Source organism: Eubalaena glacialis, chromosome 12 (genome assembly GCF_028564815.1).
Source record: "Eubalaena glacialis isolate mEubGla1 chromosome 12, mEubGla1.1.hap2.+ XY, whole genome shotgun sequence".
NCBI lineage: Eukaryota > Metazoa > Chordata > Mammalia > Artiodactyla > Balaenidae > Eubalaena > Eubalaena glacialis.
The window spans coordinates 35,527,231-35,671,409 of NC_083727.1; the positions used below are offsets into that span (position 1 = coordinate 35,527,231).

Sequence of the window (144,179 nt, forward strand, 5' to 3'; positions counted from 1 at the left end):
GGAGAAAAGCTGTCTTTTCTCCTTGTCAAGCCATGTTACTTCTTATCTACTTTCAACACTAAAATCCACAGACTATTAAGTGATTGCCTTTATTTAAAAAAAACAACAACAAAAAGAAACCTCTCCACCCTTGTACTTCTTGTCTATGATTTTATAGCTACCCTACCTTGCATCAAAACATCTAAAAGAGTAGTTGCTAGCCAGCCTTTGCCTTCACTTCATTACCATCCTTTGAGTTTTTAATCATTTGCACTGCTTCTTCTCACCTTAATTAAAGCTGCTCTCTCAAAGGTGACCAATTTCAGGAGTCCCACCTCTGGAATGGCAGCATGAGGAGTTCCACGGACCCAGTCCCCAACCAAATAAGCATAAATAGTAAAACTTATTTTAAAAAAACACGACGTTTTAATGTATAAGGAAATTGGCATAAGGACATACAACAAATAAACATTTATTCACGAAAATCTACTAAAACTCAGTAAGAACAGTGAGAATCTGGGCCATTTGAGTCACAACCTGTTCCCTCTGTCCCTTGCTCCACATCAGCATGAAATAAAGTTCATTCCAGACAAGTGCAACCAAGAACATAGGGTTCCCTCTCCTCTTAAGTGCTATGCAAGGGACAGGCTGCCAGTGTTTATCAAATACCCCAGCTACATTTTGCAGAGGCTAAATTCCATGTGACTGCAATAGAGGTCAGAGGCTCTCTTCTTTCACCCAGCCTCAATTCATAGGCCAGAGGCTCTACCACAAGTGTGGTAGGCTGAGAAGACTGGGGCCTTGATTTCTCTCATGCTAGCTCATTTCGAGGTGGAGGTTTCACTATTGGAGAGGCAAGCCAAGAGGACCAGAGGCTACTGCCTACACTTAGCGCCTTCCTCCTGAGGGAAAGATACCATACATAGAAGTCAGAGATTTTTTTTCCTCAGGAGGACAGATAGGCCTTTAGAACAGAAATTTCTGAAGCTCTACCAGATGAACTAACTTTACATGAAACAGAGTGTGGGAAAGGTCGAACCTAAGGGTGCTCTTAGAAACAATGGAGCTGTTTGTTGGGAGTGAGAATGACAAGCTAAAAGGCTGGCCAGCAAGTTTGCTAGAGGGAAACAGGGAAAGAGATGCCTAAGAAAATCACTCCTGGCGTCAGAGCAATCTTCATACGCTGGCTTCAGACACTACCCCTAAAATGAGGCCCAAATTTAATTGCATCAAACTGTGGAGCAATTTATGCCCAAGGGCACTATAAAACAATACAGCAGATCAGCCAGCAATTGAAGGAGTCTAACATCTGGGTGTGATCAGGGAAAGAGACAGTCAAAGAAAGCCCTGCTAAAACCACTATCATCCCAGGAGCATTTGCAGTACTCTCTCAGGAGCAACATCAGAGCCTTCAAACTAAGACAGCAGCACGAGTAGCTAAAGAAATAAACAAGTAAACAATGATAAGCACCAAATGTGTGGGGGAGAATCATATGCAGAGTTACTACAATATATTAACTAAAATGTAAAGTTAAAAAAAAAGGAGACATGCAAGAAATTGGAAAGGGTGACACATATACAGTTTTATTTTTGTTTGTTTTTTTTTTTAAAGCAGGCAGTAGAAACTTTATTTGAGGGGGCCCAGATGTTGACCATAGCAGACTTCAAAGCAGCTATCACAAATATCTTCAAAGAATCAAAGGAAATCATGCTTAAAGAATGATAATGCCTCACCAAAGAGAGAATATCAAAAAGGAGAAAGAAATTACAAAGAAGAAACAAATAGAAATTCTAAAATTGAAAGTACAATAACCAAGAAAAGAAAAATCACTACAGGGCTCAACTGTAGAATTGAACTGGCAGAAGAAAAAATTAGCAAATATAAAGAAAGGTTGATAGAGAGTATACAATCCAAAAAAACAGAGAGGACAAAAAGAATGAAGGAAAAATGAACAGAGCCTAAGAGAAACGCATAACATCACTAAGCTCACCAACATACATGTAATAGGATTACCAGAGCAGAGAGAGAGAAAGAAGCAAGCAAACAAACAAAACTGCAAAAACTTATTCAAAGAAATCACGAAAATTTCTCATATTTGATAAAAAACATTAATCTACACATCCAAGAGGCTCAACAAATTACAAGTAGGAAAAACACAAAGAGAGCTACCCAGAAACATGATAGTTAAATGTTCAAAGACATTTTTGTCTAAAGACATCGTTGTCTAAAGAGAAAAATTTGAAAGCAGCACAATGGAGCTGTAATAAAGACAATGTCAGATAAACAAAAACTGAAAAAAATTCATTGTAAGTGAATCCAACTAACAAGAAATACTACGAGAACCTCTTCAAGCTGAAAGCAAGTGACCTCAGACAGTAGTTGGAAACCATATAAAAAAAGAAAAAAGATACTGATAAAATAATTATGTAATGATGAAACATTGCATGTGTATTGCTTCTGCTTCCTTCTCTTAGTTGATTTAAAAAGCAATTATGTAAAACAGCATGTATATAAGTAGGTCTATAACATATAGAAATGTAATATATTTGCCAATAATAGCACAGAGGAGATTGGTGGGAGCAAAGCTGTATTGGAATAAGGCTATGACACTAGATGGTAACTCAAATCTTAAAGAGAACCATAAATGATAAATAAGGTTAATATAATAAATGCTATAAATATACATTTGCTCTTTTCTTCTCTGTTTTTTTTAAAGATATACAACTATATAAATTAACACTTATAACAATGTACTCTGCAGTTTGTAACATTTATAAATGCAGTATGTATAATAATAGTGGAACCAAAAGGCAGAAAAAAGAACTATATAGGAGTAACATTTCTATATGTTACTGGAATTAAGTTAGTATAAATCTGAAGTAGACTCTGATAAGGTAAGATGTATATGGCAAACCCCAGAACAACCACTAAGAAAATAACCCCCAAATAATGAAAAAACTGTAAAAGGAAAAAAAAATGTAGCAAGAGAAAACAATCATTAATGTAAAACTAAGAAGTGAAGGAAAAATAAAGGAAAGAAAGAAATGAGACAGAAAACAAAAGGTAAAATGGCAGGTGTAAATCAACTATATTAATAACAACATTAAATGTGAGTGAATTAAACAATCCAATAAAAAGGCAGAGATTGTGATGCTGGTTAAAAAAAAAACAAGAACCAAGTATACGTTGCGAGAGTAGACAAATTTAGATTTATAGATACAAATAGGTTGAAGGTAATAAGATGGAAAAATATATATCATGTAAATAGTAACAATAAGAAAGCTGGAATGTGTATGCTGATGTAAAGCAAATTGGACTTTTAAAAAATGTTACAAGAGACAAAGAGGGACTTTAAAAATGATAAGTGTCAACCTTAGGAAGATAAAACATTCATAACCACATGTTTACCTAAAGTTAGAGCCACAAAATACGGAAAAATTTACAAAATTGAAGGGAGAAACAGACTTAGAAAAACACAATTCAACAGTAATAGTTGAAGGTGTCATTATCCCACTTCCTTCCCCCCCCCCCAGCTTCATGGAAGTATAATTGACAAATTAAATTGTATATACTTAATGTATACAATGTGATGCTTTAATATATGTATACATTGTGATATGATTACCACAATCAAGCTAATTAACATATCCATCACTTCACAGTTACCGTGTGTGTGTGTGTGTGTGTGTGTGTGTGTGGTGAGAACACTTAAGATCTACTCTCTTAGCAAATTTCAAGTATACAATACAGCATTACTAGCCATAGTCATCATGCTATACATTAGATCTCCAGGATTTATTCATCCTATGTAATTTAAATTTTGTACCTTTTGACCAATATCTCCCCATTTTCCCCATCCCCTAGCCCCTTGTAACCACCTTTCTAGTCTCAGTTTCTATGATTTTGGCTTTTTTCTATGACTTTGGCTTTTTTAGATTTCACAAATAAGTGATATCATACAGTATCTTTCTCTGACTTATTTCACTTACTGTAATGCCCTCAAGATCCATTCATATTGTAGCAAATGGCAGGACTTCCCTTCTTTCTTATGGCTTAATAATATTCCTTTATATATATATACATATATATACATATGGCCATCAGATATAGATATTGCTATAGATGGAATATATCAATTTATATTTTTAGAATATGCTCAAATATTAGCAGTTATCTCTGTGGATGGGACTAGGGAAGGTTTTTGTTGTTTTTTAAAATTTTCATATGTGCACAGTAACATTATATTCCTAAACAGAAAAAACTTATTTTTTTCTAATGCCAACAGAGAATTACACTCTTTTAAAAATAGATGGGAGGGAATATCTCTTACTATCTAGGAAGTGAGGAAGTGTCGGAAAGAGAGAGAGGGAGAGGGGAAAGGCATAGAAGAGACAGAGGAGAGAAGAAAATCGCAAAGTAACAGAAGTTATAGTCACTTGATGCTTTTCATATTTGATAAAAATATCTACTTTTATCTCTCAATTGGGTTTTTCTTGGACATCCAAACTCTTTAGAAAGGGATGAATGGTGACCTATCCAGATATGAAGTTCGGTCATAATACTTTTTAAGGTCCAAAAAGTCTTTTGGAATTGTTATAAAAATGCAGAATAAAAGTAATTAAGCGTGACACAGAAAATTTTATGTGCCTCAAGACTGAAAGCTATTTTGAGCCAATCTCTCAGAAGAGAAGGTACTGAAAAGTCTTGACTGTAGAACATGAGATGGAGTAAAAGGAAGAAACGCAGTTTAACAGTAAGTCAAGTGAAGGAGGGGAAGAATAACTGTATATATATTCTATGAAAACTCAAATGATTAAAGAAATGGCCATCCAATATTTGCAGATTGAGCCAGCAGTTAAAGGTAGACTAGGCACTGACATGCTAATATTACAGCACATTAACTTTTTAGTTTGTGGTTCGGCACAACGGTTATTGTAGTAAACGGTATTTTTACACTAAGTTGTATGTAAATGTACACTGAAATGCTATTCATACAGATGGGCAACCAGAACACTACTGGGAAACAAAAAAAAATGTGAAAGACTAGGTCTTGGAATAGAAAACTTTTTCTACAGGATATGGGAAGCAAGTATCAGATATCCTGCTCTCAGCCCTCCCAGCTCCCACCTTCCTGTCCTCCCAGGACACTTAAATAAATAAATACTTTTTGTGGTTTAGCCCCAAAGTAGATTCCAATTTATCAAGGCTAATTACAAATGTACACGTGTGTGTGTGTGTGTAGGGGGTGTGAGGGAATTTCAACATGAAATTCAAGTAAATATCAATAGAATTCGTTATTTAGGCCCACTACCTACCACCACTGACACGTCATTGCAGATTCCCATCTACTCTAACTATATGCCCATAGCTGTGGGTGAAGAGGCACTTCTGTGGGTGAAGTGCGATTACAGAAAAGAAATACTGGTCTATCAGCGTATTAGTCACAGTACTGAAATGCATAACTGTCATCTTCTGTGCTACCTTCCATGAATCTTCACTAGTTGCCAAACTTGTTCCCCTTCCTCCAAACTCCTGAGCACCTTTTCAGCTACCTTCCAAAGCACTTCGGATTGGCAAATAATTTTAAGCTTGTTGAGCGCTACAATGACGCTATTACACGCGGTGCATATGCTTTTTGGCAAAAACAAAAAACACAAAAATGCCTCTCTCCACTCAATAACACAGATGACATGTGTAAGAAGGCACAGCCTAGATAACTTCCTCTACCCTCCCCTTTCGAAATTCTCCTAAACTGGCTTCCTTCTCCTTCACTCTTTCCACGTCTACACACAAGCCTAAAACAGCGCAGGATTTCGGGGCTTCCGGGCACCAGCCCCGGCCCTGCGTCGCGAAGCTAGGCGGATAGGAACCCGCTTTCAGGGCTCGCTCACGACACGAGGGCGGGAACCCGGGCAACAACGGGGTGCTACGCGGCGCCGGCGGCGGGGCTTCTGGGTCTGGGGTGCCCGCCCTGGCACAGGGCCGTCGGGTGAAAGAGCCGACGCGAAAGACAAGTAACGGGCCGCGGAGGACCGGAGTGCAGCGGAAGCGGGGTCGAGGAAACGGAAGAGGATCCGGGCGGAGCGGAAGCGGGGCGCGGCGGGGCGGAAGGGGAAGTTGGCGCCCCTGGGAGCTGCAGGACCTTGTGGCCGTAGGGGCTTCACCTTAAGTACCGTCTAGGAGAGGACCCTAGCTGTCGCTGCGTAACGGACTTTAGTGCTTCTCCACAGGGATTCCAGACGGCGACCCGCGGGGGTTCGGCGGTGCTGTCGTGTGAAGCCGCCCCGCAGGCCCGCTGCCCTCTGCTGGGCGTGGGGACGCAGCGCACAGCGACGCAGAGCCCTTTGCCAGGTGAGGGGAGGGTGATGGGAAAAGATGAGTCGAACTTTCCTGGGAGAGTGGAGAAACAGCTGACATAAACATTTTCAAAAGAATAGGGAGGCATGATTTCAGTGCACTAATTTAAATGCTGAATACTTTCCAGGCCCTCTTCTCAGCAGTGTTAAAAAAAAAACGACTAAAGAAAATAATTTAGGTGATACAGTTTAAGTTCACACTGACATGAAGTGGGCAGTCTCCTTTTGGAGACATGCAAAATAAGGTGGAAGGCATGAAGCTTTTAAGATAAAAACAAAACAGCCAGTTATTTTACCAGCAAAATGGGCTTATTTGGGAATAGCAGAGGAATTGCAATTCGAGACAAGCGAACTATAGGAAAAGCCATAGATAGGTTCAGCAAACAAAGGAGAGGCCCATTCTGTTACAGAGAAAAAGGAGGAAGTTGGGAGGGGTTGTTTTGAAGAAAGTCCCCTGGTAGAAAGTGACAGTTTAGGTGGTGATGGTTCCTCCTAGGCTGAGTTGCTGGGTGAACAGGAAATCTTCCCTCCTAGTAGGTCTGTGAATGATGCTTTCCTGTTGGAGTGTGTAATTAACGGGAGTAGTTGATGCTTCCTGTGGTAGTGTGTGAGGGTTCCCCCTTCTGGACTCCCAACTATTTTAAATGAGGTTTCTTCTATTCAGTTTGACATTTTCTGCTTTTCTCTGAAAGCATCGCTGATCAAAAGTCAGGTTTTCCATCTTCAGTGGCCTTTGTCCCTTGGTGCCAGGAAGGACTTTTCCTGGGTGTTGTGTCCCACCTTGAAGGGAACGTGCACAGATTGGAAACCAACTGAGGTCATGTTCAAGTAACAAGGAGGAGTAGGAGGGAGAAATCTCAGGCACTTACCATATAAAGTCTGTATCTTCTTAAGGTCATAAGCGTTGGAGACCATTCTGATCATCTTGAAATGTTGAGCCAGCATTACCTGTTGGACACATAAGTTTTACAAAGGTGTGACAGGCAACAAAATACAGAAATTAAAATAGTTATGCAAACCGGAATTAAAAGTAACATAACTCCGAATTTTATGATGGTCAAAACTAGGACCTTAGGCCTGAGGGTAGCCAACTGAACAAATCACGGAGGGTCAGGTGAGACTTGTTGCAATCAGTGCTCTTCCTCCTCGTTTCTTCCATGCAGTTGAGTTTCTGCTGCTCTAATCATGTTTTCTTTGGCACTTACTTGGACCTGAGGGAAAAAAGGCCCTTCCTACAGAGGCAGACGTGGAGTCATGTATGCCTCCTGGAAGTTCCCACTCAAGGTGGCCATGAAGGTTTAGTAAAATGGATCAATGGGAGGCTTCTGTTTTGTATTGAAGAGAAAATAGAACAGTGAATACAGCAACAGCACAAACTGAAAGAATTAACTGAGCATGTTGGGAAGACAGGGCAGGAATAAGTATGGCACAATAGCTGATGAGCTCTTTGCAAAAACAGCAGAACTTCAAAGACATATTAAAATAGTATTGTTATCCCAAAAGAGCTGTTCAGAACCAAATGTGTCATCCAGTAAGACAGCCTGTAAGGTTGCAAATTCAAAGACCATGAATCTAGGTAAGAATCCCGAAACAGTTAATAGTCCAGATGAAAGAAAGACTTCAGTGAATTCTGAACCTTCTAACTCTTAAAAAAAAAAAAAAAAAAGCAGGTGAAAAGACTAATTTGTTATGGGGTCATGATGAGGTAGTTTCTGAAAGGCCATAATCAAAAGAAGAGGATTTGGGAAATACAAACAAGGGCGTTGTCTTTCTGTGAAAGAGAGAGAGAGTAAAAAAAAAAGCAACAGTGAGAAAAAGGCTATACAGGCCTGGTCAGGTCATCTTTGGAAAGCTGTATGCCTCAGTTGTCAGCTGCTTCTCTTCCTAGTCATTTCGATTTGGAGGTTTCCAGTGTTTGTATAGGACCACATGTCAGGTGCGGTCTTCTCTAGCTGTGAGATGTGTACTCAGGGTTCGAGTCCCTGAAGTTTGGCTGCCTTCTAGGTAGTGAGGAGGCCCTGGTATAGTCCCTTCCAAGAGGATTCAAGGCAGTCTTTGTTCTTACTGATTTCAAATCAGAAAAGTGGAAGAAAATTGAAAACATTAGTCTGGAGAGGAGTAGCAAGACGTTATTGGAGACTAGAAGAATTTAGGATCCACTCCAGTGTGCAGGTATATGACAAAACCTTGAAGATAATTGATAGGACTAGAACTTAATAGCTACATAAGTGTAAACATGATTTTTCTGTCTATGATTGTCCTCACTTTTATCAAAGATAATCATAGTAAAACTAATTTGTTGGTATTAAAGTTGGTTTGATTGTTTACATAAATGCAGCAAGAATAGTGATTGACCATATAAGCTCTTTTTCAAAATTGTTTTGCTGGAATCTTGTAAGCAAGGTACCAGACTGATTTATTTATTATTTTTGAGAAGTTCCTTAAAGCTGTCTGGTCATACCTGTCTATGTACATCTTTCTTGAATATGATAATCCAGCCAAAGCCTTGGTAATATAGCCAATATTTCCAGTTGTGTCTTGTTATGAGGAGAACAGATTCTCATTGAATTTATGCAAGTACACATATTGTCATGAAAAACATACTTAAGTTTTTGAATTCTGGAGGGATCAGGACGGGAGGAAAAAAAATATGTTTTAACTTTTGTTACAAAGATACATTTTCTTAAAGGAGAGGAAGAAAAGGGTCCTTTAAATCTAGTTCTGTGTAATATCTTACAGTTATCTAACACCTGCATTCTAGAGTATTTGTCAGGATCTTTTCTACGATTAAAGGTACTAGAAGTGATATTTGCAAAAGCACCAGAGTAAAACAACAACTGTCTATAAATGACAAAAGACTTAAAAATAGTAATGATTAAAGATCTGATGAAGGTTCATTATAATGTAGTTGACAAGTCAATTTGGTTATTTCTGTGACTACATCTTTAAAATCATGGCTGATAACATTATGCCAGGACACATCAGAATCATAGGAATTTTCATACAATCTCTAGAACATTTAATAACATTCACGTATACAACATAACCTAAGAAAGTTTATCATCATTTATTTGACAAAGCTTCCCATATAATTTTTAAATTTTATTTATTTATGGCTGTGTTGGGTCCTCGTTTCTGTGTGAGGGCTTTCTCCAGTTGCGGCAAGCGGGGGCCACTCCTCATCGCGGTGCACGGGCCTCTCACCATCACGGCCTCTCCTGTTGCGGAGCACAAGCTCCAGACGTGCAGGCTCAGCAATTGTGGCTCACGGGCCCAGTTGCTCCGCGGCATGTGGGATCCTCCCAGACCAGGGCTCGAACCCGTGTCCCCTGCATCGGCAGGCAGACTCCCAACCACTGCGCCACCAGGGAAGCCCTTCCCATATAATTTGACATATCAGATAAACCTGATTAACATCTCCTTTTTTATAAGAAGAGAGAACAAGTCCTTTGAGAAGTCCCAGGGGCCGTCTGGAGATTCCCAAAGTTATTTTCAGGTCAAAATGACTTAATTTAGAGTTTGATTTTTGGGAAGTGTTTCAAAAATATCAAAAGGTTTTGGACATTTGACTAAATAAGATTACCGAAGATTACAAAACACTAAGTATCTATTTAATCAAAATGACAAAAAGATTTCAAAAGACAAATAGAGAAGGTTACATAGCTGCAAAACAGAAACAAAAAACCAAACCAAACCCTTAGCTCTTCTTTATAAAAAAGACAGCTTTTTTTATAAAAGCACAGGAAATAATTTTGATAAAACACAAAAAAGTAAGGAAAAACCTTTCACAATCTCTTATCAGGAGCAGACCAATAGCCCAAGCAAACTTTGTCCTTTTAGCAGCTGAAAGAAAATTAAGTTCCAGTTTTACATAAGTACACTATTGATATTAAAGCTTACTTTAAAAACCCTTATAGCAAGTATATTTAATCTTATCCTACTTTACTGCATATAAAATTTCTTTCAAAAGATTCTTGTTTCACAAACCCTTCTACAGTTTTCTTTTTACATTCAGATTTTGTCTTATCCTTTCCTTTTTATTCTGGCAACTATTTTACTTTAGGACAAAACTACTTCCTTTGCATACAGCGATGTTTTCCTTATCATTTCTAGTAGCTTTAATCATATTTATTAATCAGAATACATAACCCTTAGAATCTTTGATTTCTAGCGGAAACTAAGAAATAAGCAATTTTAGACTAGCAAATTTATAAATGTATTTTCTAGTTTCCAAAGGCATATGCCATTTTAACTAGTACAGTCTTTCAGTGTGACACAAGACATGGTTACTAAAAGACAAAAATTTATCTTTGGTTTCTCTAAAATAGAAAGCCAAAAGTCAATAGATCTGTGTTCAGTAATTAATGTTTTAGTGATTTATCATGTTTGGAGAATGATCCAGGCATTCAATAAAGATTTGAGTATGCTATTTTTTTCTTAAGGACACATATCATAAAACATAATTGTTGCACCTAAAAACTCTTACCCCATTTTCATCTATCTGAATTATTTGTTCCCAACATTTCTGTTTAAATTACTCACAAAAACTTCATGAGACATTAGACAAAGTCAGCCATCAACTCAAGCAAATTTTTATTCTAACACACTTGCAACAGAGATAACATGAACTTATTTGACTAGTAAACCCAAGTAGAATAAAAGTATTATATTTAATACTGATAACTCTAAAGACATGCCTGTTTCAATTAGACTAACAAATTTAAACTAGCTTTAATGCCAGATATTTTCCCAGATCACATGAACCACAAAAGCATCTGTTTGAGTTTCTCTTATATTTCTGATAATTTAATTTATATAAGTACTTAATTTTTTTAGGCCAGTTAAATAGAACTGTTTTTATAAATTAATTTTGGCAATACCATCTGGAGGTATAAAAACACATATCTATAACATACATACATGGATGCACATAACATACAGACACAGAGATCTTATAGCCTGGTACAAAACTCAAAGAGAATATTTGGATCCAAATTGTATTTTTGGCAGATGGACTAAGTTAACCTGTTTAGTTGCATACTGTAAGGATTCTCTTAGAGCTGTCTTTTCGGAGTCCTCTTGTCTTTTTAGAAATTTCTGCATACCTATTAAAGAATGCATTCCATTGTCCTTGAGATCAGATGTCCTAAATATTGAACCTGGGTTTGAGCAAACTGCAATTTTTCTTTGGAGACATTACATCCCCTTAAGGCCAAACATTTTAACAGGTGGATGCTGTCTTTCTGTGAAGAAATTTGAGAAGGAGGGGGGCAGAGAAACAGATTATCTACATAGTATAACAAAGTAGAGAATAGAAGAGTTTATCGAAAAATTTGATCGCAGTAGGAATGGATGTCAGTAGCTTGTAGGGGTTAGGAACAATAGGGTACTGAGAGATAACAGTGTTATTTATTGTTCAGAGGTTCTGGACAAAGCTCCATCCCTGGCCTCGGGTTTTCTCACAGGTAAAATAGGGGTATTACAAGGAATGAGTTTATTGCTTTGAATGCTTATTTATCTACCGTGAAATTCTAGAATTATTATTTCCTTTTTGGAGAGAAAGAAATCCCAGCATGATACTTTTCTAAAAAGTCTTGGCCTAATAAATGAATAGGGGGCAGGGGAAGTTAAGGAGGGAAGAGTGGGTATCTCTCAAAAAAGGCCTAAAAAAAGGCCTATTGCAGAGACTCCCACTATCTGAACTGTGTTAGTACCCGTCTTGGAGAAGGGAAGGAGGAAGCTGGCACTGGAGGCAGGGCCTGAGACAAAGAAAATTGGAGGAGGGGAAAGAGAGACCTCAGAAGACACGTCTTTCTTTCTTCGTTTGAAACGTGCATGAAGTAGGACTGCAATTTTTAAATATAATACTGTCCAGAGTCCCTGAAAGGGGGGGGGGGAACTCTAACATGTAAATTACTGGGATCCCATTTCTCAGGTTTTTTTCCTAGAGCAAAAGAAAAATTCCTAAACAGTCTGCAGGTCAAATACCAGCACAGTTCCAATAGGAACAGCCCGATTCCAAAGGAGTTGGGCCAAATGCTAAGTGAGTGAGTGCTCACAGGAAGGTTAAAGCCTTTATACAGAAAGTTATCTAATGGAGGTTGTCTAAGTTTTGGTTTGCTGATGTGGCACCCTTGGCAGGAACAGCTCCATTTTGGGCCTAGAAATTGATTTCAACAGTAGGTAATGTTCCCTAGGAACTCTGTAATTGTCCTTCTCACTACCTGTATTAAATTATCTTGCTTAAGTAAAATTTGCATCCTTCGTTTCATGCAGCCAACTTTTCAACAACAACAAAAATGACTAACTCATTTTTGGTAAATGTTCTTTCATTCTAGAATTCTTTTGAGACTCATTAATCCTTTTAATGCTACACACACATATAATTGCGAAATCTGCTGGGGGAGGGAGGAGCATGGTAGTAAAACAGAGGATCTTTTCTTGATATTTTATTGGTCTGATCTGAAAGATGAGCAGATCTCAGTTAGTTGGGGCCCAGGCAGTGATCAGCATTCCAAGAAGAGAGACCAGCTTGCAAGAAAGAATGGAACCGAAACAGGGTGAGTGGTGGGAATAATAAACAGGGTAGGTAGAGTTGGTTTGTGGACAGATTCTTAAGCCTTGTATGGCATTATGGATTCTCAAGCATTGTGTGCCAAATTATTACTGGTGAATATTATTTGTCAAGTACTGTACTAGGCACTGCAAATGCCCTCTTGCAGCTAAATCTAGTGGGAAGATTTGGTGAAAGAAGTAATTACAGGAAAGCGTGAGTGAGGGTTAATAAAGGATATAAATATTGTGAGAACAGATAGTAAGAGTATTTTGTATAGTTTAGAGTATTAAAGGAGATGACTTGGAGTTACTCTGAGGAAGAAAAAGTATAATGGGTGGGGGAAGCACATATTCAGAGGCTTGGAATGAAGAAAACACCTGAAGGATTTGAAAAACTGAAAGAGGTTCATTTCGGCTGAGAGGAAGAAGGGTATGTGTGGCACGTAATGACACTTGAAAGGTAGGTTAATAAATGACAGCCTAAAACCAAACTAAAATACGAAAAACAGGTCATATACTGACAGTCTAAAGTAGAATAGTTTTGATTTTTTGTTGTTTACTCCCTGCGTTAAGCTAATTGTTTTTTATTAAGTATGCGTTTGTGTTTATTGTCTAGATTTAGCAGTTTCAGCACTTGGTAAAACGGGTTATGGCGTCTAAGAGAACAGCTAGCTTAGACCCTGTGCAGGGAGGGGAGCTATTTGATCACCTTTGAAGAACTTTAAAACAAAAATGGAGAAAGTGAAACCTTTGATCTCAGATGTACACAGGGCTCTCTTCTCTTTCCCTTTTCCCATGGTATGGTTGTGAGCTTGTTCAGATGGGCTGAATCTGCTTGTGGTAGGACAGCAAAGCATCCTGCAGGATGAGTTTTAAACATACTTTTTGTCCTGAAGAAAATTTATAAAATCAAAAATGCCTCCAAACCTTTTCATTGCCTCTGATCCTGGAACAAATCCAAAATGCCGATTGCTTAGCTACATGCTTACAAAAGACCAGAACCTCAGCCCTTGTTTGTTCACTTATACTTTCAGATAATATGGTAGTTTAATAGTGGTTTGCACCTTGTCATCTTCTAAGTACTGAACTATTGTCTAATTTAATCTCTGAGTTTAGAATTGGGATGAAAGTATCCATAATAGGCGATTTCAAATGTCAAGAATTGGATCCCTAAACTTGAGGTCAGCAAATCTAATAGGCTTAAGCAGTGCCCTTGAGTTTCTCTGGTACGAGTGTGTGGCACAGACAAGGGGATATGAGGGGAGGAGAGAAAAGAAGGGAGAGTTCGTGGAAGGGGGACAAGAGTGAGGGGGGAAAAGAAAAAAAAAATAGAATCAATAGAGAAAAAGGATAATGAGGTTTTTATTATAAGGTTTCCATGGAAAAATCAGCATTATCAAAGTTGTCCAGTGAGGCAAAAATATTAGTAACATGAATATTTAAATTTGTAATGATTGAAGTATGCGGAGATACAGATCTGATGATGTCTATACTAATTGCCCTTGTTTTGGTTATTGGAGGTGGGGAAGTGTATGAAGACAGAACAGACAGACTCCTTACAATGAGAGAAGATAATGTTGTTTATTGATTCTATTATCCCTTCATAATACTTAAAAATGCTAATGATTTTATAAGCCTTACCCCTTCTTATTTTCTAGTTTAACTCCTTATTCTTTTCCCTAAACAGAATACTATGGAAAACATAAGCAAATTTATTTATTTTTTTAAATAGCCATTTAAGTTCTCATCAAGTTTCTTTGGCACAATTCTTTTATACTGAAGTCATGGTCAATGTGGAAAAGACCTCTGCCCCAACTGAATTTTCCATTGAGTCGTCTCTTCTATATATGACTTATCCCCAGGGGCAAAACATGCATAGAGCATATTCTAGGCAAAAGCAAGCTTGGTCATATTGTGTTTGGCTCTGACTCTCTATGTAGACCTCTCAGTTTTGTGAACTGATCTGGCAGGTGACCTTGAGAGCTTATTTTTCTTAGACTAGAAGCAGGCCTAAGGAACCCTGAGCCCTACTGCCTTTAACCTTCTTCAAATGCCTTCCGAAGATAAAGGCAGCCCCTGCTTCCATGTACCACACAAGCTGAAAAAGAAAGAGAGGAGAGAGAGAGAGAGAACCCAGTAGAGAGGAAAAGGAGGAAAGGAGGGAGATCAGAACAAAGAAATCCAAAGTGGCAGCAGTGCCAATGGAAACAGTTTCACTCTGTTGCCTTCTGCAGAAAGCTATAGTACTTTGAATGTCCTTGGCTCAAAACCGATAGTATCTTCCTTTGAAGGAGGAGGTAGGGCAAAATAGGTCAAGTCATGGGTTCCCCATTTAAATTTGCCACGAACAGTTACTAGGTCTTTTTTAAAATTAATTAATTAATTAATTATTATTTATTTTGGTTGCGCCGGGTCTTAGTTGTGGCATGGTCTTAACCTCAGTACTCACTGGGTAAATTGCCTCTTGTTCCTAGAAAGTTAGAGAATGTAACAGGCTAGTCCTAACCCTTGTGAGGGAAATCTGGTTATATAGTTAAAGTATGAAGAATACTACTAACCAGACCCTTGTAAAATATGTATTACCAACTACAGACATTATAAATAGGTAGAGCGATGTCTTGTTATCTATTACTTACCATCATTTCTTAAAAAGTGTTAGTATTTTCATTAATGAGCCAACAGAGATTGTATTGTATGCAAACCCAATTTGTAAACATGAAAAGAAAAAAAAAATCAGACCCAAAGCTCTTGTCTTTTTTGTGAAAAGGAGCAGGGGCTCCTAAGCTAGGACTGACGGCAGAGTGGTGGTCCTGGATCAAACTGACCAGGGGCCGGTGAAAAGGAGATCTCCTCCTCTGGCTGACTGTAATAGCCTTGAGCACTTGGAGCTACATATCCTGGACTTGATTTCCTAGAATCCCAACAATGAAAAACTTTTTCTATCTGGCAAATAGAGATCTTTTATTTAGTTTGGGAAATGATGGTTAGGTACAGTAATCCCTGTATGGTAATAACCACATTAGGTATCATTTAGTACCGCTAATATTAAATGTAAAGCTCTGTATGCTAAAGCCATGAGTAAGATGTGGTCCCTACCCATAAGAGTTTTTGAATTTACTGGAGGCAGGAGCTTCATCTCTAATTCTTTCTTATCTGGTTTCTGGTTGTACATCAATTTTTAAGAAATATCATTACCTTTAATAAGGACACTTGCTTAGTTGTCAGACCTGCCAGAACCTTCAGACACCTATGTGACCACCAATGGCAAAATTTGTGTTCTTTATTAAATATCTTCTATGCAAAAAACAGAGTACTTAGAAAACTAGTTTTGAAATTGGCAGTTTAGAAGGTTGGGAGAGATTACTGACAAAGGTAGAGACCATCCCCCCCAAATTTGGAATGATATCCTTCAGTTAAAAAAATGTTTAGTGAGAAATGTAGCATACATGCATATAGTGAAAAGAGTATAAGAAGAGTTTAAAGAACAGCAACAACAAAAATAAATACCTGTGTATCCATTACTTAGGTTAAGAACTACAACACATTCATTCTGAAACCTAACTTTTTCAAAAGTATGTTAGGTTAGCTTTCTTCATTCCTCATGTCTACATTTATTTTCATTCTGGCTAACTGTAATACAACCTGATTTCAAAGTAAGTAAATGAAAGCAATCTTTTATAGAAGTAATACATGAGTAGTAGTGTCGCACAGTTTCATAACCTCATAAATGTTTTGATTTCATCAGATAGCCTTTATGTAAAGTATGTTCTTGTCTATTCAAGACTTGTGATTCTAGGCAGCTATTTAGTTACCTAAAATAGTGTCTCAAGTTTTAAAGGTTTTTATAAATTAATAATTTGTTTTAAAAAATTACATGTATTTATTTGGAGAAAAAGCAGAGTGAGAACTTCGAGAGCTTTCCTGTTGTTTCAGAATTTGACAGTAAGCAGGTCACTCTCTAGAGGAAAGCTTCACATAAAGGTAAGCTTTCATTACTTGTAAAATAGAAATGTGGGCCCTATTTTCTGTTTGTTTGTTTGTTTGTTTTCTAGATTTGTTTTGGGAGGGTAGTGGGACTATATAATTTTCATTCTAATAGATTAGTGCTAACGTAATCAGGTGACGAACTGATACTCTGGAAATACGTAAGATGAGAGTATTTTGAAAGTAGTGCCCTCTGCCAATATTTTGGCCCCAAGACACTGCAAAAAAAGAGCTGATCTGAGTTGACTTCTTTCTTTGGTTACTCCGCAGCAGAACTAGGATGTTGCTTGATTTTTGTTCTGCTTCTGCTTAGAATGTTAAAACTTGGAAAGAATGAAGGGAAATAAAGTATAATCCTATGCACTGATTTAATGTCTTTGGATCCATTTCTGCCTATAGAAAATTCTTAGACTTCATGATAAAAGTTTATTGGTGAAGAGAAAAAAATCCTTTTTTGAAGTTAAGGCTATATTTTAAATTTGATGCAGGTCTCTAATAGAGCTTAATAAAAGGAGGGATTTTGTTCTATTTTCAACTAGAGAGTTGAATATTATTGCTGAGTGTGTATGTATTTTGTTTCTTTGATAAAACTAAAAATACTTTTTTTTTTCTCTCTGAAATAGCTAGTTAGCAAAGGGGAGATCACTAAATAGGAATTCAATAAATACCAATTGAATTGTTACCAATTATATCTTACCAAATGCTCTTATCATATGCATGTATGTTTATATACTGGGATCCCAGTCCTTTGAACTTCTTGGCTATAAAAACCTATATACACATGGTGTAATTTACTTAATGGCTTTTATGCAAAGAAACTATTCAACCATTTTTTATTCTTAGAATGAAGCTGTTATCTACTTTAAATAATCCAAGAAAGAATACTGTCCTGTTTTAAAAGATTTATCTTAATTGCTAATCTAGTTATTACGTATGTTTCTTGCCATTTGTCTTTTAAAAAGCAAGGAAGGCTTCCAGACTCATTCTGAATGATATATTTTGACGTATTTCCTTATTTTTCCCACAGACTTTGATCACTGAACTTGAATCTAGGGATAGTGAAAGGGGAGATGAAAAAGGAAGAACAGTGGTTGGGGATGAGAGGGCTTTTTTGCACATTGCTGGAGTTGTGAGCATACATATAAATATACATATATATCTTGTCATGAGAGTATAAGCTTTGCTAATTTAATTTATTTCTAGCCCCATTGCTTGTCATTTCTCAATAACTCCTGAAATTTTTAGTGTAGATTTCCTCTGCTAGCTAAGAGAATCTTGAGAGAACTTGATACTTATATTTAGTTGATAATTTAGGAAGCCTCCAAAATCCTTGTGTTTTTTCCTAACTATTTCATACTTTTTAATTAGTAAAAACATTGTATTTCCCCCCCCCATCCCTTTCATTTCCCATAGACCTAAATTTTCCCACCTTTATCACTTTATTTCCCCTTCAGGTTCATTTTTTAGGTTCATGCTCAAGTCCTGAGAAGGACTAATTTTAAATCTTTTCAATTTCTTTGAAAATGTATATGAAGATTTGTACTTCTAGGGGCATACAGTAGAAAGATAGCTCTGATTTTAAGGTGTAGTATATAACTAATTGGTGACCACTGTATTCATCCAGGTACATAGGTTTGAACTATGTTAGTCATAGAAGAAGTAAAGGATGGGAAAAATAAAAAAGGTTGCATATGAGAAATGAAGGTGGGGAAGGAGATTGGGTTTTCTGCTGTGGCTCTCTGGGTTGAGGATACTATGGATAGTTAAGGGAAGGAATAAAGTAGTTACAGGTTTTAAAAGTGTGAGTTCAGGTTTAAACAGTGATTTTGAGAAACCTGTGGTACATCTAGAGGTGAGGAGTAAGGAAGTAGATTTTTGTTTGATTTAGGAGTACTCGGGCATAAGGTCTCAACTAGAGATGGAAATGTAGAATTTGTTATCTTATGAGTTTTAATAAAAACTGTAGGCAAATGAATAAAAGAATTCCAACAAATTAGTACTAAAAAGGCAAAAAAATGAGCAAGAAAACTTGAAGAGGCACTTTACAAAAGATGATATGCAAATAACAAATAAGCATATGAAAATGGAGCTTGATTTCACTAGACATAGAAATGTAAAGTGATACCACAATGATATACCACTCTCTAGAATGCCTAAAATGGAAAGAAAGGGAAAAAAAAGACATTGGCAAGTGATAACAAGGTTGTGGAACAACCGGAACGTTCACTAGCTGTGGATGTGAAAACTCTTAGGCAGTATCTTTTAAAGTGAAATAAATGAACAGATGTGATCATTATGATCAGTGGTGTACCGGAAAATGGCTGTGTGTGTGGGGGGGGGAGAGATTGATATGTAGAGTTTGCTAATACTCTCACCATGGTTAATTTCAAGCTACCCATGGTTTAAAAAGCAACTTGCAAAATTCTTCAGTGTTTAACAAGCAGTTTTAGCCAGCTGCTGCCTGACCCACTAATTCCATTTCTAGATATAGCCAGCAGAAATGCATACTTGTTGACCCAAAAGACAGATACTAAAATGTTCACAGCAGCTCTACTTGTAATGCCAAAAACCAGAAACAACCCAAATGACTATTTACATTAGAATAGATGAATTGTGGTATATTCATATAATAAAATACAACCATGAAAAGAATGGACTATTTAGAATCTAATTACACATAATAATAGTAATGGGTGACACAAACGTAGTTGAAACCAGACACAAAAGAATATTTACTATATTTTTCAATTTATATAAAGTTCAGTAGCAGGCAAGCTAATCTTGGGTATTAGAAGTCAAGATAGTTGTTATTTTTATTTGGAGTCATGTTCTGTTTCTTGATCTGAGTGCTATTTACTTGAATGTATTTACCTTGTGAAAATTCATTGAACTGTAACTTATGATTTGTATAATTTTCTGAATGTATTTTTTATGTGAACAAAAGTACTTACATAGGGCAAAAAAGCATTTGGGCAGATAGGAGATTACCCAGAGATGAGATATATAAAGTGAGAAGAGTGACAGAACTTTGGGGAACACAGAAACCACACACATACATTCCTATTTCTTTGCCCACTTTCCTCAGGACCCCTTCCAGCTTTTTCTATAAAGCATTACATAAGGTAAGGATAATGCTAAGAATAAATTTTCTGTTAGAGACTGGGACTGCTCTGTAGCATTTCTGCATAGAGGTTGTTTCCAAGGGGACTTCTGGACTGAATTTATTCTTAGATTTAGAGTTCGAGGAAGAAGAACTGCTGTCATGAGGAAGACTCCCTGATGGCAGGAGATGGTGCTAACTACAGAGCAGCAACATTTTTCTAAATCCTCCTAGTGTGTTGGATCTCAGTAAATGCCCTATAGCTAGTCATCATCTCCTGATGATATACTGAAATAATGTAACTTGTATCCTTTGGTTTGAGAAGCGGGGGGAAGGGAAGCAATCCTATACACTTCTCAGAGTGTGTTTTGAGAAGTAGGCAAGTCCTCCCAATAAAGAGAAAGGTCTCTCACTAAAGCCTATTAATGTATAATATTCTAAAAGTGTCTGTTTATCCGGACGACTGCATACTTATCTCTCTTTTCAAGAAATGGCAAGACGTGTTTTGAAGACATCACCTATCCCTATGAAGACAAAATTGCTACATCAAATAGGATTGTCACTTTATAATACCTCTCATGGCTTCCATGAGGAAGAAGTGAAAAGAAAACTTGAGCAGTTTCCCGGTGGATCCATTGACCTTCAGAAGGAAGACAGTGGCATTGGCATTCTTACTCTGAACAATCCAAGTAAAATGAATGCCTTCTCAGGTATAGAGAGCTTTCTTTTGTTAGTTAAAACATGACACTAAATCTAACCTGCTATCCCATGCTTTTATCCTTAAATCTGTTGAACTTCCAAGAATTCTTGAAAGTCATGGTACTCTTTGTAGAACATGAGAAAACAAAACTATCACCTGAACCAGGAACATATTTTACTAATTGTGAATATTTTAATGTTTTTTAAAAATCCGTGAATATGGATGTTGGTAAAAAGGAAACCATCAAATTAATCTTGATTATTTTTTCCATTGAAATTTTAACTGCTTAATAACTTCATTTGTTTGTGTTCAGCTAATGTCACTGGGAGACAAAGGGAAGGATGTTTCAAAGATTTTAAAACCTAAAGAGAAAAGCCTAAACTGAAAAAAAAATTATTTAGCTTAAATTTTTTTTTCTATGAACTGAAATAAGACTGTCATTTTAACCATGAAGTTCCAATAATCACTGAAAACACTGCACTTGCCTACTTGTTGCCCCTTTTCTAACTGAGATACAGGTGAATACCTTCTATTTACTAGGCAGCACTCTTGGCATATAAGAATTTTATATTTAAGAGACCTCAAGGTCCAGGACCTGTGATAATTTGTAATTTTTTGCCAAAACTCAAATTCGAATTATTCTACCCTGATGTTATACAAGAGCTCATGAGTTACCTTACTGACTACCCAGCACTCGTGTTTCCAGGTGATTTTGGCAATCTCTATTTGTTAGTTATATACTTCTTGTAGGGGGAGCGAATTATATTTTATAGTAGCATTTGAAATATTGGGTTCAAAACTATCCCAATAAAGTTTCTTGTGTGTATATATAATCATACTTACAGACATAATTCAGTAGTCTGTAAACTTTGTAAATTATCAGTGGTGGGTCTTTAAACACAAGATTACTTTTCTTTACATTCAGCAGAATTCAGAGATGTCTCTATTAATGTTAACCAATAGAAGTATAATGCAGGACACAAGTGTCAGCTACATATGTAATTTAAAATTTTCTAGTAGCCATATTTTTAAAAAGGAAAAAGAAAGGTAAAATTAATTTCAATAACATTTTATTTAACCCAGTGTACTCAAAATATTTCAACAAATGACTGATACAAAAATTATTAATGAGGTATTTTCCTCTTTTTTTTTTCATACCAATTCTCTGAAATCTGGTATGTATTTTACATAACTGTTACCAAATCAGGTCCGGTTGCTTGCCACTCAAAAATCAATACTCAAGAGACAAATGTTGGTAGAAAAAGGAAAGTAGCTTTTAATCAGAATGCTGGCAATCTGGGGAGATATTGAACTCAGTGTCCCCCAAAAACTACCTCTGAAGATTCTGCTCAGCCATGAAAGTTTTAAAGGGAAAAGGGGAAGTAATCTCAGTCGTTGAGATAAGGGGTCAGAATCGTCGCCATCCCCCACTGTGTGCAGGCTTGTTGACTTCATGTGATTTTTCTTTAGATGCTATCTTGTTCACACAGATTTGTTCTCAAGATTTCTGAAGGGGAAGCTAGGGAAGAGATCTGGTCATCTCTTAATTACTTATTCTTCATTTCTACTTCTTTGATCTATGGAAAGAGCCAACAGGTTAGGCAACGTATTGTGTGATCAAAAGATCTGAAAGTTGTGCTAGGGCCAGAGATGAGTAGAGGATGGGGGTGCCTGGCTTAAGGTTAGTGACAAGACAAAAGGGGCCTCCTGTAGAGAGTTCTTTCTTACAAAGAGGCCTTTCCTGCCAAAAGCTGTTTACACTACTGCACATCTCAGTTTAGACTAGCCATGTTTCAAGTGCGCAGTGACTACATGTGGGTGGTGGCTACTTTACTGGACAGTGCGGCTGCATACCTTCAACTGGTTCCGAGAATGAAAGCCAATTTTTATATTAGCCTAGGAAAAATAAAATTAGAAAGGTAAGACTGCTCTAGAGATTTAGACTAGATAAGTACTTGTTTTAACTTACTACTGAATAGCTACAATTTATAATTTATATTAGTCAAATTTTTATTCAAACGGAAACAAATATTAATTTGATGCCTAATATTTAAAACTAATACAAGCAGAACTGCTTTGATTTGGATGATGGTGGTTGGGTTGGGTTGGGTTGTGAGATGATGAATGAGCCCAACACCACACAACTCTCAAGGCCCTTGTTTGAAAATGAGCCAACCAGATACTCTTTAAGGTCTGTTTCAACTCTTATGTTTATTTTACAAAGTCAAAAAGATTATTTTAACTACTGGTACAGATTTCTCATACTTAGGGCCAGCATTATTTTTTCTACCTAACCACATATTTATGTGACTTATTAATTAAGGGAGAGAGAGAAAGAGGTCACTATCAAATTGTAAACTTTTAAAGCAGAGACTGTCATGCTTGCCTCTTTTGTATATACTCCTTAGTACCAACATGATAGGCATTTGATAGACATTCAGTAAATATTTGTAAAATTTGTGACCTAAGAGTCTTGTTTGACACCTTACAGTTTCTAAATTATTTCTATTTGTCCAATATTTTATGTGTTTTTGATTCCCCCTCCCCTCTGGCAGGTGTTATGATGCTACAACTTCTGGAAAAAGTGATTGAGTTGGAAAATTGGACAGAGGGGAAAGGTCTCATTGTCCGCGGAGCAAAAAATACTTTCTCCTCAGGATCTGATCTGAATGCTGTGAAAGAACTAGGAACTCCAGAGGCAAGTATTGTATGAATTATGCAATAGGTTCTACATGTTTGTCAGACATCTGGGCTAAGATATTTATATTCTACTTATATGGTTATTATCATGACAGCTTTTCTTTAATAGCTTTCCAAGGATCAGAGTTTTTGTTTTGCTTCTTAAATTAAAGATTAGCTTGTAATAGTGTGAAGTAATGGGAATAAAATGAAGGACAGGAAGACTAGCAATAAAAAGTTCATTATTAAAGCCAGCAAGTATTTTAATTTTTTAAGTGGAAGTCCCTTAGCATCTCATGGTAAGGAGTTTTCCATGAGGTACCTAGCATGGCTTTGGCACATGGTAGTCTTCAACAAATGCTAACAGTTAAAAAATTTGCTTTTGAATTATGATTACAGAAAAGGAATCCGAATCATCTCTCATTATCTGTCCTCCAAGCAACCTGTTTTTCTTGAATTCAGCCGTCCACTAACATCCCCTAGGCAGAAAAAAAAAAAAGAGAGTGAGAGAGAGAGGGGAGAGAAAAAAAGGTATCTGTTGCCATTTAATTAAAGATGTGAGCTGTATGTAGGTAGTAATGTTTTAATGTTATTGTACAACTCTCATACCACTCTATGTAGTATAATGATCTCTATTTGCATAATATATGAGGAAGGATCTCTCTTTTGGAAATTTTGATAGATTTGTATTTGAATGCTGGTTTTTTCTGGCTAAGTGATTGGGTAAATCACTTATTCTTTCTAAGTCTTATTTTCCTAATCTATAAATAAGAATTGTATATTTCACAGAGCTATTGTGAGGATTCAAGATAATATATATAATGTGCCTACTAGCATGGTGTCTGAAAAAGGTAGCTATTATTTTTATTTCAAAGATCATCATCCATGATGATCCATAATTTGTAGCAGCACTAGCCTTAAATTTGTAATGCCTCTGAACGGTTAGAGTGAAACTGCAGAAATGCATCTCGGGGCGGGGGGCCTCCGAGGAGCTCTGGTTCTTTATGTCTCAGATCAGAAAGAATTCAGCAAGAGGCAAAGTGATAGATAAGAAATGATTTATTAGAATAGGATGCTTATAGGTTTACAAGCAGGCAGGCAGGAGGGTGCTGCCCTGAGAACTTAGTGGGCTACAGTTTTATAATCAAAGGAAAAGTGGGGAGGGGGAGAAGACCACCTTCTTCCTCATTCTTGAGTAGACATCACACTTCCAACATTGGTTCCTCCTCCATGTCGGGTGGGGGATTTTTCTTGTCCCTACATGGTCAAACTGGGGCTGTCATGGTGTAATGGAAATGAGCAAAAAGGTGGTAACATATACTAAAATATGGTAAATCGTCTCAGCTTTCAGTATAATGTCACCTTTTCCTTATATTTTTATTTTCAGTGTGTGCAGAGAAGCATGTCCTAGAAATCATTAACTTACTGACCTCACTGGGCAGGATGTGGGTCTCATTCCACCATTATTTTATTGTTTTGGGGCATGTCTCATGCTTCTGTTGCATGATTTTGCTGCTAAGCAAGCCTGCTTGGTTTTGTGGTGAAGCAAACCTGCTTTCTTGAGTGATCATTAACTTACAGGGTCTCCCATACTTTGTCTTTACTTACAATCCCCTAGTGGGATTAACTATTTAATCACCTACTTTGTCCCTTTAATCTGTCTCTATCAAGAGCACTAAGCTGGGGATCTGAATATATGGATTCTTGCCCAAGCTTTACTGATAATTAACTATGTGACCTGCAAGTCATTTGATTATTATTTTTCATTTCTAGAATAATTGTATTGCTAAGCACTTTACTTTGTTCACAAAAGATACTATAAAGATATTGTAGAATGAGATAATAGATTACTGTGCGTCTGGTGTGTTGTCAGCGTTGGGCTGCACCCTGCAGGCCTGCAAGGCCTGTATTTGCCCAGCTTCAAGACCTAAGAAAGAGCCTGGAGTCAGTGACAGAGACATCAGTGGTTCAGTGGATAGGGGGAGCGTCTGAAGCAAGGTCCTGGAGCAACACCCCACCATCTGCAGCAGATGGCGGGTGGGACAGGGCAGGACAGTCTTCACTCCAGGGGCAAGGGGAGATTGGAGATTGCCAGTTTTAAGGGGAATTAACCTCAGGTTGGCTCATTGGTTACCAGGGAAACTAGCAGAAGGGCACGCCCCTCACCACCCCTTTGTTAAGAACAGTCACTAGCTGGGGCCTGGGGCAGGTATGTAGGAAGGTCAGTCATGTGAGTAGGGTGTAGGTAAAGCAGGCACTGGTGGAGCAGGGAATGTATAGAGAGCCAGAGAACAGCCATCTTGAGTGGCCTGATCTTACCGTCAGATAGGAAAACACCCCTAAAAATGTGAAAGGTTATTTTGCTTTCTTCTAGTTAGAAGGTTGTTTCTGTCTAACTAGATCATGTGGCCAGGATTTTTTTCCCTATAAATGTAAAAACTAAAAGTGGAGACATGCTAATTGTTTCACATATATATAGTCAGTCTGATGTAAATCATGTAGGAAAATATGTATCATTTTTATTCAGACTTCAGGTAAGGGATCACTAAATAAAGTTTATTCTTTCCAGTAAGGACATTCTCCAAGTAATCTGCTGTCCTGAATGCCTGCGGTAGAGTAAGATTGACTTTTGATCAACAGCTGAGAACTCAGGTGGTGTGACCCCAATGCTTAAATAACACTGCCGGTGTTCATCCCTTGTGGTTATGCACATCTGCCAGTCTCATTAGAAAAAAAAATCTGGAATTGTGATTCTACTTTACAGTGTGTATGCTTCAAGCCCAGATTGGTATTTAAAATACCTTATTTTATTTAAAGCATTTTTTTGTGTAGATGGATCCTTTATTGTACTTTTATGAAACCTTCTTAGTCATAGTTATAGGAAATATATAGCATAGAAATAAACAATTTGAGTAAATTCTCTTTATGGATAATATTAAGAAAGAGAGTAATGTTTATAAAGTGTGGTGTATTTGTCACATGATGATTTTTAGAATTAATAAGAACTGGAAACAGTTTATATAAAGTTCCTGTTAACTATTTCCATTTCTCATATAGAACATATTCCTATATGCCTGAGAAGTAACTATAAATATGTGTAAAACTGAAATTTTCAATGGCCTTGGGACTTTTGAGGCTCATACATGTTTATGAATTGCAGCTGCACATATAAACGCATCTGTCCCTCACAGCTGAGAGATTCTGTGATGCTTAACATGACTTTAAGTATAAACAGCCTTCTCTCAACAAAGCTCTTCTTTATCTAATATACTTACTCTTTGTTGTTGCAAATGCGTCATTGCATCTGCTTATTTGGTGATTATTTGGTGAATTTGCTCTTCTGAGGATGATGAGATAAGTAGAATAGATGATTTTAGTAATTGGGTTACTTTCCCTTCTCATTATAAGATACATGAAAGTGATTATTAAATAGCTTTTTAAAAAAAGATAGTTATGCTGATGTTTTTGCCACTGTATGTTTTCAGTTTTGAAAAATATTTTATTAATAAAAATTACCAAATATAAACAAAAGTAGACGTGTCGACTGAAAAAAAGTGCACGACCTAAAAGTTGAGAGTTATGTTTTTTTCGGCGGACATTCTTAGGACTTCAAGCCTGGAGACAGCATCTCAAATAACCCTGAGAAACTGCTCCGAGGAGGTGAGGGGGAACCAGTATATATAGGAGTATTTGCAACAAAGGGCAGGTAGTCGGAATGTCAAAAGATTATTGTTAATTAAAGAAAACCAGATATCTCAAGTTTAGTAATTTACTGCTTTTCTATGTATAGGGAGGTGCAAGAGTCTGGGCTCACTGAAATCATTCCTTTGATGTGCACTTCAGCTATCTGGGGCCAGTGTCCTGTGTTTTCTCATCCTGAGTTTCCTTAATCTGCACTGTTGGGGTGGCTGCAGTCTGATGACTGCTAGATGGGGGGCATTCCTTGTTTCCATCCCGAGTTCCCTCAGGGCTCACCATCGGCGGTGGCTGCTGTGACTGATGGCTGTGACATCCTTTGTTTACTGATATGACAGGCAGTATTTTTTTTCTCAGACTAATACGTTGAAACCCTCGTGTACTCATAATAGTATCAACAGTCATCAACATTTTATTTGCTTATCTATCATTCCAGTTTTTTTTTTCTTTATGTACCTGGTCTCCTAAGAGGTTGGTTTCATATTTGTACCCTTTGTTTAATGAGCAGGAAAAGAGCTCTAATTGTTCCTGTTAGGCAGTTAATCCTTGGTTGAGAAGGTCCAGGCAGGGAGATGAATTAGCATAACACAAGCATTAGCCCTGAAAAGTTATGGGACAGAAAAAAAGAATAAAATAGGAAAAAATCGGGGCTTCCCTGGTGGCGCAGTGGTTGAGAGTCTGCCTGCCGGTGCAGGGGACACGGGTTCGAGCCCTGGTCTGGGAGGATCCCACATGCCGTGGAGCAGCTGGGCTCGTGGGCCACAACTGCTGAGCCTGCACGTCTGGAGCCTGTGCTCCGCAACGAGAGAGGCCTCGACGGTGGGAGGCCCGTGCACCGCGATGAAGAGTGGCCCCCACTTGCCGCAACTAGAGGAAGCCCTCGCACAGAAACGAAGACCCAACACAGCCAAAAAATTAAATAAATAAATAAATAATAATTAAAGGTGCTAAGAATTAAAAAAAAAAAAAAAAAATCTAGTGTAAGTATTAACCCATTTATAAGATTTGAATTGATGCTACCAATGTTCTGCAGACTAAAAGAAGTCTTTTTTCAGAGGGCAGAAATAATCAAAATCCAATTAGAAGCTTCAAGATTTGGGGTAATAAAAACCTGCTTACTCTGCAGTGAATGGGTTTAATGCCTCAAGGAAAAGTCTGGCATTTTAGAAACCTTTATACTCTTAATCTAGCTCGAAGATAATATCCTCCTTTGTCCGCTGACCTCCCTTGTTACTTTTCTACCAATCTGTTGCCCCCTATTTCTCTGTTGCCTAAATTTCCACAGCGACCTCAAAGTTCTTGTCTAACTTCTTTGCTTTCGCTATGACTATTGTACAGTTCCATTGTAGCCTTATTAATTTGTAGACAAACTATTATAATTTTCTTGAAACCCTTCCATGTATTTTGAGGAAATTAATAAATTCATACAACAAGCACTTAGGGGAAAAAAAAGAGGCTCATTTATGGTTATGTTACTGTAAGGGGGACCCCTTCCAGGGCCCAAGAGTGGACTCTTGTCTAACACTCGGAATTGAATTGTCCAAGGAGACACCTGTACTGACAAAGCAGAAGACTTTACTAGGAAGGGGTGCCTGGGCGGAGAACAGCCGGGTATAAGGAACCCAGGAGAACTGCTCTGCCACGTGGCTTGCAGTCTCAGGTTTTATGGTAATGGGGTTAGCTTTCCAGGTTGTCTCTGGCTAATCATCTTGCTTGTGCCCACATTTGGTCCAATTCCTGGCAGCGCATACATCTCTCAGTCAAGATGGTTTCCAGCGTGAGGATTTCTGGGAGGTTGGCAGGACATATTATGGGCTGGCATCTCCTCCGTCATTTTGGCCCCTCTTCTGGCTGGTGGTAGCTTGTCAGTTCTGTGTTCCTTATCGGGACCTCCTGTTGTGAGATAATTCATTCAAGCAGTTATTATTCTGCCTGGCCAGGGCAGATGATTTCTGTCTGTGGTTCCCTAACAGTTCTAGGATAAGATATGTTTACAGGCTGGGCATTTTTCCACTCAGGATACATGTGGCTTAGAGTAAATATGATGTTGATAGTTCCCTATGGCACTTAGGCTGGGCATCGTGCATCTCATCCTTGTTATTCTAGGAGGAGTGGAGGAGGAGGGTTGGGTCTCAGGGTATCATCCAGATAGGATGGAAGTATCCCCTTCTGCAGCAGCTCTCAAAACCTTTATTAAGTTTAAGTTCCGAGCTCCCAACTTTCATTCATCAGAGTAGGTCTAGATTTTCATTGGTTCCTTTCTTTCAGTTTATTCTATCACAAGTCAGGGTTTCTCTGTCACTGGCTTATTTTCATCCTGTAGCCTAGGAAGAGGCCTGAACATTTAGTCATTGTTGGCTCAGTAGCTTTGGGAAATAAATTTAATAAATTAAATATTTCTTCTCCCTAGGTCATGTTGGCTAGTGCAGTGTCATCTCTGCTTTATGATACATTTAAAGCCAAAGCATACCTTATAATCTGATTGCTGTTACTGATATTAATTATAACGATGATAGATAACATTCTTGTTCTAGTACTGTATGTCAGGCACTGTTCTAAGCTCTTCCGTGTTATAACTTATTTATTACTAATTCCCCTAATGAGATATAGGTACTATTACTAGCACCATTTTACAGGTGAGGAGACTGAGGCACAGAGAGGTTAAGTATCTTGCCAAAATTCAAACTAGCTATTAAGTGGTAGAGCCCAGATTCAAACCTAGGCAGTTTAGCTCTTGAGTCTGTGTTGTTATCCATTATTCCATATTGCTTTTAAACATTTTTAGTGTGACTTTTATCTTTTGAATGAGAAGTATAATGGTACATAGGTTAATACCCACTTCACTTTCATTTCTACCAATTCTAAATAATTCCATCAGTATTTTAAGTACTCTAAAATCTAGTAATAGAAAATAAGCCTATTAAAATTACTCTGTTGAGATAATTTAACAGGCTTTATAGGACAAATTTTTAATAGAATATAAACTATTCTAGTTTTAAACCTTCTAGCTCTTTGTGCTTGTGTTAATTTTCTCATCACTTCATTGTATAGACTGACCTTCCTGATAAAGGCTTTCAGTTAGGAAATTTGTATCATACTGGGTTTTACCACTCATTGACTGCCTTTGTTTTATGAATCAACATAGTTCTCCATCTCAAATTCATCTGAGTCAGTTAACTTCAGCAAGCACATACTATATGCAGCACATTGTACTACGAGCTTCTGAGGATAAAGAAGGCATTTTGTTAGTCTCAAAGACTTTATTATCTAGGCCTAGCAAATGCCATCTCCCCTTCTCCTCTATAAAGCCTTCTCAACTACCCCAACCCAGTTGAAATGAATTGTTTCTTATTTGCCACTGTTCTCAGCTTGTTCAAGCATTTTTTTTTTTTTTTTTTTTTTAAATTTTTGGCTGTGTTGGGTCTTCGTTTCTGTGCGAGGGCTTTCTCTAGTTGCGGCGAGTGGGGGCCACTCTTCATCGCGGTGCGTGGGCCTCTCACTATCGCGGCCTCTCTTGTTGCGGAGCACAGGCTCCAGACGCACAGGCTCAGCAATTGTGGCTCACGGGCCTAGTCGCTCCGCGGCATGTGGGATCTTCCCAGACCAGGGCTCGAACCCGTGTCTCCTGCATTGGCGGGCAGATTCTCAACCACTGCGCCACCAGAGAAGCCCTCAAGCATTTCTTAAAATACTTATTATACTATACCTTGATGCATGTTGCATTTCTTTATTTCTCACAAGGTCTTTGAGGACTGATAATAAATCCAAACACAGTGTATACAATCTGTAAATTCTGTAGTGTAGTTAGAAAAATAAAAATACTGCAGAAACACAAAGGAGAAAACTATTACTGTGGGATTTAGAAACTCTTGATGGAAAAATATTTGATCTGGGCATTCCTTGAAATAGGTAGAGAAAAGGACAGGCTGTTCCAAATAGTGGGAATGATGTGAGCAAAGACATAGGAACAACAGTAACTGTAAGGTGTTAAAAGAATGACAAATAGTTTGTTGTTGCAGAAGTTAAGATGCTTGGATGAGGGGTGCAGTAGTCAATAAAGTTGGTAAAATAGTTTGGGATCAATCCTTCCCAAGGAATTTAGACTTCATTTTATTGGTGATATGAAATTATCATCCTATAGGGAGGTTTTTCAGGCAGGATGCAAGATACATCACAGAGGAAAAAGAAATTAAATATAGAGAGACCAGTTAGGAAGCAAGGCTGTTGTCATAATCTAAGCATGAGTAACACAAGTCTGAACTAGTGTTGCGGCAGAGAAAATAGAAAAAGAAGGGATTTGCATTGGAAATATTTCAAAGGAAGGATTGAGGGGACATGCTTGTTAACTCACCGAGCATGGGCGAACTATGAAATGGAAGAGTTAAAGATAATACCAAAATTCTGAGCCTTTTGGACAAGAAAACCTTTCCTATTAACTCAGAACTCACTCTGTGATCTTTTACAGAGTATCTAGGTACATTTTCATCTTTCCAACCATTCTTTAAGTCAAATAGAACAGGTTTTTAAAATTTTCATTCCTTCCTTATGAATGAGAAGACCGAACGAAGTTCATAGTTATGACTTGCTCAAGTTTATGTTATTATTATGTGGCAACACTAGGATTAAAACCCAGCTTTTTCACAACCCATTGGTTTTTGCCATGCTGAATTTGAAGTATTAGCAGAATGTGAAATTTCTAGTAGGTTTTGGGACTCTACATGAAAACAGTAGTTGAAGCAATGGGAATGGTTGAGACTTCCAAGCGAGAAATTGGAGATAAAGGAGAGAAAGAGAATCATGGATTGCATTTTTGGTAATAGCATTTAGCTGAATAAAAAGAGATAAAGAAGAAAACTGGAAAATAACAATCAAAGAAATAGGAAGAGGATCAGGAGTGGAAATGTTGCTAGAAACTGAGAATATCAAAGTGCAGAAACTGGTCAAAGCAAGATGCTGTATATATTATGGAGACACAGAGGAAGATGAGGATAAGGAAAAGCCATTTAATTTAACAAATAGGAGATTGTTAGAAACCTTTGAGGAGAGTCTTTTGAGAGAAGGCTGAAGACCACATTATACTAGGTTGAAGAAAGTATATGAGGGAAAAAAGAAGAGGCAATGAGTTTACACTATTAGGAAACTTGTTTTTTATGTTTATGTTCTTAGGGGATCAGAGTTTGGGATAATAGGTGGGTTTGTCTTATGCCTCTTCCCTCCAAATTACCCTGAGTAGAACTCTCCTCTTTTCTGGGGTATATGACTTAGGTGTGAGAGTTACTCTCTCTCTCACACCTAAGTCTTTACTGATGGCTCACGCAAAGCTGAGCTCAAGGAACCCTAGAAGATCAACACAATTAAATACTGCACCATTTGCATTTCAGACAGCTTCAAAGAGTTTTAAATGAAAACCTCATTTTAAAAAGTTTGGTATATTTTTGGCTTTATTACTTTCTAAATCCTGAAAGTGTTTTTTAATAATTTCTTATATAATACATTTGCATTGTATCTTTGTGTTTATTCTTATTTAAAGGATGGAATGGCCGTATGCATGTTCATGCAAAACACCTTAACAAGATTTATGAGGTAACGTATCTTTGTTTTTAAAATATAATTTCTAAAAGACCAAAAATAGCTCTTCATTCTATGCTTTGCAGTGGTTAAAAAATAGTCACTGATTTTCTAATCATATTTATTCTAATGATGAACTATTTGTGCCATCAAGGATTGTCATATAATTAAATGTTACTGAAGGACATACAAGTATGTCTCTTAAAAAATAAGAGACGAGAGATAAAAAGAATTAAAGACATAGCACTTTTCCCTAAAGAGCTAATATTTAGGTATAATCTGGCTATATTTAAGTATAGACATGGGAAAGTTAAATACTGATACTAGAGCAGAATAGACACTGGTCAAGAGATGACACATAAAGATTACCTAATATTCAAAATTAGTAGAATGTATAGTGAAGTGGTCTGTATCCGCAAGGAGATAGATAAAGAGTTACCAATTGGAGAAGGCTTTTACAGATTTCTGAGGAAGATGGATTCACTTTGCACCTAGATGAGGAAGAAAAAGGAGAAAATTTTGGGCCTGTCATTTTGCATTTGGGGTTACAAACTATGAAATGATTGGGCTGATTAGCTTTCTACTTCTATATTCTGAATGTAAACAATTTAAATATAATTAAAGCTAAGGAAATTCATATTTAGCATACTTGTTAATTGGACGTCACTGTATTTTTGGTACTCTTTCTATGTGAGTCTGGAAAGAAAAGTGGAATCAACATTACTATTTAAAATACCTTCTTCATTGTCTTAGCTCCTATTCATCTACTTCTCCCTATTACATTTGACTTTTTCTTAAATAAATCTCAAAACTTTTGGTTTTTTTAAAAAAATAATCCTTTTTAGGGACTTCCCTGGTCCCTAAAATGCAGAGGACGTGGGTTCGATCCCTGGTCAGGGAACTAAGATCCCACATGCTGCGGGGTAACTAAGCCCATGCGCCACAATTACTGAGCTCGCGCACCTCAACTAGAGAGCCTGCGTGCCGCAAACTACAGAGCCCACATGCTCTGGAGCCCGTGTGACACAACTAGAGAGAGAAAAAACCCCACATGCCACAACTAGAGAGAAGCCCGTGCCCCACCAGGAAGAGCCCGCACACTGCAACGAAAGATCCTGCGTGCCGCAACTAAGACCTGATGCAGCCAAAAAATAATCCTTTTTATTTGGAAGCAGTGTGTGTTAAGAAATTTGCAATTACTTTAGACCTGCACCTTTTCATTTTGGTTAGACCTACATAAAATTCTATACTTTCAGAACATTTTAAATTCACCTTTTAAATACACACTTTGCAAAGTGGGTCTTTGCAAACACAAAAGGTTAAGACTTATTTTTACTTCAGAACCATTCTTTTATATAGGATCAGTCTCTGGATCATTTCAGTGAGTAATGAAAACATTTTTGATAGGAACCTTCAATAACAGTTCTGGAGCTCAATCTTCTGTTCCACAATTCTTCCTTTTGGATACAGCCTTAATTTTCCCATTCATAATTTGATATCAATAAAAATGGACTAAGACAATATCATATTGAATTATTGCCGATTGCCAGCTGCTGAAAAGTTGCAGGAGCTGTATACAGGCCTACCTCAGAGATATTGCAGGTTAGGTTCCAGACCACTGCAATAAAGCGATATGGAAATAAAGCAAGTCACAAGAATTTTTTGGTTTCCCAGTGCATATAAAAGTTATGTTTACGCTCTACCATAGTCTATTAAGTATGCGATAGCATTATGTCTAAAAAAAATGTACATACCTTAATTTAAAAATACTTTATTGCTAAAAAATGCTAACCATCATCTGAGCCTTCAGTGAATTGTAATCTTTTTGCTGGTGGAGGGTCGTGTCTCAGTGTTGACGGCGGCTGACTGATCAGGCTGGTGGCTGCTGAGGGCTGGGATGGCTGCGGCAGTTTCTTAAAATAAGACACCAGTGATGTTTCCTGCATCAGTTGACTCTTCCTTTCATGAATGATTTCTCTGTAACATACAGTGCTGTTTGATAGCATTTTACCCACAGAGGAACTTCTTTCAAAATTGGAGTCAGTCCTCTCAAACCCTGCCGCTGCTTTATCAAATAAGTTTATTTAATATTTTAAATCCTTTGTTGTCATTTCAACAGTCTTCACAACATCTTCACCAGGGTAGATTCCATCTCAAGAAACCACCTTCTTTGCTCATCCATGAGAAGTAACTCCTCATCTGTTAAAGTTTATCATGAGATTACAGCAACTCAGTCACATTTTCAGGCTTCAGTTCTAGTTCTCTTGCTGTTTCCACCACATCTGCAGTTACTTCCCCCACAGATGTCTTAAACCCCTCAAAGTCATCCAAGAGATTTGGAATCAACTTCTTCAAACTCATGTTAATGTTGATATTTTGACCTCTTCCCATAAATCGCAAATGTTCTTAATGGCATCTAGAATGGTGAATCCTTTCCAGAAGGTTTTCAAGTGACTTTGCCCAGATCCATCAGAAGAATCACTATCTATGGCAGCTATAGCCTTATGAAATGTATTTCTTAAATAATGAGACTTGAAAGTCAAAATTACTACTTGATCCACAGGCTGCAGAATGGATGTTGTGTTAGCAGGCATGAAAACAGCATTAATTTCATTGTACACTTTCATCAGAGCTCCTGGGTGACCAGGTGCATTGTCAGTGGGCAGTAATAGTTTGTTTTTTGGTTTTTATACATTTATTTATTTTATTTATTTATTTTTGGCTGCATTGGGTCTTCGTTGTTGTGTGCGGGCTTTCTCTAGTTGCAGTGAGCAGGGGCTACTCTTTGTTGTGGTGCGCTGTCTTCTCATTGCAGTGGCTTCTCTTGTTGCGGAGCACGGGCTCTAGGTGCGCGGGCTTCAGTAGTTGTGGCACGCGGGCTCAGTAGTTATGGCTTGCGGGCTCTAGAGCGCAGGCTCAGTAGTTGTGGCGCACGGGCTTAGTTGCTCTGCGGCATGTGGGATCTTCCCGGATCAGGGCTTGAACCCATGTCCCCTGCGTTGGCAGGTGGGTTCTTAACCACTGCGCCACCAGGGAAGCCCTGGGCAGTAATAGTTTGAAAGGAATCTTCTTTTTCTGAGCAGTAAATCAGCAGTGGGCTTAAAATATTCAGTAAAACATGTTGTAAACAGATGTGCTGTCACCCAGGCTTTGTTGTTCCATTTATAGAGCACAGAGTAGATTGAGCATAATTCTTAAAAGCCCTAAGATTTTCAGAATGGTAAATAAGCATTAGCTTCAACTAGTAGTAACCAGCTGCATTAGCCCCTGACGAGAGAGTCAGCCTGTCCTTTGAAACTTTGAAGCCAGGCATTGACTTCTCTCTAGCCATGAATGTCCTAGATGGCATCTTCTTCTAATATAAGGTTGTTTTGTCTACATTGAAAATCTGTTGTTTGGTGTAGCCACCTTCATGAATTATCTTAGTTAGATCTTCTGGATAACTTGCTGCAGCTTCTGTATCAGCACTTGCTGTTTTATCTGGCGCATTTATGTTACGGAAATGGCTTCTTTCCTGAATTCTCATGAACCAACCTCTGCTAGCATCACACTTTTCTTCTGTATCTGCCTCACCTCTCTCAGTCTTCATAGAATTGCACAGAGTGAGGACCTTGCTCTGGATTAGGCTTTGGCTTAAGGAAATGTGGCTGATTTGGTCTTCTATCTAGACCAATAAAACTTTCTTCCTATCAGCAGTAAGGTTGTTTTGCTTTCTTATCATTCATATATTCACTGGAGTAGCCCTTTTAATTTCCTTCAAGAACTTTTCCTTTGTATTCACAACTTGGCTAACTGTTAGCCAAAGCCTAATCCAGCGCAATAAAGCAAAGCACAATGAAATGAGGTGTGCCTGCATTATACAAAAACATCCATTTATTTGGAAGAAAGTTGATATGTCTATAGTTTAAAAATATATAATGATTTGGGGAGGTATTTTGATAAGCTTACATAGCATTTAGTATGAATTATTATATCTTCATTATTATACTGTTTTGCTCATGATACATTGGCTAATAGTTCTATACTTTGAGGTGTGATTATTTTTATAAACATAGTTCAGTAATTTTGTTTCTATTGCATCTTAAGTTTTAAAAGTATTTGTAATTCACATCCATTTTTCCTTTTTCCTTCAATATACAGACTTCCTTTAATAAGTGTTGCACTAGTTCAAGGTCGGGCACTGGGTGGAGGAGCGGAAGTTACTACAGCCTGTGATTTCAGGTAGGGTAAAAACTGTGTTACTCCTTGCACAGGCATAATTAACATATGCTCAAATTCATTTTTTGCCTGAATATCAATATTTTATTTATTCTTAAACAGGATAATCAATTAATGAATATTTTCTTTTTGCCAATCATTAAAGTAGATAATTTTAGTCAGTCTAGTATAACTCCGTAATTACTTCATTACTATGCATTTCAAAAAGTTAACAAAAGGATCTGAATAAATCAAATCCATATTAGCAAAGTCCCTGGGGAAGGAAACCAAGAAAATATATGAAACTTTAAGATTCCCAAGAATTATACAAGAAAAGTAAAGAACTAAAAAAACCCAGAGAAATAAAGAAAAAAGAATGGAGAAAGAGACTGCTTAAGTCTTCCTCTTACAAATAACAAGAGGTTTTCTGAGAACTATTTCCTATCTTTACTGTGATTTGTAGTAACTTTGTGGAGATTTTGGGCTGATTAGGGAATTTAATTAGAGAAAGTTATTTGGGACCAATTAACCTTTCAGTCCCTAGAATTCGTTTTAGTATTGGCTAGCTGTACTTCATAGGAATGACACAATTTTCATAAGGCCTTCTATAGTTTGGTTTTGTGTGTATAAAACATAAATGTTCAGTTTAATGACTTGCTACAAAACAGGAACCTATGTAACCATATTATAGGTCAAGAATTGAAACATTACCGGCACTCCTGAACCCCCATACATGCACCTTCTAAGTCATAGAACCTTCATTTCCATCTATAGGAAACTATTACCCTGTATTTTATGATAATTACTTTCTTACTTTCCTGTATAGTTTTATAAGTTAACTATTCTATAACCAATATATTCTATTTTTTTTTCTGTTTGAACTTCATATAAATGGCATCATATACTAATAGAAATACTATGAGGAAAGATTCAGTAAGCTAATTCATGCAAAGTAGTAACATTTTATTGATATATTAATTTTTCTTTTTTAAATTTATGACAGGTTTCAATTTATAAGTTGAAATATATCACTTTGTATTCACATAAATCGGGATTTTAAAATAGTTTTGGTGTATAAGACAATTTACAAAGATCCCAGTCTCTTTGAAAACTAGTACTTACTAACTGGGGAGGATTCTTGTACACAACGAAAAATGGCCATTTCACATGACAGTGACCTCTGCTGTCATCAGTGCAGATTGCATTAGGAAGCTACATTTCATTCTTTGAGGAGGAAGCAGTTATTGGCTTCATGGACAATATGAGACTAAATACAAATGCTCTGTGTGTGAAAGGATTAAATGCTTTCTTACTTTACCCTGAAACACAGGTACTTGTGGAATATATAATTTAAATATATAATTATATAATATATCTAAGATATAAAGTATATGTTTAAGTATAATTTAATATATTTAAAGAATCCTAAGGTATATGTGAGTATACATTATTACACTTAAAAATTCTCTACATAAGAAAAAAAACATTCTCTGCATAAAAGTAAGTGCAAGTTAAAACTATAGATGTACTCTGGAGAAAGTTTGCCCTCTAACACAGAGTCTGGTGTTCATCTTTAAGCATTTATTAGACTTTTGCATCATCCTTTATATTCATTCCTGACCTGTGTTTGGGTACAGTTAGGGTTTAGGCCAAAAGGCAAAATCACAGAAAAAAATAGAGATTATTTAGTCCTTTAATACTGCTAATTTACCTTGCTATGTTATTCTCTAAATGAAGTGTCATATGTTCCTAGAGCCTCATAAAATATTTAGTTGTTTTGATTATGAGTTGTCTGAGGGTACTGCCCTCATCAGATATATTCAGTAACATAACCAGATACAGTCACTTTTCCAATGAAGACATACTTATTTGTGGACCAACTACTTGGCATATACAGACCCTCATATTAAATTGCATTCAGTAGAGTCATTCATTAAACATAGTTTAGCACCATGGCTAGCTAGGCACTGCCATTTAAGAAACTTGTATGTCTTGGGGTTTTGTTTAGTTTTTCTAGTAATACAGTATTATTACATTTTATAAAATTTCTGATTCACAACTGATAAGAAATTTTAAAAAAATAGAAACTGATCCTTCACAAGAGAAGTGTGAAAAGCACTGTCCTAGACTATTCAGCCCTTTTAAATCTTTATACTAAATGCAAGAGTTCTTAAAAGATAAAGGCTAATAGAGAGGGTTGTATACTGAAGTACATTACTAGCCACAGTTACAAGGTAGTGATAAATCAGTACAAATTACTCTAGCTGATTTTCCCCCCAACTTGATCAGTACCCTGTCAGTTATCTTCTATGACAAATTATATTCTAAAAATACCTGCTTGTTATAAAAAAACCACCAAAAGCTCTCATAGCATTCTGCTAAAAAGATAAGTTCCTTCCTTAGGTTGGCTCTTTTTAGCTTAACTTTCTTACCTTGGAGAATTGCCTGGAATTCACTCAACTGACATTTTCATTCCTGCTGCTCTTCTATTACCAATGGAAACTATTTCAGAAGATGAGAATTAATCTTAATATGAATATTCCAAAGAATTGAGCTCATGCACCATTCTAGCATTACCCTACTCCCTGCCCCAAAACCCTTTAAGCACCAGCTGATAATACATGTATGAATTAATATGTCAGAAACAGGTCTACATGGCATATATAGACCCTCATACTAAATGGCCTTCAATTGAGTCATAATTTTCATTTAAACTTTCTTAGAGAAAATGGCTTTTTAAAAACATTTTCTAAAGCAAAACATTAACTTAGGAATTAAAAATTGGCATTCTACAGTGCTCACAATCTCGTCACTCTAACATTATCTTTCCCTTTAGTGACAAAATTGATGAGGAAATAAAAAGCTAGAACTGTATTAAAATCATTTGCTTCAAATTTTTAAATTTGTCTTGATTAATTAAAATATCTAGAATGAAATATAAATTAAGAAAATATTTATTTGAGTATTAGTTTTCTATTGCAGCCGTAACAAATTACCACAAATTTAGTGGCTGATAACAACATCAGTTTATCTCACACATGTATAGGTTGGAAGTCTGGCTGGGCTCAGCTGGGTTCTCTAAACCTGGTCACACAAGGCCCAAATCAATATGTTGGCTGGACTGGGCTCTGAGGGCTCTGAGGGCGCATCTACTTCCAGGTTCATCCTGGTTACAGCGGGCAGAATTCAGCCCCATGCGCTTGTAAGACTGAGGTCCCTGTTTTTCTGTCAGCCTGTCAGCCAGGGGCCAGGCTTAGCTCTTAGAGGATGCCTGCATTCCTTCTCATGTTTTCCATGTGGCCCCCCTTCAGCAGTGGTGGGTTAAATAAGTTCCTTTCATACTTTGAATCTTTCTCACTTTCCCCTCTGCTGCATCTCTCTGACTCCAGCTGGAGAAAGTTTTCTGCTTTTAAGAGCTCATGTGGTTAGATTAGGCCCACTCAGGTAATCCAGGATAATGCCCCTATTTTGATGTATGTAACCTTAATTACATTTGCACAGTCCCTTTTACTATGTTTACTATGCACAGCTTCCAGGGATTAGGGCCCAGACATCTTTGTGGGACCATTCTACCTACATCATATAGGCTTGGCATAGAGAATATAGTTGCCAGATTTTTTGCTTTTATAATTCCTATTTGATCACCAATTAAAATTGGTAACTTTGTTACTCTAAGCTACCTTTGTAAACTCTTTTTAAACTCTTATTTAGGTACTTTTTAGAAAACATTAATAATAGTTCCTATATACACCAAATTTATAAAGGTTCATTGATATAAACATTATTTTAAGTGTAACTATAGTATGGTTTCTTAGATTGGTTTCAAGCTCAAGTTTCCAGAATGCGTTTTAGGAGGTACTTAGAACACTCATTCCTTGATTCTGCTTTCTGTCTTATTCCATATCATTCAAAAAAAGGGGGTCGGGGTGGGACAAAGGGGAGAGAAAAGAAAATCTCTCAGAACTACCCTAGAAAATAGAAAATGACAAACTCAGACTGCTTGGCTTTTCAGCATCAACTTTTGGCAATCAAAAGCATGTAAACAGTTTAATTACATGTCTAATATTTAGTTTTTGCTACTTAATTTGGGATAAGAGAGAAACTGGAATTGCATTTTTTGTTTGGAAATACAGTCAGCCCTCTGTATCTGCGGGTTCCAAATTCAAGGATTCAACCAAGGATTGAAAATATTCTGGAAAAAAAATTCCAGAAAGTTTCAAAAAGCAAAGCTTGAATTTGCCACGTGCTTGCAGCTGTTGACATAGCATTTACATTGTATTAGGTATAAATAATCTAGAGATGATTTAAAGTATATGGGAGGATGTGCGTAGGTTACATAAAAATACTACACTATTTTATATGAAGAAATTGAGCATCTGAGGATTTGATATATGTGGGGGGGTCCCGGAACCAATCGTGGAATGAACAGAGAATTTTCCTATACCATATTATGACTTAAATTCACCGATTTTTAACACTTTGCTGTTTTGTTTTTCACCTCGTGTGTGTGTGTGTGTGTGTGTGTATACGTATGTTTTATATATATATATAATAATTTTTTTTCTGAGAAATTTGAGTAGGTTGCAAACGTCTTGCCCTTTTGCTCCTTTAAACACACACACACTCACATAAATATATATTCTTTTTTAAGAACTAGAGTATTTCCTTATTTAACCACAGCACAGTTGTCAAATGCAGGAAATTTAACATCAATGCCATACTTTTATCTAACATACTATCCATATTCCAGTTGCGTCGATTCAGCAGTAATATCCAGTATAGCACTCCTGGACTTTTCCTCCACTGCGAGATCATGTACTGCACTTAGTTGTCAGAGTTCTTCACATTCAGAACTGAGATAATTGTTTTTTAAGCCAATAAGTTTGTGTTATAACATCAATAGTAAATAATACAGGTGATGATATTTTTAAAATGTTTATTGTCCTTTCTGATTGTAAAAGGATATGTGTGCATTCCGGTGAGTATGAATCACCTGGGGATTTTATTAATACGCAGTTCTGATTTCATCTCGGGGTGAAGCCTGAGGTGATGCTGATGTTGCTGGTCCACAGACCACACACTGAATAACAAGGTTCTAGATTATTTTGAAAATACTTATTTCAAACATATTTTACATATTGTAAAATATACTTTACTGTACATTAAAAAATTGTTTTAAAATGTACAGTTAGAGACTAAAAATTAAAGTTGTTGCCATTCAAAGATAATTAGCATTAGCACTGTGGTGTGCTTTCTTCACATCTTTTTAAAACAGACGTATAACTTTCTATATTTTAAAAATTAGGATATGACATATAGTTTATATTTAATGTACTTGGAAAACATGAATTTAATAAATTGAAAATGTTCCATCAGTTTGGATTACTAAAATATCCTTCTTTGTTTCTAATTTTTCTCTATTATGATTAATGCTGTGATAACTGCCTTACAATATAAATAAGGCTTTGTCCTTTTAGATTATTTCCTTAGAATAAATCCTAGTACTTATTAAATAGTTCAAGTACTTAGTCAAGGGATGTGAAAATGTTTAAGGTGTTTGATATATGGTGCCAAGTTATCCTCCAGGAAAGTTTAAGGTGTTTGATATATGGTGCCAAGTTATCCTCCAGGAAAGTTTCTGCCAATTTATACAACTACCAGCAGTATATGAGTGTCTGAGAGCATCCTTTCTTACAATGAGTGTCACTTTTATAAAAGATCTTTTCTAATTTTGATAATCAAAAATTAAATTTTATTTTAATTTGCATTTTTAAAGGTTTCAGTGAGGCATAAATTTTCACATGTTCATTGATGTGTGTGTGTGTGTGTGTGAATTGTCTGCAGTTTCTTTTTGCTCTTCTTTGGAGTTTCTAAGATTTAGCTGTTTATACACTGGATGAAAAACACATTTTTATTCCTCCATCTCCCTAGAGAAATAAAATTCTCAATTATGCAATTTAGAGCCTGCCTATCTAATTTGTTTTCAATCTCTAACATTGCTTTCATGAATATAAATAACCCTCAGCCAAAGGTATTAGCATTTCCAGCTGCTACCCATTAGTTCAAAGTATGTTACAAAGGGAGCTATAAACAGCCTTGTCCCAAGGGAGCTACTGTAGGTAGGGTAGCTCTTTTCTTAAAATACTAACTTAATAAGTAAAACACAAAATACACATAATATACACACTTGCACAAATGTGCGCGTGCACACACACACCAACCAGCACATCCCAGAGTCATTAGAAAACAAATTCCATTTTTGCTGCGGCAGTGCCTGTTCTCTAAATATGAGATGTCCACCTTAGGAAGCAGTCACGCTGCCCACGCATGTTGCTTTGTTTTGTAGTTATCACCGTATTATGCGGAAAGACTTATTTTAGAGCCGTGATATCAAGAAAATGCACCTCTGAGCATGCTAGGATTACTATTAAAATCAGACTTTATATTCCCAAAACATTTTACTGTCTGTTTCTGTCTCACTGTAGCACCACCACACACACACATGCACACACACACACACAATATTCACTCATTCAACCACATACTCTCTTACTCAAGCAGTCTCTTTGCATAACATACTCGGAGCCTCATGAGAACAATCAGCTGAGAGCAGGAAATCAGAACAGTGAGCTATGGGGAGAATCTTTGGCATCTTTCCTTCTATTTTCCTTAATTTGTCTTATGTTGTGATGGCAGGTAGAAAACAGGAGGAAGGAGGTGCCAGGAAAGTACATGCACAAACAAATAAGTGTCTGTGTTCAAGGCATGATTTTAAAGTATTGTTTGTGATCAGATATGTTGTTGCTATTATATAATTTTATGTGCCATATTTCCCCATATCACCAGTTTGCTTTGTTATATTTGGTTTGTTCTTAATACCATGTAAAAGGACCAGCAATTTCTGGCCCTAAAGTTTATTTAAATCAATGATTTCAGACTTTAAATTTATGATATCATGTGATTTAATTTTGTAACAGGACTGCTTTCTTTAAAATTTTTAAATATTTCAGCCTTTACTTATATTGCACGGTATTCCTTAAGTTAGTCTTAGAGAGATATATGTCTATTTTTCTTTTTTTAAATCAACTTGGAATCTTCTGCTTCAGCCATATCTATAACAGAACACAGTTTTATTTCTACCTTTATTTGGAAATGAAAAATTGTATATATTTTGTATTCTCCATTAACAGATATTGAAGAAAGGTAGTATATCATTATTTGCTGGGCTTCCAGTGCGAGTATAGCTCTTTTACATTCAATACTTTAGGGACTGAGTGAGTTTAGTCCAGGAAACAACTTTATAATGTCTTTCTAGCAGAAATACTGCTGTATTTGTAGTGACTTATCTATTAATGTAACCAACTTGATAATAATAAAAGCTAGTACAATTTTTTTTTTCTTTTTTTAGAGATATGTTCCCTGTACATTCACAGTAATTATTTTGGAATCTAGTCTTTGTTTTCAGATTCCTGGGGGATATTTTTCTTTTCTTTTTTTTTTTAATTTTTATTTATTTATTTATTTATGGCTACATTGGGTCCTCGTTTCCGTGCGAGGGCTTTCCCTTGTTGCGGCAAGTGGGGGCCACTCTTCATCGCGGTGCGCGGGCCTCTCACCATCGTGGCCTCTCTTGTTGCAGAGCACAGGCTCCAGATGCGCAGGCTCAGCAGCTGTGGCTCACGGGCCCAGTCGCTCCGCGGCATGTGGGATCCTCCCAGATCAGGGCTCGAACCCGTGTCCCCTGCATTAGCAGGCAGACTCTCAACCACTGCGCCACCAGGGAAGCCCCGCTAGTAAAATTTTTATATTCCAAATAAAAGTATAAATAATACTGTGTTCTATAGATGTGGCTCAGACAGAAAATTTCACACTGATTTTTTTTTAAACATATATAAACACAATTCCTCTAAGAGTCTGTTTAAAAGAATTGTGGTGTATATGTGTTCTAAGTAACTTTCATATATTAACCATTTAATACTCATGGTAATTCTATGGCATAAGTACTATTGTTATATCTATTTTATAAACAAGCATACTGAGGCCCAGGGATGTTAAGTAATCTACTCTTCCTCATCCTCTTTATACCATGTGTCTTTTTTCTTTGCTGTATTTTTCAAGGTGTAAAATGCAGCCGGTCTAGTGGCCAAGCCAGGCAGTCTGGTTTACATCTATGCACTTCACATCAAGGCTGTACTCTATCCCAGTGCAGTTATTTATGTGTTTCTAACTCTTTGCCACAGAGATCAGTAAAAGTACCTTTCTTTAATAATAAACATTTTTTTAAAACTTTTTTATAACTTTTACTAAAAAGCTTCCTGTTTTAGTAAAATTTGGTAATTGTTTTAAAATTGTTTTTCTTGAATACATTTGTTCAAAGTCCTGCAACTTATAGCTAACTCATCAGAAAGTAGTAGCACAATGAACAGTCCTTTCAGGTATCAACATCGACTTTGCAACACCTGTCAAAGGTGATACTCTTCCTCAAGTTATGGATAGTTTTTCCTATAACACTGATGCATCCATACTGTAACACCAGGTATATCCACATTTGATTAATTTCCTCATCTCCCCTCTCCCAAGGTGTCACAGGAAATTTTCAGCTTTGCCAATAATAATGACACTAATAAACAGATGATACTTATAATTCTTTTACTTTTCAAAATAAGAGAGTTTAATATGGTTTTATAAATGAGTCGGCTATAAGGCTTCAGAATCTTAAGATTCAGGTCTTCCAGTTTTCTACATAGATTAATAGATTATCCCTTGCAATAAATTACATTACAGGTGGTACCAGGTAACTGCATCTAAACTCTAGCAGTAATTAGTATATAATCCTATAAGGCCTATCAGGAAGCAGTTTCTGTTTTTGGATGCATCTTGTTGATATGATGTTTTCTTCATAAATTCTGGTTATCACCATTGAAGATTTTATATTTAAACTAACTTTTAGGTTAATAAAGAGTATTGTGAAAGGTTGTCATCTGAATGTTCCATATTTCTCTCATTGTTAGACTAAACTACTTTGTGTTTTGTCACTAATACATTTTTTGGTCATATTTTCTAATGTATTGATAATATGTACATCAGTACACAAGTACACCCTAGGCATGACATATAAAGAATGGATGTCAGAGTTTGATCACAATAGGTATTTTTATAAAGATCACCTCAGGATTTGTTAGAGTTATAAAATATGATTCAAAAAATCATACCTCACCTTGTAAAATAAGGCAAAAGGGAAAAACCACACATGGTATAAAGATGGTAATAAACATTCTTCTTTAGAAGCAAATAATTCCAAATATAAATATGCTTACATATATAACTTTTGTTGTCATAATTTCATCTACGTTATCCCAACATCTAGAACTTTAACCAACTTTTATGTTCAGCTGATTTTAAATGAATTTTTCCCTGACATAATCCTTTTCTGTATTGTAGGCATAGATCTGAGCCATCAGTGTCAATTCCAGTATATAATAAGGAACTGTGACACATTTAATTTATTCTGTGAAAAGCCTTATAGGATTTTCAATATTAACAATATTCCTATTTCCAAGTCTATTAGACATTATTGTAATTTCTATTCTACTTTCTTAATTTTTGACCTTGATTTCTGTTTACTGTAAGACAGTACTCCTCTCACAACTTGGGGCTAGATTCAGATTAAGACACTTGTCCTTTCTTCCCTCCCATTTAAAAATTATTTATTGAAAACTACTATTTTCATGGCTATTTGCTTCTAATAGCAGTTGTCCATAATTGAGGCAGATTTTCTCTTACGGGAATTCACAGCTGTGAAGAGAAAGTTCTCTTTCCCAGTGGGTTAGTAAATAGGCTTTTGTGAGAATTCTCTACTGGAATATTTCTCTTGATTAAAGGGTCAGAGACTGAAAGTCTATTGTTCTTGGTGCTAAAAGAACCAAACCACCTGCAGCTAAGCATTGAACTCTTTGGAAAACCAGAACTATCTTAAAGTCTTCGTTTTTGTAATGAGTAGTTTGAAAGCAATAATTTTTCTTAAAAAATTAAAATTCAGACATGACCTTTGGTCCAAATTAGAGATTTTAACATAGTGAATGCATTGAAGCATGCAGTCCAAATAAAACTCATAGCTGCATTCTCTAAACAGTATAGCTTTATGCAGCCTATTAATACTATACACATATTTAACTGGCAAATGTGATTTCTGTGCCCCCTAATCTCTTTGTGTTTATTCCCTTTTATTGTTCCACTTGATTATTAATCCCCCTATTCATAAAAGTCCCAAGATTTGGGGGAAATGAATCCCTGCTATAGGAAATCACTCAAGTCCAACCCAAGCCACTATCAACTTTAATGGTATCCCTGCTTCCACTCTCATCTAGTTAACTATTTTATGTACTGTGAGGTTAAGAGCACACATAATGAAGCTAACTTACTTGGATTTAAAGTTCTGGTCCTGCTATAGCTGCATGGCCTTGGGTGCGCTATTTATTCAATCGCTGTTGCCTCTGTTTCCCTCTGTAAAATGAGCATATTACTGTACCTCACATGGTTGTTCTGAGGATGTTAACATAAAGTTCCTTAAATAGTTGGTGTGCTATTAAATGCTAAATAGGCTGCTCTTACAAAACATCAGATACTACTCCTTTGGTCAGCTTCCTCCTAAAGAGCTTCACACTTAAAAAATAAAACCTGACCACCTATCTGAGTGCCTGTAAGCTTACCTGTCTGATTTCATCCCCCATTACTCTCTGTTGGCTCTATTCAAGCTACATTAGCCTGTTCCCCAGAGATACTAAGCAGTTCTACTTCAAGGCCTTTGCACTTGCAATTCCCTCTTCCTGGAATTCCCTCCCAGAATTTTGCATCGCTCACTCACTTGGGTAGCTGCTCAAATATTCAGAGGACTTCTCCATCTCAAATAGCACACACCCAACACACATAGCCTCATTCTCTAGTTCCTTGCCTCATTTTCTTTATAGCATTTATCACCACTGACATTATATTGTTCAGTGTCTTTCCTAACAGGAATGTAAACTCAGCATAGGGATTTTATTTTGGTCATTCCTGTAGTCCCGCATCTAGCATTGGTAGTGCTTAGGAAATATTTGTTGGAAGAGTGGATCAATCAATTCTGAGTTAAAAAAAAAAACAAAACATTTTTTTTTCCCGAGGACTATTTAGTTTAACTTACTATGCATTTTTTTTCATGGTATGCACCTAACATTCCTTACTCCCATATTTTCACTTTAATCCAGGTTTTCTCAGTAGGCCACCACTCACTTGAGAAAGATACACTTTGGGCTCTTAGAAGTAAACATAAAGATTAGATTCTTATATGCAAAGTAAAAGATAAGCGAGCACAAGAATGTTGACCTTGTTTTCAAAGGGAAGTGCTAAATACTGTGCAATAAATTGAATTCTATACTTAGCCAGATTTTTTGAACATTGTTTTTAATACAACACATCTACCTGTAAAGATCTATGGAGATTTCAGATCAGATTATGAATAGGTAGTACTTTGTGACTAAAGCATATATAGTTTCAATTAAGTTTTTTCTTTTCTCTTCTGCAGATTAATGACTACCGAGAGTGAGATCAGATTTGTCCACAAGGAGATGGGTATAATACCAAGCTGGGGAGGTACTACCCGGCTAGTTGAAATCATTGGCAGTAGACAAGCCCTCAAAGTGTTAAGTGGGGCCCTTAAGCTGGATTCAAAAAAAGCTTTACAAATAGGAGTGGTTGAGGAGGTCTTGCAGTCTTCAGATGAAACCGAATGTCTCAGAGAGGCACAAGAGTGGCTACAGCAGTTTATCAAAGGGCCACCAGAAGTAATTAGAGCTTTGAAAAAATCTGTTTCTTCAGGCAAAGAGCTTTGTTTAGAGGAGGCATTACAGACTGAAAGAGATCTTTTAGGAACAGTTTGGGGTGGACCCGCAAATTTAGAGGCTATTGCTAGGAAAGGAAGGTTTAATAAATAGTTTTTAAAAATATGTACTGCAAGTAAAACTCCAATGATTAATATGTATAAAAGTCAAATGATATTAAATATGAATGTCAAAACTACTTTGAAGGCTACTATTAGTATTTGGGTTTTTAACAACTGTTTGAATACCTGAACTCATTGGCCTAGTTTTCAGTCTATTTGGGTACTTACCAAGTAATTTTGAACATCTGACTAAAATATGCAACACTTTCAGCTTAAAAATTATTAGCAATTCCCAAATTCCCATATTAGTTCTTAGGCTATAACCAAAGACCAGTTTTTAAAAGAAAAAACTACACAAAATCTATTTCTGGTGTTATTTTTCATAAAGTCTTTGTCTTGCCTTACCTGGAAATAATTTACAAAAATAGCTTAATGAAACTTAGAGAGCAAAAGTGGAGAGGGGTCAGGGGACAGGAAAATATGCAAAGGTTATGATTAGTCCTTTTCTTCTGCTCCAAGCAGCTGGAGTAAAGAAGTCATGGGTAACAGCCCTTCTTTTAAATAAAGATGCTCCTCACCTCAACCCTCTACAAATTTGGACCTTATTTATTTGATCTTTTAAATAATTATTAGATTTCTATTTTAAATTATCTATGAAACAATGATAGTCACCATATAGAAAGTCTACTAACTACAGAATTGGCCAGTTCATTTGTGTGCTCCAGAATTTCCAAACCAGTAGTTAAGAAGTACTGTAGTTTACATAGTAATCAAATTTAACTTTGATCAAAACTGCCAAGGACTGCAGAGACTCAGGAAGCATCCTGTAACATACATTTGCATTTTACATCAGATTTCTGTTTTTTTCTGAAAAGTAGCTAGCGTTTCTTCTTTTATAACTAGCTATCTTTTAAAAGTAAAGTTAATAACAATGTGCAACTCAAACTTTTATGATCATCTCAGTAATACAGACTTTAAAAAACATAAGTCAAAGAATTAAGTCCTAATTCTAACCTATCACAACAAGAGGTAAAAGGATGGACCTAGAGTCTGTCATACAGAGTGAAGTAAGTCAGAAAGAGAAAAACAAATACCGTATGCTAAGGCATACATATGGAATCTCAAAAAATGGTACTGATGAACCTAGTGGCAGGGCAGGTATAAAGACGCAGATGTAGATAATGGACTTGAGGATGCAGTGAGGGAAGGGGAAGCTGGGACAAAGTGAGAGAGTAGCACTGACATATTACACTACCAAATGTAAAATAGCTAGTGGGAAGCTGCTGCATAGCACAAGGAGATCAGCTCAATGCTTTGTGACCACCTAGAGGGGTGGGATAGGGAGGGTGGGAGGGAGGCTTAAGAGGGAGGGGATATGGGGATATATGTATACATATAGCTGATTCACTTTGTTGTACAGCAGAAACTAACACAACATTGAAAGCAATTATACTCCAATAAAGATGTAAAAAAATAAAAAATTTTAAAAAGTGACAGTTTATATTTGCTATTGTAACATTCAATTCACCTTTGAAAAATCATATTAAAGACAACTTGTGTATGCTTCGTGATCCTACTGTTTTACTTAGGAAAATATAGAAGAGAAACTCAACGTTACTTTTCTTCAGAATCAAATTCTGGATTACCAAGTTAACCCAGTGCTTCCTACCTTGCTATATAGATAGTACATTTTGTGTTGAATCACTTTGTGTCTACTAATGCTGTTTAAAAATAAGCCTACCATTTAATTCAGATTAGGGTTAGCCATTAATGAATACTGGCAAAGAAAATCTAATATATATCCACGGTCTCTACTATCAGTTATTTAAGGCCTTTAAGTCTCACAGGCTTTAGGTTTATTTCCACACGTATTTATTCCAGGAGCATTCCCTGTAGACTCACTCTGTTTAAATATCCTCTATGAAGAAATCAGACTTTTCTGAGCAGGTGGACTATGTGAGCTGAATACACCACCAAGTCAAATCACCCCCTTTTCAGTGACCTTTTGGCCACAGATGTCAAAATGTTTCCATCCCCTTCCAGACTCAAGAGACAGATTATTTTTGATAAACTCTAGTATTTATTAAATTATAAAGTCTGTAATCAAAAAGAAAAATGTGGATCAAGACACACCTCAAACTACAAGGACTAGACAGCAAAGCCTATGGGAACGCCATGAAGTGTGTTACAGACAAGATTCTGAAACGAAGTTATAAGCTGTTTTCTTTACATTTCCATTTCAGTAACTTTACTATTAAATAGTTGTTATTCATCTATTTTAAAACCCCAAATTCACATCTATGCTCACATTAATTAAGCTTCTTGTTCATACTGATCCCAGACATCTCATAGGTGCCAAATTTTAGTAATGGTTTTATGTCATTCCATGCAGAAAAATATGACAATGCAAGAGTCAGATGAGGATCGTTAATGCACAAATAATACACGCTGGCCAAAAGAACTGAAGATATTTTAAAAAACTATAAACAGACCTCAAGAAAACTGGGTTATTACTAAACAGCTCTCAACTATTAACACCCAAGTTCCTTATATTAAATAAATTTCTCAACAGAGACATGTTAGACATTTTAATTACAGGTCTATCCTTACCATACCCCTTCCCACCCCAACTCCCAAAATGCACTACTAGGGATGAGTATAATGTTATGTGGGCAGAAATGTACAGATAACCATTTTTACCTTGAGCATGGATCTGAAAACTTTATTACCTAAACTTCAGTTACTGTGCACTGTCCATCAGGCCTTCTGGATCTGACACTGACACCCACTGTTGCACCCCCTGCCACGGATCGATCAGTTCCTGATAGATCAGATCGATCAGATACTGTCTGGTTGGGATTAGGAACCGAAAGTCTCTGTTGGGTCAAGGAGTGTTGCGCGACAAGCGCAGATCCATCCTCACTATCACTACTGGCATCTGATTCGGTTTCTTCAATGGAAGTGTCTGGTGCTGGTACCCTGCCTGAAGATGGTGACTCATGATCTTCTTCTCCTTCCCCCCTATGACTCCTTTCAGCTATGCTGTCTCCACCGAGCTGTAAATGTGCAAAAGAGTCTTCCAGAGAAGTGCTTGCATCAGGGGATGGTGTTGCAGGGCTTGTTAACTGACCATCTACTGACGTCAGGGGCCTTACAGAAGAAGACACTAGAGGCTGAACAGAAGCTCCACTCTGTGCTGATACACTGTCCGCTCCATCAGCAGAGCTCTCTCTTGCTAGGTTTACGGTATTAGCATCACAGTCCAGCCTAAGTCCGGCTACTCCCTTCTTTGGTATATCTATTATATCCCGCTTAATCTTCCTGCGACGTCCATGTTCATTTCTCCTATATTGAACCATATTTTCAAGATCGGCAACATACAGAAACCCGGCAATTAACATTTCGGTGCTCTTTTTACCTTTGGAAAAAGCATCTTCCAGCTCTCTACTAGTACGCTCATCATACTGCCACCACCCATTTCTTCCTTCATAATACCATGCATATTCACCATTTCCTCTACTTGCTGCCTTGAGTTCTTCTGGTGACAATAAGGTTGGCTTATCAAGGAAATCCTCGGGAATTTCTTGTCGACAGAGGGCACATCGCTTTCCAAGCCATGACGCTCCCTTCACACATAGATAGCAGAAAACATGCTTGCAAGGCAGACTGACTGGGTGAACACATGTTTGCAGACAAATGGCACATTCAGGGACAGTTAGAGAAGGTGCAGTATTAGAACAGGACTCATTTGCTTTCCTGTTCGTAGGAAGCATGTTTATTGAGTGATCAATTTCACCACAGCCAGCCATCCTGAGAAAATGAGAGAAAATACATATAATATTAAAATCTTGTTTTAACTCTTCCAATATCTTAATTCAACAATTCAGAAAACATTATGTACCTGTTACATGCAAGCCACATCCTAGACAATGGGGATACAAAAATGAAAGAGAAAAAACTCTAACTTGTACAGAAAAATCTTTTTGATTTGTATTAATTTTTACTTGGGGGGGGGGGGCAATGAGGCACACAAATGTTAAGCCAAGAATAAAAACATACAACCAAAGTATAGATTTCAAATAAATACACCATTTCTATTCATTCACAGAACTTGCAAGATAGAACTAAATGCAAAGATTTTAAAATGTATCAATACAACCCATCTAGACTTTTACAATCAGTCTGGAAAGTAGAGAAACAGAAAATCGCTAAAAGTAATTCAGGTTACAGTTGCAGAAAGTAACAAATTTTGTAGCCTTTTAGGATACTACTAGGTGCAGTTTTGCAAATATTGCCATGTATTAATGTACTTTTGGTACTTGACAAGGAGACCATATGAAATCAATACCAGAGTTTAAATTCTAGAAATTCCCTTTCTCTGCTGTATAATCTAAAAACACTGGTTAAACCAGTCATTTCATTCCCCCTCTGTGAAACACTCTCTTCTTATGGCCTTTTCTGTTGTTGCTGCCTCTTTCTAAACCATACATATGCTCTTCTTGCTATACTCTTTCAAGATGATCTCATCTATATTCATGGCTTCAACTGTTACTGACTCATAAGTTGACAATCACCAGCCCAGGTCTCTCCTTTTAGCCCTATACCTATACTTTTAATTGCCTATTTTAGATCTCTTCTTGGATGTCTTGAAGGCACAAAAACTGAATTTATGATCTGCTTCCTCCTTATTTACTCACTCCCTAAATGCCCCTCTGGAGACACCTCTATTCATCTGCTTTTCAAGCCAGAAATCCATCATTGAAGCTGTCCTTCTCCTAACCCCTCCCCAACCAAAACATCAGCAAGCTTTATATTTTATCTCCTAAATATCCCCTAAATCCATCTACTATCCATCTCTACCCTTCCCTAGTCATCAAGCAAACACTATTTATTAAATTACTGCATATGCCTTTTAATGGGTCCAGCCTTACCCCTTTTTAAAAAGTTGATTTTAGGTTAAAGACCAGGATCTACATGCCCTGCATGGTCTGGATGCCAGCTCCCACGCCAGCCTCATCTCACATCAAACTTCCCCTTGATCAGGCTTCCAGCCACAGTGGCTACTCCCTCCAATAATAGGTTTTCTCTATATGGAACATTTCTTCACTTCTTGCCTCTCATGCCCCGCCATGGACAAACTACTACCCATCTTATATCTCTCTTGAGAAAGCCTCCATGAAGTCATAAAAGTTAGGTGGGAAACCACCCCACCAAAAAAAAAAAAAAAAGCTCAACAAATGTTACAATCATGTAAGACCACGGGAGAAAATGACATGAATACCGAAGTTGCCCTGAAGAGGAAGGAGAGAGGAAAAAAACCCAAAGATTTGTCAAACTATCTACAAGCAATAAATGCTGGCAAGGGTGTGGAGAAAAGGGAACCCTCCTACACTGTTGGTGGGAATGTAAATTGGTGCAGCCACTATGGAGAACAGTATGGAGGTTCCTTAAAAAACTAAAAATAGAACTACCACACGACCCAGCAATCCCACTCCTAGGCATATACCCAGAGAAAACCATAATTCAAAAAGATACATGCACCCTAATGTTCACTGCAGCACTATTTACAATAGCCAGGACATGGAAGCAACCTAAATGTCCATCAACAGAGGAATGGATAAAGAAGATATGGTACATACATACAATAGAATATTACTCAGCCATAAAAAAGAACAAAATAATTCCATTTGTGGCAAAATGGATGGACCTAGAGATTGTCATACTGAGTGAAGTCAGACAGAGAAAGACAAATATCATATGATACCACTTATATGTGGAATCCAAAAAAAAGGGGGTACAAATGAACTTATTTACAAAACAGAAGTAGAGTCACAGATGTAGAAAACAAACTTATGGTTACCAGGGGATAAGGTACCATAAGTTTGAGGGATAAATTGGGAGATTGGGACTGACATATACATACTACTATATATAAAATAGGTAACTAATAAGAATCTGCTGTATAGCACAGGGAACTCTACTCAATGCTCTGTAATGGCCTATATGAGAAAAAAATCTAAAAAAAAAAAATAGTGGATATATGTGTATGTATAACTGATTTACTTTGCTATGCACCTGAAGCTAACACAACACTGTAAATCAACTATACTCCAATAAAAATTTTTAAAATTAAATTAAAAAATAAAGATTTGTCAAACTGGATGTATAGAGCTTAAACACTGGCATAAAATTTGGAACTTCCACCTTACTGATTCAGATAAACATTTATTATACTACTACTATGGTCCATATACAATTCTGAGTATTGATGGATCTAAAGATGAATAAGACACATACCTACTCTGTTAAATAAGGAAACGTACATGCAAACAAGCAGATATTCACAACGTGACCTGATTGCTGCAATAACTGAAATGTGTTAGGATACTTATTAAAAGTAACAATGATAAGAAAGATGAGAGGATAGACATAGGTTAGAAAATTTGGGGTACAGGAGGCTGGGGAGTGGAGGAGATTCAAGGCAGAGACATGTGCAAAGCACTGAGTTATAAGCAATGGAGCAGCAGGAAATAAAGCTGAAAAGGTAACCAGATGCCCAACCTGAAAACCTTATTGTGCCCTGCTAAAGAAACATCTGATTTGGTTTAATCCCATAGTAATAGGAAACCACAGATATTTTAAAGGGGGAGAAAATGATAAGAGGGAGTATACGAGTGATAAGTGAAAGACTGAGAAATGGAGGTGAAGACCTCACAGAGACTAGCAGCCCTTAATTAACTGCTGGTTAAAGTGAGTGGCAATCTCTCTCTACTAGTTGGTTCTACCATTTTAAATACGGAATATTTAGTATTTAATCACCATAAGAATATCTGCTTTTTTCCCCAAGATCAAGCTCTCAAAAATGGGTTCAATGGTTACAAAAGGTATATAGTCAGTAAAAATGTTTACACTTATCTCTTAGGCTTTCATCACAGTACATCTAATCAAACAAAAATCCATTCTCTTACTGCTTTTTCTGTGTCCTTGGTTCCTCAACAGGCAAGGTTCAAAATGATAGTAAGTTTTTGAAAAGACTGCACTTATCTAGAAAAGGAAGCAACACACAGTCTCAAGGGAAAGAACTGATCTCCATGAAATGCTTAATTTCCAATCTTTTTTTTTTCAACCTTTAATTTCATTTCCAATCAACTCCTTTACCAGAAACTCTAAGTTACAGAACCTAGTAAAATACAACTTTTTCCTAACCTATGGTAAATTCTAAGTCAACCAAATATGACCTCTTAATATGTGTTAGGCACTACAGGAGCTTCAGAGTATTTTGAGATACACTCGTGCCTTCAAAGATTTTGTAATTTAACAATCTGAGTTATAAGTGAAAGCACATGCTTCTCAACCGGTCAATTAATATCCCCCACCTATTTCCCCTAAAATGAACTGGCTGTACACAGAATATTTTGTTAGGCTCTCAAAAACTCATATGTATTTCTTGAATACAAAATCTAAGTACTTTCCAAAATGGCAAGAGACAGAATACCACATATTTCACTTGTCATTTAGCAAAAGATTCAGAATACTTTTGTCTGCCCCAGGTAATCTTACACTGTGATAACAGTTTATATACACTACTTTCAATTTGGCCAAATACTATACTCAGTGCCCAAAGTACCTTTAAGAGATTTAAAAGAAAAAATATCTCACACACCATGCTTCTGGGACCTCAGTTTTCTCATCAGTAAAACAGGAAAAATCCATGTTTTGACTCAAAATTCCCTTTTCTAAGATATCTAATACATGCTCATCACACAGTACATAATAAATACTTGCTAACTGAACTTAGCTTCTCACTTTTCTGTTTATTGGCAAAAGCTATATATAGGCCGTGCTCAGGAAAAGAACAACTCTGAAAACAGTTGTAAGGCACTGGCTACCTAGTTTTAATTCATCAGGTCCTATCGCTACATTTAAATCTCAGGATAACTTAACATTTTCATAACAAAAAGAACTAAAATCAGCTGTAGAAAGGGTGAACGATTAGTACATATATTCTTTCATCCCTTTCAATTTAAGTTAAAGAAATCAGTTGTCAATGAAATTCTTGAAAATCTTTTTTAAAATCTCCATATTTATTTGAAGCCCAAATAAGAAAAAGAAAATAAGGAAGCCCTCCATCCACAAGTAATAATTTAACTGAGTAAGCGAGATGTTTGATTCTATTCGGAAGACAAAATATTGAAATGGGCTAATGCTCATCAGTACTCTGAAAAAACAATAGCAACATCTCATATACAATAAGTCCATATCCTAAACTATCTAGGTACCTTCTGGGCAAAGGACAGGCCAATAAATTTAAAATTTTAAAAAGAAAATGTCTAGTAAAATGTAAATAAAATATCCAACAGTGCAACTTGGATGAACGCCATACTTTTAAAAGATACATAATCCCAAACCCTGCTGTATTTAAGTAAAATTAACCCCAAAAGTCAATCTTCCATTAGATGCAGTTATCTACAAAAAAGAAAGTTTTCAACCTAAAAGCATTACTCTCCATCCTGTTTAATTATGATCAATATTTTATATGACTCTTACTCTTGCATGCACAAATAAACGTAAACATATAATTAACAAACTAAAAAAAGCAATTACAACCATCTCAGGGGAAGACATGAACTGTGAAAGCAACAAGCTTAGAAAGGAAAAACAATTCTTTTGGGGCAGGTATTTTGGTTCCCTCATTAGAATGAAGTAAAATTGGATAAACTTCATCAGAAAACAGACACAAGATAGTTAAAGTTTCATTCACCTAAAGCACTTTCAACTATCAATTTGCCATAGCAAACATCAAATTCTGATTCTGTTTAGCCCACCAAATACACTCCTAGTCTATCACCAACTAAGAAACGGAGAGAACTTATAAATACTTTTTACATAACTCTGGATGAGGCACATACAGTGGACAAGATACCATTAAGATATTCAACAAGATAAAGACAAAGCAACCCAAACCACTAGCCTGCCTATCTATAGACACACTTCAAGGTAATTTTCATTACCATTTTAATCTACTCTACAAAACAGACTTTTTTTCTTTGTATAGTTTCAATGATCTTCAAATGGGTTGGAGACTGAATATGTTCAGAGGATCATACTGGTGTGTAAGAAATGCTTTTTTTCCTTTCCTTTTTGTAGAGCAAGGATTTGATAAAGAGAATGCTAATCAAAGAGAGGTATTCCCTAACTAATAAATGTCTCAGGAAACTTCAGAGATCATTTTGAAAAAGGGAATTTATTTCCTGGTTACTAAATTAAGAATAATATGTAGAAATTTGGAATGACGTTAGTCCAACTCTGCTGAAGAACATAGTAAATGTTTCACTTTTTCCAAGACTTTTTTACTAACTGAACTCTTAATGTGATATTATGACTTTTAAGCATAAATCCCATTCTTCTTCTAAACTATGTAAAATATTTCTGGAAGACAAACGTCTATTAATGCTAGTAAGCCTTCTCTTCAACAAGACCAAATATAGAGGGATATGGGCAGATTTAGTGGAAATTTCCAAGTATTCAGATTTTGTTTAATCTTCCTAAAGACATTTCATTAGTCAAAAGAAAGGTAAAATTACTATAAATGAAAAAGACCTTTAGCTTACATAGTATTGAAGAAATTTCTGCCAGCAATAAAAACTACAAATATTAAAAATCAGATTTTTAAGTCTGGGCTCAGAATCCAATTAAAAACATAAAAAAGGGAATAAAGAATAAGGTACTGCAACATCTTTTGTGCAGACCTACCAAAAAAGAATGGCATCTTCCTTCCCAAAACTTTGACTATTTTTTAAAAGAAAAAAATTCCTCAAATCTTTAGTTCTGCTGGAATATAAAGAGTTTGAGGTTTAATACAAGTTAAAAATATAACATTAAAATTTTAATTTTAACAATGACCATTCCTAAGTCCTTAAGGCAAAATTCTTAACTTTTCCTATTGTACAGTATGTTGTAATTGGTGGGTGTTTAATTTCTGTTGGATGTCTGTTGATGCATATCTTATTACATTAAAATATAACAACTAACATTTACTGATTGCATAATATGTGGCAGATACTCTGCGAAGCACTTTATATCTAATCCTCTTATCACCCTACGAAATGGGTCCACTATTTTCCTTATTTTACAGATGAGGAAACTGAGGTACAGAAAGTTCAGGTGAAGAAATACCCAAAGCCACAGTTCATTAAGTGACGGAGCCAGCCTCAAATCTAGGTTTCATAATCCAGGTGATCTAACTTCATAGTCTTTACCCTTAACTGTTACAGAATGCCTCTAAAATAATCATGACTATCCAAATGTAAGAACCGCCATCAATAATTTTAGGAAAGATAAGACTTCAGGAAGTTACTAAGAAATTTCACAGACTGATAAAGGAATGACATTTTTATCACCTGCTGCAAGAGCTGTCACGTATTTCTCCTTACTCCTTTTCAGTTTTGAACAGAGAAAGTGTCTGAGCATCTACCATGCCCATGGCGCTAGCAGAGAAATGGATAATAAAACCTGCCATCAAAGTTAAGTTGAAGAACACTACATTACCTAATGGTTTCTGATAAGTGTAGGATACCATTTCTTCCTTTGTACTCCCCAGTAACTAGCAGGGAGGGGATAGATACATTTTAAATGGATGAAATGTACTATGCAAGAAGTATTGCAAAGACCTTGTACATTACGCTATCTTAGTAAGTTTAAACACTTACTTTAAATACAAATGGTTCTTAAACATTGTTAGGTCACAGTCTTATTAAGGAAATCTTACATATAACCTCAAGGAGTTCAAGGATCTCTATGAAGCTGGTCCATGTATGAACCCCTAAGGAGGCAACAGGAATTCACTGAAAGGTTTTATGTTAGGAAGTGACAGTCAGTTTAGTAGTTTATCAAGACCATTTGGACAGGAGTTTGGAGGAAGACTTGGTAGCATGGGGCTAAAAGGAAACTAAAATTTATAGTAATCCAGGTATAAGATAATTGGCGGGGGGGGGGGGGACAGATGTAAGGCTCCAACAATAGAATATAAGAAATACTAAGGAAACAGAAATGAAAGCATTTAGTTACTGATGGATGATGGCATCATTCATCAAGATTCAGAACTTGAGGGGAGTTCTGACATAATGACTTGGAGATATTTATAAAGTCTTCAGATGAAGACAGGTAGATGACAGCTGAGTTTACTAGATAGGTGCTCTGAAGAAATCTAAGCAGAAAGAAGTCTCATGAGTCACCAACACATACATGGTTCTTGGGACATAAAAATGTACGAATGCCCAAATTAAACCTGTAGATAGAGCACACAAAAGGGCCAACCATAGAACCTTGGATTACTCCAACGTTTATAAGTGAGGCAAAGGATGGGAGGAATGGTCAGAGAGGAATGGGGAATAAAGTAAGACTGCCACCTCAAAAGCCACAAGGGGAGACATTTGCAAAAAAGAAGGGTCAAGCAAGGAGAGAACGTATAAAAGTTACTCTTCAACTTATGAAAATTTCCATATTTGTAGTGAAATATATGGTGCAAAAATTGTGAGCACCATATACTGATTAGCTATTTTGATTCCCAGAATCCATCAAGCCTGCTATCAATTACTTTTTACTCAGCTAAGACATCTTTCTTTCCCTATTCCCACAAAGACTATTACAAAACTTCTCCAACCTCTTAGTAACAAGATATTCTGGACTCCCTTATTAAGAAATAAGGTATGAATGACTCCTCAAAATTTATTTTTATCTTCACTCTACCTTATCATCATTCCTCTTGGCTCAGGATGGGGTACTGCTAGTTTTCAAAGCTAAACCATCCCAATTCCTCCAAGACTTCGATTAATATTCTCCATCCCTAAATTTCAAAATCAACTAACATGCTAAGTCTAATGACCTCTTTCAGTCTAATCTATTCGATCCCATTGCACTAAATGATATTATTAATCATCGACTCTTTTTCTAAAAATTTATATTATTCATTTCCATGATGGTACTCTCTCCCAATTCTCCTTTCTGTATCATTTTTTTTTCTACCTTCTTTAGCTTCCCTTAAATACCAGTATTCCTCACAGGGGCTCTTGGGTGACCAAATTTTCATACTACATTCTATGCCTAGACAATCTACTGAATATTCCAAACTTATATAGATGTATTAGTTTGGAATACTCAGTAGATATATAGTATATATATACATATAAACCCCCATGAGTCCCCAAATCTAATATCCAGAACTGTTCTGGATACCTAAAATCTGTATTTCCAATTCTGTATTCAAAAAGTCTACCTCAATATTCTCCAGTCACCTGAAATCAAACATTAATAAAACCAAAATTATCTGCTCACCTAAACCTACACACTCTTCCTTTGGTCTCTATCTTGGATAAAACTTGGGAGTCATCCTCAGTGCCCCCCTATTCCTTGGCCACTTTGCTTTTCTGCAACAGAAACTTCTTTAGAATGTGTTCCCTTCATTCCTAAAGCTGTGACCTTAATTCTGGCCTCTTGGACACACTCTTGTACAAAATACTGACCTCCCAAGTGGCCTTTCTGACCTCAGTCCTTTCTTCTTCATCTTTCCTCAGTTCAATTATGTCTAATTAGTCTCCCCTCCACTCAATCTTCAATAGTTTTCTATTGCCTACATAATCTCACAGAAATTCCTAAGCACTGGCTTTCAATTACACTGACATAGCCTTCAGAGTAAAACAGACTTAGTTAAAATCTATCATTTATTCTTACTGTTGACCTAGAACAGTGTTTCCCAAACTTCTCTGAAGATGAGAATTAGCTGGTGTCCTGGAAATCTGGACACATCTGGGTTAGAGTCTAAAACTCAGTTTTCAAGAAGTGCCCTAGTAGATTATTCTCAGAGAAATTTGGTAAACACTGACCCAGGGAAAATGACTTCATCTCTGTTTCTTCATCAGTAAATAAGGCTACTACTATCTTGTGACTGAATTCAATAATCCAAGTAAAATACCCAGTAAGCCACCTGGCAATAAGTAGGCACTAAATAAACACTCATTCCCTGTGAAGTCTCTATTTCCCACTCCACCTTCACACATAGGACTGCTCCCTGACTCCCCTAAGATACCTTGATATTTAGGCAGCTGTGCCCTTCCCCATTCCCTTGGCTTAAAAAATAATTCCTAGTTTTCTCAGATTGTTAAAATTCTATTCATTCTTTAAGACCAAACCAAAAGTTCCCTGTTCACTCTGAACCCTTCAGATGGAATAAATCCTCTCAGTTCTGAAAGCATTTTATTGTTGCCTCAATATAGTATTTCTTCTACTGTGTAATTATTAATTACATATGTGTCTTACTTACTAGACCACAGTCTAGTTCCTTGATGGCCATGATAGTCTGATGGTCAGACTATCTGACCTACAGGATTAAAAAATATACATATGTATATAGATAGATAATACATGAACAGGGTTAAATAAAAAATATATTTGTCCCAATTTTAAAGAAAAATGCTTACTGGTTTCAATTGTCTTTTATCAAATTCTCAACACTGACTAAGAATGATATGGTCATACTTTTAATGGGAATATATAATCAAAGCACCATATTGGAAAAGTAGATAACAATAGTTACATGTCAAACTGGGAGAACATGTGAAATAGTATCTACAAGGGTCACTCTCTGGTCAAGTATATTAAACACTGTTATCACCAAAACTGTAAAAGTAAAGTGTTCACTGCATTTTTCATGAGTGACTCAAGTTGGATATTTTTCACATCAACTTGGAAGACGGAAATATGATGTTCATTGTGTGAAAAAGTTTCATCAATAACAGAACGAAGTTCAATATGGGCAAGATCAAGGTAGTAGTAACATTTTAAAGCATATTTCACAAAGAGAAACTGATAGGAAAACAGAACTAGTAAAACTGGGGACTACAGTGACTCCAATAGGAATTAAAATGCATGTACTAACTTGTTAAAAAAAACCAATTAATTAAAAAAACCAATTTAATTTAGTGAAACATGTTTTTAATAACTAGTGTTCTATAACCCATAAGTCTTTCTTATTTATAAAGGCTGATATTATCTCCTTAGCTTAGTTATTTAAGTAAATTACTATGTAAAGAAAAAGTAGAACCTAGAAGACCTGGAGATCTTTCCAGTTTTTTTTTAGCCTTCTATGAGCAAATTTCTCTGTCTTCAGTTCCACTTTTTAATAGAGATTTTTCCCTATGAAGAGATTTTTTTTGGAAATCTACATTAATAATAATTTAATGTGAATAAAATTGTCAACTCAAAGATCTAAAAGTCTATATAAAATGCTCATTTTGTATAATTAAAACTAACTATGACAGATACTTGATTTATTACATTTTATACCAGTCCACTTAATTTACTGCAGCTTTGGAACAAACATGATGCCATACTTACATTTCTATTACAGATCCCACAGATGCCTGTCACAAAAATAAAACATCATCTTCACGAGCAATCAGCCAGTTTGTAGTATTTTCTCCTCCATTGCTGGATCATCCTGTGCTGCAAAAGAAAAATTTCAACATCAACTTCTCTACAGACTAAGATCAACAAAATTAAAAATTAATTTCAGTCAATTATGTATGATTCTTCATTTAACAAAATTCACTGGCAAATTTTATCTCAAAAGTGGAAAAATTTCAAGACAAGGATGCCTGCTTTCACCACTGCTATTCAACACTTTACTGGAAGTTCTAGCCAGAGCAATTAGACCAGAAAAAGATATGAAAAGCATACAAATTGGTAAGGAATAAGTAAAACCATTAACTATTTGCAGAGACAGTAAAATTTTCTCTATTCTCTATATAGAAAATTCTGGAGAATCCCCAAGAAAGCTACTAAAGCTAATAAATTCAGCAAAGTTGCAGTTTGTTATAAGTTCAATGCACAAAAAAGTCAGTTCTGTTTCTGTATCTAGCAGTCAACAATTCAAACAGGAAATCAAGAAAGCAATTCCATTTATAATAGCATCTAAAAGAATGAAATACCTAGAAATCAACTTAACCAAGGAGGTGAAAGACTTGTACGTTGAAAACTACAAAGCACTGCTGAAAGAAATTAGAGTTAAATAATGGAAAGACAGCTGGTGTTTATGGATTGGAAGACTATGAAGATGACAGAACTATCCAAAGTGATCTACAGATTAAACACAGTTCTTATCAAAATTCCAAGAGCCTTTTTTCCAGAAATGAAGAAACAAATCCTCAAATTCATATGGAATTGTGAGGGGCCCCAAATAGCCAAAATAATCTTGAAAAAGAACAAAGTTGGTGAGTTCAAGCTTCTCGATTTCCAAACTTACTACAAAGCTATAGTAATCAAGACAGGGTGGTACTGGCATAAGGATAGACAAAGATACCAACAGAAGAGAGAGTCCAGAAATAAACCCATCTATGGCCAACTGATATATTTTACCACAAGAAAAAAAATTTAAGTGAAACAAGTTCTATATGGACAAAGTAGCCCACATGGAATGTATTCCATAGCCACTGCCTTCCTACAAGAAGGTAATGTATGGGAAGGCAAGGTCGTCATCACATTAACTAGGACCTCCTGGTATTTATATGTATGTCCAAGTTTAAGCCAACCTTCTCTCAAGATGCCTGTTGTCCAGGAAGTCCACAGTCACCAACTAAAGCATCATCTCAGCCATTAATCCTCTTTCTTCTCATTTAGTATTTCCTCCTTCCACTTCATCATGCCCACTGTAGGAGGCTCATTTTACCACACAGAAATTAGAATCAAGCATACATGATGACTAAAGAGATGACGGGCTTCACAGTAACCACAAGACAGGAGAGACAAATACTCTTTCAGTTCCAAGTGCCGCTCACAGTGTGGGAATCCATCTCCCTAAAAAGCTTGTAATTTTAGTATTTAAAGATTTTTAAGACGATATATGGCCTTTAAATACAAGCCAGCCTATCTCACCAAATGTTAAACAGACCAAACAGTGTGCAATCTGTTTCAAAACTGGAGAACTTTCAAAAGTAACTGACTAGAAAGGGTTTCTAAACAACTTGACTTTTTGTTTTACTCTGACTTTAGAACTTAGTCTTTACATGATAAGGACTCCACTGTCCTGACTTTCCCCCACAGCACTTTCACTTTACCCTCCAAGAGCCTACAACTTCAATGGCACCAAAGAATACTCCATCATTCACTTCCCTCCTGTAGCCTACTCAAAATAGAAACTGTCCAGTTTCACACACAAGACAGTAGGAGACACTCTACTATTCTAACATCATTGCTCTTAAAAACAAACAAAAAACCCCCACTTATTCTTTGAAGTCTCTAACCATTGGCTATAATCCCCTATAGCTATTCTCTCTTAACCCTTAAGGTACTGACTTAATCTACTCACTACTGGTCATCCTATTCATCTTATCTCCTGACATCTCACCATGAACCTATTTAAATATCCTTGAGAATAAACCATTCAACACCTAACTCAGAGGTTCTTGAACTTGCCCCCCAGAGGTGGCTTGTTAGAAATACACATTCTCAGGCTCTAACCCGAGGTACTACAGGCCAGTAGAGATAGGTTTCAGCCCAGGAATCTCACCTCAAGTGATGCTGATGCAGGTAGTCCATCGAATACAATTTGAGAAACACTGTCCTTGTTTTTCCAATTCCTAAAATCCTAAATTCAATGAACTTCATCACCCCCCTCCCCCCAACAAAATATGATGGCCACATTTGGAACTAGATGCCTCCTAAAACTACTGCCTCTCTAAAATCTTAATCTCACTCTCAGATCACAAGCTCTGGTCCTTTAAGCTCACTTATTCTTTCCCACACCCACTCTTTAATTTCAAGGGGCCCTCCAGTCTCTTGACCACCTCCTTTCCTTTCTCCAATACCTGATCTCATTTCCTTTCCTGCCCAATCTGGAGCCCAACCATTTTAACTTCTTAAGAGAATGCTTGATTCTCTCATATCTCTCTCTCTCATCTACACATACTCTACACACCCCCATCTCTGCATATATCTTACAATGTGACATCTCAGCTTCCATGCCTTAACCAATGAGTGCTGACAGAGAAAAACAAAATTCTTTTTCTCATTCCCCTCCCAACACATCACACCAAATTCTGTCAACTTTCATCCCTAACACCTTTGGAATCTATCCTCCATTCTCTTGCCATTGCTAGTCCCCTAGTTTAGACTTTTATCCTCTCTCTCCTGGACTACTGTTCCGCCTGATTATCTTGCTTCAGTCTCACCCCTTAAATTTATTCACCAAGTCTCTGAGTGTGATACTCTTAAAAAGAAAAATGAAGCCTTCCATACGCGAAGCCCTATATGGGCTCTCCAGCCTATACAACAAAGGTAAAGCTCCTTAGGACAATATTCAAAAGCCTTAAAGACCTGAAACCTAAATAACTCTCTAGTCTTATTTATCTCTCACAAATTAATATTCTACTTACACCTAATTACTCAGTTCTCCAAACTTCCCTTTGTAGTTCTGTATTTCCTCCTGCCTGGTATAGTCTCCCTCTTTTAAGGCTAAAAAGAATGCTACTACCTTTCTCTGACTACCTCCAAAAAACTGTTCCCTCCCCTCTATTTTGTAATTCTTCTGTTACTGAATTTATCATATGCACTGCAATCATCTGTTGCTTCTGACTCTTCTAGTAAACCACGAGCCCCCTGAAGACAAGGACTATTATATCTCTAAGCGGCCAGTAAACTGCCAATCAGTTGTTGACGAATTGAACTGGTATTTCTTGGATGAATGAAAAACTAAATTTATTTACTAACATAACACAACATTTGCATTCTAATTGTGAATAGGCACCCAGCCACAAAAGACATAAAGATATCTAAGCTCTAATCCTTTCTTTAAACACCTTAAAATCTAACAGAGGGAGTTACTACATTTACAAATATAAAATTCATGCCATCTTTATATCTTTTGACAAGTACATCATTTATCCAGCTTTATTCCCTGGCAATGAATTCTCCAGAATGCAGATAAAAATCTAGGAATAAAACCAATTTTAGTAAATCTTGCAAGCTACGGGGACTTTTCCAATTCCTGTATCCCATGGCTAAATTTCAAAGCTGACTCTAAATGGATAATGGTTGAGGGGAGGAAAATGAACTAAAACCTATGTAGTAATCTAGGTCCTAGCTATGACAATTGTGGTCCTCAACTAGCAACATCAGCATTACCTGGGAGTTCCTTACAAACAAAATATCTGAAGCCCCACTCCCTACCAAGAGAATCAGATCTCCAGGTATTTCATATGCATATTGAAGTTCAGGAAGCACTAGTAGACCCATTACATCATTGAATCCTCAAAATGACTCTGTGAGAAATTTTATAAATGAGGCATCCCAAGCCCACAAGGATTTAACACCAAATCACAAAACTATCAATACTGGGAGATGAGATTCAAGCTCAAGTGTATCTTTAAAAAAATATTTTCCTCAATGTGCTGTATCTCAAAGAAAAGGTCTAGAATAGCATTATCTAATAGAAAGATGATGCAAGCCACATATGTAATTTCACATTTTCTATTAGCCACATTAACAATAAGAAAACAGGTAGATTTAATTTAAAGAATATATTTTATTTAACCCAATATATTCTAAACATTACCATTTCCACAGGTATTTAATATAAATAAATTATTAATGTGATATTTTACACTCGTGTGTGTGTACACTCTTTGAAATCTAGTGTGTATTTTACTTATAGCACAACTCAATTCAGACTAGCCACATAGTTTGCTCAATAGCTCCATGTGGCTAGTGGCTACCAGACTGGCAATGCAGGTTTAGAATGTCTTGCATACCAACAAGTGTTTTCCAACACAAAACTGGCAATTTACCACAAGAATTGCTGAATAAAGAAAATGAACTCCATGTTACTTTACTCACACCTTTGCTGGCACAGATAAAAAAGAAAATTGCATATTTTGCTGTGATCAAAACTGACTGGTTTAGCTAGTCCCAATTCTACCAAATAGATCCATCAACTCTAGCCTCTGAGAATTACAATGCCAATTGGGCACAACATAGGGTATGGCATGTATCAGTAATATTCAGAACAGTCATGTAAAGTAGCCCTCGGAACACGTCTACATTTGAAACCAAATATTTTTTCTTTAATGGAGGGAGGGGGAGGCTTTTACTTTCAACCAAAGATAAAAGAATAGTATAATTCTAACTACAGGCCAAAATTAATTTGGCAAACATACATAATTCCTTCTGCAACGAATGATTTGTAAATTATGACCAAAGTCAACACAATTTATGAATTATGACAGTAAAATTTACCACAATATTTTGACATGCAAATACCAATTAGCTAATGGGTTAAGGTTCCTTCTTAAGGTGCAAACTTATACAGAAATGAACTATTAGGAAGGTAACATAGAAAGAGAAAACATATGAAACTAAATGAGATATTTCTGCCCCTTAACAATTCTAAAGAAAAAAAGTGGCAGACTGAATTTAAAAATATATAAAAGAGATTAGAGTATCAGTTAATTTAAATCATTTACCCATTCAACCAATGGAGTATAACTGAAAATGAATATTGTATTATTTATAATTTGTGACCACTCAACAAATTCATGCTCCTATTATTTGCACCTACTGTTATTTTCTCTGAAAATAGTTAGGCTTAATTACAACTCCACTTTTCAAGTCAGTCATGGAGTCAAAAAAAAAAGTTTTTTTTAAAATTATAGATTCAAATAAATGATTACCTTTTTTAAAAGAACTCATCAAAGAAAAAGATAAGCATGTAACAGTTAAAATATCAAATTACAAAGATCTGAAGATTTCCTGTATTTTTCCAATTACACTAACAGCTAATGTTTAATAAAATAGTTCTCTTTATTTATTCAAAATACACAAAACAGGAAATGTCCACATAAAAGATATCAGTGACAGAAAAGAAAAATACTACAAATCTTACAACTTTTGGTATACAAAGTCAAAAAAGAAAAAAGAAAAAAAAGCAAGGACCAGTAAAGGAAGGAACACAGAGAGAGAGATCGGGTGTAATTTAGCAGATACATCTTAGTATTGCTTAAGAAAGAGTCCCAAATTGAGAGATGTAACTAAATGCCCTAATGTTTCCATTTTTAGCTTTCCTTCTCATCTCCTGCTAAAACTCAGCTTACAGAAAGCACAGGTCATACTGGGAAACAAAAGTCTTCGGTCAAAACTCATTTCAACTAAATGGGGTTCAATATTTTACAGTACTCTATGTTAAAGAATTATTTCCACCACTGCATTTAACACTTCCCATAAAAAACATTACTGTATGACAATCTCCGGGCTTCACAATCTTCATACCCAAGAATTAAATCTTTATATTTTCCACCCAAAAATGTGGGCTTTGCATTTTATTTTAACAAAACATTAAATGTGAATGTGAACAAATACTGTCTTTTAATCACATAAAACAGAAGTTGCATAGCCTGCAACCATTCTGTAAATAAGAAAAGCTCTGCTGCTAATTATCTGTGTGACCTTGGTCAAGTCACAACTCCCATGTCTTAGTTATTTCACCCTAATCTACACTTCCATAATTCTAAATACTTTAATTAATACGATTTAACAACGGGTTTTGTTTTAACTAACTCAAAGGGTAATAAGCCATGAACACTCAACAGTCCATAAACAGCACAGGTGGTTGTAGCAGAGTGTAAATAAGATGGATTCCATACCCACGAAGACAGTTTCTAATCCAGCTGGTCTCACAAAATCAGGTTCCTTGGGCACAATCAAAAACCAGGCAAGAGGATGGAAAAGGTTCACCTTCTGTTACTAACACTGCGGGAAAAAAGCATTCAAATACCCAACTGACAGTGTGTCAGGTGTTTTATGCTAGTAAATTGCTAATACATGAGATAATATTCTCTATGCAGATCAATATTGTGAAAAGAAAAAATTTAATACTCTTTTTTTTCTACTAAGTCAAGAAATCATTTTTAGATCCTTTCAAAAAAAAAAAAAATCTGCCCCATCCTTGCACAACTCAAAAACAAAATACTTTACCAGTTGACACATGTCTCCTAAAAAAAAAAAAAAAAAAAAAAAAAAATTCTTTTTTTCTTCCTCTTGTCTAATGATCAGCTATTTGGAAAAACAGTTTTCCTGATGATTATAATTCTACCAAGTTTTTAACAACGAGTGAATAACAAAATCCTACAAATGTTTACCATTATTTTCATTTGCCCACAATTTACACTGGCCCATTTGAAACATAAATTCTAAATCAAAGATTCGGCTTAACAAAATGCTCCAATTTTAAGATGTACAAGCTAAAACAAACACATCCAAAATCTATTTCTAGAGTGGTTTTTCACTTTTCCGGTTTGCTCTTTAAAATTGGATTACTTGATGTATTTTCCTGATTTTTAGAGCACTCCCAGACATTCAACACAAACAGTATTTGCTAGTCACAAAAACAGCAAAGCCAACATCATAAATCCTGTTATTTGTGCAGGTCATTTTCCTCCTGTGTCCTACATGCCGCGTCTTTTAAAAGTCTAAATATAGATTCACTTATTAAAAAAACAAAAACAGTTTTAAATCTTCCAGTTTCCGTAAGTATATACTGCTTTTAACGCCAATTTCATACTTTCAAATTCTATTTTAAAAGTACACACATTGGAGGGGTACCTGAAATGTCAATCATCCAAAGACAACGCGTTTTTCTATCATTTCTTGGCTTTCTTCTCTCAATTCCAGTTTTAATATTACTTAATAAACAAAATATTACTTAAACAAAATGTACGTACTTTAGAAACTTGAGAAATAAGTGCTCACTAAAATGGCACTTAGGGAAAAGAAAAACATATTAAAAGTGATATCAAGGGGAAAAGATCTAGTTGCCAGAAGTGTGTGTAAACTCAAAACAATTTTTCAGCCTTTCTCTAGATGCCCACGGAAAATAAAGCAGCGGCAACAATATAAGACCCGTACTCTTTCAGTCGGGATGGGGGGTAGGATGGGGGGTAGGGAGAGAATTCCGCACCCAGCAACCAAAAGAACAAAGCAACAGCCTCCGCTGTTAAGATGCACCGAGGTTTATGGAGGCTCAACGGGTATTGAGAGATCTCTTAATGATTCTGATGCTTTAATAACAGCGCTGGGCTTAACCGGGGCAAGGCGAGGGACTGCTCGTCATTTTAGGCAATACCCAGAAACTGAACAGGAGGAGGAAGGAAAGAGGGAAGAGAAAGAAGCCAAAGACACTCCGGAAAGAGACAAAATGCAGGAACTCTACGCCCTGACCCAAGGCCCGGGTAGAGGCCTCCGCACGGGAAATTGGGAGTAGGATACCCCTCAAACCATTGCCGCCCCTAAATCTTGAGGCCAAAAGTCCCCGTGTAGAGGCCTGACACCACCGATGAGGGGAGAGGAGAGGAGAGAGACCTGGCTGCCACCAAAGGCAGCGACGAGGACCCCGGCGGAAGAGGCTGCGCAGTAATGGCCGCTGCTCCGCCTCTCGCACCCGGACCGTGACCAGCTCCGGGCTGTCGCCCAGGGCAGGGGCTGCGGTGGCCCCAGGCAACGCAGAGCCCGTCACCGTCTTCTTGCCTGTGACAGCAGCCAAGCTGGGAGCGACGGAAAAGGCTGAGCTGTCCCACCCCGGCTCGGCGCAACAGCCGCGGTCGCCCCGGCCCAAGGGCGTCCACCTACGTACCGGCCCCTGACCCCGCCGCCGCCGCCCCTCTCAGGCCCGGAGCGCAGGGCCGACCCAGAGCGCGTCGCCGTTGGAGGTGACACTGCGGGCCATCACTCCTCTCCCCGAGTTAGGATCTCGGAGCGGCTGACTTTCACCCTGCCCCTCGAGTGGGCTTCGCCCCGACTCCCACCTCTGTGGCCACAGCCGCGATCGCCTCGCAGTCTTTTCTCTTCGGCCTCGGAGCCCGCAGCAGCCGGGGACGCGCGCGCGGCCGTCACGTGACCGCCGGTAGCGTCTCGGGGGGCGGGGCCGCGCGATGCGGAAGCAGCGCCGCGCACCCGTGAGCTCGCGCCAGCCCAGCTCCGCCCTAGTTCCCCACGCCCCGTTCCTGACGCACGGCGCAGGGTGCCTACCTTCTCCTATCTTTGGGGAGCTGCAGTTTCGCCGCTTCTAACTGCTTTATATTTTGCTTTACTTGTAATTAGGTGCCGAAGAATTCTGAAAGAATGCAAGTCCACCAGAGAGAGATTTGAGGCCGAGGAAGTAAGACACGTGTAGGACCAGCAGGTGGTGCTACTCAGAAACCCAGCTTCGAGATCCAGGAGAAGCCCTTTGGGCGCCTAGCTGGATTTGGGGGTGAAGAGTCCTTGGCAAAACTACTTGTTCTCTTTCAAAAAAAAAAAAAAGGAAGTTCCAATTTATTCATCTTTTGAACCACTGAGCAATTTAATAGGAAAAAAAAATCTTACTTTCCTTTGGGCTCATTTTTCTTAGACTAGGGCACAGGAAGCTGGAGGAAGAGATTAATCAGCATAAGAATCTAAAACTAAAGAAATGGCTTTATTTTATTGCACGTGTTTGGTTTCAAACATCAGAATCCTGGCAGTACCCTCCATTTCATTTTAGCACATACATTGTCTTTTTTGGGAACTGATTGTATTTTCTTAATTTGTAGTAAAATGAAAAAGGTGGAAGAGCATGCTTTTTTATTTTTAAAAGAATATATGTTTCAACATTCCTTGCCGGCGTCTTCTTAACTTGCAATGCTGTTGCATTTTGAACTCTCATTAACCGTTTATGGTTAATTTTCAAGGTTGGAAATTTTTCAATGTTTATATATATGTGCATTTTCTTTTATTCTGTCTGTCTACCTGTCTGCTGATCTGTCTATCCATCTGCGTGCAAGAAAGGAATTAATCAACAGGAATCCCACTAAAACGCCGTTACAGGCTTCAAACTCTCTCTCAGCCACAGCCATAGTCTTAGTCATTTCAGTGAGTAGCTCTTGATCACATCATCTTTCCTTGCTCACACCTATCTGTAATTTCTCTCTTTCTCTTATGCCCCATATCCACTTTGCAAATAATCTGCTGGCTCTTCGTTCGAAACACGTTTTGAATTGGACTACTGACCGCCTCTACTACAACCTACATTATCTCTTATCCCAGGGACTGGTTTTCTTGCTTCTGTCCTTGCTTTCCTTTGAGTCTGTTCTCCACCCAGAGGCCACAGTAAACTTATTAAAAAGGAAGTCGGTCATACCACATCTTTGTTGGAAGTCTCCCCTAGCTTCCCAAAACAAAGTAAAAACCAAAGTCCTTAACAGTGGTGCTAAGACTCTCCCCTCATTACCTCCCTGACCTCACAAACTGCTTGCTTAGCTTTGTGTTCCAAGAAGACTCTACAAAGTCTCTCAACCTCGGTCTCTGCAGTTGCTCTTTCCTCTGCTTGGAAAACTCTTCACCATAGTGGCTTTCTCCCTCTGTCTGGGCTCAAATGCCATCTTTTCACTCAGGCCTCTACTTGCCAAACTATTTTAAATCGTGACATTCCCCCATTCCCAATATTTCTTATTCCTCTCACCTTTTTCTCTCTAGTACTTAGCACAATGTAAAGGATGACTTAGTTTACCTATTTATCTCTATTGTGTGTCTCTGCACACTAGAACGTAAGTCTCTCGGGGTCAAGAATTTGTGTTCCATTTTGTATTCCAACTGCCAAGAATAGTACCTAACACATTTAGAGAGGCTCTCTGGAAATATATGTTGAATGATTGAATGAATATGTGCACACACATTTATATACTGAATAATATATAAATGAATAAAAACTTCTTATTTGTCAGCAATTGTATATAGAGAGGAAAATTGAGTGTATGGAATGTTATGCACCCCACCTTCACCACACCAGACAGATAGTATGAGTTTCTGTCTATGAGTAATACAGGAGGGCACCTCTCAACATGGACAGAATTGTTTGAAAAATAATTGGTTTCCAGTAATTGTCAAGATGCCCAAACTTTCAAATGGTTTACATAAAGAAAGAAATCAGAGCCCAACAGATTCAAGGTATCTCTGTAATAATGTTATTATCATTTTCATTCTATTTTGCTTCATTGAATCAAGGAGTTGCAAAAGACTGCTAGGAATTGCTCATTATTCATAACTGACTGTCTATTTCCCACAAGCATATAAAATGTGTTCATGAATACCACACGTCTCAGGTACCCCCTCCTCCCTATACTATCCCCCCAACATACAAAAATGTTTAATGATCAAAATATTCTGTTTAGTTAACATCTGAAGACATCCATGAAAACATGCATGAGAAAATTGTATGTGTTACAGTGGAAAATGTTTTGAAAACAATTGATGTAGCTAGTCTAGGGCAGTGGTTTTCAGAGTGTTTTCTAGTGTTTCCTGGGGGTCCTTGAGATCCTTTCAGAGGATCCTAGAGGTAAAAATAATTTGGATAATAATATATACAAAGACTCTAGCTGCCTTGTTTCTCCCCCACCCCGTTTCACTTTAGTACAGTGGAGTTTTCCAGAGGCCACATGATATGTGATGTAACAACAGATTGAATGTAGAAGCAGATTCTAGAATCTGGCTATATTAATTAGGCCAGGCATTAAATAAATTTGCAAAACATAAAATAATACTGCTCTTCTCACTAAGTTAACTTTGGTTTTAAAAATAGTTATTTATCAGGAAATATTTATGGGATTATTAACGTTAACATTAATGGGGTTATTTTTAATGAATTAATTTTAATTGATGAATTAATTTTAATGAATTTAATGAATTAATAAATATTTTAAACAGTTCTCAGTTTTAGTTTGGTAAATATTGATAAATTAACATATATAAACAATACTTCTTTTGAGCCTTCTATAGGTTTTAAGAGTATAAAGGGGTCCCAAGACCAAGAACTTTGAGAACACTAGTTCTAGTATAATGTAAAATAGTCTGGGACTATTTTGTGCACCACCCCTAAGCTAGATTTCTTCCCACATGCCAGCAGTCATCTGATAACCGTGGACACAACTTTCTCATGTGTCTGGAAACAGAACAAACCAGATTCAGGAATGCACCAGTCATTATAGCTAGCAGATGAATAGAAATAAAGCCAAGAGGAAGTTTTAGAAAACAAACTTTTCCATTTCAGTTGAAGATTTTGCTCCAAGAGCTGATATATAGCTTGGTCTCTGTCCTACCATTTGACATGTTCTTCAGTAATCAAAAATATGTACTTTTCTACTAGAATTCCTTTGTAAGTAGTAGTAGACTAGACAGTTTTGCTGGTGCTCATCCTTTACCTAATGTGATAATCAGTTCTCTCTCTTTGGCTCATTCTCAGTGCTTCTACATCAGCTGTGGAAGTTACAACTGAGTTATGACAATTGTATGCCTGGGAAATAGCCCAAGACGAAACAGTCACTGAGTCAGATTTTATAGTTTGTAAAGGCAAGCACGCCTTTCCTAACCCTGATTGTATCTGTACATGATGTATGTATTGATTTTTAGATGTCTTATATTGACAATATTAGCTATTATATTATTTCCAAAGTCCATGCTTGTTTCATTGGACATGACCTCATTGAGCATTGTATCGAATAAATGCTCTATTTTATTTATTGGCAGAATCATTTATTATTTTAAAGCTAGATTATTATTTTAATAAAACTGACACGTAAACAGTGCGCCCTATTACATAAAGGAAATAGCTTACAGTCATACGGGCAGCAAATATGTTTTGCAATGCCACATTTGCCTCCAAATGGTTAGGTTAGGAAATCAATGTTAAATGGTTTTATAATCATGCATATTTGAATTTTTATTTATTTATTTATGGAATTATATGCCTATCAATGATCAGTTTAATACAACTATAACCTAGAAACTTGAAATATTTTTCACAGTGGTGTATCAGGGTCCTGTTTGGAAAACAGACACCACCTTAAGTATTTCAAACAAAGGGAATTTAATGCAGTGAACTGCATTAAAAGTATTATGAAACTGGAGGACCAAAAGAGGGAAGATGAGGATACCCTGAAATCAGTAACTGCAGAAACTCACTAACTCTCCTAAGGTTGGAGGAGCAAAGGGTTTATTGATGTTCCCAGGAGCCTATTCATATAACCCCATAGGCTGCCATAGAGCACTTCTGTATGAATTGCTGCAGTAGGAAGCCAGGACCCATATGCTCGCTGAGCCTACAGGAATCCAGGAACTCATGGCGACCAGCAGTCGCCAACCCCACCACTGCCAGAGCCAGGAACAAGAAAAGAATCACATTCTTTCTCCCCCTCCTTCTATTTTCATATAAGTACCTTCCATCGAAAGAACCACGCAGGAAACCAGTGGTCAGTGGATTCTGGAAAATAACTTTTCCAGCTCCTTTAGATATAAAGCAGAATACACAAGTGCCAATGTGAGGTTGGGCATCAACAGGCAAGGAATTTGCTGCAACTCTGACTAGAACTGAGTTTCTCCTTTTGTTCTTCCCATTGTCCCTGATATCCATCTCAGGGGTCCCTGAGATTCTAGGAAATGTTACTTCATCCTTGTAAGTGGAGGATGTGAAATTCTGGGACTTTTACAGAGAGTATTGGAATACAGACCCTCTCCTCCTTTGGATGGCATCAAGTGCAGGTGTCACACCTTTAACTGCCTCATCCATATTGTTACCCTGAGGAAAACCGGCTGAAGATGAAACTGATAGATGGAGGACAGCAAGACTTAGAGAATGGCAGAGGCCTCATTGAAGCACATTGAAAAGCTGTCTTTTCTCTGAACTTCTCAATTATGTGAGCTCATATATAGCCCCTATATTGTTTGTCAGTTTGAGTTAGCTTTTTGTGTAGTATTTGCAACAAGAAACAACCTGGTACGTGATTCAGTTCCTAGTGCTGGCAACAAACAATCCCATAGTCTAGCTACAAACTTTCATATTTCTGGCTCTCACACTTTCACAATCCTTCTAAACTGTTAGAAATATAAGGCAAGTGTGAAAAAAACTTTTTTGCACAACTGATACATCTTTCAACCTTCCACAGAGTACATAGAAAAAAAAAAGATAATGACAAGGAGAAACTGCATGATAGTTTAAGGCTGAATCAATGGATATACAATAAACTTTATATCTATAAGAGAGGATATACCTTATATTCAAATGTCCATGTTATAATTACCAAACAGAGAAAGAGAAAAAAAAAAACTCATATACTTAGACTGCAAAGAATATTTCAATAAATTTCTCAAAAGTTTATTGGACCATATTTTTCTGATAAACAATGTAGTTAAATTCGGTATTAATAACAAAGTATTAAATGGGAAAAAATTCATTTCAAAGTTCCAAGTAAAGTCTCTAAATCTTGGACCAACAATAAAATCAGTATTATAATTCAAGACAATCTTAAAACAAGAATAACAAGAACACAATGTATTAGCATTTTTTGAACATGGGCAAAACTAACCTCAGAGAAAATTTCATAAACTTAAAATGTTTTATTACTAAAAATAAAGAACAAAACCAAGAATTTTTAAAAGGACACAAGAATAGAGAAATAAAATCCTAGATATAAAAATCAAAGTAGAATCAATAATCCAAAAGTTTTGTTTGATTTAAAAATAAATGCACAATATAATAGATAAATTTGGACAAATTTTATTAAGAAAAGATGTAAAATATAAATAAGCATTATTATTAAGAATAAGAAAGAAAAACAGTCATATATAATGGAAGAAGTTAACATCACTTGAAAACAGTATACTAATACATTTGAAAATTTCAGTGACATGCATAACTTGGAACATACTAATTTTTTGTACCCACAGAAATTTTTCCTACACTTTGGACTAACTGTGCCTTCTACATAAAATCTTGCTATGGTCTGAATAACTGTGTCTCCCCAAAACTCATGTTGAAATCCTAAATTCATAAAGGTGATGATATTAGTGGGTGGGGCCTTTGGGAGGAGATTAGGTCGTGAGGGTGGAGCCCTCATGAATGGGATTAGTGTTCTATAAAAGAGACCCTGCAGAGCTCCCTAGCCCTTCCACCTGTGAGGCTGCAAGGAGAGGTCTGCAACCTGGTAGAGAGCTCTCACCCAATCATGCTGGCACCCTGATCTTGGACTTACAACCTCCAGAACTGTGAGTAGTAAGTTTCAGTTGTATATAAGCTAACCGGTCAGTGGTATTTTGGTATAGCAGCCCAGATGGACTAAGACAAACTTCTTCCCCTGGATCTTTGGTGGTTCTTTCTTGTCAATGATGTCTTCGCCTTAAATGTCACTTCCTCAGAGAAGTTTTTTTCTGACTACTCATAATTATCCAACCGTCCCTCAGCCTGTCATTCTCTATCATATCATATTCTTAATTTCACCAAAGCATTTTTTGTTACATGATATTTGAAAAATTTATTTCTTGGTTTATTATCTGTTTTTGCTTCTGAGAATGTAAGTTCCTTGAGAATAGGGGCCTTGTGTGTCTTTACTGCCCAAAGCTCATAGAACAGAGGAACATAGCTGGTATCAATAAAAGGCTTAAATAAATAAAATAATTTTTTAGGAAAGTGAAAAGTGATAAGAATCACAAAACATATATCCAGTAATCATGGAATTACTTCAAAAAATAGTTCCAAGGCATGACAGTTTTAATGTTGAGCTCTTTAAACTTTCAATAAATGGAAACTCTCCATGTTATATAAAATGTTTGATAGCCCAGAAAATGATGCCCACTTATTCAGTTATACATTTAGAAAACCTAAAAGAATAAATTGTAAAATTCTTAGAACTAGAAAAAACTTAAGTCAAATATTTAGATATAAAATAGATTATAAAAATTAATATTTTATTAAAATATTAAAATAAGAATTATTTCTTTTATTAATATTATTTAAAATTTCACATTAATAAGGATTTACTTTGAAATTAAAATTTCAAATCAAAATCTGAAAGGATGTTGTTGGAGATGGACAAGTTCGTCTTAAATTTACCCAACTGTGCAGGAAATAATTGACAGCTGCTAGTAAACAAGTGTACAGTGTTTGATGAAGGAAGAATAAGATCTTAACAAGAAAGGCTGTGTGTTTTCAACAAACAGTTTTGGGGAAACATTGTGTACTTGGAGGAAAAAATATCTACTCTCCACCTCTTATACTGTAAAGCAAAGATTGCAAGCTGGCCACCCTTGTACCATAATTGGGCCACAAATGTATACTGTCTGTTGCATTGTATTTTAAAAATCAGAAAATTTTACATCAAAATATAAAAGTTAAAAAAAAAACAGCTTGGGAAGAAAAAGTAAATTGGAAGATAGAGCAGTGCTGGACCCACATTCCCAGATGGCAGCAATTGGCAGGAGCAGAGGAGTGGTGGCCCTGCTGGTGCTCAGCAGCTTGGCACAGTTCTTCCTGCCTCCCATTTTATGCCAGCTTGCCTCACGCATTTAGACGAGTGGCTCCAGTCCTGTAGCCATTTGAGATTAAAAACTCTGGGTGGATCAAGAGTTAGATATAAAAGATAAAACCATGAAATAAATTAGAAGAAAACACAGGTGGATATTTAACTGGTTCTTGTGAGTTGGCCTAACTCTTGGGTTATTTTTGTTAAAGAATGGTAGCCTCCAAGGGTTAGAGGTAAGTGAAGGTTAACTATTTCCTCACAACCTCTCTATCAGATTATAGAGAAAGCAATTCTCAGACCAAATTCTTCCCCACAAGCAGCCATTTATCCAATTTTTATTAGAAAGTAGGCAAAACATCTCAGGGATCAAGTCTTGGTGTCATCCCTAAGCAAACAGGATATAGGGCTCCCTAAATTCTTACATACTATTTAAGAAAGGGTAGGAAGTGTCTCTGAAATTTTTTATCCAACATACATATCTCAAATGCCATTAGTTTCACAAATAGGAGCTCATCTCCCCAACAAAAATCCTTTCCTACCATTTGTATATTGATTAGCAAAAGTTCTGGTGGTGATTAGAGACAAGCTAGCTGAAGCATTGGGGTTATTTGGAGTGTGGTCTTTCTGACTGAGTGCTAGCTGATCACCATTTGGATGGGAAATTCTAATTAGGGCAAATAGCTACACATAACAAGTAGCTCAAGCCAAGTAGCACATACATTGTAGCACACTGTCTATGCTCAAGTTCTTTAAAGTGAACTATAGATACCACAACACTGGCATTTTGCAGAAAAGCACTTTCCAAGCATAAACGAAATGGAAGAAATTACAGTGGAAAAGGAAGGTATTTGATACCATAAAAATGACAAGTTTCTGTACATCAAAAATACCATAAATTAAGAGTGGAATGAAAACTGTTGGAAATATTAGAGCAGTTATTTCCTAAGTGAAATATGTATTGTGTTTATTATACATACATAAATGTACACATTTATATGTATTACATATATATGTGTGTGTTTCTAGCTTCCTCTCTGTCTTTTTATATGAATCTCATTATGCAAGATATGGTTACATGGATTTTCACTAAATGCTTGCTTTGGACTAAGCTGTTTCTTTCACTCCAGCATTCTCATCTGGCTTCTATGCTACGTTGCCCCTGCTGATTCTCTTGAGTGTTACTCTGCTGGCCACAGACCATCTATTGGTCACCATTGAGGAAACCCCATCCTGATCTTAAGCAAAGAAGAAACTCCTGCAGTCCAAATAACTGGGTTTTTTTAATTTTGTTGTTGGGGAGGGCAGGTTTTTTTGGGGGGGGTTGTTATGTTTTTTGGTTTTTTACCATGCACCAATTATGCACCACTCACTCAGAGGTACCTTCCGTGAAACGGAAGGACTCCACAACCACTGTCACGGATACAGGAAGCTCCAGAAAGTAGCTTATCTTTCTTCATTGTTGCTATTGCACCTCGCACAGCACACAGAGATTCCCAGAAGCCACCACAGGCAGGAGTAGTTCTAAGATAACATCTTAGCATCAGCATGATGCCTGCAGCTCCAGAGAGTGAAGAAAGACCCTTCCCCTTCCAGACAGAGGCCTATCTCATTTCCTCCTCTAGCATTAACCACTTCCTAGCATGACTGATCTTGAGAAAATCCTTTCTCTTACTAAAAAAATCATGGTCTTGCACCAAGATTCAACTTGTAATCACAGTGCTGTTCTACATTGGTACATTTCTCAAAACCTGTGTTATTCAGTCATGCACTGGACATCTGTTGTTTAAGGCTGCCAAAAATCCACTTCCCCCTTCTTTTGAAATGGTACCCTGAACTTACATTGGGAAAACTATTCCTTCACTATTGGATGCAACCCCGGAACTATCAATCAAGATGTCCCTATTTCCCCTGGCCAAGGGATGGACATGTGACCCAAGCTATACCAATCAGATCCTTTCCTCTCCTTGGAATTTGAAGCTCATGTGGAATGTGGGAAAAGGTAGAAAAAGCAGTTGGAGTGGATCAACTCCATCTGGCTGTGACTGTCCATTCCTTTTCATTTTCCCCATAGAAACCTTGGCTTTTGACTTTTCCAAGACTGACTCTGAGGTTGTGTAAAGATGTCCCATGTTCTTCAATCCTCCAATATATTCCTCTGTGCTTGTTAGGCTGGGTTGATTTTTGTTTCTTGCACCTAAAAGTCTAAGTGATACAAGTTCTACTCATGATAACATTTTTATGTAAGTATGCTTTTTCTCTAAATTTCCTGTTACTCAGTTGCATCTATCTACCAGGATAGAATCCTACATTGATCTTACCAACACCATTCACTGATCTGGTCTACTTTCTCTTGAGATGCTGGCTCTATCCCAGGATGAGGCTAAGATCAGATCATGCCTGGAATGTGGTTATTGAGGTGAAATAGCTGTCATGACTCATTTTCAAATGATAATAGTTTTTTTGCTTTTTCATTGCCTCAAATCAAATGCACTCTTTGAGTCCCTGAAGGAAAGAGAAGAAAATGAATGAAAGTAATGACCAGTGATGTGGAGGGTCTCCTTTCCCCTGTCCTTGCCACCTGGCAGGAAGGAATAGGCCAATGCAGGTATAATCAAGGCTGAGGTTTATGAGTTCTGGGTGAAAAATTGAGTTTATCTTTGGGAAAGACACTCCCTTATTTTGTGTTAGGCTTCTTAAAAATGTCTCTTTAAGTATTTCTTTAATCTCTTTAACCATAGGTCTAAAGCAGAAACCTGCCTGTGAGACAATAGAAAAAAATTATATATATATATATGTGTGTGTGTGTGTATATATATATATATATATATATATATATATATATATATATATATACACACATGTATATATCTGCCCTGGGTTCCTGGCACAAATCTCCTAAAATTCTTAGAACTTCCTAAGTGATAAAAGAACTAGGAGTGTCCTTTTGTCTAATATTTGGTGTTTGATCCTATTCCTGACACAGAGTTCCTAAATCGCTTGGAATTTCCTGGGTGATAGCAGTGTCTTTTATTCTAATGCAGTGACTCCTGGTGGGCTCCTCAATGTGGGCTGGTCACTGGAAAGACCAAGACATGATTAGAAGTTTAGAATTTTCAGCCCCACCTTCTATCTTCCAGGAAGGGGAGAGGGGCTGGAATTGAGTTGATGATAATCGTGTCTACATGATGAAACCTCCATAAAAATCCCAAAGGTACCAGGTTCAAGGAGCTTCCGGGATGCTAAACAAAATGGAGGTGCTGGGAGAGTGGTGTGCCCGGAGAGGGCTTGGAAACCCCACAATCCTTCCCACATACCTTTCCTTATGCATCTCTTCCATCTGGCTGTTCATCTGTATTCTTTGTCATATTCTTTTATAATAAATTGGTAAACAGTAAGTAAACTGTTTTCCTGAATTCTGTGAACAGCTGTAGAAAATTAATTGAACCTGAGGAGGTGGTTATGGGAACTCCGATTTACAGCTGATCAGTCAGAAGTACAGGTAACAACCTGTACCCTTGACTTGCTATTGGCCTCTGAGGATGGGGGCAGCCTTGTGAGACTGAGCCCTTAACCTGTGGCGTAAGATGCTATCTCCTAGTAGACAGTGTCAGAATTGAGTTAAATTGTAGGACACCCAGCTGGTGTCACAGAATTGCTTGGTGTGTGGAAACCCCCCCATAGCTGATGTCAGAAGTATGGTGAGTCTGATAGTAATGTGAGAGTAAAGGAGAAACACAGGGGTAATATAGGTTTTCTTTATATTACCTATTATTCTTGGAAAAGCCATTTTCATATTTATATATTGCATGTTTTACTCTTCCATGTGATTTTTAGGATTATTTCTAAATTCCATAAAAAACGTGTTGGGGTTATTTATATTATACTGGATCAATAGCATAGGGTTACCCAATAAAATCCAAGATGCCAAGTTAAATTTGAACTTCAGATAATCAATAAATATATATATTTGAATAATTATTATATGTATACGATAATTTTTTTGGTGCGAGTGCATCCCATACAATATTTGGGACATACTTATACAAGACAGTTTTTTAAATTATTTATTTGAAATTGAAGTTTAATTATTTTGTATTTTAATTTGATAACTCTGGCAACCTAACTTGGGAAGAAATGATATCTTTAAATATTGTCATCCTTTTCACAAACACTCTATCCTCTCCATCTATTTAGTGTCTATATCACTAAATCATTAGGGTTGTATATCTGGCTTATTGTGTTAGATTTATTCCTAAGTGACTTGAAATTTTTTAAGTTATTGTAAATGAGAAAATTTGTTATTGCAGAGGAATCCTATTGATTTTTGTATAGTGATCTCATATTTAGCACCCTTGTTGAACTTTATTAATTAATTCGTCTATAAAGTATCCTGAATTTTTGTATTTACAATAACATCACTTAAAAAGAATGAGCTTTATTTCTTTCTTTCTAATCCATATCCTTTTATTTCTTTTATTATTTTACCGCATAGATAGGATCTCCAATACAAAGCTGAGTAGAAGTGGTAATAGCAGGTATTTTTATCTTGTTCTTAATTTTTAAAAATCTATAATTTTATCAAACTATTATGTTTATTGAAGATTTTTAATAGATAATTCGTATCAGGTTAAAAATTTTCTATTTCTACTTTGCTAAGAGTTAATTATTATTATCATGAATGGATATTTAAACTTATCAAAAATACATTCTGTATCTATAGAGATCATCATACGGTACTTTTCTCCTTTAATTCGTCAGTGTGGCAAATAGAGTAACAGATTTCCTCATATTCTCAACTTAGTCAAGGCACACACAGAAACAAACACACACAGACATTGGTGGATTCCATTTGTTAATAGTTTGTTTAGAGAGTTTTTATCCCATGTGACATTAGCTTATAATTTTTCTTTCTTGTAGTGTTTATATCTGATTTTGGAGTGAAGACTTTATTGGCTTTGTAAAATGAAATCACTAGAGAGGAATTTCTGTTTTTACTGTCCTCTAAAATAGTTTGTATAATTTTAGGTTGATCTTTTCCTTGAAACAAAATTCTCAAACTTCAGCCTGCATCGTGTACAGATTCATCGGCTCACACCCAGGATTGCTAATTTAGTGGGTATGAAGTGGAACTTGAGAATGTGCAGTTCTAACAAGTTCTCAGGTGATGCTGATGCTTATGTTCTGAGGGCTCGACTTTAAAAACTACTGCTTTAAGTATTTGGTAAAATTTATTTATAAAATCTCATGGGCCAAGTTGTTTGTTTCATTTTATTTTCCTAAGTAATGGGTGAATTTGAAACTATCAATATTAATTCACTATCTTAATGACCTAATTCTAGTCTAGCTTCCTTTTGGGTAGATTTGGTAAGTTATAGTTCTCTAAGAAATTGTCCACATTTTCACTTATGTTGACAGAATTATTCAGGATATTCTCTCACAATGTTTTAAATCTTTAGTACATTGTGCTCTATTTTTCAATTCTAATATTATTTGTTTGTGACTTCTCTCCAGTGGTGTGCTGGAGCTGGATTGTACCAGCTTCCCAGAGCCAACTCTGTGTATCTCTTCCCAACATGTGCACAGTGACATCATGTCGGTAGATTAAAATCAGAAATAGTGGGAATATTTAAACTATGGAAATCAGAAATCTTACAAATTAGCGCCTACCTCCACCCCAGAGAGAGCTGACTTACCAGCATAACTCCTTCCCTTTCTCTTTCTTTCTTTCTCTCTCCACTCCCTTCTCTCCCTTTTTCCCTCTTGTCCTCTCTCTCTTCCATCAAACTTGTTATATATTTTTCTATTTTATTAGTTTTATCAAAAATAATTTTTTGAATTATTTGATTCTCTGGTTTGTATCTTTGTTTCTTATATTAATAGATATTTGATCTTAGTTTTATTATTCTCCTTATCTATTTCTAGGACTTATCCTGTTATTATTTTTCTGTTCTTGGAAGGATGACGGGCTCATTAATTCTTAGTTTTTCTTGTTTTGTAATATATACATTTTAAGCCTATACATTTTCCTCTGAAAACTGTTTTGATTGCACAAGTTTTGCTATATGGGAGTCTAGTTGTAATTCATGACTTATTCATTAATAATAAATACTGTCCATTATTATTTCTTCTTTGACTCATGACTTATCTAGAATTGTGCTCGCTTAAATGTCCAGATATTTGTTACTATGGTTTTGATTTGTTTGTTTATTTTTTAGGGTGTACATTATTAGTTTTTCATTTTGTAGCAGAGTAGTTATGGAATGTGGTATATGTTATTCATTTTGGGGGCATTTGTTGAGAATACTTTGTTGTCTGAAGCCTAATCAACCTTTGAAAATGTCTTATTAGAGCTTAAAAAGAGTGTGCATTCCCTAATTGTTGTCTAAATTATTAATGTTGTTGCTCACTTCTTTAAAAAATGTTTTAACATTAACTATCAGTAACTATGCATTAACTGTCAGTTTCTGGGAGAAGGGTGTTAAAATTTTCCACTGTGCAATACTTTGTCACACTTCAATCTTCCTCTTTGCCTTCGAATCCCAGCCCCTATGATATATCTCGTAGAATACTCCATGGACCAAGACCTAGCTTCAACTTCCCTCTCTACTATTGCTTTAGTTCTATGTTTGTGGCTCCTGGAGTCTTCTTGTCTTCCTTTCAAGCTGAGAGTTGTGTTAAGCTATTTAAAAAATATTTCATTCAGAATTTTCTTTATGGTAAGAGGGAAGCCATCAATGCCAGCTCAGTTCGCTGTGTTTGTTCATGCTCTTCTTCTGCTTTCCAATTCTGCCTTGAATTTCTTTTAACTAAGATAAAAATTCCATCTTTATTAATTCCTTTCCTCTGTATCTTATTTTCATTTACTATATTCTTTTTTCTAATCTCTTGGATTGGACCCTTATTTTCTTGTCATTATTTTGTACTAATTTTGTGAAAGCACTCAAGAGTTTTGATTTCTCTATGAGGAATTTTTTAAGGAGAGGTATATGTCTTGAATATCATTTTCTTAGTTTCCATTTGTAGCATTGCTCTTTGTCTGTTCTTCTGTATCTGTTTTTTAATCTAGAGATATATGATGACAAGAGAGCTGTAAGGCAGAATTGAGAAAAAGGAAACACTGCCAAGAAATATCACATACATCTTTTTTTTTTTAATTTTTATAAGGGTATCGTTGATTTACAATGTTGTGTTAGTTTCAGGTGTACAGCAAAGTGAATCTGTTATACATATACATATATCCACTCTTTTTTAGCTTCTTTCCCCATATAGGCCATTACAAAGTATTGAGTAGAGTTCCCTGTGCTATACACTAGGTCCTTATTAGTTATCTATTTTATATGTAGTAGTGTGTATGTGTCAATCCCAATCTTCCAATTTATCCCTCCCCCGCCTTACCCCCTGGTAACCGTAAGTTTATTTTCTACATCTGCAATTCTATTTCTGTTATGTAGATACGTTCATTTGTAGCCTTTTTTTAGATTCCACATATAAGTGATATCATATGATATTTGTCTTTCTCTGTCTGACTTACTTCACTCAGTATGACAATCTCTAGGTCCATCCATGTTGCTGCAAATGGCATTATTTTGTTTTTTTTTATGGCTGAGTAATATTCCATTGTATATATGTACCACATCTTCTTCCATTCCTCTGTTGATGGACATTTAGGTGGCTTCCATGTCCTGGCTATTGTAAATAATGCTGTAGTGAACGTTGGGATGTATGTGTCTTTTCGAATTATGGTTTTCTCCAGATATATGCCAAGGAGTGGGATTGCTGGATCATATGGTAGTTCTACTTTTAGTTTTTTAAGGGACCTCATACTGTTATCCATAGTGGCTGTACCAGTTTACATTCCCACCAACACTGTAGGAGGGTTCCCTTTTCTCCATACATTTATTTATTCTTAGTAGATTTTTTGATGATGGCCATTCTGACCGGTGTGAGGTGATACCTCATTGCAGTTTTGATTTACATTTCTCTAATAATTAGTGATGTTGAGCATCTTTTCATGTGCTTTTTAACCATCTGTATGTCTTCTCTGGAAAAATGTCTATTTAGATCTTCCACCCATTTTTTGATTGGGTTGTTTGTTTCTTTTGATATTGAGCTACATAAGCTGTTTGTACATTTGGAGATTGATCCCTTGTCAGTTGCTTTGTTTGCAAATGTAGTATCACATATATCTTGGTGAAAATTAACAGTTTTCAGAGTTTCAAAGTAAATCTTTAAAAGCTAAGTCCTTCATGTGTCTATAAATTCTCAGAATTTTAAAAGGGGAAATTAGCTTTTATTTATGTTTTTAAAAGTTTATGAGCACATAATTATTTGTTTAAAAATACACTTTAAAATTTTTAACTAGAAGTTCCTCTCCTAGTCAAGATGAACTAATAGAGACCAGATTTTACCCACATCTATTGTCTTAAACAACTACAAAAAGAGACACACAGGAAATGTAAGTTTTTGGACATTGGATAGCAAATAGCACAAGACTATGACCCCAGAGAGAAGGGAAATAAGCAGTGCAAGACTTATGTTTTTACCAGCTTATTGCCCAGAGACAGTTTTCATGCTGCAATACAGTTATAGGAACCTGAACAGCCTAAGAGTCTTGCTAAATTGAAGAGAAAAAAAGTAAGAGTTTGGGGGGCTGAGTTGGCTAGAATTTGTTCGTGAAATTTCTGAAGAGATAAAACCTGTGCAAAAAGAGTTCCAGAGGTTTTCAGAGGGATCTCTTGAGTCTTTAACTGAGAAGTGACCTACACATAAATAAGAGAAAAACTATCTGAGGAACGTAGAAAGAACCACCATGAAGGAGTAGGCAGAATAATTCCTAGAAATCACTCAGGGTTGGGAATTGTTCATGTTCATATCAACAAACATGTAAAGACCATACAACACAGAGTTCATCAGAAAGAATTCTCAGAAGAGTATCACCTTAGTGGGACTACATTAGCCCTAGACTGAAGGCTGCTTTGGATACTGTTCAACAGTATCCTTCACTCTAAATAGTATGAGGTAGCCAAACACATGGCACTCAACAATGGACAGAGGAGATTGGCAGAGGTTTATTGGCCACGTATACTCACAGCTTGGGAGTGGACACCATATGCCATGCAGGGACACATGGAGGCTGAGCCTGGGGACAAAGTAACCCCAAAGGGCTGGGGGGAGCAGTTTCTAGGCCATGAAGAAGGGAGGAAATTTTTAAATTGAAAGACATTAATCACCAAAGCTCACTCAAGCAGGAATAAATTTGAATACCTCTGTATCTGTTAAAGAGATAGATTGTAGTTATAACACTTCCCACAAAGATAATTCCAGCCTCATCTTGCTTACCTGGTGAGGGAAAAACAACATTAATTCTACACAAACTATTCCAAAAATTAATGAGTAAGGAATACTTTCCAACTTGTGCATTAAAGTGATACCAAAACCAGGCAAGGCATTCCAAGAAGCTAAACAAAACAAACAAATAAGAAAAACCACTCATCAATATGCCTCATAAGCATCTATTCAAAAAATCCAAACAAAATTTTAGCAAATTAAGCCCCTAAATATATTAAATGGGTAATACATCATAATCAAGTGGGCTTTATCCCAGGAATGTAAAGCTGGTTTAACAGAAAATAAATCAATGTATTCACTAAATTACAAGATAAAAAAGAAAAATCATATCGAAAACATCTCAACAAATGGAAAAAGCACTTGACAAAATTCGACATCTATTCCTGATAAAAATACTCAGCAAAGAAATAACACAAGCATACTCCCAGAGCCTGAAAAGGAAATCCATAAAAACCTACAGCTGACATAATACTTAATGGTAAAAGAACAAATGTTTTCCCTCTAAGGTCAGAAACAAGACATAAATATTGGCTCTTCCTAAATCCATCATTGGGAGGAAGGGCTACATCATGATGGAGTTGCATATCTGGAGTGAAATTTCCCTCATCTGTAACTGTGAGAGCACATGCAAGTGCCTAATTGTTTATTGCTCAGTGATAGAATGAATAGAAAGGTCACATACTGCCAGATTCCATACCCTGGGAAAACCATAATTCAAAAAGAGACATGTATCATAATGTTCATTGCAACACTATTTACAATAGCCAGAACATGGAACCAACCTAAATGTCCATCAACAGATGAATGGATAAAGAAGATGTGGCACATATATACAATGGAATATTACTCAGTCATAAAAAGAAACAAAATTGAATTATTTGTAGTGAGGTGGATGGACCTAGAGACTGTCATACAGAGTGAAGTAAGTCAGAAAGAGAAAAACAAATACCGTATGCTAACACATATATAGGGAATCTAAAAAAAAAAACGGTACTGATGAACCTAGTGGCAGGGCAGGAATAAAGACGCAGACATGGAGAATGGACTTGAGGACACGGGTGGGGGGGAAGGGGAAGCTGGGATGAAGTGAGAGAGTAGCATTGACATATATACACTACCAAATGTAAAATAGATAGCTAGTGGGAAGCAACAGCATAGCACAGGGAGATCAGCTCGGTGCTTTGCGATGACCTAGAGGGGTGGGATAGGGAGGGTGGGAGGGAGATGCAAGAGGGAGGGATATGGGTATATATGTAAGCATATGGCTGATTCACTTTGTTGTACAACAGAAACTAACACAGTATTGTGAAGCAATTATACTCCAATAAAGATGTATATATGTAAAAAAGGAATACAACCTTTCCATGCTTCTCTTTATTTAATAACTTTTGGTTAACTTGACAATTTGTAACAAATGATGAATATATTTTGTATCCCAAATTCTACCTAGCATTGATTCAAATTCCATGTAGTATTATCCCAAAGCCTATGTATTTTGTTTTAAGAGAAAATGATTTTTTTAGGGAGGTTACAGTGAAAAAAATAATAAAACACTGGTCTGGAATCAAAAGTTCTGATTGTGGTCTTGGTTCCACCATTTAGGCAATTACCTTATCCCTTTTGGCCTCAATTTCTCATCCAATAAATAAGTAAAGGGCTAGACTAAAAGACCCCCTAATTCTCTTCCAGGTTAGAGGTGTTTTTTTGTTTGTTTGTTTGTTTTGTTTTAATAAGTACTTAGAACAGTATCTCTCATACTTTAGCATGCCTCAAAATCACCCAGTGAATTTGTACACAGATTTCTGATTCCTGCATCCAGAGATTCTGATTAAGTAGATGTGTGGTGAAGTCAGATACTTTGTATTTCTGACAAGTTCTGAGGTCATGATGTTATTGCTGGTCTTCAGACTACACTTGGAGTAACTCTTGTCTAAACTCTAGAAATTATACTAGTTGCAATTCTGTTTCAAGACACTAGATGATATATTTTTGGATTAAAACTAGTCAGAAATACGTTAGTAAGGATATGTGTTTTAAATAGTCCATCATAAAAAATATTTCTGTTGCTATAAAAAGTCAGTATTTATTGTTTTATATTATCATCTGGTTTTGGCTGGTTAATGAAGTACATGATTGGTTTATTTGTATGTGTTAGCAAATTTAATCTCTTTTATTGAATAACTTTTATATACAAAGTCTTTTGATTTGTATTTTGGTTTGTTTTGAACATAGGTTAAGGGTCTTCTATCTTTCATGAATTCATTAGCAAGTGGGGAAGGCAGGCAAAAACACAAACAACTTTAAATAAAGCATCAAATTAAGATGTCAAAATAGTTCTTAAGAAAACACAACATAACCCCCCTTACAAACAAGGGAGAATGAAGGAGAGATTAATTCTAACTGGAGGGTACAGAGAGGAGGAAACAAATAATATGTTATGACCTGATGACCAGATTCTGTTAATAAAGAAAATAGGAACTGCCAGACTAAGGGAACCTATATAATAGATATGGGGACCTATTTTAAATTCTCTTCTATGTTAGAAGACAACTAACATATTTGGAACTTTCTTTTGCAGTACTACATGCATTTTTCAAGTGTATTACTTTTAAATACACTAGGAAAAATTAAGAAATAACACCAAGCAGTCATTGTGGTCATAAAAAGTCACTTTTAAATCTATTACAAAGATTTAAAGATTTTAAATCATTAACAATAATGTCTTCTAAATTTTCGTGTTCATGAAGAGGATAAGCAAACATAATTAGTCAACTCAGACACTGGTCAAATCAAATTTACAGTAGAATGAATGATATTTCTAAAAATAAATTTGGTAAAAACCACAATGTAACATATATTTTCTGATTTAATACAATACATAATCATATGAGTTATACATGTAAACTATTCACATAATATCTGTGTAATTATATGAGTTACACACATAAAATAAATAAAACACTTAGAAATTAAGGTTCTAGAGGCAAAGAGGTTCAACCAGATCCTAGGGCTGCACCTATGAGTTTTATTCTTTTATTCTAGTTCTCTACTTGCTTTATGATATTAAGAATTGTTGTGATATTCATAATGATTGCTATAATTTGTTGAATGACTATTATGTGCTATCCACATAATATACATTTTCTTGAATAATCCCAACAATCCTAGAAAATAAGTAGTACTAACTTCATATTAAATATGGAATAAACAAGTCACCTTTCAAATGGTATGGTAGATTTATACTTGACACCAGAGTGAGTACTTTGCCCACATCAATTACTTTATTTTGAACTATTCTGTTTTTGCCTTGGAAGAAGAAAATTCTGCTGATTCAATTACTTGTCGGTCAGTCCTGTTACCAGGCACGTATCCACTCCTTCCTTTGTGTGTGTCTTCTCGTGATGGTGCTATGTACTAGTAATGAATCGCATGTGCCCAGATATATTTACAGAATGAAGATGTATCAGAAATACAAAGGACAATGAAACATACCAGAACTGACAATCTTAAAAACATGGCTGTAGAGTCTGAACGAGAAAGCTATGTAGGAAGTCAAGCCAATATGCACAATGTAAACATGTGATTTAGGACCTGAAGACAACCTTTTGGGCCAAGTAATGCAGCATGTTTAGTTAGTTCTAAATGAAGTATGGGACTGCAACCACGTAGTCTGTCATTTTCTTTCTTTCTTTTTTCATAATTATCCAACCTCAGGTTGCCTCAGAGACATTTTCTGCTCTTAAACTCTAGCTTCCCATGACACTTCCTTCTGCAAAATGTCCAAGGCTTGAGCTTTTGCTGGTTTCTCTGACACCTGTGCATTACTAGCCTGTTTCTGCTTGGATGGTGTGACAGATGAATGACAGCCACAAAATTTTTGACACTCCTTCTATCACGAGATAGGGTCTCCTTGCCCTCTTCTTGAATCTGGGCTGGCATGAGGTTATTTTGACTAATAGAGTTCAGTGAGAGAGACTATGGCCATTCTAGACCTTGTTTTTAGGAGGCTAGCAGCCTCTGCTCTGGTTTCCTGAAGCCACAGACCACAAAATAAGAAGACAGACTACACTGCTGGAGAGACCACATTGCAAAGCCTGCGAATGCAAGGAGAGGGACAGAGGGTCTAGCTGAGCCCAGCCCTCCCATTGACTGTGGCAAGATGTTAAGAGTGACAGTGAAGCTACCTTAGATCTTCCAGCACAGCCCAGCACAGCGCAGCTCAGCCCAGCACAGCCCAGCACAGCACCAGGTGAAAACCAGTGAGTCAGCACCCTGTGGAGTAAAACGATTGCTCAGCTGAGTGTATGCAAATTCCTGACTCACAAAATGATGACATATAACAACGTGGTTATTGTTTAAGCCATTACGTTTCAGAGTCATTTTTAACACAGCAGTAGATAATGGATATTCTGAATCTTGGACTTAATTTTCCTTTTTAGGATAGTTAATGTCAGTTCTTCTCCTCTCTCAATCCAGGAAGATGGATGATTCCCTTCAAATCACGCCAACAAAGCCATTCCTGCAATAGGTAAAGGTCTGTCTGCCTGAATTTCAGTTCCCAGTCTCCTTTAGCTGGTCCATCCCATTCTTCCTGAGTCCTGCTTATTTATATGCATGCCTTTTCCTGCCTTGGTTTGTATATTGATCTGTCTTTATAAAGTCTGCATGCCTTTTTTGTGTGTATGGATCTCTCTCTGTGATTGTGTTACAGTATGAATCTTTTTGTATCAATTTCCCATTGCCTCTGTGGGATGTGTGTGTGTGTTTCTCTGTTGATACCTTTCTGCCCAATCCTTTATCTTTATGTATGGGTCAATATTTACATGTTTAATTAACTTTCCATTTTTCCTTTTCTGTCTCTGCCACTTTCTACTTACTTCTCTCACTCTCTCCCAGGACAGGTAGTACAGCATAGCAGATTAGAGTACAGACATTGGAGCCAGATTGCCTGGGACCAGACCTCAGCTCTGCCACATACTGAGCGATGACCTTGGACCAATAACTTCACATCTCAGAGTTACAGTTTTCCCATTTGAAGTATGAAGATGATAATAGTGCCCGATCACAGAATTGTTGGGAGGATAAATATGTACCTACACACATACATGTGTATAGGTATATGTATATGTGTGTCTGTGTACACATACAAATGTGTGTGCATATGCACATGATAATTGGTCCCCAAGAAGCACTCTCTAAGCATAGGCAGGATTATAAGTTTTGTATCTCGCTGTGTCTCCTTGTCTGCATTCCCTGTACTCTGCTCTTTTCCTCCTCTGTTTTTCACCTTTCTGTAGAAAGTAACTGAAGTGGCAATTTAATTATTTTCAGAATAAATCCATAGAATTCAACATTCCCACTAATAATTTTAAAAGATAAGTAGAGTGTGATACATTTCTCTCTCTTCAAAATTTCAAAAATTCAATTGATATAAGAATCTTTAAGCTCATAAGGACACTAACTTTTTTTCTCTCTTCTGAGGCACAAAGACTGAATATGTAAAAAGATTCCTCAACCAGGCTTAATTCGTGGAGGGATTTCAACCCTTTTTTTTTGGAGTGACAAGTCTAACAGATGGCATTCCTGTGAAGGACGGTTCTGTGGGTGAACTTGGAGCCCTGTGCAGTTTCTGACAGACCATCTCCATGTTTATCATTTTCTCTTCTATTCAAGACAGCATATTGTCTTAGGCTAAGTTTCTCAGAAGTATAGCAGCCCCAGCCATGTGATTTGTACAGGAAGTGCTCAGGAGACACTGGGAAGAGAGTCAGGCTAACAGGACAGGGAAGCAAAAGAAGCCAAGGAGGGGCCTTAGCCTGATCTGGGGGAATGTCAAATTCTCTGGAAGGTGAAATCCACCTCGACATATGTCCTGATTGGAAAGGGAAAGAGCTAGGCCTTCACAGTTCTGTGTTGGTAATTAAAGGGCCAAGGGCTGGGGCTGTGGGAGGTACATAAGCTCTCAGGCACCTTCAGCTCCTTTGCTCCAAGTCTGTGGGCAAAGCAGCTTCAGTTGGCCTTAGGCAGTTTCCGAAAGAGTTTCAGGTACAGACAGGAAACTGGCAGAGGGCAGGTAATGGGGATCCAAGGCGTTCTGGGCAGAGCACTGAGAGTGTCCCCAGCCCTGCACATATCAAAATGCAGGAAATGGGAGTGATAACATTTTAGGAATAAAATTTGATTTGGTTCAAATTTACATTTAAATTTTAGTCCCTCATAGGTGTTGGTGCTTTAACAGATAGCAGGTGTCATTTTCCACATCTGTTTGCTCTACTTCTTGTGTCATGACGACACAGTTTATATGTAACTAGATTAGACACTAGTTTGTCCATTTTTTTTAAGAATAGTAACTATTGTCTGTCTGCAACTTAATTCAAACTCATTTTTCTTACATTCTAATTATACTTACAAGTTGGCACAAGTAATAATGATGTAATAAAGAGAAGAGGTTTTCCAAGGTTAACACATATCACAGGCTCATTGACATTTTCAGGTCAAGAAGACTTCTAAATGAGGGGGCAATAGCTAACTTGTTCTGACTATGTTAGGCTCTCTGACATGACCCAGGCCACCATGAAACAATGGAAGCTAAGGGAGGTGCCATCTCTTACTGATTCACTGATTTCAAAGGTGCCAAATGGACCATTAAATTCACTCCTAGGTCCTGCAAAGCCTTTCCCCGACTCATTCCTAAGGCCCTGAAAAGGCCAAGCAGTGAGGCAGTAAAGTTTGTACTCAGCAGCCTCAGTCTCTTTTTTCTGAGCCTCTTTTTGCCACTGCTGGGGCTCCTGTGAATCTATCACCTTTGTGTTTATCCTCAACCAATAGAGAAGGAAACTGAGTATTAACTATGTTTAACCTGTACGGTGTTGTATGTGAAATTGTTAAATAGACACATGCTCAAATGCTGTAGTCAGTGTTGACATAGGACATGTCATATATGATATTCATGTTTTAGTCAATATCAAAGTGGTTATCAACCCATCTGGAGATAACCCTTCTTACCAATGTCTTTGGAACATAATACCAGTGCTCTCCGAGAACTTTCTCTTTCTTTGTTACTGTCTTTGTTCCCTTCCTTCCTTCCTTCTTCCCTCCCTTCCTTTCTCTTCCTTTCTTCCTTCCTTCCTTCCTTCCTTCCTTCCTTCCTTCCTTCCTTCCTTCCTTCCTTCCTTCCTTCCTTTCTTTCTTTCTTTCTTTCTTTCTTTCTTTCTTTCTTTCTTTCTTTCTTTCTTTCTTTCTTTCTTTCTTTCTTTCTCTCTCTCTCTCTTTCTCCCTCCCTCCTTTCTTCCCTTTCTTCTTATCCATCCACTAGCCATCCATTCATCCATCCATCCATCCAAAAAAGAAACAGACAGAGAGAGAGAGTGGAGAGAGAGAGAGAGAGGGAGGGAGAGAGGGAGCATTTCAAGGTTAAGAAGTAAAACAGGCTGAAAGTATTTTATGGAACAAATTAGAGGAATCAACTCCCCATAGAAATCAACTGGTAGTAAAATTTGAGCATGTAGATATAAAAAAAAAGATACTCTGAAAATAGTAATGAGGGCTTTTAAATAAGAAAAACACAAATCCCAATGTAGGTGGCCTGATAAAAACTATCACAGCCGTAGAAGAGAACATAAGAGGATGCCAGATTGAAGCAGTACATATACTGTATATTCTCATCTATACTGGCTAAAGGGCTCTCATAAGCTCCTTAGTAAAAAGGAATTAAATGTCTAGTTTAGAACTTTACTGTATTAGTATATCAGAATCCCATATGTATGCATACATATAGTTGTAAAAAGGTATATGAGTGGGACTTCCCTGGCGGTCCAGTGGTTAGCACTCCGCGCTTCCAGTGCAGGTGGCGTGGGTTCGATCCCTGGTCGGGGAACTAGGATCCCACATGCTGCACGGGGCAGCAAAAAAAAAAAAAAAAAAAAAGTATATGAGTGTGTGAGTGTGCATATATACGTATGTGTGAACTGCAACTTTTATGGAAAGAGATAAGGTTAGCCATGACAGAGCATCCCAAGCGCTTTGATTCTATTCTTAACAGGTACCCATACTCACAAAACAAAAACAAACAAACAAAGAAAAAACCAAGCACAGAAACAAACAAACAAACAAACAAAGGAACACTTTATTGCTTTCTGGTGTTGGTTCCAAACTCCCATGGAGAGCTTCAGTGGCTGGGCTAGTCTAGACCATACTCTAATTCTCTTGACTTGGTTAATTGGTCCTAAGTGACAAAGTCCAGCAGAAGACCTACTTGTTATCTTTGCTTCTACTCCAAAGTTTAAATCTGAATTCTGAATGTCAGCACTCTGAGTCAAGGAAAGCATACCATCAAGTAACAAACAGGAAGAAAGCACAAAAACCAATAAAGTGTTTGGCCCAAGGCATAGGGCAGAGCTGGTTGGATTCCCTCCCTCTGCATTTTTTTGGGTTGGCTGGGAGAGGAACTCAAGGAAGATCCCTTCCTTGGTTTTTCTTATGCAGCTGGGTGGAAGAACTAACCAGTTATGCAACATACACCAGATAAAAGCCTCATTTATCTAATTTATCTCAGTTATATGAGGCCAGAAATATAAAGTGTCTGAAAACTGTTTTCTTTCTATAAAACTAAGCAAAATGAACTTCTTCTCTTAATCAAGAACACCCTTTGTTCCCACAAAGAAATGAAAAGTCCCTTAAATAGGTCTTACTCTTGATTTACTCCTGAAGAATATATACAGAAACATCTATTCTCTTTTTGCCTCTCAGAAACATCTATTCTCTTTTTGCCTCTTTTTGCCTGAACTGATGTTCAGGACTTCCAAAACTTTAGTATATCAGCTCCAAGTCCAGCAGACCTTTGTTGAGTTTATTTGCTCAGTTGCTTTCCTCCTTCTTCATGTAAAGCACCCATTCATTCCTGTTTTCATCTACCTGGTTCACTTGGGGGCTGAGAGTGACTGGTCCATGGATGGGAATATTTCCCAAACTGGGCAAATCAGAGTCTCTTTCCAGGAATTTAATCTCTTTCTATCTCCTCTCTAGTCAGAAACTGTAGGATGTGACTGAATAGTCAGGAGGCATTCTACATATTGACCATAATGAGAAACCCAGGAAAATAAAGCTAATTCCCACCCCCTAAAATAGAGGTGAGAAGTAGGGAGAATGTCTTGAGAATATTACCGTATACAGAAGAGTCCTCCAGTATCTGGTTTATTCCTGAGGCAAGTTCAACCCTTGTTCTTCCAAAGTCTAGGTTGTTTGGTATTTTTCTAAGTTCTGAACATTAGACAAATATCTTTCCAATAAAACTTCCCCTTTTGCTTAAGCTAGTTCAAGGTGGGTTTCTGTCACTTATATGTGATAGAATCCTGACTAATACATCAAGACTTTCAATTGCTCTATTTTTTTTTACATAAAAAGTTGCTCTACCAGTCCTAGTTGGGGCTTCAACTTCAAATTCTATATTGAGAATGCTAGTTGATGGGGCTGGCCCAGGTAGAGCACCCCTTTTGTCTAGACTGAGTTAGCCTGAGTGGCCCAAAATAAAACTGGCCCAAAGCAGAGGACTTTGCCTATCCCACTCAAATTCATGTCTTGGCTTAGACCACATGGCAGAGACTGCTAGTTGCCTACTCCAGTTTTCATTTCCCTTTTCTTCCTTGTAATGGAAACCCTGAATTTTATTTGGAAATATGACTGCCTGGAAAAAAGGCTCCATTTTCTAATCTTCCATGCAGCTAGGTATGGCATGCAATTGAGGTGAATGATATGTAAGCAGAAGGTTTTTGGTTTGTTTGTTTTTGTTTTTACAGCTTCTCAAAAACCTTCTTTCTCGATCAGCTGGCATGTGCTCTTTGCCCATTTCTTCTTCTTTTTTTTTTTTAAACATCTTTATTGAAGTATAATTGCTTTACAATGGTGTGTTACTTTCTGCTTTATAACAAAGTGAATCAGTTATACATATACATATGTTCCCATATCTCTTCCCTCTTGCATCTCCCTCCCTCCCACCCTCCCTATCCCACCCCTCTAGGTGGTCACAAAGCACCGAGCTGATCTCCCTGTGCTATGCGGCTGCTTCCCACTAGCTATCTATTTTATATTTGGTAGTGTATATATGTCCATGACACTCTCTCACCCTGTCACATGTCACCCCTCTCCCTCCCCATATCCTCAAGTCCATTCTCTAGTAGGTCTGTGTCTTTATTCCCGTCTTGCCACTAGGTTCTTCATGACCTTTTTTTTTTTTTTTTTTCCCTTAGATTCCATATATATGTGTTAGCATACTGTATTTCTTTTTCTCTTTCTGACTTACTTCACTCTGTATGACAGACTCTAACTCCATCCACCTCATTACATATACCTCCATTTCATTTCTTTTTATGGCTGAGTAATATTCCATTGTATATATGTGCCACATCTTCTTTATCCATTCATCCGATGATGGACACCTAGGTTGCTTCCATGTCCTGGCTATTGTAAACAGAGCTGCAATGAATATTTTGGTACATGACTCTTTCTGAATTATGGTTTTCTCAGGGTATATGCCCGGTAGTGGGATTGCTGGGTCGTATGGTAGTTCTATTTTTAGTTTTTTAAGGAACCTCCATACTGTTCTCCATAGTGGCTGTATCAATTTACATTCCCACCAACAGTGCAAGAGGGTTCCCTTTTCTCCACACCCTCTCCAGCATTTATTGTTTCTAGATTTTTTGATGATGGCCATTCTGGCCGGTGTGAGATGATACCTCATTGTAGTTTTGATTTGCATTTCTCTAATGATTAATGATGTTGAGCATTCTTTCATGTGTCTGTTGGCAATCTGTATATCTTCTTTGGAGAAATGTCTATTTAGGTCTTCTGCCCATTTTTGGATTGGGTTGTTTGTTTTTTTGTTATTGAGCTGCATGAGCTGCTTGTAAATCTTGGAGATTTATCCTTTGTCAGTTGCTTCATTTGCAAATATTTTCTCCCATTCTGAGGGTTGTCTTTTGGTCTTGTTTATGGTTTCCTTTGCTGTGCAAAAGCTTTGAAGTTTCATTAGGTCCCATTTGTTTATTTGTGTTTTTATTTCCATTTCTCTAGGACCTGGGTCAAAAAGGATCTTGCTGTGATTTATGTCATAGAGTGTTCTGCCTATGTTTTCCTCTAAGAGTTTGATAGTGTCTGGCCTTACACTTAGGTCTTTAATCCATTTTGAGTTTATTTTTGTGTATGGTGTTAGGGAGTGTTCTAATTTCATACTTTTACATGTACCTGTCCAATTTTCCCAGCACGACTTATTGAAGAGGCTGTCTTTTCTCCACTGTATATGCTTGCCTCCTTTATCAAAGATAAGGTGACCATATGTGCGTGGGCTTATCTCTGGGCTTTCTATCCTGTTCCATTGATCTATATTTCTGTTTTTGTGCCAGTACCAAACTGTCTTGATTACTGTAGCTTTGTAATATAGTCTGAAGTCAGGGAGCCTGATTCCTCCAGCTCCATTTTTCGTTCTCAAGATTGCTTTGGCTATTCGGGGTCTTTTGTGTTTCCATACAAATTGTGAAATTTTTTGTTCTAGTTCTGTGAAAAATGCCAGTGGTAGTTTGATAGGGATTGCATTGAATCTGTAGATTGCTTTGGGTAGCAGAGTCATTTTCACAATGTTGATTCTTCCAATCCAAGAACATGGTATATCTCTCCATCTATTTGTATCATCTTTAATTTCTTTCATCAGTGTCCTATAATTTTCTGCATACAGGTCTTTTGTCTCCTTAGGTAGGTTTATTCCTAGATATTTTATTCTTTTGTTGCAATGGTAAACGGGAGTGTTTTCTTAATTTCACTTTCAGATTTTTCATCATTAGTATATAGGAATGCAAGAGATTTCTGTGCATTAATTTTGTATCCTGCTACTTTACCAAATTCATTGATTAGCTCTAGTAGTTTTCTGGTAGCATCTTTTGGATTCTCTATGTATAGTATCATGTCATCTGCAAACAGTGACAGCTTTACTTCTTCTTTTCCGATTTGGATTCCTTTTATTTCTTTTTCTTCTCTGATTGCTGTGGCTAACACTTCCAAAACTATGTTGAATAATAGTGGTGAGAGTGGACAACCTTGTCTTGTTCCTGATCTTAATGGAAATGGTTTCAGTTTTTCACCATTGAGGACAATGTTGGCTGTGGGTTTGTCATATATGGCCTTTATTATGTTGAGGAAAGTTCCCTCTATGCCTACTTTCTGCAGGGCTTTTATCATAAATGGGTGTTGAATTTTGTCAAAAGCTTTCTCTGCATCTATTGAGATGATCATATGGTTTTTCTCCTTCAATTTGTTAATATGATGTATCACGTTGATTGATTTGCATATATTGAAGAATCCTTGCATTCCTGGAATAAACCCCACTTGATCATGGTGTATAATCTTTTTAATGTGCTGTTGGATTCTGTTTGCTAGTATTTTGTTGAGGATTTTTGCATCTATGTTCATCAGTGATATTGGTCTGTAGTTTTCTTTCTTTGTGACATCTTTGTCTGGTTTTGGTATCAGGGTGATGGTGGCCTCATAGAATGAGTTGGGGAGTGTTCCTCCCTCTGCAATATTTTGGAAGAGTTTGAGAAGGATAGGTGTTATCTCTTCTCTAAATGTTTGATAGAATTCTTCTGTGAATCCATCTGGTCCTGGGCTTTTGTTTGTTGGAAGATTTTTAATCACAGTTTCAATTTCAGTGCTTGTGATTGGTCTGTTCATATTTTCTATTTCTTCCTGGTTCAGTCTCGGCAGGTTGTGCATTTCTAAGAATCTGTCCATTTCTTCCAGGTTGTCCATTTTATTGGCATAGAGTTGCTTGTAGTAATCTCTCATGATCCTTTGTATTTCTGCAGTGTCAGTGGTTACTTCTCCTTTTTCATTTCTAATTCTATTGATTTGAGTCTTCTCCCTTTTTCTCTTGATGAGTCTGGCTAATGGTTTATCAATTTTGTTTATCTTCTCAAAGAACTAGCTTTTAGTTTCATTGATCTTTGCTCTTGTTTCCTTCATTTCTTTTTCATTTATTTCTGATCTGATCTTTATGATTTCTTTCCTTCTGCTAGCTTTGGGGTTTTTTTGTTCTTCTTTCTCTAATTGCTTTAGGTGCAAGGTTAGGTTGTTTATTCGAGATGTTTCCTGTTTCTTGATGTAGGCTTGTATTGCTATAAACTTCCCTCTTAGAACTGCTTTTGCTGCATCCCATAGGTTTTGGGTCGTCATGTCTCCATTGTCATTTGTTTCTAGGTATTTTTTGATTTCCCCTTTGATTTCTTCAGTGATCACTTCGTTATTAAGTAGTGTATTGTGTAGCCTCCATGTGTTTGTATTTTTTACAGATCTTTTCCCGTAATTGATATCTAGTCTCATAGCATTGTGGTCGGAAAAGATACTTGATACGATTTCAATTTTTTTAAATTTACCAAGGCTTGATTTGTGACCCAAGATATGATCTATCCTGGAGAATGTTCCATGAGCACTTGAGAAAAATGTGTATTCTGTTGTTTTTGGGTGGAATGTCCTATAAATATCAATTAAGTCCATCTTGTTTAATGTATCATTTAACGCTTGTGTTTTCTTATTTATTTTCATTTTGGATGATCTGTCCAGTGGTGAAAGTGGGATGTTAAAGTCCCCTACTATGATTGTGTTACTGTCGATTTCCCCTTTTATGGCTGTTAGTATTTGCCTTATGTATTGAGGTGCTCCTATGTTGGGTGCATAAATATTTACAATTGTTATACCTTCCTCTTGGATCGATCCCTTGATCATTATATAGTGTCCTTCTTTGTCTCTTGTAATAGTCTTAATTTTAAAGTCTATTTTGTCTGATATGAGAATTGCGACTCCAGCTTTCTTTTGATTTCCATTTGCATGGAATATCTTTTTCCATCCCCTCACTTTCAGTCTGTATGTGTCTCTAGGTCTGAAGTGGGTCTCTTGTAGACAGCATATATATGGACCTTGTTTTTGTATCCATTCAGCCAGTCTGTGTCTTTTGGTGGGAGCATTTAATCCATTTACATTTAAGGTAATTATTGATATGTATGTTCCTATTCCCGTTTTCTTAAATGTTTTGGGTTTGTTATTGTAGGTGTTTTCCTTCTCTTGTGTTTCTTGCCTAGAGAAGTTCCTTTAGCATTTGTTGTAAAGCTGGTTTGGTGGTGCTGAACTCTCTCAGCTTTTGCTTGTCTGTAAAGATTTTAATTTCTCCATCAAATCTGAATGAGATCCTTGCTGGGTAGAGTAATCTTGGTCGTAGGTTTTTCTCCTTCATCACTTTAAGTATATCCTGCCACTCCCTTCTGGCTTGCAGAGTTTCTGCTGAAAAATCAGCTGTTAACCTTATGGGGATGCCCTTGTGTGTTATTTGTTGTTTTTCCCTTGCAGCTTTTAATATGTTTTCTTTATATTTAATTTTTGATAGTTTGATTAATATGTGTCTTGGTGTGTTTCTCCTTGGATTTATCCTGTATGGGACTCTCTGTTCTTCCAGGACTTGATTAACTATTTCCTTTCCCATATTAGGGTAGTTTTCAACTATAATCTCTTCAAATATTTTCTCAGTCCCTTTCTTTTTCTCTTCTTCTTCTGGGACCCCTATAATTCAAATGTTGGTGTGTTTAATGTTGTCCCAGAGGTCTCTGAGACTGTCCTCAGTTCTTTTCATTCTTTTTTCTTTATTCTGCTCTGCAGTAGTTATTTCCACCATTTTATCTTCCAGGTCACTTATCCGTTCTTCTGCCTCAGTTATTCTGCTATTGATCCCATCTAGAGTATTTTTAATTTCATTTATTGTGCTTTTCATAGTTGCTTGGTTCCTCTTTAGTTCTTCTACGTCCTTGTTAAATGTTTCTTGCATTTTGTCTATTCTATTTCCAAGATTTTGGATCATCCTTACTATCATTATTCTGAATTCTTTTTCAGGTAGACTACCTATTTCCTCTTCATTTGTTAGGTCTGGTGTGTTTTGACCCTGCTCCTTCATCTGCTGTGTGTTTTTCTGTCTTCTCATTTTGCTTATCTTACTGTGTTTGGGGTCTCCTTTTCACAGGCTGCAGGTTCATAGTTCCCGTTGTTTTTGGTATCTGTCCCCAGTGGCTAAGGTTGGTTCAGTGGGTTGTGTAGGTTTCCTGGTGGAGGGAACTAGTGCCTGTGTTCTGGTGGATGAGGCTGGATCTTGTCTTTCTGGTGGGCACGTCCACGTCTGGTGGTGTGTTTTGGGGTGTCTGTGGCCTTATTATAATTTTAGGCAGCCTCTCTGTTAATGGATGGGGCTGTGTTCCTGTCTTGCTAGTTGTTTGGCATAGGGTGTCCAGCAATGTAGCTTGCTGGTCGTTGAGTGAAGCTGGGTCTTGATGTTGAGATGGAGATCTCTGAGAGATTTCTGCCGTTTGGTATTACGTGGAGCTGGGAGGTCTCTTGTGGACCAGTGTCCTGAAGTTGGCTCTCCCACCTCAGAGGCACAGCCCTGATGCCTGGCTGGAACACCAAGAGCCTTTCATCCACATGGCTCAGAATAAAAGAGAGAAAAAAATAGAAAGAAAGAAAGAAAGAGGATAAAATAAAAGAAAATAAAGCTATTATAATAAAAAATAAGAAAAAAAATTATTAAGAATAAATTTATTAAGAAAAATTTTTTTAATTTTTAAAAATAGATTTATTAATTTTTTATAATAAAAGTAAGAAAAGAATTATTAAGAAAAAAATTTATTAAGAAAAAAATTTTTAATTTTTTAAAATAAAAAATACGAAAAACCTTATTAAAAAATTTTTTTTAATTTTTTAAAAATGGAAAATAAGGAAAAAATTATTAAGAAAACATTTATTAGGGAAAAAAAATTTTAAGTAAAAAACAAACAAACAAACAAACAAAAAAAAACGGACGGACCTAACCCTAGGACTAACGGTGAGAGCAAAGCTATACAGACAAAATCTCACCCAGAAGCATACACATATACTCTCGCAAAAAAAGGAAAAGGGGAAAAATTAATATATCCTGCTCTCAAAGTCCACCTCCTAAATTTGGGATGATTCGTTGTCTATTCAGGTATTCAACAGATGCAGGCACATCAAGTTGTTTGTGGAGCTTTAATCCGCTGCTTCTGAGGCTGCTGGGAGAGATTTCCCTTTCTCTTCTTTGTTGGTACAGCTCCCGGGGTTCAGCTTTGGATTTGGACCCGCCTCTGCATGTAGGTCCCCTGAGGGCGTCTGTTCCCCGCCCAGACAGAACGGGGTTAAAGGCGCAGCTGCTTCGGGGGCTCTGGCTCAGTCAGGCCGGGGGGAGGGAGCGGTACGGAGGAGGCGGGGCGAGCCTGCAGCGGCAGAAGCTGGCGTGACGTTGCAGCAGCCTGAGGCGCGCCGTGCGGTCTCCTGGGGAAGTTGTCCCCGGATCACGGGAGCCTGGCCGTGGTGGGCTGCACTGGCTCCCGGGAGGGGCGGTGTGGAGAGTGACCTGTGCTCGCACACAGGCTTTTTCGTGGCAGCAGCAGCAGCCTTAGCGTCTCACGCCCGTCTCTGGGGTCCGCGCTGATAACCGCGGCTCGCGCCCGTCTCTGGGGTCCGCGCTGATAGCTGCGGCTCGTGCCCGTCTCTGGAGTTCGTTTAAGCGGCGCTCTGAATCCCCTCTCCTTGCGCGCCGCGAAACAAAGAGGCAGGAAAATGTCTCTTGCCTCTTCGGCAGCTGCAGACTTTTTCTCGGGCTCCCTCCCGGCTAGCACCGAAGCCCGAGCCTCAGCTCCCAGCCCCCGCCCGCCCCGGCGGCTGAGCAGACAAGCCTCTCGGGCTGGTGAGTGCTGCTCGGCGCCGATCCTCTGTGCAGGAATCTCTCCGCTTTGCCCTCCGCACCCCTGTGGCTGCGCTCTCCTCCGTGGCTCTGAAGCTTCCCCCCTCTGCCACCCGCAGTCTCTGCCCACGAAGGGGCTTCCTAGTGTGTGGAAACCTTTCCTCCTTCACAGCTCCCTCCCACTGGTGCAGGTCCCGTCCCTATTCTTTTGTCTCTGTTTTTTCTTTTTTCTTTTGCCCTACCCAAGTACGTGGGGATTTTCTTGCCTTTTGGGAGGTCTGACGTCTTCTGCCAGCGTTCAGTGGGTGTTCTGTAGGAGCAGTTCCACGTGTAGATGTATTACTACTGTATCTGTGGGAAGGAAGGTGATCTCTGCGTCTTACTCTTCCGCCATCTTGCCCCTCCCCCCCTGCCCATTTCTTCTTCATGCCTCCTTCTTTTCAACTGGCTGTTCCCTTGTACCAATTCCCAGGGAATTTGACCCATTCCCTTGGACCATGAGGTGGAAGGCATGAGCTAAGGTTGATGAAACCTGGGTCTATAATATCATGGAGCTCCATAACAGCCCTGGAACACATATCTTCAGGCTTTTTAAAAAACAAGATAGAAATAAATGTATTTCTTGTTTAAGTCAATATTATTATGTTATATGCAGCCAAACTAATCCTAAATGATGAGCCATTCCAGTTGGAGAAAATTCTAATTGAGATCACATTTACTGGCAAAAATATAGAGATTAAAGAAGGGACTTGAGTGACTAGACTGGGGCAGACACATCTTAATCCCCTTACTAGGACTGTGGCCCAAGCTCAGTGCTCTGAGGCTTGAAGAAAATTAGACTAGAGTTATTCTTCATTGTGAGTAGAATTTAAGGTAGGCTTATGAAAGAGTCTTGAGTTCTCCCTAAGGCCAACATATTTATGTTATTTGGGGTAAATAATCCCAAATTCTCATTTCATGAATGGGTCCAGTCAATCTCAATAAACATTAATCTCAATAATGTTCAGTGTCATTTTCTAAAAATGCCATCTGAATAACGTCACTTTTCTGCTAAAATCCCTTTAATGACTGAAAGCTCTTACCATAATTTGCAAAGATTGTATCTATTTGTTTCCTTATTTGTTTTTTGTTTGTTTGTTTGTTTTGTTTATTTGTTTTATTCTCTCAGGACTAACTATAAGCTCCGTGAAGGCTGAGACTATGCCTATCTTACTATGACACCAGTGCCTAGCACTGTGCATAGCATATAGTTGATAGTCAACAAATATTTGCTAAATGAATGACAGAGATGAATGAAGAAAGCAAAAAATTCAGGAATTGGAGAAATCCTTAAGGTAATATTGTTCTATAGTTGTACCCAGGCTGAACCAGTCAAGATCTGGTGTGCCAAAAGATTAAACCAAGTTGCACTTTTTATAGAAACTTGTTTTATATGTGGGGAGTGGGTGTTATGGTATGTTACGTACAACAGGCAGAATTCTAGGCTAATCCCCAATGACCCATGACCTTGTATAGTCATGGGTCATGAGTGTGGGTGAAGCTGTGAATATGATGGGGTATCACTCTTATGATTAGGTTACTAGCTAGTTGACTGATAAATCTCAAATGGAGATTATCCTTAGTGAGCTTGACCTAATTGAGTGAGCTCATAAAAGAGATAAGAAGCATCAGCAAATACACTCCTACTGACTTAGAAGAAAGCAAACTTCTGTGCTGTGAACTGACTATGGGAGCCACATGGCAAGGAACTTCGAGTGGCTTTTGATCACCAGCCAATAGCTAGAAAGAAAATGGGTACTTCAGTCCTACAACTGCAAGGAGCTGAATTCTCTCAACAATGACTAAGCTTGGAAGAGAACCCTGAGCTCCAAATGAGAACAGCATCATGACCAGCACCTTGATTACAGTTTTATGAGACCCTGAGCAGTGGATTCAGTTAAGCTATGCCCAGACACTTCACCCTGGAGAATTTGAGATAATAAATTTGGGTTGTTTTAAGCCTCTAGGTTTGTGGCAGTATGATTATATAGTAATAGAGAACTATTACAAACACTTTCACATCTGTTATTTCATTCTTGTAGAAATGCTCAGATTTATGTTTTTATTTTAGTGTTTACAGATAATGAAACTGATTTCAGAGAGGTTAAACAACTTAATGTTTACCGACCTTGTAAGTGTATGGAAGGATAGGGAGAGTTTTAGAAAGACCATATTAGGAACGGAAATAAATACTTACATCATGTGTGCAAGTGATGGAGTAGACTGAGAACTGAGGCTGCAAACACCTCCATAAAGTGGTGTAGTTGCTTCTCTCCAGCTGACAGTGTTGATTGAATATCTTTATTCTAATCGAAGCATAGTAACCTAAGCTAAATCTTTTCAATTTTAATTGCTTAGAGATCAAGTATTACAGCTCTGTTGGTGCTTTTTAGGTTACTTATTTGTACTCTTGGCTTCCTATTCCTATTTTCATTTTTCTGTTTTTTATTGGGCATGTTTTTATTGAAATCTCTCTCAAATTCTATATAGCATGAAGTATAGTAGGAAGAAAGGAAGCAGGAAAAGAAGAAAGAAGGTAAGAAGGAAGGTATGAAGGAAGGGAGAGAGAAAGAGAAGAGGTGGAGAGAGGAAGTGAAAGAAAGTAAAGATGAATGGAAGAAATAAATAAGATAAACAGGAAGGAAAAAAAGACAAAAACTATAGAATGATGCCTTGTAGCTGAGGAAGCTATGACTCAGAGAGGTTAAATGACTTGCCCAAAGTTAGTTTACAAGATATAATGTGCAGTTCCCAAGTCTTCTGACTTTAAAATTTATGGCTTTTTTTTTTCCAGACTGATATAAATATTTGATTATCCTCATCCTGGGACTTTCTATTTTTAAAGCAGTGGGTGTATTTTGCTCGAGCAAATAATAAAGCAAGTGTCTATTCTGCTTACTCTCAATGAAAAGAATCATCAGTGCCCCTCTGTTACCAGTTAGGCTTTGTAGTAGATTTAGGTCTTTTTGTATCTCTAACAGAAAGAGGCTGATGAAAATAAAACATGATGATTTGGATGAACTCTAATCCACACATGCTTCAGAAATCACATTTTAACTTAAGTATAAAACCAATGCCTTGAAAATTTAATAGATCAAAGAGAAACCAAGGAAAAAAATGCAATTTTAGAAAGGAGAAAAGAAAAACAAAGTAGAAGGTAACAGAAGAGAGGATGAAGAGGAAAAAGAAGGTTATAAAACAAAACTAAAGAAAAATAGGTTTTTCACAATAAATCTCAAAATCCACTCTGGTATTTATATTGTATTTTTTCCAAGTCTTAAACAGTTCCTGTTTGTGACTCATTATTATGGATGCAATTTGGATTGTACTGTGCTTTAGACCATATGGAATATCAGAGTATCTAGAACACACTGATCCACCCAACTTGTAATTATTTCACTGTACAATTTGAGATGGGATTGCTTGGTTTGGATTATTTTTTTCTCCAGGCATCAAGGTATGTTTTCAAAGCTTTGGTACACAATAACAATTACTGTTCATTGAGGAGAAAGGTTAAGCTTGAAGAGAAAGAATAAACGCTAAGACCTTACCTAAAGTCTTCCCTATCACAGTTAATGGCCACTCCATCTTTCTAGATGCTGAGGCCAAAACATATTGGAGTCATTCTTAACTCCTTTGTTTCTTTCACACCCTACTTATAACCTATGAGCAAATCTGGTAGCTCTGTTTTCAAAATACTCTAGGATCTGTCCTTCTATCACCAGCTCCATTGGTATCACCCTATTCTAGGACACCATCTTTTCTCAGCTGTTTCCCTTGTTCTTTATCCTCTAAATCTATTCTCAACCTAGAAGCTAGAGTTATTCTGTTGAAATTTTGGTCAGATCATGGCACGTCTCTGCTCACTCCCTCCAGTGGCTCCCCATTCATCCCAGAGTAAAATCCCAAACTCACTCACGTGTCTCCTCCCTGAAATCTCTGAAATCTATTTAAAATTGCCAACTCACCCTATCCCCCTCTGGAATGAAGCTTCACAGGTATCGGTGTGTGTGTGTCCATTTTATTCACTGATCTACCTTGAGTACCTAGAAGAATGCCAAGCACAGAGTATGTATGTGCTAAATATTTGTTGAAGGAATAAGTGAATGATTGTTGACTTGAGCCTCTGAAGAATACAGCATAAACAGTTAACTAACCTTTTATTAACCTTGGTTGATTTAAATTTTTCTACTGATATTTGGGTATTATTTTATTATCCCAATAAAGAATTTATCATAGAACCAACATGAGACAGAATATAGCCATTTGAGGAAATGCAATTAATAAGGTACTGTTGGATTGTAGCAGTACAAAGAAAAGTATCTGCAAGAAGTGAGGCTGGAGAAATAGACCAGATGGTGAGTTCTCTGATATGCTCTGCTAAAAATATTGGGTTTTATCCTGAAAGAAGTATAATATGGCCATTGCCCAGGTTAAATGAATTTGGGGCTCATCAAGGAAAAAAATATATTCACGAGAGACAGTAACACAGGGCAAGTTTTATTAGGCAGTGCTTGGACAGAGTTGCATGAGAAGGGAAGTCTCTCACACGATGAGACTCTCCAGAGGCTTCTGGGCAAAGGGGCCCATAAGTACTTACTTATAAAAGTAAGAAAAGATAAATAGCAATATTTATTTGAATATGGCTCCAGTGACTTTCAGCAGAAATGATGAGGAACGTCTTGTAGAAAACCACATGGAAGGCCAGTGTTTGACAGTAATCATGGAGTAATAATAATAACAAAGTTATGGCTTTAAGGAACATTAAGAAAAAAATTGAGAGGACTTAATCATTGGATAAATGTGAACGTTGAATGCCATTTCTGACTTAAAAAAATGGATGGGAAGTGGCAGTTTACCAAGATAGGAAAAAAAAGTGATAAGCAAATTTGAAGGTAGGCAGAAGATAGTGAGTTCAATTTGGTACATAACAAGTTTGAGATGCTATAGGACATCCAAGTCAAGACCTTTGGTTTGTTTGCTTGTTTGGTTGTTTTTCTTGAATTATCCATTAGCTACATGGATCTGGAGTGGACCAGGGTTGGAGATTTAGATGTTGGAGTATTAATGTTAAATGGTAGTTAAAATCCTGTCAATGAATGAAATTTTTCTCTATGTGAGATAAAGGAGGAAAATCAAGAGTAGGTGATGTCATAACAATCATATGAGGAAAGAGTTTCAAGAAGAAAAATGATAAATAACATCAGGAGTAGTAGAGAGGTCCTGTAAGGTAAGGACTGAAATGTCTACTGTTTTTAGCACCTAGAGAGACATTTGTAAGATTGGATTTAGTGGAGGTAAAGAAGCATCGATACAGTGGTTTGGACAGTCCTAGGAAATGGGGAAGTGGAGGTAAGTACTAATTGCTCTTTGGAGAAACATGGTTCTAAGAGGAAACAGGAAAGTAAGGTGATCACTAGAAGGAGATAAAGAGACAAGATGGGGGATGCTGGAAGAAAAAGAGAAGTTAAAGGTACAGATGAGGGGAAAAACACTTGATTTAAGTAAGGTTCCCAAAGAAATGGAAAGAAGTACTTCAAAGAACAGATGGGAGGATTAACATTTGAAATGCAGAAGGACAACCACTTAGCTAAAATATAAAGAAAAGGAGTAAGGGTGGCTCTAACTATATTTACATTTGATTGTCTTTTGGGGAGACACATGGAGTGGAGAATGGTCTTGTATTATGGTCTCTATTTTTCTCTCTAAAGGAGAGTTCATTTACTCAGAGTGATGGAAAAAATCAGAGTGGTGAAGGTTTGAAAACATTGTTGTGGAGAACGAGAGAGGAAGTGGACTAGGGGTAGAGGTTTTACTGATGTGGGAGACCATGAATTTGTAGTGACATCAATCCATGCGGTTGTGGCATTTGTTTTTAGCAGTGCTTGGCAGCCAGATATGAGACTAGAAAAGGAGTGACTGGTTGATCCCGGGCTAGAGTTTTGCTAATTTGGTGCAGAAGAAGGATAAAAGGGCAAGGACACTGATGGTTTTGACAAGAGAGTTTTTAAAGTAATAAATTTTGAAGTTTAGATGGATCGAAGTTGATAATGATCATTGAATGCCTACACTTAGCAAGGAGCAATGTTATGTGTTTTACACAATTTATATCTAATCTTCACATCAAATATGCGATATAGGTATTACTACTCTCATTTACAAATGAGGAAAATGAAGCTCAGATGAATAATTTAATGAAGCCATGAGGAGGATGAAAGATTAAGATAAATTGAAGGACAAAGGATTAGAGTCCTTAATGAGATTCAAGAATATTTTTTGTAGACCAACAGGTTGAGGGAGCAGAAAAGATGAGATCACCATAGATTGTGGAGATCCAGAAATTATAAATTCAGAGCTGGAAGAATTCTGGATGTTGTATGGTCCAGGGTGTCCATATAGAGATATATAGACAGTGAGGTTGGAGTGTTGGGTATGCTGTCTGCACAGAAGTGGCAGTCATCCAGGATGCAGTAGAAATAGGGGTAAAAACCTGACCTTATGATTGATATGCTCAAGCCTCTGATAAGCATGCGGGAAGTGAGTAGGACATCAGAAAATGGCAATTGCTTGTAAGTGTGAAGCTTGATTATGCTAGAGGTCCTGAGTTTTAAGGAGAAGTTAAGGCTTAAAAACAGTGACAGGAAATCTCATTCTTCTGACTCTTCCTCCTTCATGCACATCCCTCTTATCCTTGGTCACCTCCCCCAAACTGGATCCTTTCTCTGTATAATCTATGTTGCTTCAAGTCTGAATTATCCACTCCTCCCTTTCATCTCTCCCAACCCCACACTTAGAATCCAACATGTTACCAAATTCTTCATAAATTGAGCTCTCCATTTCTTTGCTTTAGCTGAAATTTGACTAGTTTTCTCAAAGACAGGGGTGGCCTGGAGAGAGAGAGAGAGTGGGTATTTAATCAGGCAAACCTGAATCCTCTCCCCTCCTGAGAAAATCCCACCTTTGTTCTGGGATTCGCTGACCTCCCATTTCCGCATAGAGCTCAGGGGTGAACTTGAACAGGCAGTGGCTTGAGAACATGAGTGAAATGTCACTTTTCAAGATTCTAAGCTAACTGATAAGGGGATTTTGTTGTGGGTCTCTGAAGACGTTCTAGTCCAGGTGTGCAGACACTCAGAGTAGCTAATTCCCAGGACCTGCCCTTGAGGTGGAAATAGCAGCAGCCCCGAGGGATGGCTGGTCCACAGTACCATCTTTCATTAGCTCCTTCACATACCATATCAAACTCTTAGCCCTATGAAGCTTGCGGTCAACTAGAACCTCTATGGGTTGATTTTTCCCATGCCAGTGGCTATTAATTCCCTTGCTCCTTTTTAGTTTGTTGTACTTTAATGTAGGTCTATGCTTTTTCTTCTTGATTTTATCATTTTGGTGCCAGACTGACATAGCAGTTTATTTGGCTGTTTTACAATTCTTATTTTCTCATCCAAAGCATCAGTTATTTCTCTCAGCATTCTCTTATTTTTTTTTTTTTTCAAATTTCTTTAGCTTCATCCAATCTATTGAGATGAAATAACAGTAAAGGATGAAGGACAAAGACTTTGGTGCACCATCATAGAAACTGCAGGTTGACACAGAGAATTTTATCAGTATTCCTTCTATAAGGTTGCTCAGCTAGATATGGATCCACCTAATTGTAGCCACTTCTGTAAATTTATTCTTGAAAATATCCAGAGAAAGTCTGTTGAAATTCAAGATAGTGTTTGAAATTTCCCTAATTTATTACTTTATAAACTCTAAAAACAAAACAAAACAAAAACCCCCCAAATCTCCTACACCATAAAACAGGAAAGGAAAAGTGTGATTTGTAAGGCAGAGCCTGATGTCTGAGAGCTGTGGTAATTCCACGGTGGCCTGTACAGTCTCCCCTGAAAGTCTTCTTGCTTCTTGCTTCTGCGTCAATAGCTTAATATTAGTTTTACAATTTTGTTAGATATAAACACATGACTTTGGTGTAGTCTTCAGAATCTACGTTTGTTCCTCAGGGCAGGCCCTGTTATTTAGGCAAAAGAAAATATGTTTTGAAAATAAAGTAATTTTAAAAAATGAGCTGTTTTGAGGAGGTGATAAAACATAATTGATGTTGTTTTTCAAAAGAATGTACAACAGATTTAAGAAAATTCTTAAAATCTGACTTGAAAGCAAGTTTTTCTTTTTTTTATTTAGGAGGAACTGTGAAGATATGTGATTTTTACTGGCTATCTGAGTTTCTATCGGGCAGAAAACTAGAATTCTATACTTACCATTGGATCTATACAATAAGCATTACATTAGGTTTCTGTTTCTAGACATCAAATAAGTTAATGGAGACAATTTAGCCCGATTTTTTGCTGAATATGCTGAGCACAAGATGCTTCCTATCAGCAACTAAACACGTGAGTAAAACATCTAATTTTTAATTGAATAGATGAAACTGTGCCAATATGTGAAAGACAGAGTTACAAACTGCAACAAAATATAACTGGTTTCATTAAACAGGATTGCATACATTGGACTGCTGCTGCATGTATCTGAAAAAAGGAAAGCAAATATGGAGCCAAAAATTTATGCTTCATAGACTATATATTATACCTAGTAGGTTTAAACTTTTCTTTGTAAAAATTTTCTACTAGGTAGTGATAAGTTGACTTGAACAGCTTTCCTTCTTGTCAATGACTTGTACTCATGATTCAAACACTGACTTACAATTTGATGGAGGAGGAGATATGGCATCCTTAAAGTGATACTAATAATATATTATACTTTATATTTTTATACTTTATTATTATACTTTAAGTTTTGCAGTCTTTTATATTTTTAAAAGGACTCATCCTTTTTTGATTTTACTTGTAATTCATTTATAAAGTAACATACGAAAAATAGAAATTAATATAGTATATACAAGTTTTGGGCAAAAAGTTGAGTAGGTAATATTGTCTAAAAGTTGAGAAACTTGACCTGGGTGTTAAGGGCTGTGATATAGATTGATTTTGGATAGAAAAATCAGTTAAGGTGAAATAGCATTACCGAATGCATTTTTGTGGAAAAAGAGACAAATAAAGGAGACAAAAAAAAAAAAAGATCTTGCTGAGAATTATAAAATGATATGGGGATTTGAGAGAGAGTTGGAAGATGTGTTGGGAGAAGGATGTTAAAATGGGAATACTGTTTAAATTGGTATTTGTCCTCCATGCTTATTACAATATCTTTGGTTGCACTTTTACTTTTATTACAGGTTAGCGTAATTGTACTCCTTGTCTGTTAAGCCAGGAAAATCCTTTTTCTCCTTTGCTTTAGCAGGTGAACATGCTCTAGTCCAATTTCTTTCTTTGAAAGCAGACCCAAGTAAAAGATAACTTGACTCTGTGTGGGCCCTGCTCTGAGTTCCCTTTCTCATCCACCAAGAGGAGAGCTTCCCCACTGCTTTACTTCCACGTCTGCAGTTCCCTACTTCCCATTCTTGTCTCAGCACATTGGAATCTGAATTCTGTCCGCGCAACTTTGAGGAAACAAGTTGAAAGATTACCAGATTTGCAAACCCTGGCCACATGGGTCCTTTAGATTAACTGATTTTGTTGTAGCATTTGATATTATCACAGCTTCTTTTGATTCCCACCCCTAACGTTTCTGCGTTGTCAATTTCTTTGTTCTTTATTTATCTCACAGACTGACTTTCACCGTTCCCTTCATAACTTCCCTTTTCTCTACTCACTCTTTAAATATTGCTAAGTGTGTTCAATCTTTTTTCTTTTCTTTTAATGTATTCTGCTCGGATCCACTCACTCATGCCCTCTGGTTTATTTATTCGATGATTACTCCTAATTCGATATTTCTACATTTGATGCATTTTAATAGAGACAGACCTGTATTTCAGACTTCCTTGAGTTCATCCCCATTGAATGCCTCACACATCTCAAAATCAACAAAGCAAAGAAGCAATCTACTTTTACCTGTGGTCGATTCTCTGGGTAGTGACACCTCTATCATCAGACACACCAAGAGAAACATGGGATTCACTTCACTCACCAGCTTCCTCCTACTGGTCACCGCATTTTGTAGCTCCTACTTTCAAATGATGTTTGATACCTATTCCCTACTCTCCTTCACCTTTCTCTCTGCATTAATTCAGGCTCTATTTATTTTTGAGTTCAGTAATATAATTTTATACACCATACTTAAAACTGCTGCTCATCTGAGTCTTCTTTTGTTCATTCTTTTAAAAAGTTCATCCTTTCTTTGTCACCAAAGGCATCTTTGTAAGCCAAATAGAATCATTCCATTGCCCTTCTTACAACCCTTCCCAGACTCATCACTGTTTTCAAGATAAAGTCCTAAGTCTTTCACATAGCTTATAAGGCCGTTTGTCACCTGTTCCCTGCCCTCACACCCACCAAATCTCTTGCCAGAGAACACAAAAGCTACTTGGAGTTCCGCAAACAGCATATGTATGCTCTTTTATGCCAGACTCTTCTCATGGCCTATGACTCCATCACTTCTCTCCTACCTTGTTTCACTGGCAAAGAACTACAGTAGTCTCCCCTTATTCACAGGGGATGCCTGAAACTGCAGATAGTACCAAACCCTATATATACTATGTTTTTCTTCCTATACATACATACCTATGATAAAGTTTAATCTATAAATTAGGCACAGTAAGAGATTAAAAACAATAACTTATAATAAAATCAAATAATTATAACAATATACTGTAATGAAAGTTAAATGAATGTGATTATTCCCTCTTTCTCTGTGAATGTCTTATTGTGCAAACTTAATGCCTTTTTTATCTTAACTGAGCACTTATTACCCACTGTGCCTGTAACTTTTGTAGTTTGAGGTGTGACAGCAAAACTAACATGAATTTCTTTTTCCTTCTTCACAATGTCACAGATAGAAGATTTGTTCTTACCATAGAATTTAGCAACCTCAGCATACAATTTTTTTTCTTTCCTTTCCTTATTGAGAACTGTCACCTTTTCACTTAAAGGAGGCACTTTACGGCTTCTCTTTGGCATTTCTGAATTGCCAGCATCACTACTCTTGTGCTGCGGGGCTGTTATTAAGTACAATAAGGGTGACTTGAACACAAGCACTGTGATACCAAGACAGAGGCATCATATGATATCGCTTATATGTGGAATCTAAAAAAAAAAAAAAAACACAAATGAACTTATATACAAAACAGAAATAGACCCACAGACATAGAAAACAAACTTATGGTTACCAATTACCAAAGAGGAAAGGGGGGAGGGATAAATGAGGAGTTTGGGATTAACGTATACACACTACTACACATAAAATAGATAGCCAATAAGGACCTACTGTATAGCACAGGGAACTCTACTCAATATTTTGTAATAACCTATAAAGGAAAAGAATCTGAAAAATAATAGATATATATATGTATAACTGAATCACTTTGCTGTACCCCTGAAACTAACACAACATTGTAAATCAACTATACTTCAATAAAAAAATAAAATAAAGAATATTTAGAAATACATTGCTGATATCTACAAAACAAAAATATCTTATTACTAAAAAATGCTAACCATCATCTGACAAAGTAGGGTTGTCACAAACCTTGTTTGTCAAAAACGCAATATCTGTGCAGTGCAGTGAAGCAAAGTGCAATAGAACATGCCTGTATATATAAGAACTTCCATTCGAGTGATTTGGAAATTCTAAATATTTTAAACAAAGCACATATAAGATCTTACGATAACAGCAAGAACTTACTGAGTACCCACTATGTGCCTGGCAAGTCATATACTTTTTTAAAACTCTATTTTAATTAATTTATTTATTTTGCAAGCCATATACTTTGTTTCCTTTAATCCTCACAACAACTCTGTATAGTCTGGAATAATATATTCATTTTATACAAGAGGATAATGAGAATGAAAGAACTTAAATTATTATTTTTCCAGGATTGCACAGTTAGTGTGTGATGGAGGGATTTAAAGGCAACTCTTCCACTCTCCAAAGACTGTGCCCTTTCCACTAACTTTCACTCAACAAGGTAACCCCAGACTTATTTCCCAGTGTTCGCCAATGATTCCATCCAACTCTTCGTCTTGGCTTTTTCTTCTGAAGCACATTTGGATTGTTTCTTGATGCCGACAAATGGGCGTCTATTGATCGGGAGAGAAACAGGAGCCAGGAGGTAGAGAGATGGAAAAATGGCCAGCACTGTGCCCCCCATGTTTGCACTTCCTCTTCCCTTCTGTGGAGCTATGGGATATTTGTTTTTGCTTAAATATGTTTTACTTTGTGACATTTAAAAACTTGTAGAATGAAAAGCAAATGCTCTTTTTGAAACTTGCAATATGAATACCTTTTTATTTTTGTTTGCTGAAGTTTTGTTTGTTGAAAGAGAGGAAATGGTTAATCATCAAAGCCGAGGAAGAGTCTTTTAAATTTATTACAACTTGTAGGCTGGGTAAATTTGACTTACTGCCAACATTTACAGTTCCTGATAGAAGAGACTGGAATTTAAAACATCCTTTATGCAGCCTGCCTAAAACTGGCATTTTGGTTAATCAGAAAAAGAAAGAAAAAAAAAAGTAATGAAATGTCTGATGACTTATCGCCCAGTGCTCTCCAGCGAGTCCATCTAACTATCCATCTTGGCTGTTTCTTCTGAAGTGCATTTGGAGTGTTTCGTGATGCAGTCAAATGGGGTCTTTTTTTTTTTTTAGATAGGAAAACTGAGTTCCCCATTTTGCTAGTATAGTTTAGGCCATATGTGAAAAATAGAATATGTGTCATCAGGAGCAGACTCTTAGCAGATGAGATGATACCTCAGGCCATATCTCAGCAACATCCTCTGCCAAACTCTAGTCCCTATGGAAAGAGAAACGAGTGCACTTTTAAAAAACACTTATGTGAGATTAAACATCCTCACATATTTATTTGACTAATGAGAAATATTTATTATCCCACTAGTAATGAACAGGTTTGTTTCATTATTTTAAAAAAAAACAAGATTTATGAACTAGGAAGAAGAAATAACTGAAGGTATATAAGTTTGGAATAATTAAGCTGATTATTATTATTCACTATAAATTAAGCATGAAGATTTTTTTTTGGAGGTCTTAACAATTTACTTACAAAATTACGGAAGTTTCTAAGGTTTTTTTTCTTTGGCATTGGACATACAATGCCTATGTCATGTACAAAAATCTTATGAGAGCTTTACACAAAATAAGCAAAGTGACTCTGGGGCAAGTATCCACACAACAATCCTTAAATTCAGTAGGAGAGACTCAAGCATTCCTTGTAATTATCTTGCATATGAAGAGTGTCTGACCAGTTGCTGTCTTTATAAATATTAACTGAATGGGATCACTACCCACAAGTTGGATGCGTATGAAAAGCAGACGGAACATGGTCTTTTGGCTTGTCATTGCAAGCAGAAATAATTTAATGTAATAATAACTATTGTATTCTTTTAGGATGGAAATGTTGCATCTTCCTAGTACATTACATTGGAGATTTTAGTTTCACAAGCCAAAAGGGGGTATTTTTCTTGTCTACCAGCACCAATAATAATTAGAACTAAATACAAACCATTTTCATATCTAAATGAAGTGGCTTAGTAACTGAACACTTAGTTTCAAATAGTAGAAAACAAGAGAGCTAAAATATTGCTAAGATTAGCTCAAAGACATAATTACAGACAGTATTACATTATTTGGGATTTTAAAGTAAAATTAGTACATCTTTGGTTTGTGTTTGGTTAATAATGGAAAGCATGTCCTAAATTTTAAAAATGAAGCCCAGGGCTTCCCTGGTGGCTCAGTGGTTGAGAATCTGCCTGCTAATGCAGGGGACACGGGTTCGAGCCCTGGTCTGGGAAGATCCCACATGCCGGGAGCAACTAGGCCCGTGAGCCACAACTACTGAGCCTGCGCGTCTGGAGCCTGTGCTCCGCAGCAAGAGAGGCCGCGATAGTGAGAGGCCCGTGCACCGCGATGAAGAGTGGCCCCCCTTGCCACAACTAGAGAAAGCCCTCACACAGAAACGAAGACCCAACACAGCCAAAAATAAATAAATAAACAAAACAAAACAAAAAAATGAAGCCCATACTTTAGTAATAGAACTAAGGAAAGTTAACACTCTCTCTCACCCTATCCCCTCCAAAGCTTTGCCTCCAGATGTTATTTGGTATTTATTTTGCAAAGTTTATTTTTACAGTCCAAGCCGTTTGTGTTTTAAAGATACACTGGTCAGTTTATTTATAGAGAGACAGCTTCTTGAAGTAAAGACAATTGACGTGGGTGTGGGTTAAAGCTACCCAGCACTAGAAAGAATGGGGGCGTCTGGTAACCTCCAGTATGTTCTCTTTCATTCCTCTCATGTTCTTTCATTATGGGGACTCTGGAATTTTCTTTTCCGTTTTTTCTTTCTTTTCCTTATTTTTTCCAGTCCTGTAAGGTTTTACATGATTCATCCTGGGAGGAAAAGCTGAGCTACTGGACCAGTTACCCCACACAGGAAATGAAAGAAACACAAGGCAGAAGGGGTAACTGGGACTTCGAGCATTTGCTTACAAATCTGGCTCCTGTCCAGGCTGAAACTGGAATAGCTGGAGATTTTCCCAAGGCACCCAGGATGGAGAGCAGTTCCTCATGTTTGGATAGCATCACTGGTGCTTCTCAAACCAAGCTTAGAACCAGGGAGGTGTGGAGGAGGGTGGGCAGTAGGTGGTTATGACTGTGCAGTCAGGCTGGATCAAGGTTGTGGAGGCTTCCTGTGCTGAACGATGCTGTCATTCCTTTCCTTTATGTGTTACAAAGTAAAACAATATTAAACTGTAAAACAGGGGTGAGAAAGTTCAACAAAGTTCTCATTTTTCTCATTGTGACTACTTCACTGCCACTTCGGTAATATTGAATAGCATTTTTCCTTCAAAAATTGTTTTGTAATATAAAACAGCAATTTTTTTTCCAAGATTGCTTTTCTTTACCTCTGCCTTGCGAATCCCTTAGACTTTCTATTGGGAAATCTAGCACTGAGTTTGTGGGAGTACAGGTTGGAGGCCGTGCAAAGAAGCAGCTGGGAATGTGGTATCCAATGAAGGCTGGGGAAGCACTGAGGACAGTTATGGATTAGGGCTGGTGGGGTGTCTTTAGAACCATAATGCAGCACCTTGTAGTAAAACTGAAGTTTCATCTTGCAAATTAGAATGTACAGGGGATTCCACTTTTAATTATTTTCTTCTACTTTAGCATTATTTTTCTTTCCAAGATTTAAGAAGTGATTTGGGAATGAATTTGTCTTCTCAATTCACTTTTAACTTAATATTTGAGTTTTGTATAGTGTTTTAAGTGACACTAGGAAAAGCAAGACAATATGCTACTTTTCTCTGAGGGTCCAAAATAATCTTACACCCACTTACTTCTCCATTTGAAATGCTACTCAAAGGTGTATTTTATTTTTTTCAATCTTTTGAAGCACTGCTTGGATAGTGAGTAGTTTTGCTAGCTAGTTCAGTAGTTCAGTCTTATTTTCATAGATAAAGGCTTTTCCTTCAAACTGGTAATTAAATCACTTTCTTTGCAAAGTTAGACTTCTGTATTTTCAAATTTTCTTTTTTTTTTGGTATCAAAACGTAAAGTTATATAACTACAAAAGCAATAATATGTTTTCTTATCGCTTTTACAGGCTGGAAAATATTAATATTTACTATAGATGCCAGGGATTGTAGAGCAATTATTACAAAATAATATAAGGCTTTAACCTCTACCTGGAGACCTGACAGAATATTTTAAGAGAAAATGTAACCTATACACATGGAAATACTAAATCTAATTTGGTAGCTCTATTGGGCCCTCAAAGCACTGTTGCTAATTAGCAATACAATAAGGATGGTGGAATCTATCATTTGATTATTTATTCATTTAAATGATACCTAATTAGTGGATGGTGCTATGGTCTGAATGTGTCCCCCTCCAAATTCATATCTTGAAATCCTAATGCCTGTTGTAATGGTATTAGGAGATAGGGTTATTAGGTCATGTGGGTGGAGCCCTCATGATTGGGATTAGTGCCCTTGTAAAAGAGGCTCCAGAAAGATCTCTAACTTGTTCCACCATGTGAGGACCCAACAAGAAGTTTCCATCTATTAACCAGAAAGCGGGCCCTCACTAGACACGAAATCTGCCAGTGCCTTCATCTTGAACTTCTAGCCTCCAGAACTGTTATCTGTAAGCTACTAGGCTCTGCTATTTTGTTATAGCAGTCCAAATGGACTAAGACAGACAGGAAATACATCTACTGACTAGTTTTATATTACTCTCCTATAGTGACTATATTAAACCTGGAACAATTGATGCTTTTCTACAGTAATTTTTCTTTAAACTTATTAATTTTTAATTATTCTTTGTTAATTTAGTCAATTTATTTATTATCTAATTGACTGGTTGTTAAGGGGGGGGCGGGGTGGAAAGGGTAGAGGCAAGGAAATTGATACTGGCCCTGAATTTCAAGTTGCTTTGGCCTGCAGGAATGGCTGTGACCAAACAATCTATTTTGATGATTGTGGAAAGGATAATTTTCATAATAAATTTGAAAAATCTGGAGACCTGGAGCAGCACATTCTAATGATCTCTTCCTTTCTATAAATCGTAGCATTTTGCATTTGATTGGATCATATGGATACAAATTAAGCTCTATTCTCTTGACCCTTCCTTTCACATGTTGCATATTAAGCTATGCTATAAATATTCCACAGTCAACAAGCAGAAATATTGGTTTACCACAATAATTCATTTTCCCCCCTCCCACCTTAAAAACTTCAACATTTAAAAGGAGACTAAGATGGCAATCAAGAAAGCTAGGACTCATTTGCATGAAAATGACCGACTTTCCTAAACTGACTCTGCTTGTCTATGACTTTTTGGATTCATAAATTATTCTCACTGCTGGTTTGGATAAACTATAATCTATTTTCCTGTAGTATTTGGTGTGTTCCTAAAATGAGTCATAACCGTTTCTTAATGGTTATGGGAAAAAGATCAGTAGGGGCAAACTTAGTGATAAATAGGATCTGCTTCTAAATAGTTACCACATGAGGAAAATCCCTTGGATGTTAAATACCAAGTGTTTTTATTTTTGTTTTTCTGGGTTCTTTGTTTTGATTTTATTAAACTACTTCTTTAAGAAGTGTAAAATAATGTCTTTCCTTCGTTTTATATTGAGTAGAGGAACTTACTAACTTATTTCTCCTCCAGCTTATTCTGAGATTAATTTTTAAATCAAGTCATTAAATCATCACTACTTAATGATTTAAAAATCATTTTTTCCTTCTCAAACTAGCCAACCAAAAAAACATAACCAAGCAAAGTACAGGACAAAAGCAAGGAAAGAGGCTAATGGCTAGGATGATTGGTATTGCCATCATGGAGTCCCCAGTACCCATGCCCCAAGGCTAGGAATGTGGCTTCTTTTTTTTTTTGTATAACATTCTGGGAGAGAGGGGTGAGGCAGTACATGGTTGTCACTGAGTAGCTAAGGGTCCCCATTCTTTTGGGATCATAAGTTTTCTTTTATTTTCTTTCTTTCAAACCTTGAGACTGTCATGGCCAGATGGTTGACTGATCTGTTAAAGAACTTTCTACCTCTTGGGAGGTTGGGACTCACCAAGAGTGTGCATGGTTGGTCCGGGGACAGAGAGCACGCATGGTAGCATCAACTGACTCAAAAATGTCTCTGGTATAAAATCAAGATTTAGTGGTAGCTTATGTTATTGTATTTGGCTACCACAAAATTTACAAAGTGAATTGGTGTCTCCTGCCCCACCTTTGATGTAGCTCCACTGAGAGCAGCTACAGAAAAATAAGCCAGAAGGAAAAACTGCATGCTGAATTCTCAAATATGGGGTCAACTCAGGAATTTGTGCTTTTATTAATCCCTTCTTGGGAGTGATATGGATAATTTCCTCTAAGAATAAACTCTCCAGTGGGATCAACAGTGTGAGGAATGGAGAAAGAAAAGGCAATGTGTTGCTTTAGTTAGTGACTAGCTAGCAACAATAGTGGTGTATATATTTATTGTGCTTTATAATTTCAAAGCACTTATAAATGTACTGTATTATTTCAGATTTTATTATAAAAGTAGGTGCCTCTGTAACATTTTTAATGGGTTGTTGAGTTGGTTGAAAAAAACTCTCTCTTGCTTAAAATCTATTCGTGATGGAAATTTGATAGGGATAACTAAAATAGTAACTGGTATTAATAGTATAAAAGCTAGCATACCAGTTAAACCTCAATTAGCCTGAAATCTTTTGTAATTAAAGTTATTATTCACCTTTCCTTAAAAACTTTTCTAATATGTATTTACTAATTTTCTATTTTTATAAGTAAAACTTAATCTTTAGTAGATGATTCAATATCTTGGATTGTCTCAACATCATTTTGAACAGTATTTTTCATTGCATCAATGCAGATATAAAAGTGTAAGATATTTTCTCAAACTGTTATATATCAGATTATTTTATGGTCATGTAATTCTGTCCTCTGAAATTATCATGTTGCCAATTTTCCAGCTAATGGAATATTCTTATTAGTTGAGGTTCTCTTACAACTGTATTTTAAGGACTATGAATAAAATAGTGTTTACTATTTTTTTGCCTCCCCCTTTCCTTTCCTCCATCCATTTCTTCTTTCTTTCCTTCATTTTTTAAAACCTGTTTATATGATGGACATGCTACATTTGAGAGACAGGATGGGCAAGAAAAGGTGTGTGACAATTGAAATATTGATACTGAATGTCTGATGTAGCTGGGAGAAAGTGAGGCATTATCTGAATAAGTTGTTTTGGCAATTCCAATAGTGAAAAAGACCTGTTTATGTTTCTTCCTGCATTATTTTAACTCTGAACAAGGACTCAGGGAAAAGATGATAGAGCTGGCCAATATTCTGCTTACAATGAAAGAGAACTGAATTGTGAGTCATTCCACAGTCATGAAGACCTATAGCAATCCAGGACTTTCCCAAGGAGCCACACTCGGCTGTTCCCTTTTTGTCTGAATGTTGGTCTTTTACTGATGGAACATAATTATCACTTCTCCTTTTCCCATCAACTCTCCTACTAGCTAGCCTACAGGCCCTCTGACAGACACACACACTCTCACACTCACACTCACACATGTAGTCACATTTGAGTTCAGATTCAGAGTTGAGTCTTACCCTGGGTTAAGGCCTCTGTGATTTGACTTCTCAGCTTCTTCTTTATGAGGTACTAGTTCAGGTCACAAGAAAATACTCCCATAATGTGTTCACGGACATTTTTGGAGCTAAGAATAAATAGGATTTTATGAGCTATGAGGTAGGGGAAGGAGCAGGGGCAGAGCTGGAGTGACTTCCAGGCTTACTGGTTGCTGGTTCTGTGACTCTGGGTGCTTCGCTGGGCCTCAGTTTCCTCACTTTAAAAACAAAGGTATCAATAACCTGCTCAGAGGGCTTTAGGGATAATTACATGATGTAACTTAGTCAAAGGGTAAGTGGCTAGCACAAAAGAGGTACAATTTTTAGGTTTTGTTTCTTTTTCTAATAAATCTAGAAGTAGGAATATAATAAAAAATGTTAATACTACTAAGTTAGTGGATGAAATGTCATTGTTTGCAACAGGAAAAGTCTCAGTTGATCCAACCACAAGCTTTATGTAATCTTACTCTTTCAGTGGAGGGTGAATTTATACTGGCTTCCAGACCAACTCTGTGTTACAAGAAGTAACAAATCAGCCTTAGAAAGAGGCCTTGTCCCCGACTAATTTGCCCAGAAATAGTTTCAGTCTGACTGAGATAGAGTCTAGTCAGTTCTTCTATTAAAATATATTTATGAGAAAGACATAGTATCTTTATGTCCATTTATAAAAAATGCATACTTTAAAAAATAGGTGATTTCTTAATTTTAAGAAGATCCAAGACAAAACTGGTATTTACATTTTGGTTCCTATTATTCATTTCATTTCCATGATTCTCACATATATACTTATTCCTTGAAATTATTACATGTGTGCACCTATATGGATAATATCATATATTAATCAAGATAAAATTGATCTATGTGTGTGGCTTGTGGAATTATTTTTATTGATATTTATTTATATATAGAATAATTATTATATTGAATAGTGAACCTTTTAATTCTCATCTAAGCGTCTATACATTCCCACTTTTTGGAAAAGCAGGGTTGGGGAACCCAAAGGACACTGTCACTAATGAAGAGTCATTAGGGATATCACCCTGAACTAACAGAAAGGTCACATGCTTCCCTGCCAATGATCATCTCTAGTCTACCTCTTTCATGCTGCACATAAGAAATGGGGACCCAGAGCAGTTAAGTAACTTGGCAGTGGTTAACACCTATGACTGGATAGAAGAGAGACCTCCTCTCTATTATAAAGTAGAATCTGGAGACTAGAACAGGAGTGTAGATCAGACATAGATTTCCGTTGCTGCACTCCCTCGATTTTCTTTGTATCAAGAATTTACCAGCCATCTGTTACCATTAACAGTTTACCAGATCTTAGAGACAGAATCAGAGGAGAAAGTTAATGCCTTCTGTGACTAGTGCAGGAATTTTACCAGAAGTTAAACAGGAGATTTTGCTCAAAGTTGAGTAGGCTGCTAGTTTGAAGATGATAATGATTCCATGTGCCTAAAGATCTATTACGTGTGGATTGAGAATTGCAGTTAAAATTGATGTTATCTTTGTCCTCACTTCTATTTCCCCAACGTGTGACCATTAATGCTAGTTTTCATTTCTTTTTCCTTTGTAATATTTCTACTTGTAATTACATGCTGCATCAAGGATTTAGATTATCTGCCATTGTCTGGGGGACCACAGGGTAAAAGTCTTGAGTCAAAACACCTGGGAAGACATGATAGTCATTTGCCATGATTGTTGTGTCCTGGTTTATTTAACCTTTTTCCCAGGACTGCATATGCAGGCGTAGACCTTCCCAGTAATTGCTTGTTGAAAGAATGAAGACAATGATAAACATAGAAAATACACAAAAATAATTTGGCCACGTATGTTTGACTACAAAAGATTGAGGACAAAGATGGTGATAGAGACCACCCCAAAGTTCTAGAAGATGGGAATATACTTCCACCTAATATAGCTCAGTAGGAAAAGATTTGTTTCTCCTTAGTGACATAAATTATAGGTGAAGATAGAATTATTTTTATACATTGGGAATATATCTAGTTAGTTGAAACACATCTCATGTGGACAAGAAAAGAAAACACCAGAGTAAGAAACAGGAACACATCATTCAAAAATTTTATATCTTGGAAAAGGAAAAGAGAATTAAGCCAAATAGTCCATATGAACAGTACAGTTGGTGGAGAAAGAATGACCAGAAATAAGCAACCAGAAGCCAGATTCATTGCCAGCTCTTCAGAAAGCAGTGATCTTTAGAGGGCTAGGAAGCCTGGTGGACAGGCTAGCTGTGTGCCCTTCCACGACAACAGGAAGGTTATGGTGGGTCATGAGATTCTGTGGCACATGCCTCCTTTTGCCCTGGGCTGGCTGTGTCCTCTTTGAAATACTGGTGAGGCCTCCAGCTAGGGTGACTTCAATCCCCAAAAGAGATCCACAGACTTAGAAAATACGGAGAAGAAAAGGCCAAATGTTCAAGATGCAGGAGGAGCCGACACACAAGAAAAGATGCTAATTTTGAAGCAATGAAGGGGGAGTAGTGAAATCATTTAGGGAGGCCCCTGCACCTATAACTAGAATTTTTTGATCAAAATAAGAAAAAAATTGAATAAATATCTTCCAATACCTTGTAAGTAAATCTCCAATGGCTCAGATAAAAGTGGATTCCAGGGGCTTCCCTGGTGGTGCAGTGGTTGGGAGTCTGCCTGCCAATGCAGGGGACACGGGTTCGAGCCCTGGTCTGGGAGGATCCCACGTGCTGCGGAGCAACTGGGCCCGTGAGCCACAACTGCTGAGCCTGCGCGTTTGGAGCCTGTGCTCCGCAACAGGGGAGGCCGCAATAGTGAGAGGCCCGCGCACTGCGATGAGGAGTGGCCCCCACTTGCCGCAACTGGAGAGGGCCCTCGCACAGAGACGAAGACCCAACACAGCCATAAATAAATGAATAAATAAATTAAAAAAAAAAAAAAGTGGATTCCAAAAGCAAACACTGAGAAATGTAATATGTTCTGAATTACATAGGATACAGAATCCTCTTCCCTAATTCAGGAGTCTCTAAGAGTACCAATTTTCTAATAAAACAAAATGAACAAAGCTTTAAAAACTATCAACAAATATATTTATTGTGGTGGCTTTCCCCCCATTAGATACACTTTGTTAGGAAGTAGTATCCCTTTTAGCTCCAGGTGGACCATTAAGCAGGTAATAAGATTGTTCCCCACCCCCACCCCCCCTCCGTTGAGAGAGAAAGAAAACACATGACTTTGCAAACATGTTATATTTTCCTTGCTCTAGTTTTCGTTTTCTATGAAATCAGAATTTTCTTCTAATAAGTATGATTTGTTTTTGGAAGTAACTTACAGGTACATGTTTACAGACTTACATAACCCAAGGGGTTGCAGAGGCTGAACCACAGGGTGCTGACATAGACTGGAGACCTGTTCCAGGTAATCACAACCCTTCACGGTTTTGGAAAGCCCAAAAGTCATCTCCAACTCTATGGTTTCTTCCACATTTTGCCAGTCCCATACAGTATATTTAATTCTGTAAATATGTGCACTCTCATGCTTCTTGCAGAAGGACAAATGAGGGCAAGAGAACCAAGCTTAAAACAGTTGTTTCTGTGGTGATAATTCCTATGATTCCAAATGCCAGGCCCTAATATCTGAGCACTCTCTAGATTTCCTGCACAAAACAACACTGTCCTTTGAAAGATGTTTCTCTCCTCTGATCTCCTGTTTCTTTTGAAGGGATACCACATCTTTGAATTTGCAGAACTATCGTTTGCTTCTTTAAACAATAGCTCGAAAAAATACTTTTATAGGGAAAAGATGTTGCTTCTCCAGATGTCATCATTATGTTGTTACATCTTATAGCCTATTGATGATTATGTACAAAATTTCTTGTCTCTTAAAAATGCACAGAAGCACGTAAGATAACCATTCAAAAACATCCCTTCTTTGAACTTTCAGCTCTTTGTTGTTAACTATGCTTGTCTGAAGAATATAGCAACTGTCTGGAATGTTGTTTAGACTGAGCAGTAACTGACACGTTGTCCATTTGTGGTCCTGATGGCTAGAGCACCTGTCCTGGGCATCGGGTGGAGATAGCAGCATCACGAGTTTACAACAATCTCATGGGACTCTCTAGTGTACAGTGCTGACTGATACCGATTTCTGTTGTTTATCTTGGACCTTTCGCTTCTTCTGCTGCTGTTTGTCTTTGTTTTCTCGTTGCTCTGGAGTTTCTCTGCTGGGCTCCAGACCTTTGTTATCAGGGATTGCATCCTTACTTTCTTCTTTATTAAGTTTTTTTCTTTTTCTCTCCCTTCCTTTTTTTCCTGAAATGAAAGCATACACCTTTAAAAAAAAAACATTCAATCATGTTCTATTTGGTTATTCTAAGTTTTTAAAAACTAGTTGAATTTCTCTTAGGTTGCATACCATGCCCACAGATACCAAATATCTACTATTTAAATCATTCATTCAACTAGTCTTTATTAAGGCTGTGCTATATTTCAAGCAATGTAAACATGAAACACATACAACATATAATGAAGCAATTAATATATGATAGTTCTGAATTCCAGAGGGTTCTATTGCTATAAGTTTGATATGAATATTATTTTACATGATAGCTATTTATGGATATTTAATAGAAATTTTTGAATAGATTTCTTGACATCTAAGAAATTTATTAATGTCTATACGTTATCTGGCTCTTACATAAGGCACTATTTTGTTTTCAAAATTGTCCAAGTAGCAGTTACATACTTGCAATATGCTGATATATCTGTATGCCATCTACTAGAAGAGAATTAATTTGCATAACAAATATGCAAATAAAGGTTCATGAGGAATGCCAGGATAATTATATTTTAATGCAAGTATTTATATGTTGAAAGTAATTTCCATCACAAATTCTCTACATGCAGGGGTAGCTGTGTCTATAACTTATCGATAACCCTATGGTATTAGCTATGAGGGCAGGGACTTTGTGTCTCTATCAACCAAATGAGTAGATATTTATTGGAATATACTGGATTCCATGGAGGACCTTGACCTTGAACTGGGTTTGAAGAACAGATTTATTCAGATTCACACTCTGAGGCATTTTAAAAAGTGGAATCAACACGACTTTAAAGGTTTTGATGCAGGAAAGCATATTGCAAGAAAGATTGGAGCCAGGGTGAAGAAATGGATTTTATTCTATTGGCCTTGGGGAACTGTTAACAGTTTTAGGAGAGAGTAATTTGATCAAAATGCATGAGTCTGGCACCAAATTAGATGAATCGTTTTTTTAAATTTCAAATTAGTGAATTAACTAGATATTTTATTATCATGTTAACATTTTACATATACAACCTACAGTGTAAAATAATTTCAAGGGCATGGTTTTAGTAACCTCCATTCATACACATATCCCAGTGAAAAATTACTGATTCAAATCAATATAGTAAATGAAAACTAGGAACAAACTACTCCTTGGTGTGGGAGAAATTCTGATTGGGTGTATCCCTACACACTGAGCCATGTAAAATCTGAAATTAGTTTTGGTCTACAAAAAGTCACTTTGGACAAAAGTATTTTGGAGAAATTACTTGCATGACAGAACCAAAATATTTTCACGTCCTGAAATAGGCTGCAAATATTGAATTCAGTGGTTTGGCTTTCCTTTTCTTGAGCTCTGGTTATGGAATTCTAGGAACCAATATTAATACTGCATTCGTAAACTCGGCCAACACAGTCTCCTCCGATTTTATGCCACAGCTAGCTTTGCCTGAGACTATATTTACAAAACCTTCCAGTTACTTTATGAAAACTTGCCTTGTTGGGCTCAACATAACACACCTCCAAATTTTGGACTCTAAAAGGACAGTTAACAAAAATGAGAACTCAGACCACGTAAAATAAATATCAGTCAAATTATTTTGGATATGTAGAGATGAGCAAAAAATATTAGAGTTGACTGTATGTCTAGGGTTGACTAGTTGTATATTGATTCACCAATTCCATTATTCTTTTCACTTAAAAGAATATTGCTGGATTGATAAGATTTCTACAGAAGACATTCAGGGTGGTTTTTTTTTTTTTTTTTATGCTGGCTTTACACATTTGAAGAGCTGACATAAACTTAGTAACTAAATAGAGAAAACTGAAGAGTTAATTTACTTTCTTGAATATGTACCATAATTTAATTTTCACAAATCTTCATGAACTGAAAGAGAGCAATGCTGGTTTTTATGGTATATGCTTGATTTTCTGAAGGACATGGCTGCAAAGGTTAGATTACATAATATTTCCATTCTGAAGAGCATTTTGGAGGTGTTCAAGTTCAGCTCTAAAAATATTGTCAGTGAAAATCATTCCAAAGTTCCATAAAAACTACTGACCCCAAACAAAATGTTATTTTTATGGAAATCATCCAAAAGTTCAGTGTTTAACATTGTTCTCTTGATGATGGTCCAACATCTTACAGCTGTGATCCCAACCATAAAGTTTTGGATATGTAAAAAATATATTGCTTCTTTCTTGGTCAGAGATTGATTTATATGTTTTCTAGCTACATGTGACAATGTACTCAAACTTATAGTGCATTTCTGCTTATTAGCAAACTGATATGATTATTTCTTAATATGGGCAGAAACATTCTTGGAAGTAGCTTGAAACCCAGTATCATAGTTTTATTATCCAAGGAATAACTATTTAGTCTGGGCGGTGAGTGAAAGGGGAGGTTCTACTAAAGTAACAGGAAACTAGCACATTGTACATTGTTGTTGCCCAACAGAGGGCTATTGCACAATAGAAAAATGGGATTATTACTTTTTACAGGCCATGTGTTAGTGGTTGGAAATGCTAACTACCCTTTTGCGTAAGTAATATATTTTCCTCTTGTCCAAGAAATAGAAATGCAGAAGAGTGGCTCTAGTCCATTAAAAAATCACATGCAATTTGGGAAATTTGGTAAGGTTTTCATTAGAGAGGATTTCTTTTTCTATTCTGGTGACTTTTCATTAATGTGGTCAATAGTTATTTTTATACTTTTTTGGGTAATTATGCAAACTAAGCATTCCAGTTATCACAATCTTACATATATATGTTTGTGTTTTGTCATTCATTGATTATGTGTGTGCACGCACACACGCGCACCAGAATTGTGTTGTAGAGTGTTCCAATGATTAAAAGAATGTTCATCTTCCCTCGATGTTCCACCCTCATGGGCGGACTTTGCATAGAAACCATCAAAAAGAAATTGCTATTAGCAATCAAGTACAATCTGAGCCTTTGCATAGAAATGTAATGTTTAAGAACACTGTCTTAAGATGTAGAGAACAAATGTATGGACACCAAGGGGGGAAAGCGGGGGGCAGGGGTGGTGGTGGTGGGATGAATTGGGAGATTGGGATTGACATATATACACTAATATGTATAAAATAGATAACTAATAAGAACCTGCTGTATAAGAAAAAATTAAATTAAATTTAAAAAAAAAAGAACACTGTCTTTAGAGTCAAAAAAACATGGTGTTCCAATTCTAGGTCTGCCACCAGCTATTTGTGTGACTTTTGGCAAGTTGTTGATATCTCTCGGGATTAATTGTCTGATATTTAAAATGTGGATAATCATTACTACTTGCTAAACTTTTTAAGGATTGCGTGAGATGCTTGTAAAGCACTTAGCATAGTGCATGGCACACATTAACCATGGGAGAAATGAAAGCGAATGTTATTAACTCATTACACAAACACAAATTAAACCTCTATCCCATGCCAAAGAGTGGGCTAAAACCTGGGGATACAAGTGAGATATAGAGACAGACACAATAAATATAGTCACACACTAATGCAAAAATAGAAGCATGCACAAGATCTACTGGTTGCAGAGCAAGAAAAGCACTGAACTCTGCCAATGGAGATTGAAAAAGACTCCCCAGATGGGGTGATGTTTGAGCTGAGCTTTAAAGAATTAGTGAGAGTTTGCCAGACTGAAGAGGGAAAAAGGGCACGGTAGGCAGAGAACAATATGTCAATGGCATGAAGGCATGCAAGGACATGGTGAATCTGGGGAACTGCAGTAGACTTCCTTGGTTTGATCAGAGTTTATATATAGTATATTACCCAGAGAAGCTGGAACAATAGACAGGACTTGATTGCCACTTTGGGAGTTTGTCCTGAGGACCAGTGGTACTGAAAACTGGAGAAGGGCAAGTATCAGAATCTGAGAGCAAAGCAGAGTTTGGGTGTTTCTGTGACCAGTTTAACATGTGACCTTATTTTTTATTTCAGAAATACTTCTATAAGTAATAAGAACCCATGAAGTGAGTATTGGTGATGACTGGTATTTATTTTTGAGCCTTAACTTTTAAAAGAGTAGCTAAAGTCTATGTGAAGACCATATAGCCGCGTATTATTTAAGATTTTGTTGCAAGTCAGTGTCACATAATTGAGTAGGTGATTGACACTTTTGAGATTCTGAAGTTATTTTCTATTAATACAATAGTATATAGCCATTTATGTAAACACCTCCTAGGGCCTTCTGCAGACCAGGTTTCCAAGCGCAGATGACTCTGAAAAATACAGATTCCTAGTGCCACTCCTGGAGATTATGATTCAGTAGTTTTCATGATGGGCCCAGGAACCTACAGTTAAAAACATGTTCACCCCCAGTTTATTCTTATGCGCAGCTTCATTTAAGAACCATAGCTGTAGATCAACAGAAGATCCAATTTCCTTAAACATATACTCTCAAAAAGTTTATTTCATATCACATGGCTTATCATTTCTTTTCTTATATTTTTTCCCATGGATAGCAAATATGTTTTTTGACTTACTGTAGCTACTAATTTTTAAGTCAAGTTTTCTGATTAGGTACCTTTGGAATAGACACCTAGATACAAAACAAAAATTAGTTGCAGATAGTCTTTTTAAAATATATCAAGGAAATATGAACTGAAAAGAATAAACATATTAAAAAGAACAAAGAGAGAAGGAAATGATCCTGAATTATATCTCCTAAATTACATATAACATATTTTAAGTTCCAAGTAAAAATAAAAACCACAGAAAATGCTCAATCACCCTTTTAAATATAATGCGGTTATAAATAAAAGAGTTGTTCTCCTTAGAATCACAAATATAATTTATTTATTGAGAATTATTCAAATTATGAATATCAGTTCACAGTTTTCCAGATGTTTAGAAATATCTGTGTCCAAGTCTTTATAAAAGCTGCTTCTTGGTGAATTTCTTGCAAGATACCACTAAGGGGAGCTATTGAGCTTAAGTAGCTCCACTTCCAAGACTTTTTCAAAAAGCTGAGAATGTATCCTACACTCTGAGGACTAAATATCACTGAATCTATGATTCAAACCAATTAAATAAATATCCCATCAAAAGTACAAAATTTATTGCTAGGTATTTTCTCTTTATCAGGTGTGGAAGGAAATTCAACTGGAAAGCCAAGGCTTTATACCTTCAAAAGAACACAAGTGGTGTGAAAATGGGGTTAATCTGATGATTTTGGGATCTAGAGTTGGACCTGAAATTTATTTATAGAGGATGAAAATTCCAACTTTTTTTCCTTTTTGTTAAGAGATCACTGAAGAAATTTCGCAAAGGAGGGGAAATTGCTACAGTATAACTTCTTCAGCAAATATGATTTATCATGTAAATACATAATTTAAGGGTCTTTGAACTGTGGGCACAGGACAGGACAGCTTGACCCAGTGGTGAAGAACAGAGCTGAAAGTCAGCAAGGCCAAATTCCTTCTCAGCTATATTATTACCAAATAGAACTGACTTGAGAAATGCATTAAAACCTTTTGTTTTGTTTTGTTTTGGTTTTGTTTTAATAAAATAGAAACACTTATTTCTTTGCTATTATTTTAACTCAGGAATTTATTTCAAATACAGTGAAAATATGAAAGAATGGTAGATTTAAAAAAAAAATAGGCAAACAATTTCTCCAAATGGAGATTTAAGCTACCTGATTTATCTACTCTGTACAGTTGATCCTTAAACAACACAGGTTTGAACTGTGAAGGTCCACTTATACATGGATATTTTTCAACAGTAATATTACAGTACTATAGCTTCTGGTTGGTTAAATCCCCAGATGCAGAGGAACCATGGATATGGAGGGCGACAATAAATTATACTTGGATTAACCCTCTGAAGTTGTTTAAGGGTCAACCATAGTTTAATACATGAATTAGTTCAATTGTATTTCCATTTAACTTCCAAGATGCTTCTGAGTAACTATTCGCAGAAAAATAATTTGATGTATCATTACATGCTCTGCTAAGTGCTGTAATTTGGGAAGTTACCTTGAGCCCATTTTTGCAAAGATATTAAGATTGAAATAACATTTTGCCACCAATTGAAAATGGTTAATGTAAGAGATGTTAATCTATTTGCGTCATTCTTTCGGGGATTCTGAAACAAGTCTGTCCTGACTGAAAGGCACTGAGTGTAAATTTTCGGACGTGAAAGAAGATCAACCCAAACTTCTTGCCATGGCGCCCAGGGTGCTTGTCCTGTGACCTGGCCCCTGCTTATGTAGTCAGCAACCTTGAAGCCCTCATCCTTCTCTTCCTAGTCACCTCCGCACTTCACCTGCCACAGCCCACAGCGTTTACAGATCCCATATGTTTGATTCATTTCCCTAGAATGCATTCTCTATTATCCCTTGCTCTAACTCAGACTTAAGTACTCACGTGTCACCCCTTCAGGGAAATCTTCCTCACCCTTCTAACTTTTTCTTAGGCTGGATTATTTATGTTTCTCCTCTCTTTGCTCCTTAAACTCCCAATTAGTTAATCCTGTTGCAATAATCAAGGAGAAGATGACTTGGGCTGTCTGTTTTTAAAAATAGTAAGAGCAATGACAGATAACTAAAAATTAATGAACACTTCCATGTGCCAGGCATACTTCTAAGAGCAAGCACTGTGTCTGTAAGCTCTATTATAACCTCCATGGGAAGATGAGGAAAACGAGGGCTCTTAACCACCGTGCTCCTCTGCCTCCACAATTGTGTCTCAGTAGAGCACAATGTGACACGACATCCTTGTATTCTTGTTTTATTTCACACTTAAACTACTGAATACAAAAAAAACAAAAAAGAAAAGACAGTGTGCGGGTGTGGACTAACATAGGAAAACATAGAGGTTTTGTAAAAATCAGAACATACTTACTTGACCTCTTGAAACTTCAGTTTCCTGAGCTGCCAGCTGCTCCTCAGAACCTAAGAGCACTTTGCAGTAGATGTTTTGTGTCTTCACCATCCAGTTACCTCATGCTCTACCCTCTTCTGTTTTATTGCTACAAGTCTGTTCAGTTTTCATTATTTCCACTCGTCTCCCAATCATGTAGAGGTAGGATATTGTATACATATATATATCTTATCATTCATATCTAACTTAGAAACTTTATTTGACTTTTAAAACTACCACTATTACATTTTTGAAATTCTAATAAAATTATCAGAGATTTTTATATTTTGTTACATTTAATATCAGAAAAAGAGAAAGGAAAACTGTATGAATTTAAATTTCACAATCCCATTGAGGCTTGAAGGCAGTCTCATTATAAATAATTTCATTTTATGGCAGATATCATAAACACCAATAATAACTTTTCAGAATCTGTATTTCCATAATATGCTTCAGCATAATGAACCTGCTTTTGCCAAATCAAATACTTTCCTTATGAATTGATTGTTGCCAATAAGCCTTTACAGATTTTTTCCCCTGTGTTGCTTAAATAGTTTCATTACTCACTGAAGATTCAGGATCTGAAATTTTGAAATCTGGCTCCATGTCCTAATAGAACTTTCCATGCGCCTTTCCCCCAAATGTAACTCCAGTCCGTCTTCATGCTTCTGCTGCCCAGAATGCTACCCTGGACTTCTTGCACTCAAAAGGGACATTACCTAGAGTGCCAAGGGAACTGTAAAAGATACTGGATACTGCATACTATGATGCCTTCTTGTTGTAAGTCATCAGTATTAAAAGAACAGTTAAAAGTGCAAGGAGAAAAAAGAAACCCAAAATGTTTTACTGTTTGCAATATTTACGATTTACTCATTATAAAAGTAAAGGGTATCCTGTATTTTATTTTATAATATTTAAAAAATGTAACAGTGCATTACAATTTACATTACATAACTATTTTAAGCTTAGTATTCTTTTATGTGGGCTAATTTCTTTTGAATCAACTACCTTTTGTTTGAAAGTTCATTTGAAATTAGTAAGATCAGTGTTGTTTTTTTTTTTCAGTGCAAAATTTCTTAACTTGACTTTGAAATTCTACCCAGCATATTAGGTTAGATTACAAAATTCTTGGAAACTAAATCACATACAATTTACATGTTGAAAATTTCCTGATCTAAGCATGTTTGCATAGTGTGTTTTGAAGTAGATCTTGGGTCTTATACAATTTCATCTATTAGATAAGCAAGTAAACTTATTCTGATTTTCATTTGCTGTCAAAGAATGTGTTGGTAAATTTCACCTATTAAATCAGTCAAATTTTGTTCATTACTTTTGCCATGAAATTCATTACTAGCTTGTGAAATGACTATTACTGCTCTCTTTACAACAAATGACACTGCATATGATATTTTGATTGTTTCACATACTGTTTATGAATTTACGAGGATATGTGTATATTGCTTATCTTCAGAAATTTAGACAGTGATATGGCTGGCACCGCTATTTCAAAAACCGTTGAAACCTGCCTAGTAGCATTGTCGAGTGTCCTCCCAAAATTTTCAGTAGAGACCAGTCTTCTCGAAGTATTAATGAGTGTCTCGGAAATTAATTGATGTGTTTATCTTTGCTGTAACACTCATTCTCTACCTTGTCTCCCTCCTCACAGCCCACCCTCAACTCATGTTGACTGCTGCTATAGGCTACCATCTTATATATCAAGGTAGAGAATATGTATGAGTCTATGGAATGTTTACGTCAACATTTTTTTCATATCATCCTTTAAAAAATCTATTGCAGCAATTTAAATATAAAAAAAACCACCCAGTTTTTTTCTAGGAATAGCCTCTTTGAAAATTCCTATCATATGCATATTGCCAGACTTAAAGTATGTAAGATAGTTTATTATGGATAGGATTTCCTACAAAATTATTTTAAAAGCAGAATACACAATTGTCAGACCATCTTTTGAGTGATTCCTTTAAGAAGTATGGACAAAAAAAAAAAAAAAGAAGTATGGACAATGACTTCTTTAATACTTCATTATAATTAATGTTTAAAAAACATTTCATATTTTTGTGATAAATTATTTTTCCTAATTTTGTGTCAATTAAAATTTTTTTTTTCTTTTGGCCGAGCTGCGCGGCATGTGGGATCTTAGTTCCCCGACCAGGGATCGAACCTGGGCTCCCTGCAGTGGAAGTGCAGAGTCTTAACCACTGGACCACCAGGGAAGTCCTCAATTTAAATTTCAAATGTAACAACTTTATTTAATATATCACTAGTCAACAATAAGTTGAAAGTACTGCCTGAAGTGTAGACTGCTTTGAAAATCTGAGTCTTAAAATGTTTTTCTTGGTGAATTTTTCTTGGTGAATTTTCATTTTCTTGCTCTAAATCTTTCTGAGTTGACAATCATCCTACCTCAGCCCCACTAACACATGCTAAAGTAACACAATAAAGAACACCTAAATTTGTTGACTTACCCAATACATTTACCTTCGAGAACCAAAAACCTCAGTTATATCAATATTTGATTCTGAAAATAAACAATTGACATATTAAAACTGTTTTTCATCCTCACATATTCCTCTCATGAGAGAACACAATGGCAGTGCGTTTTCATGTAGAACTTAGTCAGAATAACACTGGTATTTGAATTTTCCCATTTTTCTTCAGTTAGGTGTGTAGGTTCACAGTTCAGTCTTTCATACTTGAAATACAGGTTCTGGAATCTGTTTATGGTAAATATCCACCAAACGCCTTTTTTTTTTTTTTTTTTTTTAAAGAGAATCACTAAGCCAAGAGCACTGTCTTCATCTTTCATGAAATACAGCTTTCCAATTAACAGGAAAGTCCTTCATTTCAAAAGTCTGAACAGAATGCTACTTGAAAATTCATTCCAGCTGGTTAAATTGAAGAACTGAAAGAATTCCAAAGAAAGAATATTCTCTTGGCATTTATCATTTGACTTTCATTTGGATAAATTTCCATTTGCTCCAAGAACTTGTCTCAGAATTTTGTTCTTCTGAGACAAAAAAAAGAAGTGTTGATAGGCATGTTTGACTGTGCTGTACTTCCTCCCTTACCCAAATTGTGTACTCGGTTGTATTGACAGGAGGAGATGGCCTCATACTTGCTGACACATTGGCAGTGATTGATTATACAAGAAATGTTGATATTACTCTAGTCACTTTTATCATTTTATGCACTAGTTGACTGTGTTGTCTAATTCTCATTCTACCACATCCCACTCTTTCTTTCCTTTGAAGCTTTTAGTGCTTGATGGGGGGAAAATGTAACTCTAATCTGGAATTACATCACAGGGGGAAAAACAACTACCAAGTGTTTTATCTAGTGTGTGCTACTCCATATTTTTAGTGAAGATGTCACACTCTTTTATAGTTATAATTTAGTATTTTCAGCAATTTATTGATTACTTATGTAAAGCTAATTTTTTTTATGCAACTTCAGTACATTCTCAAATGTTTTCACTATTAATACTAGTTTCAGTAATACTAGTTGTAGTATTTTCTTTCTTTTTTTGTTACAGATTCTATCTCAAACTATTGACTTCTTAACTAGCTTAGAAAACATAACGTACCGCATGTAGCCTCTACTATATTAAAATTCGCAAGAAATAAATTTTCTTCATTAATGTAAATAAGATAATAAGGGGTGTATTTCACCTGTAGCAGATAATACAAGCTGTTTTAAGTACTTTTTCTCTCACTCTGTTCGTGTGAATATCTGTTCTTAATTAGAAATACTTTTCACATGCATTTCCATAAGCAACAAGGTAGCTCTTTGTAATTATTTCATCAACAGTGGTTACATATACTTGAATGGAATACAAATGATTTAATTTCTTTAAAAGTTTTTGGCAGTTGAGCCTTCACTAATCTAGAAATATCGACCCTATAATTGAGATTAGTAATATTTTATCATATCTCATTTTACAGTTTTTCATTGTGCTTCCTTTTTCATTGTATTGATGCATGTTAGGGTGGGGGAGGAGTTGGGAGAGTAGACACATGTGCAACAAATGTGTGTGTATGTTTGTGTATATATATAAATATATATGCACATATTTATTTATAGGTCCTTTCCCACCACAGATGGAAAAGTTCTATTTTTCTGGTGGATTTAAAAATATCAATTCAAAGACAGAAAGCCTGTTTTCCAGTTTAATTTTCAGTAAGTCTGAAAGGAGATTTAGCCAATTACAAGAGATCTTCAGAAACCCGAACCTTTAAAATTAAGAGACTCTGCTAGGTTATGTGATTTTTACCTTTTTCTTATCAAACATATTTTCCATGTGTTAAATTAAATTTAACTTAAATTAAGTTGCACCCTTTCTTTTTTTCTTTGCAAACTTTCAAAATGTTGTGGGAAAAATAGAACGTGGTGCTCTAATAAGCATCTGATTAATGCAGAAGAATTTAAAGAATTATGTTCATTCTTTGGATACTCACACTTTTACATGTGGACTTCCCCTCCTAACATTGACGTTATCATGAGAAGTCCAATTTCCCTCTTCTTTCTTTGCTACTAATTAGTTCATTTCCTTCCATTGTTTTGATTGGGTCCCTAAGTGTATATTTTATGTATTATCTACATATATTATCTACTGAATTTTGATCTATATTTCCAGGCCCTTTTGTAATATGTCATGATGATATTGAATTATGCTTCTACTTTTCATAAAATAGGAAGAACAATGTAGTAATAACTGTAAATATGATGGACTTATCTTTGTAGAAACTCAACCTTAATTTTGTTTCCCTACAAAAATATTTAGAAAGAAAACACAATTCACAGGATGGGTTATTTCAGGTGGGGTGGATAACGTTGGGGCTTCCGGCAGTGGGTTCCTGATTCATTTGCATAATTCTGTGCACAGAGAACCTGGAGGCATAGGAGGCCTCCATACCTGGTACACAGGTAAGCACTGTTACCATTGCTCCAAAGAATGTGGCAGCTTTGCCTTTCTCTTTGGCACGAGCCTGTACACAGTAGTGACTCAATAAATATTGGTTGAAAAAATTAAATGAAAAGATGAATAATGCTCTTTTTTCTTGATTTAATGCTTGTCATTCTATTTGAGGGAGAGATGGGGAAGGACAGACATAGAGAGAGATGCTTTTGGTGTTATTATCACATATGCAAGCATGCTGTGATTACCCAGTATTTTGAACAACTTGTCTTAATGAATGACATTTATTATTACGGAGTCCTCTGCCAGTTAGCCACTTCCATACAATATTGGTTTCAAGTGACTACAATCCACTCCAGAGAGCTACATCATGGTTGCAGGGAAATAATTTTAACTTGTCATGCTCTAGAAGATCATCTTTGGGACCAAACCAATGATGAATAACTAGAGTATCCCTAAGGCTGTTTCAAGTAGAGAACTTAGAAGTCCAGGTTGCAACAGAGAGGTTACAGAGGATCCTCCTCTCTTCTATTGTGAGAAGGAACTTAAATTCTAGAACAGTTTTAGGGATTTGAAGGCTCTAAGGTTTCCCTGAGGCTGGGAATGTGGACAAACTCTCAGCCCAAAACTGGGAAAGAGTGGCCTAAGAAAATTTTTCTGAGACTGGAGAATAAGAGGTGGTCAGGGAGAGGGACAGAGTGGGGAAATGGAGGAGGAGAGAAAGGGACTTGGATGATTATGAAAAGTTGAAAGATGGCAAAATAGCTTTTTTCTTCCTTAAATTATCTTCTATAGCAGGCACAAATGATGCTTTATTTGGTGGAGCAGGGAATGTTGTCTTCTTTTAAAATAATGAAATAAGACCCTGGCTCATCTTGGCCCAATCTTAGGGCTTTTGAAGTGGTACTGCAGTCTCAGAAGCTTGATTTCCCCTTGGGTTTTGACTGACTGAGGCTTTTGTTGTAATCCATTGAATTTTGCATTCGGTGGAAATCCACTAAAATGAAGGGCCCTTGGGTAATATGATGAAACTGTCAATTTAAGAGGGTGTAGCAAGGGCAGCAAATGGCACGCGTAATGCAATTAATGAGAGAGGGTCGTAGGAAAGACTTAAGCAAATGAGCTGAAAATGAAAGAAACTGTAACAGTTTCTGAAGGAATGAAATCTGTCTTACACCATCTCCACAAAAATGAATCCTTATTGTTTAATTGAGTATTTAAGAATCAAATAAGATGCTCTTGGAAATAAAAAGGCCAAATGAAATAGAAAAAAATGTTTTAAAGGAATAAATAGTTTTTAATATCCCACGTTTTGGTTTTTTACCTTCTGAGCAAAGTGCACAATCTTCCCGTGTCCCTGAAGACCATATGAAGGTAGAAAGGGGAATATATGTCCAATGATTGATATAAACCCTTCCCTTATCTCCAGGGAACTTTTAGGAAAAAGGGTAGTAGTCAGGAGGTGATTAAAAATGCTGAGGAGTAAAAATATTTAAGGATGGCAGGAGTAAGATGGGCAGATTTATCTCTCTGCTGTGCTGGGGGTTGAGGGGATGGGAGGAAGAATCCTTTCTTCTCTATTACACATTGGTCACCCTTAATCAAGTACATTTTTGGGCCCTGTAAACTCTATTGGTACTTTTTAGCTGCACAGGCCTTGAGGAGTGAAGCACAAAAGGCTGTCTCCTGGGCAGCCTTCCCTGAGTATGAACAGGTCTAGGTGTGGGGGATGAATCTGTCCTAACAGAAAACAATACCCATGATTTCTAAAAATCAGCAAATATTTCAGACATCACTGAATGCTCTAATAGATGATTTTTGCTACTGCTCACAACACATAATAAGCAGTTGTATTCTTTATGTATGTTAATATATTTAACATTTTTGATTCATACATGGATTAATATATTAGCATATTTTGCTGTACTAGTTGTTAAATGTTTTGAAAATCGCTCCTTGCCTATATACATCCTTTAAGATACATTTCAAAGGCTACTTTCTCCATGAAGCCTTCCCCAGTTATTCTCCAGCAGGTGAGTAGGGATGCAGTAAAGTATAGCTTCTATGACCTTGGACTTTGAAGTTAGAAAGATCTGAGTCTGATTTTCTGCCATACCATTTAGTAATTTTCTATCCTTGGGGGATGTTGTTTAAACTCTCAAGACCTCGTTTAAAAAAATATGTGCTTAAAAATATGTGTGGCATTCAATTAAATGTCAAACATCTGAAATGGGTATCAGAAAATGTGTATTTTAGACTTGGCTATATTACTTAGCAGCAATGTGACCTTAAGTGAAGCGCTTTCTGTGATTCAGTTGACTCATTTATAAACATGAACAGATAATTCCTATTCTTCTCACTACTTGGGATAGGTGTGAGGAACAAATGATATATAACTACTTAGAAAATTGAAAAAATAATAAAATTATAACCCCTAAAATAATGATGATGATAATGGTGGTGGTGGTCTCTATGAAAATACAAAACAGTTGAGTAAATCAAGTCACCTTTGAAAACAGAAGAGCCCTAATTTGACTAAAATAAAACCTCAGGGGCACTTAATTTTTTAAGACTTTTGGTGGAAGTCCTTAACCCACTCAAGTTCATCTGCTTCAGTAAAATTTTAAAAATCTTACTCCTTATGTATCGCTCAAACATGTTATTGTCTCTTCATTCTCATTTAGTTCAAGCCTCTTACCATCTCCAGAGTGTAATGCTGCAAAACTAGGGACACTGCATTTTTTTGCTTCCAGATGTTTTCCACTTTGCTGTCAGGTTACCCCTTTATAGCATGGAGGGCTGCTCTGCTGTTCCTGTTGGTCTCTTGTTTTTTTTAATCTCCCCAGTGCCTGTATTTCCAAAGTTGGGAATACATGGCTTAGAAGGCCCTTCAGAATCTGACTCCAGTCTATTTTATAGAGTGTTATTTTTTACCCTAATTTGGCTTTGCTTCGGCTACACCACATGTCTCACGATTATCTGATCACATCACATTCTTTCTTGCTTTTGTGCCTTAGATGCTCGTCCTTAATGGAAAGCTTCTTTAGCTGGAAAAATTCTATGTGCTTTTCAAGAGCCAATAACACTTTACCTCCTCTGTTTCCAGAACACTGTACCCATCTGTCTATTTTGCCATTATTTGTTTACAACTAACTCTCACATGAAGTTGTGAACTCTCAAGTGAGTCTCATACAGATTTGTGTATCTTCCTTGTCATTTTCACTTCTTGCATCTAGCATGGTTCTTGGCATACAGTAGTTACTCAACACATAAAGTCACAAGAAAGGATGAATAGGCAGAGTGTTCAATGCCAGAATCATGCAGAGCTAGACAAGCGGTGATACCACAAGGCTTAAACAGCAAAAGAGTTTAACGACAATTCTATTCATAAAAACAGATTTTCTAGTAGGACATCAAGTTATTTATCAGACTTAGTTTGCCTTTGCCACAATTATATTGCTTTGTCAGTTTCTTTATGTTCTTTTTAGTAAAGGAAGCTTTGCTTTTGGTGATGATGTGATCCAGTAAATAAAACTGTTCTATATGAGGCATGGCATCATTACGTCACCCCAGCTGGAAGCAGTGAGGACACAAGGCTTACTCATGGTTCCATCACATCCAGCTTC

General features: G+C 36.8%; 3 protein-coding genes across 9 annotated transcripts in view; 1 reads left to right on the plus strand and 2 right to left on the minus strand.

Annotated features, from left to right (window-relative positions):
• The first annotated feature begins 6,138 nt into the window (after window positions 1-6,138).
• Window positions 6,139-50,072, plus strand: ECHDC1 (ethylmalonyl-CoA decarboxylase 1). 4 transcript variants are annotated; one of them, XM_061207116.1, is made up of 7 exons: window positions 6,271-6,331; window positions 16,825-16,872; window positions 20,464-20,685; window positions 23,231-23,373; window positions 32,581-32,633; window positions 36,759-36,839; window positions 48,376-50,072. In XM_061207116.1, the coding sequence occupies exons 3-7, from the start codon at window positions 20,466-20,468 to the stop codon at window positions 48,782-48,784; spliced, it is 906 nt and encodes a 301-aa protein (XP_061063099.1). In that variant the 5' UTR covers window positions 6,271-6,331; window positions 16,825-16,872; window positions 20,464-20,465; the 3' UTR covers window positions 48,785-50,072. The 4 variants fall into 4 exon arrangements, with proteins under 4 accessions (XP_061063101.1, XP_061063099.1, XP_061063098.1 ...); XM_061207117.1 differs by lacking the exon at window positions 6,271-6,331 and adding an exon at window positions 12,829-12,896; XM_061207118.1 differs by lacking the exon at window positions 16,825-16,872 and having other exon boundaries at window positions 6,139-6,331.
• A 739-nt stretch (window positions 50,073-50,811) lies between these two features.
• Window positions 50,812-71,666, minus strand: RNF146 (ring finger protein 146). 4 transcript variants are annotated; one of them, XM_061207112.1, is made up of 3 exons: window positions 71,577-71,666; window positions 63,124-63,226; window positions 50,812-52,542 (listed from the first exon to the last, which is right to left on the minus strand). In XM_061207112.1, coding segments are annotated over exons 2-3 (1,083 nt in total). In that variant the 5' UTR covers window positions 63,126-63,226; window positions 71,577-71,666; the 3' UTR covers window positions 50,812-51,461. The 4 variants fall into 4 exon arrangements, with proteins under 4 accessions (XP_061063095.1, XP_061063094.1, XP_061063097.1 ...); XM_061207111.1 differs by having other exon boundaries at window positions 63,124-63,231; XM_061207114.1 differs by lacking the exon at window positions 71,577-71,666 and adding an exon at window positions 71,405-71,569.
• A 56,692-nt stretch (window positions 71,667-128,358) lies between these two features.
• Window positions 128,359-144,179, minus strand: part of RSPO3 (R-spondin 3) — a 74,218-nt gene continuing 58,397 nt past the window's right edge. The window contains exon 5 of the mRNA XM_061207401.1: window positions 128,359-128,751. Coding sequence (XP_061063384.1) covers window positions 128,558-128,751 — 194 coding nt within the window. The 3' untranslated portion in view covers window positions 128,359-128,557. The remainder of the gene's footprint in view (window positions 128,752-144,179) is intronic.

Bases quoted from the DNA above. Each gene is read 5' to 3' on its own strand.
- ECHDC1 (XM_061207115.1), top strand. The intron at 32,634-36,758 runs GTAACGTATCTT...TTCAATATACAG, and splicing joins ACCTTAACAAGATTTATGAG to ACTTCCTTTAATAAGTGTTG. The intron at 36,840-48,375 runs GTAGGGTAAAAA...TCTCTTCTGCAG, and splicing joins ACTACAGCCTGTGATTTCAG to ATTAATGACTACCGAGAGTG.